Genomic DNA, 144,179 nt, shown 5'->3' with positions numbered 1-144,179 from the left:
TTAGAACTTCCGTATCCCACTTCTTTGCGTATTGATTCTTCCTGGCTAATCTCTTGAACTTCAGCCTACTCTTCATCACTACTATATTGTGATCTGAATCGGCTCCTGGGTACGCCTTACAATCCAGTATCTGATTTCGGAATCGCTGTCTGACCATGATGTAATCTAATTGAAGTCTTCCCGTATCTCCCGGCCTTTTCCAAGTATACCTCCTCCTCTTGTGATTCTTGAACAGGGTATTCGCTATTACTAGCCGAAACTTGTTACAGAACTCAATTAATCTTTCTCCTCTTTCATTCCTTGTCCCAAGCCCATATTCTCCTGTAACCTTTTCTTCTACTCCTTCCCCTACAACTGCATTCCAGTCGCCCATGAGTATTAGATTTTCGTCCCCCTTTACATACTGCATTACCCTTTCAATATCCTCATACACTTTCTCTATCTGTTCATCTTCAGCTTGCGACGTCGGCATGTATACCTGAACTATCGTTGTCGGTGTTCGTCTGCTGTCGATTCTGATTAGAACAACCCGGTCACTGAACTGTTCACAGTAACACACCCTCTGCCCTACCTTCCTATTCATAACGAATCCTACACCTGTTATACCATTTTCTGCTGCCGTTGATATTACCCGATACTCATCTGACCAGAAATCCTTGTCTTCCTTCCATTTCACTTCACTGACCCCTACTATATCTAGATTGAGTCTTTGCATTCAATCTTTTTCTCATGGTAATCTCCCTCTTGGCAGTCCCCTCCCGAAGATCCGAATGGGGGACTACTCCGGAATCTTTTGCCAATGGAGAGATCATCATGACACTTCTTCAACTACAGGCCACATGTCCTGTGGATACACGTTACGTGTCTTTAATGCAGTGGTTTCAGTTGCCTTCTGCATTCTCATGTCGTTGATCATTGCCGATTCTTCCGCCTTTAGGGGCAATTTCTCACCCCTAGGACAAGAGAGTGCCGTGAACCATCACAACCAAGAAATGACCACCGAAGATCTTACTGAGTTTCACTGTGTTCCACAGCAGAAAGTTGTGGAGAGGAGTGCTTCAGAGGAGGTGGAGGAGACGGTAACAGAAAACCAGCAATTTTCTGGCGCAATAAGAGAAATGCCGAAACAATGGAAATCGGTTGCATCGTACATTGATGACCATCACTCCAACAAAGCATGGCTACTCGCGCTACAAATTTGTTTGACAATAATGCTAAGCGCCACATTTTCGTTAAGTGTTGAAGTGTCGACAGAAATAAACGATTATAGATTCGTAGCAAAAAAGCGTTATATATCGTGGATAACAATGTACGTAATATTGTAGGTATTGGTTTCTTTGAATAAATGGCATGAATAAGATAAAAGTGTTTGTACTTTTCCTGCATGGAACGCATTATCGTATTTTACATTAATTTATACAGGATAAATTGTTTCGCTTAACGAGTGTTTCGCACTACGAGTAAGATTCTGGAACGTATTGTGCTCCCTATGCGAGGTTTCATTGATTGGGTTGTTTTTCTTTTTTAGGGTGTGGTCCCCTTATTACGCTTAAGAAAACGCTAAATGCGTAACGATAGGAACACATTTTAAGGCATTGTCTAGAGAAACAGATCGGAGACTACGTGTCAGCATAACAAAGCACTTTGTCATAAAGCAGCAAGTGTCAGCCAATAGTCTGCGGACAACAACATTCATGGAATGGACTGTCCTGCCTAGTGCTGCAACCTCAATGGAGTGGAACACCTTTGGTTTGAGTTAAAACGTCGACTATATTCGAATTCTTCCACAGATATTCAGTCACATCACTGAAAGTGCCTTCATTAGCGGCCAAGCCGTCAAAAAGGCGAAGACTGGATGCATCCCATATTAATTTCCTCTAACATATGATATATTTTTGATGATACAGTTTACGTTCATTCGTTCATCCAAAGTCTCCCCTGCATAATTTCTTCTTCATCCTCAATGATACAAATTTTACGGTAAACACTTAAATAATTCTTCCAAGAAACAGCTTGTTATGCACTTTTCCTGCGGAATGAAGGAAATTAGGTCATTACATTACGACACATTAAATAGCAATGCCACTGCTCACAATTTGTATCTTTCTTAAGTGAATTACAAAGATTTACGCTGCTGCTCAGTATATATTCATTATTTATTAGCATATTGCTCGTTAGACATCTCACTTGTGATTACGTCGTACTTCGTGTTAGGAACTCTGTTAACCTATGACATAAATAATTATGTACATTCTCTACGAATTAGCAGCAGGGCACTCTCTATGGTTTAATGTCTTTATAGATAAGAGGAGAGGAGAAGAGGAGTTTATGGCACAAATTGGTAGGACATGTTCTGAGACATCAAGGGGTCACCAATTTAGTACTGGAGGGCAGCGTGGAGGGTAAAAATCGTAGAGGGAGACCAAGAGATGAATACACTCCTGGAAATTGAAATAAGAACACCGTGAATTCATTGCCCTAGGAAGGGGAAACTTTATTGACACATTCCTGGGGTCAGATACATCACATGATCACACTGACAGAACCACAGGCACATAGACACAGGCAACAGAGCATGCACAATGTCGGCACTAGTACAGTGTATATCCACCTTTCGCAGCAATGCAGGCTGCTATTCTCCCATGGAGATGATCGTAGAGATGCTGGATGTAGTCCTGTGGAACGGCTTGCCATGCCATTTCCACCTGGCGCCTCAGTTGGACCAGCGTTCGTGCTGGACGTGCAGACCGCGTGAGACGACACTTCATCCAGTCCCAAACATGTTCAATGGGGGACGGATCCGGAGATGTTGCTGGCCAGCGTAGTTGACTTACACCTTCTAGAGCACGTTGGGTGGCACGGGATACATGCGGACGTGCATTGTCCTGTTGGAACAGCAAGTTCCCTTGCCGGTCTAGGAATGGTAGAACGATGGGTTCGATGACGGTTTGGATGTACCGTGCACTATTCAGTGTCCCCTCGACGATCACCAGAGGTGTACGGCCAGTGTAGGAGATCGCTCCCCACACCATGATGCCGGGTGTTGGCCCTGTGTACCTCGGTCGTATGCAGTCCTGATTGTGGCGCTCACCTGCACGGCGCCAAACACGCATAGGACCATCATTGGCACCAAGGCAGAAGCGACTCTCATCGCTGAAGACGACACGTCTCCATTCGTCCCTCCATTCACGCCTGTCGCGACACCACTGGAGGCGGGCTGCACGATGTTGGGGCGTGAGCGGAAGACGGCCTAACGGTGTGCGGGACCGTAGCCCAGCTTCATGGAGACGGTTGAGAATGGTCCTCGCCGATACCCGAGGAGCAACAGTGTCCCTAATTTGCTGGGAAGTGGCGGTGCGGTCCCCTACGGCACTGCGTAGGATCCTACGGTCTTGGCGTGCATCCGTGCGTCGCTGCGGTCCGGACCCAGGTCGACGGGCACGTGCACCTTCCGCTGACCACTGGCGACAACATCGATGTACTGTGAAGACCTCACGCCCCACGTGTTGATCAATTCGGCGGTACGTCCACCCGGCTTCCCGCATGCCCACTATACGCCCTCGCTCAAAGTCCGTCAACTGCACATACGGTTCAGGTCCACGCTGTCGCGGCATGCTACCAGTGTTAAAGACTGCGATGGAGCTACGTATGCCACGGCAAACTGGCTGACACTGACGGCGGCAGTGCACAAATGCTGCGCAGCTAGCGCCATTCGACGGCCAACACCGCGGTTCCTGGTGTGTCCACTGTGCCGTGCGTGTGATCATTGCTTGTACAGCCCTCTCGCAGTGTCCGGAGCAAGTATGTTGGGTCTGACACACCGGTGTCAATGTGTTCTTTTTTCCATTTCCAGGAGTGTACACTAAGCAGAGTCAGAAGAATGTAGGCTGCAGTAGGTACTGGGAGATGAAGAGTCTTGCACAGGATAGAGTAACACGGATAGCTGCACCACCCAGTCTCAGGACTGAAGACCACAACACATCAACATACATAAGCTGTCGATCTTTCTCTGTGATTTGGATATATCGACCTATACGGCATTGTGATCGGGCAAAGTTGTGGAGGTTTTTCTTCAGCAAGAGCAGAGAAGTTGTGAAATTTGCGGTTATCGTAAATACAGCCACGACTGTAATATAATGATATTAAAGTTCCTCATTTATGAAAATATTTACTTTTCTGTTTACGTCATAGAGAAAGATTTTCGGTTCCACACCATGGTTGTCCAATATTTAGCTGTATAGTGTCCGTTACGTATGACGAGACCTTGCTCGTGTTTTGCTTGCGTTGTTGGTTTGGTGTGTTCCGAACTATATATGTGGGAGCGCGTTGAGTGGTTTTCGAAACAGAACAGAGAATACTTTCTGTCCATCACCAGCACGACATCAACAAGCAAATTCCAGCTGATGAACTCGTATTGCGTCATCTGGCAAAGCTGACTGAATACTGGGCAACATAGCTTCATAAATCTGAGTTTTGGATCACCATTTTGATGAAATATATTATCATATATCATACTTCGTAAATATGTAACAGATCGATAAACTGTTGGATATTTTTGTAGCTTTTTGTTGTTGTAGGGTACGTTCACTGATTCGAAAATCAGAATGGTAGTGCTGAAACCCTCCCCCCATGAACCATGGACCTTGCCGTTGGTGTGGAGGCTTGCGTGCCTCAGCGATACAGATGGCCGTACCGTAGGTGCAACCACAACGGAGGGGTATCTGTTGAGAGGCCAGACAAACGTGTGGTTCCTGAAGAGGGGCAGCAGCAGTAGTTGCAGGGGCAACAGTCTGGATGATTGACTGATCTGGCCTTGCAACATTAACCAAAACGGCCTTGCTGTGCTGGTACTGCGAACGGCTGAAAGCAAGGGGAAACTACAGCCGTAATTTTTCCCGAGGACATGCAGCTTTACTGTATGATTAAATGATGATGGCATCCTCTTGGGTAAAATATTCCGGAGGTAAAATAGTCCCCCATTCGGATCTCCGGGCGGGGACTACTCAGGACGATGTCGTTATCAGGAGAAAGAAAACTGGCGTTCTACGGATCGGAGCGTGGAATGTCAGATCCCTTAATCGGGCAGGTAGGTTAGAAAATTTAAAAAAGGAAATGGATAGGTTAAAGTTAGATATAGTGGGAATTAGTGAAGTTCGGTGGCAGGAGGAACAAGACTTCTGGTCAGGTGACTACAGGGTTATAAACACAAAATCAAATAGGGGTAATGCAGGAGTAGGTTTAATAATGAATAGGAAAATAGGAATGCGGGTAAGCTACTACAAACAGCATAGTGAACGCATTATTGTGGCCAAGATAGATACGAAGCCCACACCTACTACAGTAGTACAAGTTTATATGCCAACTAGCTCTGCAAATGATGAAGAAATTGAAGAAATGTATGATGAAATAAAAGAAATTATTCAGATAGTGAAGGGAGACGAAAATTTAATAGTAATGGGTGACTGGAATTCGAGTGTAGGAAAAGAGAGAGAAGGAAACATAGTAGGTGAATATGGATTGGGGCTAAGAAATGAAAGAGGAAGCCGCCTAGTAGAATTTTGCACAGAGCACAACTTAATCATAGCTAAACACTTGGTTTAAGAATCATGAAAGAAGGTTGTATACGTAGAAGAACCCTGGAGATACCAAAAGGTATCAGATAGATTATATAATGGTAAGACAGAGATTTAGGAACCAGGTTTTAAGTTGTAAGACATTTCCAGGGGCAGATGTGGACTCCGACCACAATCTATTGGTTATGACCTGTAGATTAAAACTGAAGAAACTGCAAAAATGTGGGAAATTAAGGAGATGGGACCTGGGTAAACTGAAAGAACCAGAGGTTGTACAGAGTTTCAGGGAGAGCATAAGGGAACAATTGACAGGAATAGGGGAAAGAAATACAGTAGAAGAAGAATGGGTAGCTCTGAGGGATGTAGTAGTGAAGGCAGCAGAGGATAAAGTAGGTACAAAGACGAGGGCTGCTAGAAATCCTTGGGTAACAGAAGAAATATTGAATTTAATTGATGAAAGGAGAAAATATAAAAATGCAGTAAATGAAGCAGGCAAAAAGGAATACAAACGTCTCAAAAATGAGATCGACAGGAAGTGCAAAATGGCTAAACAGGGATGGCTAGAGGACAAATGTAAGGATGTAGAAGCTTATCTCACTAGGGGTAAGATAGATACGGCCTACAGGAAAATTAAAGAGACCTTTGGAGAGAAGAGAACCACGTGTATGAATATCAAGAGCTCAGATGGCAGCCCAGTTCTAAGCAAAGAAGGGAAGGCAGAAAGGTGGAAGGAGTATATAGAAGGTTTATACAAGGGCGATGTACTTGAGGACAATATTATGGAAATGGAAGAGGATGTAGATGAAGACGAAATGGGAGATACGATACTGCGTGAAGAGTTTGACAGAGCACTGAAAGACCTGAGTCGAAACAAGGCCCCCGGAGTAGACAACATTCCATTAGAACTACTGACAGCCTTGGGACAACCAGTCCTGACAAAACTCTACCAGCTGGTGAGCAAGATGTATGAGACAGGCGAAATACCCTCAGACTTCAAGAAGAATATAATAATTCCAATCCCAAAGAAAGCAGGTGCTGACAGATGTGAAAATTACCGAACTATCAGTTTAATAAGCCACGGCTGCAAAATACTAACGCGAATTCTTTACAGACGAATGGAAAAACTGGTAGATGCAGACCTCCGGGAGGATCAGTTTGGATTCCGTCGAAATGTTGGGACACGTGAGGCAATACTGACCTTACGACTTATCTTAGAAGAAAGATTAAGAAAAGGCAAACCTACGTTTCTAGCATTTGCAGACTTAGAGAAAGCTTTTGACAATGTTGACTGGAATACTCTTTTTCAAATTCTAAAGGTGGCAGGGGTAAGATACAGGGAGCGAAAGGCTATTTATAATTTGTACAGAAACCAGACGGCAGTCATAAGAGTCGAGGGTCATGAAAGGGAAGCAGTGGTTGGGAAAGGAGTGAGACAGGGTTGTAGCCTCTCCCCGATGTTATTCAATCTGTATATTGAGCAAGCAGTAAAGGAAACAAAAGAAAAATTTGGAGTAGGTATTAAAATTCATGGAGACGAAGTAAAAACTTTGAGGTTCGCCGATGACATTGTAATTCTGTCAGAGACGGCAAAGGACTTGGAAGTGCAGTTGAACGGAATGGACAGTGTCTTGAAAGGAGGATATAAGATGAACATTAACAAAAGCAAAACGAGGATAATGGAATGTAGTCAAATTAAATCGGGTGATGCTGAGGGAATTAGATTAGGAAATGAGACACTTAAAGTAGTAAAGGAGTTTTGCTATTTAGGAAGTAAAATAACTGATGATGGTCGAAGTAGAGAGGATATAAAATGTAGACTGGCAATGGCAAGGAAAGCGTTTCTGAAGAAGAGAAATTTGTTAACATCGAATATAGATTTATGTATCAGGAAGTCGTTTCTGAAAGTATTTGTTTGGAGTTTAGCCATGTATGGAAGTGAAACATGGACGATAACTAGTTTGGACAAGAAGAGAATAGAAGCTTTCGAAATGTGGTGCTACAGAAGAATACTGAAGATAAGGTGGATAGAGCACGTAACTAATGAGGAGGTATTGAATAGGATTGGGGAGAAGAGAAGTTTGTGGCACAACTTGACTAGAAGAAGGGATCGGTTGGTAGGACATGTTTTGAGGCATCAAGGGATCACAAATTTAGCATTGGAGGGCAGCGTGGTGGGTAAAAATCGTAGAGGGAGACCGAGAGATGAGTACACTAAGCAGATTCAGAAGGATGTAGGTTGCAGTAGGTACTGGGAGATGAAGCAGCTTGCACAGGATAGAGTAGCATGGAGAGCTGTATCAAACCAGTCTCAGGACTGAAGACAACAACAACAACAACAGTGCTGAAACCGTTGGACAGTCGTAACTGGCACTTATTCTGACTCTGAAGTAGAGAAGTGGACCGTGTCTAATTTTGACATTGCTCCTTGCAAATCGGTCAGACATCCGTCAGGGAAGAAGATATCATGTCCTGCATTGTGTACTTCCCCGCCATCTACTAACAGGTTTCTGTACTTCTATGAAGCGAGATTTCTTTGTGCAGAGAAGTAGTAGACGGCACAGTGCTTGCTACATTAAAAAAAGATCAAATAGCGTACTGTCAACTAATTCTCTGCATAATGTCTTACCGGCATAATACAGTATATGCTGCAGGTCCTACAGTAAAGAAACGAGATTTCTTCGTTCAGTAATACACACATCAAAGAAAGTTTTACTTCACCCCGGGTTCTCAGAACTCCTGAAGATAGACGTTGATTGTGGATGCTGTATCACAGACACAGTCCCTTCAATGTTCAGAGATGTCACTAAACACGCCCAAAGCGTCTATGCATGAGCAGCGCCTATTAGACGGAGGGGGCCCGACAGCCGATCAGTTCCAGTCATTCCACCAGAAAGCAGGTACACGGCTCGTGTTGTATGTAGTTCAACCATGCCTAGACGGCCAATACCGCAATTCGATGGTATTCGCATTGTTATTTTGTGCCAGGAAGGGCTCTCAACAAGAGAAGGGTCCAGGCGTCTCGGAGAGAATCAAAGCGATGTTGTTACCGAGAGATATAGAGAGAGACAGGGACTGTCGATGACATGCCTCGCTCAGGCCTCCCAAGGGCTACTACTGCAGTGGATGACCGCTACCTACGGATTACGGCTCGGAGGAACCCTGATAGCAAAGCCATCTTGTTGAATAATGCTTTTCGCGCAGCCACAGCAGGTAGTGTTACGAGTCAAACTGTGCGCATTTTCACTACCGACGTCTATGGCGAGGTCTATCTTTGCAACCACGACACCATGCAGCGCGGTACAGATGGGCCCAACAACATACCGAATAGACCGCTCATAACTAGCATCACGTTCTTTTTTCATCAATGAGTGTCGCGTATGCCTTCAACCAGACAATCGTCGGAGATGTGTTTGGAGATAATCCGGTCAGGCTGAACGCACACACTGTCCAGCCAGTGCAGCAAGGTGGAGGTTCCCTGCTGTTTTAGGGTGGCATTATGTGGGGCGAGATACGTTTGAAGTTCTCTAACGCTATAGATACAGCAATAAGGAATAGCGCAGTAGGTAGCACAGTTGAAGAGGAATGGGCATCTCTAAAAAGCGCCATCACAGAAGTTGGGAAGGAAAACATAGGTACAGAGAAGGTAGCTGCGAAGAAACCATGTTCCGGGAAAATCAGGAATACAGAAATACAAGTCACTGAGGAATGAAATAAATAGGAAGTGCAGGGAAGCTAAGAAGAAATGTCTGCAGGAAAAATGTGAAGACATCGAAAAAAATATGATTGTCGGAAGGACAGACTCAAGAAATGTCTGCAGGAAAAATGTGAAGACATCGAAAAGGATATGATTGTCGGAAGGACAGACTCAGCATACAGGAAAGTCAAAACAACCTTTGGTGACATTAAAAGCAACGGTGGTAACATTAAGAGTGCAACAGGAATTCCACTGCTAAATTCAGAGGAGAGAGCAGATAGGTGCAAAGAATACATTGAAAGCCTCTATGAGGGTGAAGATTTGTCTGATGTGGGAAACAGGAGTCGATTTAGAAGAGATAGGGGATCCAGTATTAGAATCGGAATTTAAAAGAGCTTTGGAGGACGTACGGTCAAATAAGGCAGAAGGGATAGATAACATTCCATCAGAATTTACAAAATCATTAGGGGAAGTGGCAACAAAACGACTGTTCACGTTGGTGTGTAGAATATATGAGTCTGGCGACATACCACCTGACTTTCGGAAAAGCGTCATCCACCCAATTCCGAAGACGGCAACAGCTGACAAGTGCGAGAATTATCACACAATCAGCTTAACAGCTCATGCACCGAAGCTGCTTACAAGAATAATATACAGAAGAATGGAAAAGAAAATTGAGAATGCGCTAGGTGACGATCAGTTGGCTTTAGGAAAAGTAAAGGCACGAGAGAGGCTATTCTGACGTTACTACTAATAATGGAAGCAAGGCTAAAGAAAAATCAAGATACGTTCATAGGAATGGTCGACCTGGAAAAAGCGTTCGACAATATAAAATGGAGCAAGCTGTTCAAGATTCTGAAAAAAGTTGGGGTAAGCTATAGGGAGAGACGGGTCATATACAATATGTACAACAACCAAGAGGTAATAATAAGAGTGGACGATCAAGAACGAAGTGCTCGTATTAAGAAGGGAGTCAGACAAGGCTGTAGCCTTTCGCCCCTACTCTTCAATCTGTATATCGAGGAAGCAATGATGGAAATAAAAAAAAGGTACAGGAGTGGAATTAAAATACAAGGTGAAAGGATATCAATGATATGATTTCCTGATGACATTGCTATCCTGAGTGAAAGTGAAGAAGAATTAAATGATCTGCTGAACGGATTGAACAATCTATTGAGTACACAGTATGGTTTGAGAGTAAATCGGAGAAAGACGAAGGTAATGAGAAGTAGTATAAATGAGAACAGCGAGAAACTTAACATCAGGATTGATGATCACGAAGTCAGTAAAGTTAAGGAATTCTGCTACCTAGGCAGTAAAATAACCAATGACGGACGGAGAAAGGAGGACATCAAAAGCAGACTCGTTATGGCAAAAAAGGCATATCTGGCCAAGAGAAGTCTACTAATATCAATTACCGGCCTTAATTTGAGAAAGAAATTTCTGAGGATGTACGTCTGGAGTTCAGCATGGAAACATGGACTGTGGGAAAACTGGAACAGAAGAGAATCGAAGCATGTGAGATGTGGTGCTATAGACGAATGTTGAAAATTAGGTGGACTGATAAGGTAAGGAATGAGGAGATTCTACGCAGAATCGCAGAGGAAAGGAATATGTGGAAAACACTGATAAGGAGAAAGGACAGGATGATAGGACATCTGCTAAGACATGTGGGAATGACTTCCATGGTACTAGCGGGAGCTGTAGAGGGCAAAAACTGTAGAGGAAGACAGAGATTGGAATACGTCAAGCAAATAATTGAGGACGTTGGTTGCAAGTGCTCCTCTGAGATGAAGAGGTTAGCACAGGAAACGTATTCGTGGCGGGCCGCATCAAACCAGTCAGTGAACTGATGGGGAAAAAAAAGTGTGGGGCCGACGTACGCCGCTGGTGGTCATGGAAGGCGCCGTAACGGCTGTACGACACGTGAATGCCATCCTCCGACCGATAGTACAACCTTGTCAGCAGCACATTGGCGAGGCATTTGTCTTCATGGACGACAATTCGGGCCCCCATCGTCCACATCTTGTGAATGACTTTCTTAATTATTGAGTGGCCAGTATGTTCTCCAGATATGAACCTCATCGAACGTGCTTGGGATAGCTTGAAAAGGGCTCTTTATGGACGACGTGACCCACCAACCACTCTGAGGGATCTACGCCGAATCACCGTTAACTGGGACAATCTGGACGAACAGTGACTTGTGTAGTATGCCACGATGAATACAAGCATGCATCAGTACAAGAGGACGTTCTTCTGGGTATTAGAGGTACCGATGTGTACAGCAGTCTAACCACCACCTCTGAAGGTCTCGCTGTATGGTGATACAACATGCAATATATGGTTTTCATGAGTAATAAAAAGGGCAGAAATGATGTTTATGTTGATCTCTGTTCCAATTTTCTACAGATTCCGGAGCCCTCGCAACCGAGGTGTTGCAAAACTTTTTTGATATTTATATGGACCACCTCAAATGTTGAATATAGGTTGTGATTTCGACTTTCACTTTTAAAACAATTATAGAAACGGTAAAAAAAGTAAAATCTGAACAATGAGCTACTTTTGTGTTTATTTCAAGTTTTTAGTTTATGCATAGTGCGATACGAGATACGATTTTAGTTTCAGCATTTCGCTGCACGCTTCCCGTATTTACGGTTTTCTTTTCGGGAATGAACATTTCAGCTTATTAAGGAATAAGCTTACAGGCAATTTTTGCATGAAATTACAATCTGTCTTTCCATATTTCAAAATCGCACTTGCCATGTAGGTAACTACACTCCTGGAAATTGAAATAAGAACACCGTGAATTCATTGTCCCAGGAAGGGGAAACTTTATTAACACATTCCTGGGGTCAGATACATCACATGATCACACTGACAGAACCACAGGCACATAGACACAGGCAACAGAGCATGCGCAATGTCGGCACTAGTACAGTGTATATCCACCTTTCGCAGCAATGCAGGCTGGATGTAGAGATGCTGGATGTAGTCCTGTGGAATGGCTTGCCATGCCATTTCCACCTGGCGCCTCAGTTGGACCAGCTTTCGTGCTGGACGTGCAGACCGCGTGAGACGACACTTCATCCAGTCCCAAACATGCTCAATGGGGGACAGATCCGGAGGTCTTGCTGGCCAGGGTAGTTGACTTACATCTTCTAGAGCACGTTGGGTGGCACGGGATACATGCGGACGTGCATTGTCCTGTTGGAACAGCAAGTTCCCTTGCCGGTCTAGGAATGGTAGAACGATGGGTACGATGACGGTTTGGATGTACCGTGCACTATTCAGTGTCCCCTCGACGATCACCAGAGGTGTACGGCCAGTGTAGGAGATCGCTCCCCACACCATGATGCCGGGTGTTGGCCATGTGTGCCCCGGTCGTATGCAGTCCTGATTGTGGCGCTCACCTGCACGGCGCCAAACACGCATACGACCATCATTGGCACCAAGGCAGAAGCGACTCTCATCGCTGAAGACGAAATGTCTCCATTCGTCCCTCCATTCACGCCTGTCGCGACACCACTGGAGGCGGGCTGCACGATGTTGGGGCGTGAGCGGAAGACGGCCTAACGGTGTGCGGGACCGTAGCCCAGCTTCATGGAGACGGTTGAGAATGGTCCTCGCCGATACCCGAGGAGCAACAGTGTCCCTAATTTGCTGGGAAGTGGCGGTGCGGTCCCCTACGGCACTGCGTAGGATCCTACGGTCTTGGCGTGCATCCGTGCGTCGCTGCGGTCCGGTCCCAGGTCTACGGGCACGTGCACCTTCCGCTGACCACTGGCGACAACATCGATGTACTGTGAAGACCTCACGCCCCACGTGTTAAGCAATTCGGCGGTACGTCCACCCGGCCTCCCGCATGCCCACTATACGCCCTCGCTCAAAGTCCGTCAACTGCACATACGGTTCACGTCCATGCTGTCACGGCATGCTACCAGTGTTAAAGACTGCGATGGAGCTCCGTATGCCACGGCAAACTGGCTGACACTGACGGCGGCGGTGCACAAATGCTGCGCAGCTAGCGCCATTCGACGGCCAACAACGGGATTCCTGATGTGTCCGCTGTGCCGTGCGTGTGATCATTGCTTGTACAGCCCTCTCGCAGTGTCCGGAGCAAGTATGGTGGTTCTGACACACCGGTGTCAATGTGTTCTTTTTTCCATTTCCAGGAGTGTAAATTGAAAATGAAAGAGGTGTGGGAAACAATGCGGAAAGAATTGGCATCAAAATAGAACACCAGAAGATCGAAATAACCCATACTTAGACTCTGTGTATCACACCTTCGGCTTGAATCTAACATCAGAATATGGAATTAATGAAGAAGATTGTTAACAAAGGAAACTCTCCGGCTTTCCAAAATGTTTAAGAATGTCGTCGTAAGGTATTCTCTTCATGTGTTTTTGCAATGAAAATGTATGATGCGGAAATAGTCCAGTTTTCTTCTGATGATGTTGAAGGCATTCTAACAAATGTAATAAAAATGATGTTTTCATGTGTGCTGCTTGTGCAATGGCAAGTTCTTGAAAGTCAGAATGTGGACATGGTCCGGTTTTTTTACTCAATCGTCCTTTTTACTTCGACCATTCCCTTCTACTTTAACATCCTATGTCATTAATAGGTGATATTTCTCTAAAAAAGGCAGTTTTTCTGTTTCTGCTCGTTTTTTCTCAAAATAGAGCTCACAAGGAACCCCTTGCGTGCGAGGTCGCAAAAGGTCAGTGATGTTTACGGCATTCGACGCCCCACGTATTGTCTACGGTGCACCCACAACACTGGCTGCTAATGGCCACAGGGGGCGGCACTGGAGGAATCCTGTGGTCAGCACAGCGTGAGGCTGCGGAGCGCAGTCGGACTGGTGGTGATACAGAGCAGAGCAAGGGCAACGATAAACGAAGCAAACATTGCGTAATGTCTGCAACAGTCGCCAAAGTTGACATTTCGCCAAAAAGGAACCCAGGGACTTTCACAGAATGAGAAAGGAATGGGAGATGAAATATTAGGGTTTCTGCAAGATGAGTCAGCGGAATGTGTGGTGTCTTACACGCTCGGCTGTTAGGACAATGTACATGAGAAGCAACATGATTACGATACGTGCTGAACAAATGAAAGTGATATTGAAAACAGGTGGCGAGCCATGTAGTTCGTTATCCTTGTCGGACAGAGCCACAAATGCGGTCTCCAGTGAAACGTAGCAAACGCCAATCGTTGTGCAAGGAGAGGGGGTGTACGTGTGTGTATGGAACCAGGGACCGAGAAGCGACGTGGAGGCTTCGTGCCGCCGTAGCCCTCAGTGGTTGACAACCCCACAACAGGCCACAGCAGTCCACCCACCCCACCGACGCCCCACACAGAACTCAGTGTTATTGTGCGGATCGGCCCCCAGTGGACCCGTCGGGAATGTCTCATACCAGACGAGTGTAACCCCAAATGTTTGTGTGGTAATTATGGTGTACGCGGACATGGAGACAGTCTTTCCGCACCAATCGCCGACATAGTGTAACTGAGCCGGAATGAGGGGAACCAGCCCGCATTCGCCGAGGCAGATGGAAAACCGCCTTAAAAACCATCCACAGACTGGCCGGCATACCGGACCTCGACACTGATCCGGGGACTGGCACGCCTTCCCGCTTGGGAAGCAGTGGGTAACCGGACCAGCTAAGGCGAGATTACTAAACATAACTGCGTACACGGAAGACCATCCGCAGCATAGAGAAAAATATGGCCGTATAATGTATATAAAAAACTGTGGATATTCAAAGGGAACGAGGCGCACTTGTAACAAAAACTGGTTTTCGTGCGTTCCGATAACGCTCGATACATGTTACAGGATGTGCGTGATAGAAACCTACTACTTTATGCACATCTAATTGCGTGCGGTATATATTACAGTGATTTTAAGGGAAGGAGTGGATAGTTGCATAATTACAAACAGTGGTACAGTACTGGAAGACATTTTGTTTTTGTGGTCTTCAGTCCTGAGACTGCTTTGATGCAGCTCTCCAGTCTATTTTATCCTGTGCAAGGTTCTTCATCTCCTAGTACCTACTGCAACCTACATCCTTCTGAATCTGCTTGGTCTATTCATCTCTTGGTCTCCCTCTACGATTTTTACCCTCCATGCTGCCCTCCAATGCTAAATTGATGATCCCTTGATGCCTCAGAACATGTCCTACCAATCGATCCCTTCTTCTAGTCAAGTTGTGCCACAATCTTCTCTTCTCCCCAATCCTATTCAATACCTCCTCATTAGTTATATGATCTACCCATCTATCCTTCAGCATTCTTCTGTAGCACCATATTTTGAAAGCTTCTATTCTCTTCTTGTCCAAACTATTTATCGTCCATGTTTCACTTCCATACATATCTACACTCCATACAAATACTTTCAGAAATGACTTCCTGACACTTAAATCTATACTCGATGTTAACAAATTTCTCTTCTTCAGAAACGCTTTCCTTGCCATTGCCAGTTTGCATTTTATATCCTCTCTACTTCGACCATCATCAGTTATTTTGCTCCCCAAATAGCAAACCCCCTTTACTACTTTAAGTTTCTCATTTCCTGATCTAATTCCATCTCCCGACTTAATTCGACTACATTCCATTATCCTCGTTTTGCTTTTGATGATGTTCATCTTATATCCTTTCAAGACGCTATCCATTCCGTTCAACTGCTCTTACAAGTTCTTTGCTATCTCTGACAGAATTACAATGTCATCGGCGAACCTCAAGGTTTTTATTTCTTCTCCATGGTTTTTAATACCTACTCCGAATTTTTCTTTTCTTTCCTTCACTGCTTGCCCAATATACAAATTGAATAACATCGGGGAGAGGCTACAACCGTGTCTCACTCCCTTCCCAACCACTGATTCCCTCAACTCTTATAACTGCCATTTTGTTTCTGTACAAATTGTAAATAGCCTTTCATTACCTGTATTTTACCCCTGCCACCTTCACAATCTGAAAGAGAGTATTCCAGTCAACATTGTCAAAAGCTTCCTCTAAGTCTACAAATGCTAGAAACGCAGGTTTGCCTTTCCTTAATCTAGCTTCGAAGATAAGTTGTAGGGTGAGTATTGCCTCACGTGTTCCAATATTTCTACGGAATCCAAACTGATCTTCCCCGAGGTCGGCTTCTACTAGTTTTTCCATTCGTCTGTAAAGAATTCGCGTTAGTATTTTGCAGCCGTGACTTATTAAACTGATAGTTCGGTAATTTTCACATCTGTCCACACCTGCTTTCTTTGAGATTGGAATTATTATATTCTTCTTGAAGTCTGAGGGTATTTCGCCTGTCTCATACATCTTGCTCACCAGCTGGTAGAGTTTTGTCATGAGTGGCTCTCCCAAGGCCGTCAGTAGTTCTAATGGAATGTTGTCTACTCCGGGGGCCTTGTTTCGACTCAGGTCTTTCAGTGCTCTGTCAAACTCTTCACGCAGTATCGTATCTCCCATTTCGTCTTCATCCACATCCTCTTCTATTTCCATAATATTGTCCTCAAATACATCGCCATTGTATAGACCCTTTCTATACTCCTTCCACCTTTCTGATTTCCCTTCTTTGCTTAGAACTGGGTTTCCATCTGAGCTCTTGATACTCATACGGGTGATTCTCTTCTCTCCAAAGGTATCTTTAATTTTCCTGTATGCAGTATCTATCTTACCCCTAGTGAGACAAATCTCTACATCCTTACATTTGTCCTCTAGCCATCCCTGCTTACCCATTTTGCACTTTTGAGACGTTTGTATTCCTTTTTGCCTGCTTCATTTACTGCATTTTTATATTTTCTCCTTTCATCAATTAAATTCAATATTTCTTCTGTTATCCAAGGATTTCTGCTAAATGGTTCAAATGGGACTCAACTGCTGAGGTCATCGGTCCCCTAGAACTTAAAACTACTTAAACCTAACTAACCTAAGGACATCACACACATTCATGCCCGAGGCAGGATTCGAACCTGCGACCGTAGCGGTCGCGCGGTTCCCGACTGTAGCGCCTAGAACCGCTTGGCCTCTCTGGCCAGCGATTTCTACTATCCCTCGTCATTTTACCTACTTGATCCTCTACTGCCTTGACTACTTCATCCCTCAAAGCTACCCATTCTTCTTCGACTGTATTTCTTTCCCCCATTCCTGTCAATTTTTCCCTTATGCTGTCCCTGAAACTCTGTACAACCTCTTGTTTAGTCAGTTTATCCAGGTCCCATCTCTTTAAATTGCTACCGTTTTGCAGTTTCTTCAGTTTTAATCTACAGTTCATGACCAATAGATTGTGGTCAGAATCCACATCTGCCCATGGAAATGTCTCACAATTTAAAACCTGGTTCCTAAATCTCTGTCTTACCATTATATAAAATATCTGAAACCTGTCAGTATCTTCAGGCTTCTTCCATGTATACAACCTTCTTTTATGATTATTGAACCAAGTGTTAGCTATGATTAAGTAATGCTCTGTGCAAAATTCTACCAGGCGGCTTCCTCTTTCATTTCTTACCCCCAATCCATATTCAACTATTCACCTACTATGATTCCTTCTCTCCCTTTTCCTACTACCGAATTCCAGTCACCATGACTGTTAAATTTTCGTCTCCCTTCACTATCTGAATAATTTCTTTTATTTCATTATACATTTCTTCAATTTCTTCGTCATCTGCAGAGTTGGCATATAAACTAGTACTACTGTAGTAGGCGTGGGCTTCGTGTCCATCTTGGCCACAATAATACGTTCACTATGCTGTTTGTTGTAGCTTACCAGCATTCCTATTTTTTTTATTCATTATTAAACCTACTCCTGCATTACCCCTATTTGACTTTGTATTTATAACCCTGTAGTCACCTGACCAGAAGTCTTGTTCCTCCTGCCACCGAACTTCACTAACTCCCACTATATCTAACTTTAACCTATCCATTTCCCTTTTTAAATTTTCTTACCTACCTGCCCGATTAAGGTATCTGACATTCCACGCTCCGATCCGTAGAACGCCAGTTTTCTTGGATAACGACGTCCTCTTGAGTAGTCCCCACCCGGAGACCCGAATGGGCGACTATTTTACCTCCGGAATCTTTTACCGAAGAGGAAGACATCATCATTTAACCGTACAGTAAAGCTGCATGCCCTAGGGAAAAAATTACGGCTGTAGTTTCCCCTTGATTTCAGCCGTTCTCAGTACCAGCAGAGCAAGGCCGTTTTGGTTAGTGTTACAAGGCCAGATCAGTCAATCACTCAGACTGTTGCCCCTGCAACTACTGAAAAGGCTGCTGCCCCTCTTCAGGAACCACACGTTTGTCTGGCCTCTCAACAGATACCCCTCCGTTGTGGTTGCACCTACGGTACGGCTATCTGTATCGCTGAGGCACGCAAGCCTCCCCACCAACGGCAAGGTCCATGGTTCATGGGGTGGGGTTGCTGGAAGACATAAGATAAGGAAAATTCAAATAGTGCTTCAACTTGAGGAAGCACAGCAAACTGCGGAAGTGGGCCAAATATTTATAGATCAGATAAATTTGTTTTCAACTCCGACCATTCGGGGTTTGAAGAGAAAATGGATATGAAAGGAACCCTGGAAATTAGAGGTACGAAGGCAGTTGTATCAGGATCAACTATCGTCAGTGGCTTAACGCATTCGTATACAGTTACACCGCTTGTTACTGTACACGGTAAATTGGTTGGAAAGTTACTTATTGTGTTACGAGAAGTTGGAGATGCTCTGTCCCCCACGATTATTTCTTGTGTGCGTGATCTTGCTTGCAATGGCAATAGGAGTGATGAAATTGGTGTAAGAGAACTACCACTAAGGTATGAGCACTGCGTTAGTCAATAGCTGAGAAAAATAGTTTGGCTTTGCTTGATTCCTGGTCTCTGAATAAAAATTGTATTCCTTTAGAGCAAACTATCGCTTCTGAAAAGTGTGTGAGATTGCAATTCATACCACCTACAACCGCTGGTCAAATACAGCCTCTGAATTTTTGGTTTTCCGTGAGTATGAAAAACACGTATTATCGCAGTATCTGCAGCTACGCCTTTAAGGACAGCCAGTTTTATCATAAGCTCCACAACAGACTGTTTACAATTCGATTGCCTGCATCATTACATTAGTTCTCATCAGCCCGTTACGCCAATATAATTTTACATGCGTTCTGTACGACAAGATACCTAGCTGAACGTCCTGGACGGTTTGTAACTCGCAACGAGTTCGCCTACGATCTTGATGATGCGAACGTTTATGATCACTGTGGGCGCCATTTTTCATTCGCTGTCCATGATGCAAGTCAATGGTTTGTGTTTAACATTTCTTGGTTTTTTTCGACGTCAATTTTGTGAAGTGTAATAGATAGATCTCTGCGCCTCCCGAACATTTATTTTCTGTCTCCGTATTGATGCACGTGGTGAGTCATTAGCAGCTAATATTTTTCCTGCCATAATTGTTAACACAACACTTTCAAATGAGTCTCACTAAAGAATGCACTATCGACCTCGCACTCAAGTGGTTCCTTGACGCATTTCTGTGTTCTCAAAGTCAGGAAATTATTTGTTTTCTAAGTCTTACAAATAATTGAAACTTTTGATAAGAATGTAAAAATATTTAACAATAATTCGTTTTATTTATACGAATCTGAACAAGACATAGTACTAGTGAATGCAGTTTATACTGTGCCTCACTGATTGCTGAAGAATTACAGTGCACAGTGAGATGCATCCTGATCACAAGTAACTGAAGATTACCCAGAAACATTGCCTCATACTGGGAAAATTAGCAAAAAAGTGTCAGTGTGGAACATTTCTAGCCGGACACATCGCTCAAACTTATCCTCATCCTGAAGGGCACGTAAAACATTCGAAACTATGCACATAGTTTGAAACCCACTATCGTTTTCAATCATACGTCTCGACAGATTTTGTAACATTTGTACTGCAGATTCACGAACAGTGTAAAGTTCTCTTTCGACGTCGTGAACAATCTGAACTGCGTCTGACACAAGACTCCCTCCCTTACGAACTTTGCCAATTTTCGTGCTAAGGAATACAAGTTAACAGATGTATATGCTGAGCCATTTTCTAACACTGTGTCATTTAACATTTCTGAAGGATCACAACTGAAAATGCGTCATCTTTGCCCAGTACACTAACTACTGAGGCAAAAGCATCAATTTTTTTCTGGACTGCAGCAAACCAACTCTCCCACCGCGTTATTACAGGAGTGGGTGGCGGTAGTAGTTGGGAGTTTTAGTCATGAATGTGCGAATTTATCTCGGCGAATCAATTAACACTCTGTTCCCATTATAAATAAATTTATCCAAGTTACGATGTACTACTCCAAATTTCTCATATAGTCTATGTAAACCATATGCTGTGCATGTAACATGCATCATTTTAGGATACCATGTCAACTGTTATTGACAGCAAAACACTGTCACACGTGGCACCGACCGGTCACAAAATTTACATTGCATCGTCAAATAATCTTACACTCGTCACTTGGTTCCCAGTAGTCATTTACTGGCTTGTTAGCACAAAATATCTCTTGGAAATCACTTCGTCCTCTTTTAATACCACAACAATGACATTTCCAACTTTCTTGCTGAAGTTTACTGTAACGTAACGCAGATTTTCTCATTTTCACACACGCAACGGAGCTGCCGTAGAGTTTGTTAGTACTACTCTGGAATTTGAATATTTGGAAAGTAAAAATTTCAAGACATTCGATTGTTTATCTTAGACAGATGCATGTCGCCTGACATAAATGCCTTACGTAAGTCTTCACAATGAACAGAAAATGTATCTGGTCCTGGAGAACCTGAAACTGGATCAATAATTAGCGGATGTTTCTTCAGCAGTCGCGAAACTGCATCCTTACTTTTTTAACCCTCCCCATCCACCCCATTTCCCCGCAACTTGAGATTTTCTCCCTTCCCACTTGCTTGGCAGAACAGGATGCGTCCATCTGAACCAAAATTATCCTTAAATTCTGCCGTATAATGCTGCAGGTGATAACTAGTACAGTGTAGCTACGAACAACAAAATTTCAGGCTTCTATGATGAGTGCGACAGATAAGACGATAAACACACAACTGTAAGCAGATATGCGGAAACAAAATGACATACACTCCACAATTAAGGAGGCCGATCTTTATAGTAAGATTAAGTAGCACACAGATTCTTGCTTGTTTAAGTAACACAAAACAGAAATGAAATAAATGGAAAAACCTACCATATTGATAAAAAAATGTAAATATTGTTTGTTAGTAACTGAAAAAAGGGGAATTTGTGCAACTATTGAAAAGTATTTAAAATATGTTTTTGTGTAGGGAAGTATTTGCCCCCTTGAACCATGGATCTTGCTGTGAAGGGGTGACTTGCGTGCCTGAGCGGTACAGACAGCCGTACCGTAGGTGCAACCACAACGTAGCAGTCAGTATATGTTGAAAGGCCAGACAAGAGCGTGGCTCCTGATGACTGGCAGCAGCCTTTTCAGTAAATGCAGAGGCAGCAGTCTGACTAACTGGCTGATCTGCCTTGTAACATGAACCAACATGGCCTTGCTCTGCTGGTACGGTGAACGACTGAAAGCTAGGGTAAACTACAGTCGGAATTTTTCGCGAGGGCCTGTATCTCTGCTATATGGTTAAATGACGATGGCATCCTCTTGGGTAAAATATTCCTGATGAAGTTGGTACTGGAAGAGGACGTCAGCATCAGCAGAAAAAGTTATTCGCAGTTGAAGAGGCTTGCACACTATAGAGTACCATTGAGAGCTGCATCAAGCCAGACAACAACAAAAACAAAAAATGTATTTTTACATAAAAATCCGAACGCTACTCGTAAGCTTATTCTAAATTATCAATCTTTGCTTCTTCATCAAGCGCATAACAGCAGCGATATGACTTTTACCCCTGCACGCCTCTCTTTCCCCCAACCCCACCCCACCCCGCTGAGACTGTGTCTCTTAGTGAGTAAACTATGTCATACATTAAATTATTAAATACGGTCGATAATTAAATGAAAAACTGAGAATGAAGTTTTAATTGTTACTCGAGGATGTTATGCAGCCAGTCTGGGACCAGGTAACTTTATGAGCCTCTTAGTCGCTTTATAATATGCATAGACAGAAAAGAATTAAATGCATCTCAAAAGATGTGGATCTGGTCGACATGAAGCTCGAAGTAAAAATTTCTGGAAAGAAGAGAATGATAGTCACTGAATATATGAGTCCTTCTGTTTCTTTACTGTGTCGATAGCTGATGCTATTCATCGCGTTGCCAAATTTTACCTTCGACGATGAGATAGTGTGACGTCAATTTCACCAAGAACTAACTAAAGGGGCAGTTATCATCATGATGCAGCCCAGCTGAGTAGCAGTCGAACTGGAAACATCACTGACGCCAATTCGCAGTCGATAGTATTTACAAAATAAGTTACCAGACAATATTCAGTAAAAGGAAACTGCGTGTAAAATTCCTGGCGAACGTCATCAAAGATAGCCACCCCGTAGTGGCTTACCTATACTTACCTCTGTGCAGATCCAACTGGAGTTTGTGTCAGTGAACTTTTATTTCTGTTATGCTGGTACGTGTTGATCAGTACGGTTAGTGAAGTATCGTTGTGGTCTGCGGAATAGTTTTGTTTACGTAACTATAGGAGATGTCTTTCTGTGCGTGATTTATTCAAGTGGACAAATTATCATAGTCTTCTGTAGTAAAACCGTTTTTAGCGTTTTATTTCCAACAGATTTCGTGAAAAATCAGTGGCAATCTGTAAGGTGTCCCTCCTTTAGTTTTAATATTTAAGAAAATGTAGCTGCTGAAAGGTCACAAGAAGCAGTGATGCTCGAGACCCACACCTCTTCATCTCCGGAAACATAGTGCAGGGAGCTGCAGAACATGGTAACAGGTCCAATTTGGCAATTACTGAAGGAAGTTGGATGGTTTTCGGTATGTGGCAAGAGCGTTCTCACATCCTTCCATCGCTAGAGCACCAACAAGAAATTCCTGCAGTTCACTACACAAACGCCACGCCTTGAGGAAAGTACGATTCCTTTACGGGTCTGAGATGCGAATGAAAGAGATATACTTTCACACCAACAACCAGCCAGCAATCTTCATAAACTTGTAAGTCGGCTGCTTCTGTGTTGGCAGCGCTGTGTATCGCTTTGCATTGGATCTCTAACCGCGCTTTCTTTGTAAGAGGTTCTGTGGCTGGTTGGACTCGTTGGAAGTTAGTTGCCAGCAGTGATGGAAGTACTGTTCGGCAGTTGGAGGTGAACAGCCAGCAGTGATGGGTGTCAGATGTGAGAAGTTAGCATTGATGGAGGGTAGATGTCTGAAGTGTTAGCGTAGGCTAACGATCTTTACATGTTCGACTTGGAGAGTGAATATTATTCATGATTATACACCTTTGTATTAGATGTCAATGACGATTTATATTCGCACCTGAACTGGATGTCATATTATTAAGCTAAAAAAGATACATTATTTGGTTTGCAACAAAATCTTTCGTTTGCTAACCACATGCCTATCACTAGTTAGTGGCTTTAGTAGTTCGAATCTTTTATTTAGCTGGCAGTAGTGACGCTCGCTGGATTGCAGTAGTTCGCTTAATGAAGATTTTTGTGAGGTAAGTGCTTAATGAAATGTATAGGTTATTGTTAGGATTTTTTCAGTCAGGGCCATTCTTTTGAATTAATCATTTGAAGTCAGGCTGTAATTTTTTGAGCAGTCAGATTGCCTTCGAATATTGTGGGTCAATGTTGACATGATGAGAAAAAGTAAAGAGGAAGTAGGCTCAGTACATTTAGTTTTACTAAGCTGTGTCAGAATCAAATAACGCAGAAGTTCCATCTTCTCAGTCATTCAGCAATTTAAGTGCAGATTCACACATTTTAATAAAGAAGTTTCAAACTGACTCAGCATCTGTTTCACACAGTCGTGATTACGTTATAGGACAGGGATATGCACATATACATATGGCGCTAGTACTGCGTACGCAAAATGTAAGGGCATTGCATTGGCGTAGTTGTTATTTGAACTCAGGTGATTCATTTGGAAAGGTTTCCGACGTGGTTCTGACGCACGATGGAAACTAACAGAATGAATTCAAAATGGTAGTTCGAAATAGCCGCTTGGGACGTTCCAGTTTCGGACATCGTGAGAAAATTAAGTATTTCGCGATCCACGGTGTCAAGAGTGTGCCGAGAACACCAAATTTCAGGCATTACCTCTCACCACGAACAATACAGTGGCCGACGGCCTTCGTTTAACGGCCGAGAGTAGTGGCGTTTGCGTAGCGTTGTCAGTCCTAGCAGACAAGCAACATTGCGTGAAATAACTGCAGAAATCAACATAGGATGTACGGCGACCTTGTCCGTTAGGATATTGCGACGAAATCTGACGTTTACGAGCTATGGCAGCAGACGATTGACGCAAGTGTTTTCGCTACACCGCGACATCGCCTGCAGCGCCTCTCGTTTACTCGTAACCAAATCGGTTGGACTCTAAAAGACTGGAAAATCGTGACCTGGTCAGATTAGTTCTGATTTCAATTCGTAAGAGATGATGGCTGGGTTCGAGTGTGGCGCAAACCCTACGAAGCCATGAATCCAATTTGTCAACAAGGTACTGTGCAAGCTCGTAGTGGCTCCATCATGGTGTGAAATGTGTTGAGATTGAATGGACCGGGTCCTCTGGATGTTCGGTAACGTGGAGACCATTTACAGCCATTCTTGGGCGTCATTTTCATAAAAAACGATGCATTTTTATGGATAACAGTGCATCATGTCCTCAGACCACAGTTGTTCGCGTTTGGTTTGGACAACATTCTGGACAATTCAAGTTAATGATTTGGCCACCCAGATCGCCCAACATGAATCCCATCAAACATTTGTGGGACGTAATCGTGAGGTCATGTCGTGTAAAAAATCCTGCACCGGAAACGATTTTGCAGTTATGGGCGGCTTTAGGGGCAGCATGGCTCAGTATTTCTGTATCGAACTTCCAACAACTTGTCGAGTCCATGCCACGTCGATCTGCTGCACTACGCATGGCGAAAAGAGGTCCGACACCACACCAGGACGTATCGCATGACATTTGTTAGCTCCGTGTTGATATGGCAGGAAAGCCCTCAAAACGAGGTGCATGCTACATACTGAGGTTGATGTTGGACGTTAGTTGCGTATTGATGAAACTTCATCATTCATAAACATTATGTGATGGACATCTCCAAAGAGTTTCCTAGATATCGAAATTGTGATTTATGGGCTAACACATTCTGTGTATTTAAAAGAAAGCGAATGCAAATAACTAAAAAGAGATTTAATTACTAATTGAAAGTGTTACTTCACAGAATAAACTGAATTAATTGATCGATGTGTCGGAATTCTTGCATAATCCATAATCATTTACCCGTCACAATCCAAAATTCATTCTGATAAAAGATTTATTCACTTTGCTAACTTTATTTTGATAGAATGTTTATGTGCAATTTTTTCTAGCTTTCATTTCAATAGCTTTGGTGATATTTTGTCTCAATTTCGTCCAGATGCACAGTCAAACGATCATAAAGAATGGAAGGCTGGAATCTGAGTATGTCAGCACTTCCTAAATTTCATCCAATTTTAAGAGGCAGATTGCGTACAAGGAATGAATGCATGATAACAAAAGTGATAATCAGTTTTTACGATCACTTTAGCGAACACGATACACACAAAGCAACGTTTTAATCTGACTGAGGATGATCTGAATTGACGCCTGTGTAATTACCGAATTTTCAGCTTTTGCAAGAAGTAACACATTTTAGGGTCAATATCACATAATTTAATATTTATTACTGACGACTGGTTGCGACAGTTGATACTGTCATCTTCTAACCTTAAAAAATTGTTTGGTTGAAAATCGTGTTCTATTACGAGTTCACCACTCATGCCATTTCGTTATTATGGTGGAGGATATACTGCACATTATACATAGGTTTGTTAACAGTTAAACCACAAGTATCTAAAACGTGTCTTGTGCTAATTGGTATGTTCACACACGTAATACTCCACTGAGGATTGTTAGTTCTTAATGCACGATATATAGCAGTAATCTGGTATATATACGAAGTCATGGACTGTGCGGCTGATCCCGGCGGAGGTTCGAGTCCTCACTTGGGCATGAGGTGTGTGTGTTTGTCCTGTGGATAATTTAGGTTAAGCAGTGTGTAAGCTTAGGGACTGATGACCTTAGCAGTTAAGTCCCCTAACATTTCACACACATTTTTAAACATATACATCATGGATACATCTCAGTCGAAGTATACAGTGCTAAATTGCAATCCGCACACAGTTCAGGGCTGTGTTACATTTTTAAAAAATAAAGCGGAGTTTTTTGTCAACATTATAACTTTTCCCTATAAAATTAATTCAAAAGTACGGAGTTCCTCTCTGCCAAGCAGTAAAGCAGATGCTCACGTTTTATTCCTCCCCCCTCCCACCTCCCCCCTCCCGCCCCACCGTTTCTCTCACGTCTATTACTGCCAGTGTCCACAATTTATAATTTCCTGCCTCAAATAATTTGTATTTATTATTCTACTTTCCACAAACACGTATAAATTTTAAGTGTAGGCATCGGCCGTTGTCACTGTCAAAAAAAATTCTCCTGGGCTGTTGACCCTATCGTCAATATTTAAAAAAATTCTCTTTCATTCAGCAATCAGCTCAGTACAGACCCGTGGGGAAGGCCGCTTGCAATAGTAATTGAAACGTCGAACAATTTTATATATTGACATTGGGATCAATAGCGCAGAAGAATTTTGTTGACAAATGTGAATAATGTTTTTTTCTTCCTTAGCTACTACTCTTTACATAATGTATGCGATAACTGATTAAATGTGTTGGTTTACGTATTAGATAGACAGTGTGTTATAACGTACATATCATATCAAATTGAATGAAAAATGTGAAGACGCAAGAGGTGGTCTTATAATCCCAATCTTGGCAGGATGGATAAATAAAAAACTTAGCAAAAGAGTGTCTTGAACGTCAATCGTTACTTTTAATGATACAATGTATCTGCCTAGAAGAGGTTGTTATCGCTAGGAGATGTAGAATTTCAGCAATCCCTCGCTTAACGCTAGTAATTTATATCCGGATTCGTCCCTTGGATGAATTTCGTCATTTCAAAAGCACTGTAGCATTCGTTGGTTCATGCCTTTTTATGTGGTCCATTCCTGCAGATTCCCAATCATCTTCTACAAGCTTCATAAAATGAAGCTTCTACGGCGAACAAGAGCTTGTGGAACACATATGTGCCTTTCACGTGTGCGGGTCTTCTGGGTTATGCAGCAGCGATTGGTAATTACATATATACGCTCGCTTGTGAGCAAACACTTTTGACGGTTCTGCAGTATCTCATAATTTGGTTGTACCATAGCTGCACATACAGTCATACGTAGGTGCATTGGTAATTCAGGGGAAAGAAAAATCTTCTAAGGAGGATACTGACAGACGAAACCACATAAATTCCTGTCCCCTTGGTAAATACACACAACATATGAACGTCATTATCAATACACAGAACATTTCCATTAATTACCAGATGTTGAAGTAAGAAAAAAATGTTGCGGCAGCATCGCATCGAATGCTTGTCGAAGCTTTCGCCAAACATGCTTTTGGTAAAACACAGTGTTTCGAGTGGTTCAAAAAATCCAAAAGTGATGATTTTGACGTGAGAAACGAAGAGCGTGGGAAACCACCGAAAAAGTTCGAAGACAACGAATTGCAGGCCTTATTGGATGAAGATGATACTCAAACTCAACAGGAACTCGCGGAACAATTGAATGTGAGGCAGAAAGCCGTTTCTCTTCGGTTGAAAGCTATGGGAAAGGTGCAGAAAGTGGGAAAATGGGTTCCGCCTAAGGTGAATGAAAGACAGCAAGCAAATCGAAAGACCACTTGTGAAATGCTGCTCACCAGATACAAAAGAAAGTCGTTTCTCCGTCGAATAGTGACAGGTGATGAAAAATCAATATATTTTGAGAATCCTAAGCGTCATAAATCATGGGTGAATCCAAGCAAACCATAGACATTCACTGCAAGATCAAATCGCTTTGGGAAGAAGACAATGCTTTGTGTTTGATGCGATCAGAAGGGTGTCATTTATTAAGAGCTGCTGAAAGCTGGTGAAGGCGTTAACACTGGTCGCTGCCAACAGCAAATGATCGATTTAAATCGAGCATTACGTGTGAAACGACTGGAATATGAAGAAAGGCAACAGAAAATCATATTGCTCTATGATAATGCTCCATCACACAGAGCAAAACGGGTCAAGGAAACGGTCGAGGCGCTCAGATGGGAAATACTAGCGCATGTGGCTTATTCTGATTATCATCCATTTGCATCACTGGGACACGCTCTCGCTGAGCAACGCTTCAGTTCGTATGAAAATGTAAGAAAATGGCTCGCTGACTGGTTCGTTTCAAAAGAAGAACTGTTCTTTTTTTTGTGGCATTTATATCCTGCCGGATAGGTGGGAGAAATGTATAAACAGCAATGGAGATTATTTTAAATAAAATATTGTTTATCAGTTCCAAACAACAGACGTATAATTCTTGCAACCAACTTCCGGTTTCGTACTTCTACACCTGGTATTTTTTGGCATTCTGGTTCCAGACACAGTTATTTCTGCTTGGGACCAAAGTGTAACTCAGTATATAAAATTTAAGAAAACATCCTAGATGAACGTCACATATAACCTGTTCGTTGTTTCGCGTGTATTTACTATTTTCTTCAGTCTTAAAGAGGCTACTGCTTTATATTGTTTAGCCCACTTATGTCTTAGGAGATGCCATCATACATTTGCTTGTTAATGAAAACTTTAAGAGCGTAACTTATTTTATCACTACTAGAGTAAGATATGTATAATTTATCCCACAGTATTTAGTATTGTGTAAATGCTCATTACAAAGTATAGTGTTATTTTTGAGTATACTAACTGCTGAAAATTGCAAGGTACTATGAAAATCAGTGTCAAGTGAAGGGAAACACATTAAAAAATTGTGAGTAAATATAAACTATAACAAATTCACGGATGTCCAGGCAAACAGCTGGTGGTGGAATGTTTAACATATAGCCAAAAAAGATTTGCAGTCTGCTCTAGATGGCAGGTGCATACCATACTACGGTATTTTGTTTGATAGAAGATCAAAGAGAATTTCAAACACAGAACATCAGTTTCAGAACTGGTTGCAGTGTATTATTTATGATAAAAGCAATAACACAGATTACGGGCGGACAGTTCACTGGTCAGTGACGTAGGCCACCGACCAGTCACCTCTCCACGCCGTGCTGACAAAATACAAAATCAACAACTATACAAATAAATAAAAATCAAAAACAAACAAATAACAATGAGGAGTGGCTATGGGAAAACTGTAGGGCTAATGAATATTCTTAAGAGTACGAAACGTTTTTTGGAGTACAGTTACTGTGTTTCGTTAACGCTCTTTGAAGTTGTTAGTTTAGGAAAACACGCCAAAAACTGAAAAAAGTGCTGATTCGTCAAATAAAACAAAAATTTGCCAGTAAACAAAAACAAAAGGGTACAATATCACAAACACATTCTCGGGAAAGCAACTGTATATAATGACCTACATGTATTAACAACTGACTTCACTGAAGCTTCGATAGCGACTGCAAGGAAAGTTGCATTAGATGTAAATGTATTTTATGGTTTTGTAAATATGAAGATTTCATACATAACGTATGTAACCAGTCGTGATTACAATCGTCTGATTTTCAGTTCACTGATAACCAAGTTTCATATTGTATCAAGTCACTATAATTACAGCTTCACATACGGCCTTGTTACATTTCGGTATATGGTACATAACTCGCAAGAGAGATAAAAAAGTTGCCGCTAGAATGGGTACTTGTACGAGTACACTTGTGTTACTGTCGTACCGCGTTGTGAGTCAAAATTTGCTCTACTGAATATTAAGCTTAAATCAAGCTCTAGAAATTCTGTACTTTTGGTAGTTCAACGTGACACTGAAACGAACTGAAGCTCGTTTTATCCTCAACATTGTTTAGTTCACTACCTCAAGATGGAATTATTATTGACGTGGGCTGTTGATGATCAGGGTGCATTTCATATCCATACAATTCTGTAAATGCTAAGAGACAGTCGGGGCAAGTGATGAATTTGAGTCAGAAGACGTAAAGTCTAGTTACAGCATCTTTCTGATATTAAAAACCACCTTAATTAGCTAATCACTGAAACAAAAATGTTGATCTGATAGTTACAGACTCTCTTACGCATTGTGATCACGTTGACGCACTCAGAGTGTCTAAATTTGCACGAGTGAAGAAGTAAAAGGTCAGAAACTGAGTTACATGATTTTGGCAGCAGAGTTATTCACATTTTTAAGCTACTGACTGATTTCTTTTGCGTGAATGACAGCTTCCGTGCAATACATTCACAACTGTCCGACAAGCTGCGTCAAAAAACAAATTGAGATATTTGCTTAGTGTTCCAATTTAGCCACTCCTCTATCAGGCGAATTGCTCGTGAGCGTTGTCTGCGTTGTACCTTGGATAGTATCTCGAGGTTATATTCCAAAACACTGTCTTCTTTGTCTGCATAAGTGTACTGTGCAAGTTCTATGCCTGGAGGCGTATTAGAGCAAAGAAAATTTAAGCTGAATGTACGACTAGAGTCCACGAGCAATTTGCCTGCGTAATGGGTCTAACAAGTGAGATTGTCACCAATTCTATAACAGATAACTGGGTTGTAGGAAACCAGGTGTGTCTTTGTGGCCTAACTGTTCTTCAACACTATGTGGAGTCTGCCAAACTAATTTTTTTCAAACATTCTTTTAGAGATGGAAGAGGGAGAGAAGAGAGAGGGAGAGGTGGTCAGAGGGCGAGCAGCCGGGCCAGGGCGCAGGCGAGCAGGGTGGCGGCCGCGCTGGTGGCGGCTGGAGCCCCGCTGCTGACCACCTGGTCCAAGTCGTTGGCGCTCGTCTCGTACTTGGTGCCGGCGCCGAGCCCGTTGCTGTTTCCGTTGCCGCCGCCGCCGAAGGCAAAGTGGAAGCCGCCGGTCGGCTTGACGCCCTTCTCCACCCCGAAGGCGTGGTGGTCGAACGATTCCTGGCGGCGGAGGTTGGTCGACACCTGGTAGGTGCGAAGCACCTCGGCCTCGCCGCCGTTCCCACCACCACCACCAACTGCGTCAGCACCACCAGCACCTCCGTGTTGGTGCGGTGGTGAGCCCGAGCTGCCTCCACTCACATCCTTGAAGTTGATGAAATTGTCGACTCCGCCACCGCTTCCGTACCTGCAATGAAAATAACCATGAGACGTCGCACAAGTGCATTTGCAGTTTCTTGACAGCTGTGCACAAAGTATCGTCCTCTCGTAAGAGCTCAGTGGACGATGAAAGCGTCCTGTTGTCACCTTTCATTAGTCCGGTAGCCCATTTTCGCTACCATTTCTCTTTCTTTTCCTTGTTTCTCTTTCCTCGTAACTCTCATAGTGTTGTGATTGAATGAATGTGGTTGTGTGTCACGTTGCTAGACGGTGGCGTAGTCTGCTAGAGAAAGTCTGTGATAGTCGTACAGATTCAGCAGCAGTTGTACAGAATAGCCAACTCTCGTATCGGTCAAGTAGGCAAGGTTTGTGCCACTTGTGGGAAATTCACCTGCGTTAGGTTGGTGGCGGAAATAGCATCTTTGGGTTTTCCGAGCCACGCATAGCTTGGAAGAGGCTGGAGATGAAAAAGGGAGGCAGTCTGCCGCCGGTACGGGAAGCGTCCACAGCTGTGCTCCAGTCGAAGAAGGGTGAATTAGACTGACCGCGAGGCGCGCTGTTACCCGGCGAGAATAGAGCTGTTAGCTTTTGGTCTCGCTTTACAACTCTGAAGGACTGATTTGCCTTGTCGTATCAAGGAATGGAAAACTTTGGCAGATTTTTCTTTTAGTAAATTTGTGTAGCAGTCTCGAATCAGCCGGGAGAGCGCCACACAAAGGTGTCGATAAGAAGTGAGCACTCGCTTCTGTATGAATGTCTGTTTGCCTTCAGCTGTGCCTGTATAAGCTTTCATTTTTCTAAGTGTTAATAGCTTTGCCTTATCGTAAATTTTCCTGGCTTTAAGTATCTTTCGTCCGTGGGAAGCCAACCACGTGGTTAAACATTACAGTTTGTTGGGCTACCGTTATCCGAGCTCATGTTTGTTTTTAAAGAATGTTAACTGTCCATGATTGCGTGATGTGATATTGTTGCAACTTGGCCACGATACCTACAAATCGCGTCTCCACAAACCACGACGGTAGCCCAACAAACTCTAACGTTTAACCACGTGGTTGGCTTCCCACGGACGAAAGATACTTAAAGAGAGGAACATTTACGAGAAGGCAAAGCTATTAACATTTAGAAAAACGAAAGCTTATACAGGCACAGCTAAAGGCAAACAGACATTCATACAGAAGCGAGTGCTCACTTCTTATCGACACATTTGTGTGGCGCTCTCCCGGCGGATTCGAGACTGCTACACAAATTTACTAAAAGAAAATTCTGCCAAAGTTTTGCATTCCTTGCCGCGACAAGGCAGAGCAGTCCTTCAGAGTTGAAAAGCGAGACGAAAAGCTAACAGCTCTCCTCTCGCCAAGTAACAGCGCGCCACGCGGTCAGTCTAACTCACCCTTCTTCGACTGGAGCACAGCTGTGGACGCTTCCCGTACCGGCGGCAGACTGCCTCCCTTTTTCATCTCCAGCCTCTTCCAAGCTCTGCGTGGCCCGGAAAACCCAAAGATGCCATTTCCGCCACCAATCTAACGCAGGTGGATTTCCCACAAGTGGCACAAACCTTGCCTACTTGACCGATACGAGAGTTGGCTATTCTGTACAACTGCTGCTGAATCTGTACGACTATCGCAAACTTTCTCCAGCAGACTACGCCACCGTCTAGCAACGTGACACACAACCACATTCATTCAATCACAACACTATGAGAGTTACGAGAAAAGAGAAACAAGGAAAAGAAAGAGAAATGCTAGTGAAAATGGGCTACCAGACTAATGAAAGGTGGCTACAGGACTCTTTCAACGCTTCGTAGGAATGAAGATGGCGTAGAACTGGTACCGAGTGGTTATGTGACCCGCCACGCCTGACATAAGTCTCTACATTGAAATGGTGGGTGTCTGCCGCACGGTTGTAAGGAAATAGTGTAGTAATGAAATGAAATTATGGTCAGGGCTTATTGGTCAGAAGACCCATCAGGGTTGTTCTGCCACCTAGTCAAGACATGTTATTTACCACTACTTTGAAAACTTGGCGCTTCGATGGTAATGAAACGATAATGAGGACAACGAAACACCCAGTCGCCGAGTGGATGAAATCTCCGACGTGGCCTGGAATCGAACTGCCCTCCTCCATTCTCAAGGTATGACAGTCGGATACAGAAAATCGATCGACATGTGACACAAGGGCAGAATGGAGCTGTGGTGTCCACGCCCATACAACGATTGTCGACTGATCTGTTGTTGTATCAACGCAGACTGCCCAATGTCTCTCCCACGACCGGCCGGTGCTGCAGACGAGGGTCGCGCCTTTCCAAACCCAGAGGGAGTTGCTGCTGACACCGAATACAGGTCCATCTGTAGCAGTTTCCCAGCGAAGGTTTGAATGAATGTTTAGACCTCAAAGGGCTCTGAGCACTATGGACCTAACAGCTGAGGACCACTTAAACCTAACTAACCTAAGGATATCACACAGATCCATGGACGAGGCAGGATTCGAAACTGCGATGGTAGCAGCAGCGCGGTTCCGGACTGAAGCGCCTAGAACCGCTCGGCCACAACGGCCTGCTTGGGTACCTAAGAAAAGGCCTTTGCTTACAACAGCACTCAAAGCTGTACTACACTGAATCTGGGCAATAGTTCACATGAGTTGTGTAGTGTTGTTCGAAGGCGGCGAACTTGCCGTTATAAGGAAAGAAGTGCAGCGACGGCTGAAATGAAGCGCTTAACCCTCAGTGTGTGGACGGTGTAGTTCATACTGTAAATGGTTCTGTGATGTTTTGGGAGTATTTTTTGTACCATAACTTGGCCACAACTATTCACGTTACCGTGAACATGAAGACGGGTGCTTATATAAGTATTTTCAGCGTCCATATGTTGCCATTTCTCCTCTACGGAATCTGGTCGCAAATGAGTGGCCTCAGCTGAATATTGTGTGCCAAAGAAAATTCGTGGACTCTCTTTCTGACCAAACTGAGGCAGTTACCGTGGTTAGAGGCGATGTTACACGGTATTAGCGAGATGCCTCCTGGAGACACTAAAGATTTTGGTCCAGCGTGCTTATCAGAATCGGAAAAATAAATATTTACCATATCTCCAAGATCAAACACGCAATGCAGAGTAAAAGTCTGGAAGTCACTTAATAGAAATAGTGTCTACGCTCTCTTTCTAGGTCTGATCACGTATACTGTTGTCCTAAGATGTGAACGAGTACATGATTTAGCCTAGAAGCATGACTATTTAGAGCATAGCAAGCGCCAAGAAAAGGCGTTCAGTAATTCAGAAAGTCTGTTTCGTAACCATTAATCACGGACATACAGCTGTGGCAAATGTTATACAAATACTGATTACACGGAGGCGACGTTTTGTCACAGGAAAGGTCAGAGCTCTTGTTTTAATAATTTATGAAGAAAACATTCTAGATCTTGGTCTTGCTTTACTTTCATGAAAGATTACAGGTGAAAATGGTGTCATCACATTAAAGACTAGAGCGGAGAGAAATAAAATCATTAGTTATTTATAATAATTAGTTATTTATCATAATAATAATATGATATAATAATTAGCACTTAAAGTTGTACGGCATGAATGGCTAGGAGACCACAAAGGGCAGGTTCGTTTGCATGCCTGGAAAGGTATTCCTCATCCATCGAGCCAGCAGGCACCTTCTCTTTGCAGACTATGAGACTTGTGTGCGTAAGGGTGTCTGTGAAGTGTAAGCTACTGTAATGGCGTGTGTGTAATGTAGTGTCTTGCTCGTGTTGGACAAATGGTTCTGAGCACTCTGGGACTTAACTTCTGAGGTCATCAGTCCCCTAGAACTTAGAACTGCTTAAACCCAAGTAACCTAAGGACATCACACACATGCATGCCCGAGGCAGGATTCGAACCTGCGACCGTAGCGGTTGAGCGTTTCCCGTCTGAAGCGCCTAGAGCCGCTCGGCCACTGCGGCCGGCCGTGTAGGACGTAATGACAAAGACAGAGGGTGGAACCGGGCGCCAGCAGACAGCCCACTCTTCGCGATTAGCACCAACGGAAGCGCTCAACTTTGCGTCGCCATTCGACTGATGGATCACTGTCAGCTGTGTCACACGCTCTCTTTTCATGGAGTGACCTGGAATTTAATCGAGGACATTGGCACAAAGAATGCGTGACCGGGGACTTTATGATACCACTCTCCACTCTCAGGTCCACTGTGCTGTAGAGGCAAGGCGAAAATTGTCAGTAGCCCGCAGCGCGCCGGCTGGAGTGCCCGAGCGGTTCTAGGCGCTTCAGTCTGGAACCGCGCTGCTGCTACGGTCACAGGTTCGAATCTTCCCTCGGGCAAGGACGTGTTTGATGTCCTTAGGTTAGTTAGGTTTATGTAGTTCTGAGTTCTAGGGGAACTGATGACCTCAGAAGTTAAGTCTCATAGTGCTCAGAGCCATTTGAACCATTTTGAACCCGCGGCGTAAGTGGACGGTCATCCAACGGCGTAGAGGCCACGCCCGACGGCGCTTCTACACCTATGACCGGGTAGGAAGCGATATATCCACTTCAGCACGACCGTTCATATTAACTGCTTATAATAATGTTCGAAACAGATAAAGACGTAGTTGTGCCGTGTTAGCGTACAGGACTGATGCTGCCTGTGGCGTCAGCTGGTGTGCGTCGTTACGATTTTTACATGTAACACTGTCTCTGAAGTTACTGTGGAATTAATTGTTTTTGTTTTTGTTTTCCGGTTTCTTCTTTACGTTTTCGATAGTTTCGACTTCTTCTGACAGGTACTGTAGTGTGTCCTTTTGACCGTAATACACAACTGCGTCTTTACTCCTCAAGCCACCTTGCAGTTTGTGTACCACTCTCAGTACACTTCTCCTCTTTCCTATTCCAGTTCCGAATGCTTCCCGGAAAGAACGATTGCTGGAAAGCCTCTGTGTGAGCTCGAATGGCCTGCACTCTACCATAATGGTATTTTTCTATACGCAGGAGGAAGCAATACATTGCTTTACTCTTCCAGCACCTTAAGCTCTCGGAATTTTGACAGTCATCCAGACAGTGATGCAGAACGCCTCTCTTGCAGCGTCTGCCAGTGGAGTTGGCTCTCTCTGCTGTTTTCGCGCTTACTAAACTAACTCGTAACGAAACACAGTGCTCTTCATTGAACCTTCTCTATCTCCTCTATCAATCCTGTCTGGTACTAATACCAGACCGAGGTGCAATATCAAGTAGTCGTCTAGTCACCGAGCGAGGGGTGGATTATCTTCCTGAGCATTCCTGCAGTGAATCTGAGTCTTTTATCTGCGTTAACTGTCATCAGTTTTACGTGAAAGATCCTGCAGATTAAAACTTTGTGCAGACCGAGACTCGAAGCTGCGACGTTTGCCTTTTGTGGCCAAGTGCTATACCGACTGAGCTACCCCTGCACGTTCTCACAGCTTCACTTCTTCCACTATCTCATCTCCTACCTCCCAAACTTCAAAGAAGTTCTTCGAGTGCCTTGGGGGACTAACACTCCTCTAAGAAGTTTTATGTGGTCGTTCCATCTTAAACCGCACCGACCGCACGCTTCTATATATTTTGTGCGTATGGTTGCTTCCAGTGATTCTCTGTAATCCTGTAAACATATTATAAAAGGTGTTTGCATCTTACTTACGTACCATACTCTACAATTGCTTGTGTTGAGGCTGAGCTGCCAGTCTCTGCACCAAGTGTCGATCCTCTGCGTCTTTTGGCATTTCGATACAATTTTTCACCGTTGAGACTACTTGCTCGGTGCATCATGAGATTTTATCAGAATTCCGACGACTCCACTGTACAGAGGTGCATCTGCTCCAGTATCCCACCGTTTGAGATAGAATAATAAAATGAAAGACACCGTCTACCTGCAAACCTAATACCTTTCGGGTCGAAGAAACAAGAGTTAGACAAGGAAGGCCGATAGAAAAGAAAACAGAGGAATGCTGCCACAAATAAGAGGAAGTAATGTCGAACTTAGCTAAGGGCCCACGTGGTTGCCGCCCACTTACCTCCAAGAAGTGAGTCTCCTAGGATGACTACACACTGTCTGGAATGTCGTGAACTTACCAATCTGGCATGGGTGACCCTACCGTGAGCGTTGCTCCTGGCAGCATAGCTTAGTGGACCACTACGACCAACAAACCTACCTACCAACGTTAAGGTGGCAGTCTTTGCGGAGGATCTCTTTCACACACACTCGTGTTCAGAAAAAACAGAGCACCTTGAACGACTACAGATAGCACGTTCATATCGACAGGACATGTAGTCTGTTGTGCAAAAGAACCATTTCGGCACCCGGGCTCAAGGTCAACCATCTACTTGCAAAATGTGCCTGTGGCTCTCGTTGTCGCTCCAAACCGAAGGTAATGGACCAGTGTGACTTGAGCAGACGTGCAGGTCGCCTCGCAGATGTATGCGCAAACTCTACCGACAGATTTGTGAGTTTGAAAGATGGCGCGTTATTGGCATGAGAGAATGTGATGCATCTATCCGGGAATTTGCTGCTCATGTGGGTCGAGGTGTTTCGTCAGTGTACCTGGTGTACGCAGAATACTTCACGAAAGGTCGTAGAACACGACTAGATGGGTCAGGTCGCACCATACAGACCAATCGCCGAGAAGATCGATACCTCATCCGAATGGCATTGCAGGACAGATCTGCGTTCTCCTCGGCTGTGGCACAGTATTGGAAGAGTGTAAGACATCGTGTACTAAAAGAGGTGACACTCCGTCGCCGTTTATTAAGCCAAGACTTAAATGCGCGTTGTCCACTTCTCCGCCTACCTTTGAGGAATGTGCAGAAAAATGTCAGACGACAGTTGTGTGTGTAACGACATCACTGGGGCCAGGAATGGCATCAGATAGTGTTTTCAGACGAATACAGGTTCTGTTTGTTACAAAATGACGGCCGTATTTTGGTCGTCAACGATAGGGGGAGTGGCATTAAGTGACTGCACTCGCACAAGACATACAGCGCCAACTCAAGGCCTTACGGTATCTGGGGCACTGTGAGCAGTGTGACTTACACGAATGAGATCCTGCGTCCGGTAGCCGTATGCACGACACTCCAGACGTCATTTTTCAGCAAGACAGTGCACTACTACGTGTTGTTGCACGAGCACGTGCCTTCTTGGAGCCGCAGGATGACGGCTTTTCGTATTGGCTCTCCAGATCACCAGACTTGCCGCCAATCGGAAACACGTGAGATGTGGTGAAACGACGGAAATTTGTGGTAAGGATTATGAGACGAAACTGCTGAGTTGATGGGCCCCTAGGCCTATAACTACTTAATCTAACCTAAACTAACTTACGCTAAGAGCAACACACACCCAACCATGCCCGAGAGAGGACTCAAACTCCGACGGTCACAGCCGCACGAACCGTGACGGCTGTTTTTCATGAACATGACTTTATTACTATAAATAGTTCTGATGAGGGAGAATAACTAATGATTTTGCCTCCCTGTTTCCTAAGTAGTTTTAATCTAGGTGTGACAGTATTCCTATGGACAGACGACGTAGCAGGTAGCTACCCGTATCCGCCTCCGGGCCGCGGCAGCAGCACGTCAGAGATCTGCCCTCCGCCGCCACCTGCGCCTCCGCCGCCCCCGTATTCGAAGCCGCCGCCTCCGACGCCGCCGCTGAGGGAGACTCCTTGGACGGGGTAGGGCAGCTGCGGCAGCACCACGTCGCCGACGTGAAGCCCGCCGCCCCCGCCGCCCCCGCCGTACTGCGGGTACTCCGGGAAGTGGGCGAGCGTCATGTCGTGGTGCTGACCGCCGCCGCCGCCGCCGCCGCCCCCGCCGCCCTCACCCTCGTCCTGGCGCACGCTGGTGACCACCACGCAGCCCGGCGGCACCGCCGCGTCAGCAGAGAGCCGCAGGTCGCGCCCCGACCGCTGCACCGACTCCACCACGTCCTCCTGCAGGGGCAGCAGCGCGGCAACCGGTCACACGCTGCCAGCATCTCGCAACACGACTCTACCAGTCTATTGCAGGCGGTACTGCGCGTACATTTTGATCTGAACCTACGAGGTGAGCCGTGCCGCCTCGTATCGATTGATCGATCGGGTCGGCGTGGTGTGACCTTTCGGTTCGGCTGTTTGACGTGGTTTTGGCCGCGACGAGCGTGTGGCGATAGAGAGGGGCAGCCGGAGAACCGCGCGGCGCGGGACAAACGGAGGCGAGCGTGGCTGCGCAGGCCGGGACACGGCGCAGAGGCTGTGGTGTGTCTGACACGTTTGTGAGACCGGACCTGGCTTGTAGTGTGGCAACTGGACTCGGCCACATTACCTGAATCGAGTTGTGCGGCCCTGATTTGGATCTGTAAGGCATTTCATAAACCATTTGGTCTATCTGGATTCTGGTGATGTGATACAGTCCGAGCAGGCGAGGTATATTAATTGGTACTATTGGTGAAACTTCCTGGCAGATTGAAACTGTGTGTTCGCCCGAGACTCGAACTCGAGACCTTTGCCTTTCGCGGGCGTATGCAGTACCAACTGAGCTACCCAAGCACGACTCACGCCCTGTCCTCACAGCTTTACTTCTGCCAGTACCTCGTCTCCTACCTTCCAAACTTCGTAGAAGCTCTCCTGCGAACCTTGCAGAACTAGCTGAGTTCTGCTACGTTCGCAGAAGAGCTTCTGTGAAGTTTGGAAGGTAGGAGACTAGGTACTGGCGGAATTAAAGCTGTAAGGACGGGCCTTGAGTCGTGCTTGGGTAGCTCAGTTCGTACAGCACATGCCCGCGTATGGCAAAGGTCCCGTGTTCGAGTCTCGGTCCGGCACACAGTTTTATTCCGCGAGGAAGTTTCATATCAGCGCTGCAGAGTGAAAATCTCATTCTGGTGCTATTGCTGTTCGGAGTGGCGGACGGCAACAGCCAGTATGGTGAAACTGTAATATTTTTCCTGGTACAGTGAGCTGTGTGGACGTTGGTATAGTTGGTTCAAAGCACAGGCTTATTATTGAATCTGTACGTTCGGTGTTATCTAATTGCATTACTTGTTCACTCGTAAACAGTGAATCGGTAACCTTAGTTTATCAGTATCTTGTTAAGGGGTAATTTAAGTGAGCTCTTCAGTTTCAGTGATCATATGTTAACCTACTAGTGTAGTCTAAATTTGTAATCTGACTTCGTATTATGGTCTTCGCCCTCGTCCTTTGTTACGTCAAGGGCATTGGTTGTTGATTCACCCTTGACTATTTTATTTCAATGTTTGTGAAATAGGCTATCATTTTATACATCGTTGAGGTATTAATGTTTGCGTTTCTCCCCCCGCCCCCCTCCCGCCCCTCCTTTCTCTTAAATTGTATAGTATCACGGGCTCTAACACCTTTTCTTCCAGTGTGTTACAGTGTACTGTGTGCGGCACCCTGTCCAGCTCGCCCGCTTGCTGTGGGTTCTGGGCCCAGCCGCCTCTGGTTCAAAAATGGTTAAAAAATGTCGTGTGACGAGGGCAGCTCTCCTCCTGCAAGTCTTTCGATTTGATGCCACTTCGGCGACTTGCGCGTCGATGGGTATGAAATGATGATGATTAGGAAAACACAACACGCAGTCCATGAGCGCAGAAAATCTCCGACCCAGCCGGGAATCGAACCCGGCTCATTAGAATTAACAGTCCATCGCGCTGACCACTCACGTACCGAACAAAAATGGTTCAAATGGCTCTAAGCACTATGCGACTTAACTTCTGAGGTCATCAGTCGCCTAGAACTTAGAACAAATGAAACCTAACTAAGCTAAGGACCTCACACACATCCATGCCCGAGTCACGATTCGAACCTGCGAACGTAGCGGTCGCGCGGCTCCAGACTGTAGCGCCTAGTACCGCACGGCCATAGCCGCCTCTGGTCTGGGTCCAGTGGGCCCCCCTTCTGCTACTTGAATTAGCCCGTGCCTATGTGACGTTACCTGTTTTGAAAATCTGTCAGGAAGGGGTGTATCTGTTTGTATTTTATTTAAAAAAATTATGATATCCATTAAACTTTACCTCATTATTGTAGTCTCCTTTACTGTGTATAGAATCTAATTATCATGTAAGTCACTTAATGCTTGGTTATAGATTAATGTTGTTATTTGAATAAGGCGGTTGCCCGTGCTTGTAAGGATTTTGAATTTTAAAGATAAAATTTTATTTGGCTAAACTAAAGTTAGTAAAATTGTAGTTGTTAACTGTGAATGTTGTTTATGTGGCCTGGCCCTACCGCTCAACAGCAATCGCCACTTCCAGTTGGAAAATTATAACAAAGCAATTTGGTACCACCCAAAGTTTGGTATCTTCTTGTGTAAATGCCCAGATAACACATGTTTCCCGTTCTTACAACTACTCTCAGTTTCAGATAGAGTCTGAGATATCCTCCAGGTAAAGTCCATCAAGAACAATCATACTGAGATTTCGCAAACACCACAAGAGTACAGTTCTTCCCGAGTGTCTCGTTTTGAGACAAGGCATTTCATAGTTGAACCCTGCAGTGGGTGGCCCACGAAATCACTAGACGTGGCAACAAACTACACTGTCCGCTAGCTGGCTCTGTAGGCCCGGCAAGTATTCGTCAGAAAGGTATCCAAGGTACAGAACATCTCCTGAGAGCATGCTGATTTCATTATTAATAGTGTTCTACACGCGAGGAACTTTTCAGCGAAGTGAGTCCCGAGATGACTGAACAGCTAGCACAAGAAGCCGGAACTTGAGAGATCGAGAATTTATTTAGCCTGTCTCTAAGTTTTATAACATTCTTTTACCTAGATTAGTGGCTCAGAATGAAATATGGCTCCATTGGCGCCATAGTCTGTCCCCGCGGACGAAGAAATTCTGCACCCAGAAACCGGCAAAAGCATTGGTGGCGTCTACTTTCAAGGACAAAAACGTCATTCAGATTGTGGACTACCTACCTAAGGACTGTATCAGAACTCGAGCCTTATCCGTAAGCTGGATGCAATTAACAAGAAATTGGAAAACTGACCAAAGGTATCTTTTCTGGGCCGGCCGCTGTGCCCTAGCGGTTCTAGGCGCTTCAGTCCGGAACCGCATGACCGCTACAGTCGCAGGTTCGAATCCTGCCTCGGGCATGAATGTGTGTGATGCCCTTAGGTTAGTTAGGTTTAAGTAGTTCTATGTTCTCGGGGAATGATGACCTCAAAGTCCCACGGGGCTCAAAGCCATTTGAACCATATATTTTTTGGTGTAGAACAATAAACCTTTACATGTATCTCAAGTTGTGCCTGTCCTGCGTTTCGAGTAAGTCGACCATCACCCATTCGCCTGACCTAGGCCCTTAGATCTTGGGTTTACACCGTCTGTCCAAAAAGTACCAATAACGATATTTTGGTATAATATAGACGTCAGAGCAGTAACTACGGTGGCAGCTTGAAATAACAAGTGTCGACAGCAATTTGTACATTGGACCAGTCAGCTGTGAGCAGGCCGTGTTAAGTAGTGGACGTGCGGCCGTAGGGAGTCAATGTTCCTGTGCCACAGACTTCAGTGTATTAACATCAAGTGTTGGAGATAATCTCCACAGCGTTTTGAAGAAGGGAAAAGTGTGTGCAAAGCTTTCCATACAACTTGCCTCAAAAACTAAAACAGCATACACGCCTGCCGCGACTTGATTGAAACGGAAAACGCGGACAATTATTTTCCGGAAAAAATTAACTCGGGTGACGACACTTCGTGTCACAATACGACCCCACCACAAAACGAAAAATCCAGGAACTGACACGAAGCGTCAACGCTTTGGCGGTGAGATTGACAACATTCAAGCGAATGTGACGCGTGAGTTGAACAACCTCCCACAGAGAATAATTACTGACGGTTTGACGTAGTTGTGCGAACCTTCTATTTCAGGGGGTGGAGTTAGGGTCGAAGAGACTGTGTAGAACGGCTAAAGCATTAAAAATATCGTATTAAATTTTCTCTATCTTTTATTAATCGAATCTCGAAACTTTCTGAACTGACAGGCTGCGTTTAAATAGATTAGAAAAGCTACAACAAGGATGTAGCGATTGCATCATTATGATTCGGAGGGGTGTGAATATTTTGAACAGTTGAGTATTGTAAACAGTCATACTGTATTTCAATCCAGGAACCTATGAGCTCCTTTTCCTTCTGCCGGTACGAGAAACAACGTGGTCTCGCTGAAAAATTTTGATGAACGTACACTTTATAGTGACGGACAGCTGCTCCATTACAATCGAGTGTTATTTTATAGTTTCTATTAACTATGGAACAGGAAACTCAGAAGATTGTGAAGTTCAGACATCTATGTGACACGGCATGCATTTTTTACTGTGGATGGTAAACGCAGAGAAGAAACAGACAGCTGCAGTTGTAACGACATTGTGTGATGAAAGAGTGTCATTGTAATGTGTGAGGAATGTACTATTATCGGACAGCAGAACCCGATCCAAATCTTCCTGCTACAATGACACAAGGACAGTGGAAGGCCTTGTACGTATGTTGCACTATTTTTTCTGCACTGAGATTCGCAAGATGCAATGGTCCAAGGTGATAGCAACCTCTACGCAGTCATCGGGTTTGACTTCAGTCCACAGCTGGTAGTGACTGAGTATGGTATGGTATGGTATGTCACAGTTATAATGTGTCTTCACGAGTTATTCCTCATGAGCAGTATCACGGCGCCATTTTTCAATGCTCGTCCACACATGGTAAGTGTCTCTATGAACTGTCTGCATGATGTTGATCCCTAGATATGTCTCCCATGGATCATGTGTCCACCTGTTCGGACATAAGCTGTATTTCAGAGCCAGTATCGAGGATATCAAAGACCAGTTAGAACGGCCGTTGAGAGGCTTCTTGCCTCACGAGAGAATATAACGGGTTTGTGAAAACCATGCCAACTGAGTAAGTGCATGTATCCAGGGCAGAGAAGGTCCAATGTCGTTCTGATACGTGCGCTCGTATTGACAAGTTTCTTGTAAATTTATCCAGATTTTGTGATGACAGAAATAACATCACGTATCCTGCCAAGCCGTGAAGTTTCGGTTCCCTCCTCCACTTCACGGTATTTCTATTTTTATTTTTTTATTTTTTTGTCAGGGAGTGTATCGTTGTGACATTTAATGTTGTACTGGAATATTTTAAATAAATCATCGAACTATTTCCACAAACGACAATCTTAACATTGAAATTGTCGTAATTTCGAGCTATGTTAGATAGATCAATTCTTGTCTTATTTTTTAAATATAATTGCACTTTAAGGCACTACAAGTGAAGTTCGACTGATAAGCGAATGCAAATGGAAATTTAACTACCTACTAGTTACGAAACTCAAGAATTTGTCGTATTATTTCAGTTCTTCCACTGTAATTGTCACTTGGGGCACTAATGTAGCTCTTGTTTCTTCACACCCGGGACAATTTACAACCTGTCTCCATACCTGAATGGAATCCATCTCTGGGTATCATTCGGGACCCTTACCGGTAGTATTCTACACTCAGTTGTATTTTGGAGTGCTGTGTTTTTGGGTAGTACTACAGTTTCGCGATTCTCGCCAAACCGACAGGAGCTGAGTTCTTTCATGAGATGAGCTCACTTGGACCTCTGTATCAGCCAAAGTGAACTGATAATCTGAATAAACATTTTTGTGTATTTAAACGGATAACCAGTTCGACCTCTCAACTCATTATAAAGAGCTGCGACTCAGGACGACTATACGTCCGCAGATTTGCTGCTCTTTTTTACGACTGTCGATAATTCCAAAGATAAAACGCATTGTTTTTTTAAATATACCGCAATGTGACCAAGACTTAGAATTTTTGAGTTTATTTTGTAAATATGAAAGTGATCCAGATACGCTTATCATGTCATTTAAATGCTAATTAAGGGTGCACATGAAGTCCTAGAACAATTGTTTATTGCACAAAAACTAAACATTGCACAGATGTCGTAAATATTGGATTTTGAGGAGAAACTCTGAAAGATTTTTTTCAAACACTCGATATGCGAACCATGTGTGACCCGGGAGACGTCAATACGGTAATCGAATTCTTGTCAAACCCGTCCCAGCAGGGCATCGTCGACTGTGGCAGTCGCTTCCCGTGTTCTCTCACGGAGCTCTGCTACATCACGTGGTAGAGGCGTCCCCACAGAAAAAAGTCACACGGAGAGAGATCTGGAGCTCGGGACGGCATTTCATGAAACAGCTCACTCTGCACCTGAACTCGCCCCGTTTTCGACTAGCGCTGACTGTCGGCAAATTACCGAACTACGCTGAGGAGGTACACACGGGAAATAAATAAATAAAATAAAGTAAATACCTTAAGGGTTTCTCTCCAAAATGACATATGTATGATATCTGTACAATGTTTGGTTTTTGTACAATAAACCATTTAAAGTGTTCTCCGACTTAATGCACACCCTGTACTGTTAGAAGTGTACTTAGGGAATTAATATTTCACGGTATCAAAAAAGGAATTAAGATTAGGGTTTGACGTGTCAGTGACCATAACGTCATCTGGGACAGCTTACACATTCATTTTTGGCAGCTATGGTGAAGGAATTTTTAAAGAATATCATCACAGCATTCAACGTATTCGACTGAGTAAAACCTAGATTTTGATGGCCAGACGGAGATTTGAACTGCCGTTCGTTTGAATGTAAGTCCAGTGTCTCATAAACTGCGCCACATCACGCAGTACGACTGACCATGTCACACATTTCGTTTAGTTGCCCTGATGGGAAATTAAGCGAGTCTAAAGAAAGTGCTTACCTATATGGATTCTCCCTACCTTATGCACGAACAGATTCAAACCGGGCTACTACTGCAAAAGTTAAGTGCGGAATTCGATGTAGCTTATTCGAAGTGTAGAACATAAAACAAGATATAAATAAACCATGACAATACAACGTGATAGGGTTGTGGTCGAACAGAAAACATATTGAAACGTACAAAATGGCCGTGTCATTTTTTTCACCACCAGAGACCTCTGAGTGTTGGATGGTACCCAATGAAGTATTACAGGACATGCGTTGGCATGCTGTGTTGTTGATGGTGGTATCTTCGAGTTACACGTAAGGTGATCGTCAGCCCACACAAGATGAGTACCATTCGTCTCCGAAAAACGCTCTGAACACGGCAAATTGCCTCGGAAAAATTAATGCGAGCATGAACATTTATTGTAATATATCCTAAATGTGTTTCACTTCTTGGGGGGATGGGGCACATCAAACGATTCACATTATAAGATAAACTGAGGAAATCTATCCCTTAGATGACTTTTGTTGGAATTAAAATCCTTAAGTAGCTGTAGAAAAAAATCCTGTAAGTGAAACAAACGTTATCGTAAAGTAACCATGAGCTTAATTGTCCCGCTCTTGTGGAATTACTAGTATTCAAATGTAATTCCACAACATTGAAAGAACAAAAAATTTAGCTCACTATGTTTCAGGAAAGATTGTGAAACTATAAAGTGATGCACTCCTATGTGTGGCGAAATTACTGAAAATCTGTAACGTCAATCCAAGACATAGCTTGAGAACTATTTTATGGTGCACTGCACACTATTTTAGAATGGATTTGGAACTGTTTTATTGTGCACGACAAGCCATTGTAGATTGTTTCCCTATCCTCTGTGCATACAAACAAAGACGTAATATCTGCAAAGTCATGATCCCGGAATGTGCCCATAACATCCGTTTGCAATGGCTGGAACACTGATTATAGAGGAGAGGTTGAACGTTGCTTCCATCTTGAGCAGACCGGAGGACACCAGCTGTTACTATGTATTTTTTGTAACATGAATGAATCCTTCAACTGCATTAAACGTCTTCCTTATTTACCTTCGATTAGAGCTCAACAATGCACCGTCTCTATGACTGTCTACTGTTAACAGATTAATCGTGTACGTAACCAGGTAAAAGACATAAAACACATAGATAGAGGCTACAACTAAATTTACGTCGCCTATGATGAACTACACTCCTGGAAATTGAAATAAGAACACCGTGAATTCATTGTCCCAGGAAGGGGAAACTTTATTGACACATTCCTGGGGTCAGATACATCACATGATCACACTGACAGAACCACAGGCACATAGACACAGGCAACAGAGCATGCACAATGTCGGCACTAGTACAGTGTATATCCACCTTTCGCAACAATGCAGGCTGCTATTCCCCCATGGAGACGATCGTAGAGATGCTGGATGTAGTCCTGTGGAACGGCTTGCCATGCCATTTCCACCTGGCGCCTCAGTTGGACCAGCGTTCGTGCTGGACGTGCAGACTGCGTGAGACGACGCTTCATCCAGTCCCAAACATGCTCAATGGGGGACAGATCCGGAGATCTTACTGGTCAGGGTAGTTGACTTACACCTTCTAGAGCACGTTGGGTGGCACGGGATACATGCGGACGTGCATTGTCCTGTTGGAACAGCAAGTTCCCTTGCCGGTCTAGGAATGGTAGAACGATGGGTTCGATGAAGGTTTGGATGTACCGTGCACTATTCAGTGTCCCCTCGACGATCACCAGAGGTGTACGGCCAGTGTAGGAGATCGCTCCCCACACCATGATGCCGGGTGTTGGCCCTGTGTGCCTCGGCCGTATGCAGTCCTGATTGTGGCGCTCACCTGCACGGCGCCAAACACGCATACGACCATCATTGGCACCAAGGCAGAAGCGACTCTCATCGCTGAAGACGACACGTCTCCATTCGTCCCTCCATTCACGCCTGTCGCGACACCACTGGAGGCGGGCTGCACGATGTTGGGGCGTGAGCGGAAGACGGCCTAACGGTGTGCGGGACCGTAGCCCAGCTTCATGGAGACGGTTGCGAATGGTCCTCGCCGATACCCCAGGAGCAACAGTGTCCCTAATTTGCTGGGAAGTGGCGGTGCGGTCCCCTACGGCACAGCGTAGGATCCTACGGTCTTGGCGTGCATCCGTGCGTCGCTGCGGTCCGGTCCCAGGTCGACGGGCACGTGCACCTTCCGCCGACCACTGGCGACAACACCGATGTACTGTGGAGACCTCACGCCCCACGTGCTGAGGAATTTGGCGGTACATCCACCCGGCCTCCCGCATGCCCACTATACGCCCTCGCTCAAAGTCCGTCAACTGCACATACGGTTCACGTCCACGCTGTCGCGGCATGCTACCAGTGTTAAAGACTGCGATGGAGTTCCGTATGCCACGGCAAACTGGCTGACACTGACGGCGGCGGTGCACAAATGCTGCGCAGCTAGCGCCATTCGACGGCCAACACCGCGGTTCCTGGTGTGTCCGCTGTGCCGTGCGTGTGATCATTGCTTGTACAGCCCTCTCGCAGTGTCCGGAGCAAGTATGGTGGGTCTGACACACCGGTGTCAATGTGTTCTTTTTTCCATTTCCAGGAGTGTACTTTTCTGTCCGCGACATTGACAACGCCAGCACGTAGGCTACACAGCAAACACCGAAAATTTATTTTTTCAGTGGATTTATACTGGAGTGACAAGATAATTCTGATTTAGAAAATACAGGGTGTTCAAAAAGTTTGTACGCAGTGCTGTATGATCGTTAGCCGCGGGTGCTGTACGCCGCAGTGAATATACCGAAATGTAACTCAGTGAAATGCAAGTTATTAATTTATCGAATATTCATTTTCACTTACAAATTTTCACATTAAATGTTGAAAGTGTCCCACATTTTGTTGAACACACAATTCAATTCGTCTAATCATGTTTCCAAATACAAACTGTAACATTTATTCTGCAACACAAGCAGTGAAAGTGGATATTGCAGTTTTCAATTCACCGATGGATTTTGGACGGTTTTTGTAGAAAGTTGTTTTTGCTGCTCCCCAGAAGAAAAAGTCAGGTGGTGTTAGGTCAGGTGATCATGGAGGCGAAAGTCCCTGTGAAGTCATGCGATCACCAAAACGATCAGCGAGCAGTGACATTGAAACGTGAGCTGTATGCGCGGTTGTGCCATCTTGTTGAAAATAACTGTTCAGTATTTAACTTAACACAAGTTCTCCTATGAACGGGTACAGAATATCACTGCAGTATCGCTGCGCGCTTATTCAAATAGTTCAAATGGCTCTAAGCACTGTGGGACTTAATAACTGAGGTTATCAGTCCTTTAGACTTAGAACTACACTACTGGCCATTAAATTTGCTGCACCACAAAGATCACATGCTACAGACGCGAAAGTTAACCGACAGGAAGAAGATGTTGTGATATGCAAATGATTAGCTTTTCAGAGCACTCACACAAGGTTGGCGACGGTGGCGACACCTACAACGTGCTGACACGAGGAAAGGTTTCTCATACACAAACAGCAGTTGACCGGCGTTGTCTCGTGAAACGATATTGTGACGCCTCGTGTAAGGAGGAGAAATGCTTACCATCACGTTTCCGACTTTAATAAAGGTCGGATTGTAGCCTATCGCGATTGCGGTTTATCGTATCGCGACATTGCTGCTCGCGTTGGTTGAGATCCAATGACTGTTAGCAAAATTTGGAATCGGTGGGTTCAGGAGTGTAATACGGAAGACAGGTATCTTATCCGCATGGCTGCAACAGATCGTGCAGCCACGTCTCGATACCTGAGTCAACAGATGGGGACGTTTGCAAGACAACAACCATCTGCACGAACAGTTCGATGACGATTGCAGCAGCATGGACTATCAGCTCGGAGACCATGGCTGCGGTTAGCCTTGACGCTGCATCACAGACACGTACACCTGCGATGGTGTACTCAACGACGAACCTGAACGCACGAATGGCAAAACGTCATTTTTTCGGATGAATCCAGGTTCTGTTTACAGCATCATGATGGTCGCATCTGTGTTTGGCGACATCGCGGTGAACACACATTGGTAGCGTGTATTCGTCATCGCCGTAGTGGCCTATCACCAAGCGTGATGGTATGGGGTGCCATTGGTTACACGTCTCGGTCATCTCTTGTTCGCATTGACCGCACTTTGAACAGTTGACGTTACATTACAGATGTGTTACGACCCGCGACTTACCCTTCATTTCAGCTGGATAATGGATGACCGCATGTTGCAGGTTCTGTACGGGTCTTTCTGGATACAGAAAATTTTCGACTGCTGCCCTGGCCAGCTCGTTCTCCAGATATCTGACCAATTGAAAACGTCTGGTCAATGGTGGCCGAGCAACTAGCTCTTCACAATACGCCAGTCACTACTCTTGATGAACTGTGGTATCGTGTTGAACCTGCATGGGCAGTTGTACATGTACACGCCATCCAAGCTCTGTTTGACTCAATGACCAGGCGTATCAAGGCCGTCATTACGGCCAGAGATGTTTGTTCTGAGGACTGGTTTCTCAGGATATATGCACCCAAATTGCGTGAAAATGTATTCACATGTCAGTTCTAGTATAATATATTTGTCCAATGAATATCCATTTATCACCTGCATTTCTTCTTGGTGTAGCAATTTTAATGGCCAGTAATGTACTTAAACCTAACTAACCTAAGGACATCACTCGCATCCATGCCTGAGGCAGCATTCCAAGCTGCGACCCTAGCAGCAGCTCGGTTTCGGACTGAAGAGTCTAGAGCCGCTCGACCAAAGCGGCCGGCCTGTGCCCTTATTGTTTCTTTGAAAATACGAGATCCACAATCCGACGTCTATAAATTGCAATCCAAACTCCGGCACTGCAGAGATGCACCGTATTTCATTCACCTGAACATATGCAACCCAACTTACATCACCTGCCACCAGGGCAGATGACGTAGGCTGGGTTGCCGATCTGGAAAGTACACGTCTTATTTCTCCTGTTGGGTTTATTTGACTCACAAAGAGGCCTCACCTAGTGAGTGGGCAGGGAGAAACAGACTGAGGAGGTACTCACGTCCTTGCGTATGTGCTCCACCTCGTAGTTGCGGCCATCGTCGCGCAGCACGTTCTGCTTGAAGCAGCGCACCGTCTTGCTCTTGGTTAGCGGCTCCGCCGTGGGCGCCGCGCCGTGGCTCGCCGCCTGCAGCAGCGAGTCCGTCTCCGCCGCCAGCGGCAGCTCGCCGGTAAACACCAGGCAAAACAACAGGTACAGCACAGAGTCGCCTTTCAGCGGCAGCTCGCCAGTAAACACCAGGCAAAACAACAGATACAGCACAGAGTCGCCTCTCAGCAGCAGCAACTCGCCAGTAAACTCCACACGTAACAACAGCAAGTACAGCAGAAAGTTGTCTCTCAGCGGCAGCTTGCCAGTAAACACCACACAAAACAACAGGTACACCAGAAAGTTGCCTGTTAGCAGCAGCTCGTTATTGAACACCAGCGAAACCAACTGGCTCAGCAAGAAGTTTTCTCTCAGCAGCAGCTCGCCAGTAAGCATCAAGCAAAACAGCAGGTCTTACAGAAAATCTCAACAAAATTGCTGGCAGTAGAATGAAAAACCCTATTTTTCCTCTTCTGAGATTGAGAGAAAGTAAAAGCAAAAGAGGAATAAATAGCGGAGATATACGAATCTGTGGAAGCCTGCATGACTCTGGGAGAGACAGACGATGCATTTAAGTAAATTTAAAAAAATAAGCTTTTGGAGAAAAGAGAGAATGGCTGCAGAAAGTTAACGAACTTGAAGATAATTTTATGGAAAGGGAAGAGGAAGTGGATGAAAGGGATTTGGGAGATACGATAATGCGAGAAGAACTCGACAGAGAACCTAAATTGAAATCACTCACCTGCAGCAGGCGACACTCCCCTGGAATTACTGAGATCCTTGGGAGAACATAGCATGAAAAAACTAGATCTCTCCTGGGATGTAACAAACTCGTGTGTGAGACTGGCGAAATACCCACAGACAGCAAGATGAATGTAGTAATTGGAATTCCAACGAAGGCAATGCTGGCAGGTATCAATATGAGGCTACCATCAGTTCAGTAAGCCATGGTAGCAAATCACTAACAAAAATGAAAAGGCTTGTAGCACTGGTCGTCAGAGGAGGTCATTTTGGATTCTGCAAAAATGTTGCAGTTCTCTAGACATTACAGACCCTATGACTCAGCTTAGTAAGTAGACTAAACAAAGGTAAACTTACTCTGTTCACATTTGTAGAATTAAAGAAAGGTATGGACAATGTTGATGGGAATGTAGTCTTTCGAATTCTGGAGGTAGCAGGAATAAAATGCAGGGAGCGAGTTGATATTCACAACTTATACTGGAACCAGAACGCAGTAATAAGAGTCGAAGTACAGGAGAAGTAAGCGGTGCTTGAGAACGAAGTGAGACAGAGCTGTAGCTTATCCTTGATATTATACAGTCTTCAGTAGTAAGAGAAACGTAGGAGAAATATGGTGAGGGACGTTAAGTTCAGGGAGAAGACATAAAAATATTTTGGAATACTTATCGTAGTTCCAGCTTACTTGAGGAGCTTTTGTCAAAGATGACCATGAACTACTGTAGAAACGTTGACTATATCGAAAAGAAGACGTCATGTCTACGTAGCCTCGATACCAAACTTTGCATTCTTTTTAGTGTTGAAGCTCCTTTTCAAAATTCTTTTCTTAAACTCGTTGAACTGATCAGGAAGATGTACGTATTGATTTCGTGTTTCAGAGAGTTCCAAGCATTTCTTGATTAGATAAACTTCGAGAGAAATCAAGGCAATATTTACAAAGAAGTGAATCGGCTTCGAAGTCGGACTTCCTGGTGAGAAATTATCAAACTAACGATGGGCTCCCACACTTAGGCTACTTGACGAAAAAACGTGTCTTCATGATCAGTGGCATCTCATTACGTATACTTTCTGTCGTGTGCAACATACCATAAATTTATTTATTGTGCTTCTGCTATAACTAATCCTTGTGCTAATTTCACTGCAACAACACAAATACGTCACGACATACATCACAATGAGCTGTGAAAATTAAGCACTTGACTGTATCGTGCTTTTTGGACTGTGTGCAATGACGTCCATAAACTTCTGTGTTGGTACTTGTAGTTTCAGAGTCCAGTTTCTAAGTATTACTGGTATGCAGATATACCGATAATAAGGTGACGATCAGTCAAATGTTTCACAAAGACCACGTGAAGTATAAGATAAAACGAAGATCACAGTAACAGATTTATAAACATCAAAGAGTAGGGCTGCGTGGTATATGTAGTGGTCAAAACCGTCTCATCAGAAAGGATATCTTCATACTTGTATCATCTGCAACGAATGTTCTGTCTTGGACAGGTGAAGTACACTAAGTGAAACTGTAGGAAGAACTTACTTTTCTGCGGTACATGATTTACGGGAATTGTGACACCAAGGTGAGTTGTAGAAAATGTAATTTCACGGCTGTGGCAAGTGTTTGAAGAAAATTAGGGAAAGATCTTCCATGAGCAACTGCAGAGAGATTCTTAACTTTTCGTCATAGCAGGCTCCCAGACTGCGCATTATCACACCATTAATACTGTAATCTCAGCGGGCGTAAGAAAATGCTGTTGTGACTACACGGAGTTGTGTTATGGAAACACGTCGACAGGCACCTCCAGCGGTTGTTCCAGAGCTAGACATGCTCGAGGCACGATACCAAGGTCCTCGGAAACGAATCAGCCACGTCATTTAACTAATGGCAAACAGACGTGATGTAGTTTGAGTGTTGCGGATGATTTCCACTAATACAAAAATTATAATAGTGTTCTGATGTCTCGATCCACCTCTGTATCTGAGCGGTCAATGTGGCTAATTAATTGCGTTGCAGGGGATCCTAGCACAGGTCTCTTGAAATTTTTCTCGTAATTGGAGATTCGAAGGAGTAATCTGTAAATGATTTGAAGCAGCTTTTAATAGCCAAGATCGCATTTATTCCTGATAACCGGTTTCAACAGATAAGAATGTAAGATCTTCGAGAAGCTCGTTATACGTCCTGTCTCATTATAACTGCATCAAATATGCCGTGTTGACGTTGTAGTGGATAGTATGTAGCGTATTCCAAACCGGTTTGTTGAAAATTGTAAAAGATTTCCCACAAAGAAAACAATAGAGTTAAAAAGTACCTTGTGTAACCATGGATGCCCACACACATAACATTCCACTGATGCATGTAAGAATTTGAATTGCGTGACAGTGGACATTTTTACACATGTTTACTTTTACATGACATGTTACATACATTTTCTAGCAAACCTGTTCTTATTTTTAACCAACGTGTGTGGAATATGCTACAATGTCGACGCGCCACGCGTGGTGCAGTCATGATGGCGCAGGACGACGCCGGACAGAGTGGCCGAGCGGTTCAAGGCGCTACAGTCCGGAACCGCGCGACCGCTACGGTCGCAGGTTCGAATCCTGCCTCGGGCATGGATAAGTGTGACGTCCTTAGGTTAGTTAGGTTTAAGTAGTTCTAAGTTCTAGGGGACTGATGACCTCAGATGTTAAGTCCCATAGTGCTCAGAGCCATTCGAACCATTTGGCGCAGGACGTATAACAACAATTTTTTTGAAGATTGGGAGATGACAGTCTTAATTGTTGAAACCTGTCATCAGGAATAAACATACTGAAGCGATCTTTGGTATTAAAAGTTTCTTCACGGTTCAGTGCCCGATTCTACCAGGGATATTTCCTCGGTGGGAAGACTGGAAAGGCGTGCATTCCGCCTCGTGGTGCAAGTTCAGCTACTCGATAGAGTGTCTCGGCAGCAGGTCTGCCATGCCGGCAACGGGCGGGAGCGCCCTGGGCTGACCCCACGGCTCACCAAACCGCATCCAGGTAACGTTGGCAAAAGATGCTACGTTGTCTGTCCTTAGGAATACTGCGACGCCTAGATTAAAACTACTTATGAAACAGGGAGGCAAAATCACTATTTATTCTCCCTCATCAGAACTACACTACTGGCCATTAAAATTGCTACACCACGACCGTGTTACAGAATCGAAATTTCACCGACAGGAAGAAGATGCTGTGATATGCAAATGATTAGCTTTTCAGAGCATTCACACAAGGTTGGCGCCGGTGGCGACATCCACATGAGGAAAGTTTCCAACCGATTTCTCATACGCGAACAGCAGTTGACCGGAGTTGGCTGGTGAAACGTTTTTGTGATGCCTCGTGTAAGGAGGAGAAATGCGTACCATCACGTTTCCGACATTGATCAAGGTAGGATCGCGACATTGCTGCTTGCGTTGGTCGAGATCCAATGACTGTTAGCAGTATATGGAATCGGTGGGCTCAGGAGGGTAATACGGAACGTCGTGCTGGATGCCAACGGCCTCGTATCACTAGCAGTCGAGATGACAGGCATCTTATCCCCATGGCTCTAACAGACCGTGCAGCCACCTCTCGATCAGTGAGTGAACACATGGGGACGTCTGCAAGACAACAACCATGTGCACGAACAGTTTGACGACGTTTGGAGCAGCATAGACTATCAGCTCGGAGACGATGGCTGCGGTTGCTATTGACGCTGCATCAGAGACAGGAACGCCTGCGATGGTGTACTCAACGACGAACGTAGGTGCACAAATGACAAAACGTCATTTTTTCGAATGAATCCAGGTTCTGTTTACAGCATCATGATGGTCGCATCCGTGTTTGGTGACATCGCGGTGAACGCACATTGGCAGAGTGTATTCCTCATCGCCATACTGGCGTATCACCCAGCGTGACGGTATGGGGTGCCATTGGTTACACGTCTCGGTCACCTCTTGTTCGCATTGACGGCACTTTGAACAGTGGACGCTACATTTCAGATGTGTTACGACCCGTGGCTCTACCCTTCATTCGATCCCTGCGAAACCGTACATTTCAGCAGGATAATGCATGAACGCATGTTCCAGGTCCTGTACGGGCCTTTCTGGATACAGAAAATGTTCGACTGCTGCCCTGGCCAGCACATTCTGCAGGTCTCTCACCAATTGAAAACGTCTGGTCAATGGTGGCCGAGCAACTGGCTCACAATACACCAGCCACTACTCTTGATGAGCTGTGGTATCGTGTTGAATCTGCATGGGCAGCTGTACCCGTGCACGCCATCCAAGCTCTGAGTCAATGCCCAGGCGTTATTACGGCCAGAGGAGGTTGCTCTGGGTACTGATTTCTCAGGATCTATGCACCCAAATTGCGTAAAATGTAATCACATGTCAGTTCTAGTATAATATATTTGTCCAATGAATATCCGTTTCTCATCTGCATTTCTTCTTGGTGGAGCAATTTTAATGACCAGTAGTCTGTCTCGTACTCAGTTTGATAATACTCTTCCCTACATTCATAACGCTGTTTAAAATATTAAATTACTGGTTACAAAATTATTTAGCCTCGCTGTCGGGCCGCCTTGCCATGGTTCGCCCGACTCCCCCTGCCCCTCCCACCCGCCCCCGTCGGACGTTCGAGTGATCCTTTGGGCATGGGTGAGTGTGTTGTCCTTATCGTAAGTTAGTTTAACTTAGATTAAGTAGTGTGTAAGCCTAGGGACCGATGACCTCAGCAAGTTGGTCCCATAGGAGCTTATCACACGTTTCCAAATTTTAGCGTAGGCCTATATTACGTGGTGTATGATACATCACGACTAGGAACTGTAGTACCGCTTTACACTATTTGGCTCCACAGCCATGGAGTATCACAGAGTCCTATTGCTTAATGCTCTCATAAGAAACGGCAACGGAACGGGCCTCGGAAGGCTCAACGGTGCTGACCGACCGCCGTGTCATCCTGAGCCGATACGCGTCATTGGATACGGATACGGAGGGCATATTGTAAGCAGCCCACTCTCCTGGCCATTTTCAGTTTTCGAGATAGGAGCTGCCACTTCTTAATCAAGTAACTCCTGAGTTTGCCTCACAACGGCTGAATGCACCCTGCTTGCCGACAGCGCTCGGCAGACCTATACGGTCTACCCACCCAAGCCCGAAACAGCTTAACTTAGCAGGTCTGATAGGAATCGGTGTTACTCCTCCAACGAGACCGTTGGCCAATCACCAACACCACAGACGAATAACTATGGCCTTTCCATCCGTTAAGTTCAAGAGCACACTGTGTGAGTCCACAATGAGAGCTATACCAGCGATGTCACAATCGAGTGAGTCCATCGCTCCGATGAATATTTGGTTCACTACACAGAACTACTGTTGGTTTCGAGCATCGCTCAGATTTATTACACAGAGAAGGAACGTTGAATGATGATCGTTGTCACCACGTATTTAATGGGCGTATAATGTGCTTGATGAACAATGAAATGTCTGGCCACACGTACTAGTAGCCTTGTGAGTATTGCAAGAAGACTACCATGTACTTAGCACCGCAAACCACCATTTACGACTCCTACCGAACATTGATTAAGCACTAAACCCCATATATACAAGGCATCTATCCATTTTGCAGCACATTCCGGAGCGCTACTGCAATTACGCACACATTCCAGATTGAGGCACAAACTTTTCATTGAAGTCTCGTCCAAACGACTTTAGTAAATGTTGTTCTACAGAGCTGCCTTTGTTGGCAGTTATTAGACCCCGAGGTCCGCACTCGTTCAGACCCTCAATATTTCTCTGTCCTGCTCACATGTATTGTCGTTTCCTAGTGTTGGTACTAATTTAATTCCAATGACGCAAAGCAATCGGTTTTCCATGCGAGTTCTGTTGTTACCGAAAAACGAATTGAGCGAATCTCGTGAACGTCGCACTATGTCGACGACCTCACCCGAAAACTTCGTATCAATTTGACGCTCTCAGACAGTTAGTGCAGTCAAATCTCGTAACGTTTTAACAGCAAAAACCCCATGTGCTAGCTTGTAGGTTCAGTCGCCTGATGTATTATGATCTACCTTGAATCAAATTTCCCATGAAGTCCGACGCTGACTTCCGACAGATCGAGCAGCGACACTTGTATTGAGACATTTCTTGCAAGCAGATGTCGAGGCCGTGTCATAATGAAAGACGTGCACCAAAAACAGACACGGTGTTTCGACCGACGGCCCAGGCACCCTCGTCAAGTGTTGTGACGCTTTGTGTGAAGACTTGAGGCATGCGCGCTGTTCGGTTGGAAGCCGCGTACTGGACACTTCCAGAACAAAAGCACTCGCTTCACCTGGTGGAGAAGAATCAGCGAAACATTGAGCTCAATAGTGGAATCGTATATGGGGTGATTCTTATAAATCTTTTAATACACCCAAAGCGACGTAGATGACTCCGAGACAAGTAATCTGATGCAAGAGAGATGGAGTCACTAATGCCGGGAAATACCCCAGGTCAGCAGTTGACGTAGCCAATGGCACTTGCACATTTTGGGCTTGGCGATCGTACCCTTGCCCGTACCATCAGTGTTGTGCATCGCTCCACCAGCCTACTCTGCATTGGTTCTTGCATTAGTCGACGCGATGCGCCAGGGCTCGTCGCAGTGGTAATCCAGTACTACGATAAATCGGTTTGCATTTATACTAAGATGGCGAACGTCATGGGATGCAGACATCTACATGCACAAATGGCGGTAGTATCGCATACACAAGGTATAATAAACTAACAATACATTCTGTGGGCTGTCATTTGCACTGAGGTTATTCATGAAAAAGTTTGAAACGTGATTGTGGTCGGACGGCGGGAATTAGCAGAGTCTGAACACGGAGTGGTAGTTGCAGGTAGACGCATGGGACATTTAATTCAGGAAGTCGTTAAGGAATTTATTATTTCGAGATGTATAGTGTCAGGAGTGCGCCGAGAATGCCAAATTTCGGGCATTACCTCTGACCACGGATAACGTAGCGGGTAGTGGTCTTCTCTTAACGACCGAGTGTTGACAGCGCTAACAGACAACGAACACTGCGTGACATAACCGTAAATATCAATGGGAGACGTACGACGAACGTATCCGTTAGGACAGAGCGGAGAAATTTGGCGCTAATGGCCTACAGCAGCAAACGACTGACGGGAGTGTCTTTGCTAATAGCACGGCAGCACTTGCAGCGCCTCGCGACAATTCAGTTCGAACCCAGACGACTGGAAAGTCGTGGCCAGCTCAGATGAGTCCCGATTTCAGTTGGTAAGAGCTGAGGTTACGGTTCGAGAGTGGCGCAGAGCCCACGAAGCCAAAGACCCTAGTGATGAACAAAGCACTGTGCAAGCTGGAGGTGTCTCCATAATGGTCTTGGCTGTGTTTGCGTGGAATGTACTGGGCCCTCTGGTCAAACTGTGTCGATCATTTACTGGAAATGGTTATTTTCAGGTACTTGGAAAATATTTGCGGCCATTGAACTATGGAGGCGCTATGACACCGGGCTACCGTTGTTCACTATTGGTTTGAAGAACATTGCGCACAATTCGAGCGAATGATTTGGCCACATAGATCAGCCGATATGAGTCCCGACGGACATTTATTGGACACAGTTGAGAGGTCAATTTGTGCGTAACATCTTGCACCAGCAACACTTTAGGAATTGTGGACGTCTATATAGGCAGCATGGCTCAGTACCCAACTTGATGTGTCCCTGTCACGTTGAGTTGCTGAACTATGTCGGGCAAAAGGCGGTCCAACGTGGTATTGAGAGGTACCGCATGGCTTTTGTCAAAAATGGCTCTGAGCACTATGGGACTTAACATCTGAGGTCATCAGTCGCCTAGAACTTAGAACGACTTAAACCTAACTAACCTAAGGACATCACACACATCCATGCCCGAGGCAGGATTCGAACCTGCGACCGGAGCGGTCGCGTGGTTACAGACTGTACCGCGTAGAACCGCTCGGCCACACCGGTTGGCTGGCTTTTGTCGCCTCAGTGTATGATAACAGAGTAGCCCAGTGGAGTGATGTAAAGCACTGCCCCTTATGAGCCGGGGTAGGATAGACAAGCCCGGCCTCTGCACATGTGGCGAGGTACGTCACCTGGTGACGTCTCCTGTTCAACTCACTTTTGGAGCATTTCCCGGCTTTAGCGACCCTACGTGTCTTACATCAAACTACTCGTGTCGACGTTATCTAAGTCACCTCAGGGGTTTTTAAACGTGAATAAGAATCAAAGTGTCGAATACTTCGAGAAGTGGTAGTACTCAGAGAAACAAAAAAAGGAGAACAAACATGGGCCCGGAAAGGCATACTTTTTAAGATAAACACCTGTTTATAGGAAGGGCTGCGGAATGCTTGGTTGGAGATGTTAGCACCTGATACAAAAACGTTGAGGTTCGCAGACGACATTGTAATTCTGTCAGAGACAGCAAAGGACTTGGAAGAGCAGCTAAACGCAATGGATAATGTCTTTAAAGGAGGATATAGGATCAACACCAAAAAAAGTAAAACGAGGGTGATGGAATGCAGTCTAATTCAATCGGGTGGTGCTGAGGGAATTAGATTAGGAAATGAGCAAGTTATAGTAGTAAGTGAGTTTTGCTATTTGGGTAGCAAAATAACTGATGATGGTCGAATTAGAGAGGATGTAAAATGTTGACTAGCAATGGCAAGGAAAGCGTTCCTGACGAAAAGAAATTTGTTAACATAGAGTATAGATTTAAGTGTCAGGAAGTCGTTTCGGAAAGTATTTGTATGGAGTATAGCCATGTATTGAAGTGAAACGTGGACGATAAATGGCTTAGACAAGAAGAGAATAGAAGCTATCGAAATGTGGTGCTACAGAAGAATGATGAAGATTAGATGGGTAGATCACATAACTAGTGAGGAAGTATTGAATAGAATTGGGGAGAAGAGAAATTCGTGGCACAACCTGACTAGAAGAAGGGATCGGTTGGTAGGACATGTTCTGAGGGATCAAGGGATCACCAATTTAGTAGTATTAGAGGGCAGTGTGGCGGGTAAAAATCGTAGAGGGAGACGAAGAGATGAATACACTAAGCAAATTCAGAAGGATGTAGGTTGCAGTAGGTACATGAAGAAGCTAGCACAGGATAGAGTCGTATGGAGAGCTGCATCAAACCAGTCTCTGGACTAAAGATCATAACAACAACACAACCGAGCGAGGTGGCGCAGTGGTTAGCACACTGGACTCGCATTCGGGAGGACGACGGTTCGATCCCGCGTCCGGCCATCCTGATTTAGGTTTTCCGTGATTTCCCTAAATTGTTTCAGGCAAATGCCGGGATGGTTCCTTTGAAAGGGCACGGCCGATTTCCTTCCCAATCCTTCCCTAACCCGAGCTTGCGCTGCGTCTGTAATGACCTCGTTGTCGACGGGACGTTAAACACTAACCACCACCACCACCACCACCACCACAACAACAACAACAACAGACATTTCTGGACTGCTGGATTGGTCGGGTTCCACAACTTGTCCTGCTCGTGTCCTGAATCTGAATCCCCTAGAGGTTTGGTTGTGGAGACACTTGAAGGAATTGGTCTACGCCACACCAATCAGCGATGTGGGGACGCTACAGGGTCGCGTCTTCACTGCGTGCCAGCAGGTACAACAGCAACCGGGTATACTTCAAGTGGTGCGTCATTCCTTACTCCGGCGGGCAGAGGGGTGCATTATCAGCTCCACGCTCAACACCTCCTGTAAACTCGTGATGACCGCAGAAAGCATTAATTTCCGGACCTATCTTTGTTGACCTTGTCTCAGTAAGTATGCATTTCCGGACTCATGTTAACGGACTGATTTTTCTTGTTCCTTTGTGTACTACCACCTCTCAAAGTATTCGACACTTTTTTCGAGCACCCTGTATGCAAGGCATAGCGTTGGTAAGCGCACATAATTTTATATTTGGCAGCTTAACATGTACAAACGTCAGTGTGCTAATTTTTTCTCTGCATCGAGCCGTCTTCCCATAAACACACCGTTGAAACCTGATGATTTCTGCAGGTCTTAAGTACACCTGTCGGAACAGAGTAACCGTTCACGCATCCACACTTCAACACCTGGCCTATTGTCCAGGGGAAATAAAAATTAACAGCTTTTAATAGCTAAAATTATTACTCTGCAAATGTCGTAAGTGCGAGTAGTATTGTTATGTTGTTCAGGGTGAGACAAATAAAAATGGCCCGGAGAACAGAGTTCCAGGGTACACAGCAGAAGACAGGAAATACGGTAATAACCTGAGTAGAGCAGCTGTTGAAAGTGACCGCAATTCATCTCTTGGCGCTGCTGGGGCCTGGTCAGCAAGCTGCTAAAGGCAGATCGAAGCTGGACTGCTGGAACAGCTGCAGTCTCATCCGAAATTTTCTGCTGCTCTCCTTGGAGACTATGAGCGTTGTTGGGAAACACCTGAGACCTGAGTGCTCACCCCACAGAGTAATCGCACACTGGCAGATCAGGTGACACGGGTGGCCAGCTAGGCTTCAAATGGTTCAAATGGCTCTGAGCACTGTGGGACTTAACATCTGTGGTCATCAGTCCCCTAGAACTTAGAACCACTTAAACCTAACTAACCTAAAGACATCACACACGTCCATGCCCGAGGCAGGATTCGAACCTGCGACAGTAGTGGTCACGCGGTTCCAGACTGAAGCGCCTAGAACCGCTCGGCCACAGAAGGCCGGTGGCCAGCCAGGGCTGCGGCCAGTGTGACCTTTCCCAATAACTCTGCCAGGCGTGAAGGTTGTGTAAATGTGCTGCAAAGTTCGGCTGGCTGTATGAGCAGTCGCTCCATCGTGTTGGAAGTAACTGCACGTCTTTTCCTCCTCCGTTAATGCTGCCACAAATCGACGTCCAACAGTATCTACTCAGGCCACTTTTATTTGCCCCAACCCTGTATATGTAGCCCAATTATACTCTACAAGCCATTAAAATTGCTACACCACGGGGATGACGGTCAAAGACGTGAAATTTAACCGACAGGAAGAAGATGCTGTGATATCCAAATGATTAGCTTTTCAGAGCATTCAAACAAGGTTGGCGCCGGTGGCGACAGCTACTAAGTGCTGACATGAGGAAAGTTTCTAACCGATTTCTCATACACAAACAGCAGTTGACCGGCGTTTCCTGGTGAAACGTTGTTGTGATGGCTCGTGTAAGGAGCAAAAATGGGTACCACCACGTTTCCGACTAGGATTAATGTCGGATTGTAGCCTATCGTATCGCGACACTGCTGCTCGCGTTGGTGGAGGTCCAATGACTGTTAGCAGAATACGGAATCAGCGGGTTCAGGAGTGTAATACGGAACGCCGTGCTGGATCCCAACGGCCTCGTATCACTAGCTTTCGAGGTGAAAGGCATCTTGAATGAGATTTTCACTCTGCAGCGGAGTGTGCGCTGATATGAAACTTCCTGGCAGATTAAAACTGTGTGCCGGACCGAGACTCAAACTCAGGACCTTTGCCTTTCGCGGGCAAGTGGTAGAGCACTTGGTCCTGAGTTCGAGTCTCGGTCCGGCACACAGTTTTAATCTGCTAGTAAGTTTCGAAAGGCATCTTATCCACATGGCTGTAACGGTTCGTGAAGTCACGTCTCGACCCCTGAGTCAAGAGATGGGGACGTTTGCAAGCTGAACCATCTGCACGAACAGTTTGACGACGTTTGGAGCAGCATGGACTATCAGCTCGGAGATCATGGCTCCGGTTACCCTTAACGCTGCATCACAGACAGGAGCGCCTGCGATGGTGTACTCAGCGACGATGGTGTACTCAGCACGAATGGCAAAACGTCATTTTTGCGGATGAATTCAGGTTCTGTTTACAGTATCATGATGGTCGCATTCGTGTTTGGCGACATCGCAGTGAACGCACATTGGAAGCGTGTATTCGTCATCGCCATACTGGCGTATCACCCGGCGTGATGGTATGGGGTGCCATTGGCTACACCTCTCGGTCACCTATTGTTCGCATTGACGGCACTTTGAACAGTGGACGTCACATTTCAGATGTGTTACGACCCGTGGCTCTACCCTTCATTCGATCTCTGCGAAACGGTACATTTCAGCAGGATAATGCACGACCGCATGTTGCTGGTCCTGTAAGGGGCGTTCGACTGCTGCCCTGGCCAGCGCCTTCTCCAGATCTCTTACCAATTGAAAACATCTGGTCAATGGTCGCCGAGCAACTGGCTCGTCACAATACGTCAGTCACTACCCTTGATGAACTGTGGTATCGTGTTGAAGCAGATGGGTACCTGTACCTGTACACACCATCCAAGCTCTTTTTGACTGAATGCTCAGGCGTATCAAGGCCGTTATTACGGCCAGAGGCGGTTGTTGTGGGTACTGATTGCTCAGGATCTATGTACCCAAATTGCGTGAAAATGGAATCAAAATGGTTCAAATGGCTCTGAGCACTATGGTCATCAGTCCCCTAGAACTTAATGCTAACTAACCTAAGGAAATCACACACATCCATGCCGAAGGCAGGATTCGAACCTGCGACAGTAGCGGTCACGCTGTTCCAGACTGAAGCGCCTAGAACCGCACGGCCACACCGGCCGGCGAAACTGTAATCACATGTCTGTTCTAGTATAATATATTTGTCCAATGAATACCCGTTTATGACCTGCATTTCTTATTGGTGTAGCAATTTTAATGGCCAGTAGTCTATCAATGTGACCACCGAATATGTTAGACGTCAGGGTACAGTATTCACCCACGGCAGGTGGCAGCACTAGCGGTGGAGAGTATATAAAGCGTGGCGGGACGACACAGGAAACAGTGTAGCTGTTGTAATGTTATAACTGAAGGATACATCTGATGTCCAAAAGCGCATGATCATAGGTTTTTAGGCCGAGATGGAAACATGTCCGAAATGGCTAACTTTGTAAACAATTTGCTTGCCGCTCTGCTTAAAGCATACTGTGCATGGCAAAATGGGGCTATCCAAAACCAGCACTGATGCAGCTGTGGTGTACTATGGGCCACAGATCGCAGGAGTGTACGACAGTTGCGGTGCTGTGTATGGGCGAACAGGCGTGCAACTGTTGAGCAACTGGGCACCCAGACGAACCAAGGGGCTACCAACAGTGTCTCCTGAACGATCGTTCAGCGGACGGTGCTGTGTATGGGCCTCCGCACCTGGCACCTGGTTCATGCTCCCACGCTGACTGCAGTTCATTGGCGACGAAGGCTGGAATTTGCGCGCCAGTACTGCAACTGGACATCCACTGATTGGCGTCAGGTAGTCTTTACAGATTAATCACGTTTTGTCCTCCATCGAACACATGCCTGTTAGCTGGTGAAATGTCTTAAAGCGAACACCCTGCCACTGTTACTGTCTTGTAACGTTTTTGTGGCGTTCCCCAGACGATCGCGTAATTCTGGAACGCACAATGCATCAACATAAGTATACATCTTCCCCTAGTTGGCCAAATCCACCCCTATACACAGTTTGTTTTTTCTCAGCATGATGGCATCAACCAGCAGGACAACGCAACGTGTCATACCGCTTGCGGTGTACGATCATGGATCCAAGAGTACCAGGATGACTCAACTGTACTCTCCTGGCCACCAGACTGCCCGGGTTTAAACCCACTGGTGGATATGTGGCGACCCCGATCGGGTAGCGATTCACACTGCAAAAGGTGGCTATTCAGACTTACAGGTTATCACCTTAATATGACTGGGCAATGTATATTTTTTGTCATTCACGCAGGAATAATAGTATAAAGAAAATATAGTTATTTAGGCATGGCGAAGCGGCAAGTTGTAAGACAAAAGAGCTAAGTAATTAGCAGAGCAGCCGGTAGCGCGCAAAGAATGTCACAGCATCAGGCCCGCACAGTAGCTGGGTGCGACGCAGCTCGCCTACGTCTGCGGCTGCGACTGCGCTTACCGTTGACGCGCGCCGGCGTCGCGGCCACCAGCAGCAGCACGCCGACCACCAGTAGAGAGGCCATGGCGCTCCGGCCCTGCTGCGACCTGGCTGCCGAGGATGTACCCCTGCAACACAAGCCAGACGATTTGGATCCACCCGATGCTGACTGTGTCAACTACGGTATAATTCCATTGCCTCACCAGATTGTTTTCCAGAAATACATGTTCGACGAGGACGTCACCATCGTCTAACTAAGTTTCAAGTACTTTATTCTGTTTTGAACCACAATAATTACATACGCACAATTTGGTAAACAGTTTACGCCAAACAAATCTTATCGTTGGGATACACATGATGAATTACTTCATACCTAGCACCTCTATTATTTCGTACCAATTCCGGATATAGTAACTATGTCTTAGACGAATGACAATACCCAAAAGGAGTGTAGTTTCCTAAATCCTTGATAGTCCTAATATTTTTGTTAACTGAGGCTTTCGTGAGTAGGGTCTCTTTTTAATGAAATGACACGTTTTGAAACAGCATTCAGTAGATAGCGATAAAAGGATACAGCTCCAAAACCATCTACAACAGCACACCGAAACTAGACGAGCAGTTGGTTAGTATGGATACTAAATGTGAGTTCAAAGTCTATTAGCACTAAGTTCAAATGGTTCAAGTGACTCTGAGGACTATGGGACTTAACATCAGAGGTCATTAGTCCACTAGAACTTAGAACTACTTAAACCTAACTAACCTAAGAACATCACACACATCCATGCCCGAGGCAGGATTCGTACCTGCGACCGTAGTGGTCGCGCGGTTCCAGACTGAAGCGCCTAGAACCTCTCGGCCATTCCGGCCGGCCTCGGGTAACGATCGCAACTCCAAATCAGAGAAATTCGAGACATGGCAAGTATTCTACCACCTATCCACTTTCACGCGTAACCCTTGGTAAACGCAATTCAAAGGGGGAAATTATTGTGACACATCATGTACGGAGGCTTCTGGGGAACTTGTATATTGAAACCTTATAACTTGAAGCAACTGGCAGAAACGCCGGTGATTCACGTGCCGCTGCGAACAGCAAATAATTCGCTGTTAATGGGTTATTCTCAAATAGATATGCATTTGATGAAGCCGGTATAACGTGTAAACGTCAGGGCTGCACTATTGTGGAGTTGGATTCCACACGTGTCTCGTGCTGAACATTTGATCAATACCGAAGTGAAGAGTTCACGCATATTTCCGACTATTTTCACTCGTGACCCTTCTTAATTACAGTATAGTTTCACAGTACAGTGTCACCGTCTCATGTCACAGTCTACCGTGGTTTCAGGGTAATTACACTGCCTGACACAAAGACTGAAGCACCGAGAAGTCGGGGAGGAAATTAAATAAAAACTGTTTGAGATGGTATGTCATGTTATTTCAGCGATTACGAAGTAAAATACACTCCTGGAAATTGAAATAAGAACACCGTGAATTCATTGTCCCAGGAAGGGGAAACTTTATTGACACATTCCTGGGGTCAGATACATCACATGATCACACTGACAGAACCACAGGCACATAGACACAGGCAACAGAGCATGCACAATATCGGCACTAGTACAGTGTATATCCACCTTTCGCAGCAATGCAGGCTGCTATTCTCCCATGGAGACGATCGTAGAGATGCTGGATGTAGTCCTGCGGAACGGCTTGCCATGCCATTTCCACCTGGCGCCTTAGTTGGACCAACGTTCGTGCTGCACGTGCAGACCGCGTGAGACGACGCTTCATCCAGTCCCAAACATGCTCAATGGGGGACAGATCCGGAGATCTTGCTGGCCAGGGTAGTTGACTTACACCTTCTAGACCACGTTGGGTGGCACGGGATACATGCGGACGTGCATTGTCCTGTTGGAACATCAAGTTCCCTTGCCGGTCCAGGAATGGTAGAACGATGGGTTCGATGACGGTTTGGATGTACCGTGCACTATTCAGTGTCACCTCGACGATCACCAGAGGTGTACGGCCAGTGTAGGAGATCGCTCCCCATACCATGATGCCGGGTGTTGGCCCTGTGTGCCTCGGTCGTATGCAGTCCTGATTGTGGCGCTCACCTGCACGGCGCCAAACACGCATACGACCATCATTGGCACCAAGGCAGAAGCGACTCTCATCGCTGAAGACGACACGTCTCCATTCGCCCCTCCATTCACGCCTGTCGCGACACCACTGGAGGCGGGCTGCACGATGTTGGGGCGTGAGCGGAAGACGGCCTAACGGTGTGCGGGACCGTAGCCCAGCTTCATGGAGACGGTTGCGAATGGTCCTCGTCGATACCACGGGAGCAACAGTGTCCCTAATTTGCTGGGAAGTGGCGGTGCGGTCCCCTACGGCACTGCGTAGGATCCTACAGTCTTGGTGTGCATCCGTGCGTCGCTGCGGTCCGGTCCCAGGTCGACGGGCACGTGCACCTTCCGCCGACCACTGGCGACAACATCGATGTACTGTGGAGACCTCACGCCCCACGTGTTGAGCAATTCGGTGGTACGTCCACCCGGCCTCCCGCATGCCCACTATACGCCCTCGCTCAAAGTCCGTCAACTGCACATACGGTTCACGTCCACGCTGTCGCGGCATGCTACCAGTGTTAAAGACTGCGATGGAGCTCCGTATGCCACGGCAAACTGGCTGACACTGACGGCAGCGGTGCACAAATGCTGCGCAGCTAGCGCCATTCGACGGCCAACACCGCGTTTCCTGGTGTGTCCGCTGTGCCGTGCGTGTGATCATTGCTTGTACAGCCCTCTCGCAGTGTCCGGAGCAAGTATGGTGGGTCTGACACACCGGTGTCAATGTGTTCTTTTTTCCATTTCCAGGAGTGTATAATTGACAAAGAACTTCGCAGTATGACTTTGCACCTGGTCTGGCCTGGAGGCATGCAACGACGCGGTTGTAAAACGGTATCATAAAGCCATCGTATCCTCTCTTGAGGTACGCCTGTCCACAGTTGGTGTAACTGGTGCTTGAGAACAGGGATACTGGCACTGCGACGTAGTTGACGTCCAAGTTGGTTCCACATATGTTCCATTGTCCATTGGGTTCATGCCTGGGTATTTTTGCAGGGCACGGGAGCACCTCAAAATACAGACACGCCACTTCTCTGGACAGGCATTGTCCTGTTGAAAAATGGTATCACGATACTGTCGCATGAGAGGTAATAGAGGATGACGCGGTATATCCATGACGTGCCCCTGTAGCATCACAGTCCCCTCAGTCCCTACTAGGCGTGACCTGAAGTCATTCACGGTGGGTCGACCCCATCCCCCCTAACCCACACATACACACCATTACACCATTACGCCAGCAGTAACACCTGTACCTCTCCAAAACACTGGAAGAACGGGACATCTTTACACATCTCTGCCGTACAATGGGCTTCCGGGGTAGTGCGTAACCACGTTTGTTTGGTGCACAAAGGGCGACCTCATTCATCAGCAGTCCATGCTCCCTGGTCACGGCATCACTCCAGACGCAGCCGTTTGTGTTACAGTGTTAATGGCAGCCTGTACTTCGTGAGATCCAAATACATCTCAGATCTGTATATCACAAGATTCGACCAGCCAGCCAAATGGAGACCCACCATGAGGTCCCTTTCAAACTGTGTCAGGTGCTGATAACGCTGTCTCACATGTGTACGCGGCATCTTCACGTTCTTCATAGGAATCACTGAACATCTGTTACTGTTGAAGTCCATAATGTACCCTTCACAGCACAAAACACAAACAACGCTGTCGCAGTCTGGTGGCCATTCTACTTGTCACACAGAAATGAAGCTCTAATCACTCACATACCTGCGGACAATGTGTATGTGAAAGAAATTACGTCAACATCCGACCATATTTTATGTGCTACATTTTTTTGTCAGGCAATGTATTATTCATAAGCAGATTTTTGAAGGTGGTCTCTCTTTGCAATTACGCAGTCAACAAAAGTTGGAATATCATAGACTTTACTATAATGACTTCTAATAATACACCTATTGTAGTACCTTATTAATAAACTAAACATAATTGTTCCTGAAAATAAGAACTATTTTTTTTAGTTACAAGAAATCGTTGCAAAACCAAGCAGGCTCTCGCCTAGGTGTGTATATTGAAAACAAAAACAGCGAAAATGTTTATCTCCTGACGACGGTTATCAATCTGGAGAAGTGAATATGTCTTCCTCACACACGGTTGAGTTCTTGTCCTCCGCGGCCGTTCTCTCTATGAGTCTTTGATAGCCTTGAGGTGTGAGGTCCCACTCTTCAAAAACAAAAACAAAACAAAAAATTGTTCAAATGGCTCTGAGCACTGTGGGACTTAACATCTTAGGCCATCAGTCCCCTAGAACTTAGAACTACTTAAACCTAACTAACCTAAGGACATCACACACATCCATGTCCGAGGCAGGATTCGAAACTGCGACCGTAGCAGTCGCGCGGCTCTGGACTGAGCGCCTAGAACCGCGAGACCACCGCGGCCGGCCCCACTCTTCAATTGCAGCTTCCGTGTGGTCCTGAAGATTGACAAGTGGATTCGGACACTGTGCAATGGCTACCTTCAACAGGTCCCATGCATGCTCAACTACATTCATGTCTGCCGATTGTCCTGGCCAATGTATTCGCTTGCTGTGGCATCTTTGAAGATACCGAGACACGGCTAGAGTACGGTGCAATCTATCATTGTCATAGACTAGCATGAAGTTGTATCCGCTTCACGTCTGTTGGGCCTTTAGGAGGTATCGGGATCCAGTCGCAATGCTGTAGATGGTAATCAAAGGGGTCCATCGTCCCATCATTATTGCCCTCAGAACATTACAGTTCCACCTGCAAACGGATGTACTTCCTGAACGTATCGGCATTCCTGGTGTCGTCTAGCGATTCTCCAAACTCTCACACGTCTAGTGTGTCACAAACCAATCCTGGTCTCTTCAGCGAACATGATATCACTCCATTCTGCAATGGTCGAATGTGTACGTCCAAGAACCCAGTTCTTTCGGTTGCGTCGGTTCCGTCAGTTCAGCGCAAAACTTCTCATTGGTCTTCTAGAACGAAGGCCTGCCTGGTTCAATACTGAATGCACTGTCTGGTCTGAGATACGAATCCCTGTCGCATGGGAGAAGACATTTCCAATATTTCTGGCAGTTGATGTTGGGCGCCTGCGAGCCGACAATGGGAGGAAACCATCCCGCATTGGTGTTGTCATGTGTCGACGACCACTTCGGGCCTATCGTTCACATTTCCTGTCTCTTTGTAGTTTCTCCACATCTTACACCCAGCACTATGACTGACGTGTAATCGATCGGCAACATGTTGCTGTGTATATCCTGCTGAAAATAAAGCCATGATCCTGTCTCTATGAAAGCGTTGCATGCTTTTATGTTGCATGTTACTGCAGTGCTCAACACAAACTGAATGAAGCTGTTGTTGATACTGTACTGCGCGCGGTATGTTTACATGACTGGAAAACGATCACAGAGCATGCCAGTAGTAAACATCGTCCAGTGTATCGACTCTAACTGGATAATGCATGAAGTTCCCACGTTAATGGCATCTCTGGTATCGCAGACTACATTTTACGATAGTATTTCAAGCTTTTGTTGGGGAGTGTATTTCTTAGGCGCCGTACGAGTGCAAACTTGAAGGTGAGGAATATTTCCGTACCGACTCTGGACGGCTCTCACAGTGTGCCCCTGTATTTTTCTCTTCCCAGTGCTCCGAACACTTAACTTGTAGAGCTGTGAACGGCAGCCCCGCAACCGTGTTCCGTGACCGTAGCAGGGCAGGATCGCACACACCAGTCCCACGGCTTCCCTCGGGTTTATGAGCCCCCGGAGCCTCCGCCTTTCCTCAAGGAGGTTCGTCTCTTCCCCCAGGTTCCCAGGTGATGTTCTTGCATTATTTATTCCAGAAGCTAAACTGCTGGCAAATAAAGAGACTTTCGAGAATACATTATCATCTGTACCAGAAGATAAAGAGTAGGAAATCCATTGAAGTGTACCTTCAGAAGGATTCTGACGTTAGACTAATGCTTCGTTTCGCCGAGAACAACTTTCCTCCTACAACAAATGATCATTAATAATCCCGTCATTACTACTGTTATCACCTGTCAGCATGACCTACACCCAAACTTCCAGATGTCAGGTGCTCAGATCGCTACCAAATATTGTGTGTCGATAGAGTATCAACCAAAACACCGAATTAGTTCATTCTGTGTGCTGTCGCCCGGGACAAGATGCGTAAACGGTAATTAAAAGTAACAGCAAAATGGCTCTGAGCACTATGGGACTTAACTCCTGACTTCATCAGACCCCTAGAAGTTAGAACTACTTAAACCTAACTAACCTAAGGTCATCACACGTCCATGCCCGAGGCAGGATTCGAATTTGCGACCGTAGAGGTCGCGCGGTTCCAGACTGTAGCGCCTAGAACCGCTCGGCCACTGCGGCCGGCTAAAGGTAACAGCAGAGATACCAGGTATAGGTAAACCATATCTGAGATTACACACTGTGAAACTCTAAACACACCTAAGTGAATGGATCAACTTTGAACTTCAACAGGTGTCATGCGACGTCGCCCCGAACACATATAACGAACAATAGCGAACAAACTGAGATAAGAAACGGTCATGTCCGTATTGAAGGTGTCTATTTTTGTAATTTCTCTCCGTACATAGCTCTACTACAATGTAGTACATGAAAGTTACTAACTGTCGGTATGAAATACTGAAAGGTTCCCGTCTAACATCCTTGCCTAGGGACGGCAGATGAAAGTTGATGTCGTCAAGCGCTGAATGAAAATTGCGCAACGGATAAATGGGGAGGGGAGCTTTAGAGCGCTACCTTGAGAGCGTGCCCTTTCTGTACGATACTAGACAAGGGGCTGAAGGGCTCACACGGTGATGTGTGGGTCCCTGCATTCTATATATTTTATTTTAAATGAATTCCTTTAACTTTACTTCTTTGTGATTTTTAGGGTATGTTAAAGATTGATCACAATTCGTTACCTATTTATTTTAAACATTATCACTCGACTTTACAGCGACTGCAGCAATTGTTCCAGTTTACAGATATTACAATTTTACAACTTGTAACTCGGGCATATTATATAGTAATCTGCACGCACATTTCTACGGGCAAGACGGAATTGCGTTGGCCACCTGTATACCACCAAAGTTTCCCAATGTTTATTAATAGGAGAAAATGTTCACATAAAAAAGCCATCATCAGAAGGAAAGATTATTGAATCATCATAGAGCTTACTATATTGACGCTATTTCGACTACTGTAACAGAGCCGTCTCAACCGAGAGCGCAAAAATAGTTGCTAAGTTAAAAGCAAAGATAATGGGTGGCTCCAAAGATTACACTGAATGCATCCTGCTGGAATCGTCCCAAGTATGTCGGAATGCACAATGGACATGAATGGATGCATGTGATCAGACAGGATGCTCACGTACGTTTCACCTGTGTAGACTTACCAGGGGTCACATATCTCTCCAGTCATCAACAATACAATTTCGGTGTTTGACGGGCCCTGGCGAGGCGTAAAGTTTCGTGTCGTGCAGTCGTCAAAGGTACATGAATGGGCCTTTGTCTCCGAAAGCCTATTTTGATGATGTTTCGTTGAATGGTTCGTACGCTGACGGTTGTTGATGGCCCAGCACTGAAACCGGCAGCAAATTGCGGAAGGTTTGCACTTTTATCACGCTGAACGATTTTCTTCAGTTGTCGTTGGTCTCGTTCTTGCAGAAACTTTTTCCGACCGTAGTGATGTCGGAGTTTTGATGTTTTACCGCATTACTGATATTCACAGTTTACTTCATAGATCCTCGGAGGTGCTGTGTCCCATCGCTCGTGCGCCGACTGTAACACCTCGTTCAAACTGATTGAAATCTTGATAACGTGCCACTGTAGCAGAAGTAACCGGTCTAAAAACTACGCCAACAACTTTTTGTCTTAGATACGCTTTGCTGATCTCAGCGCCCTATTCTGCCTTTTATAACTGCCCACGTCGTGTTGTGCCGACTCCACTCTTGAATGGAATTTTAAGTTTGTTTTATATGCCCGACTTCTAATTTCACCACACAAGTCTCCAGAGTTGAGCAGTTATTGCCCGATGACGACACGGAACACAGTTTGTTAAATCGGAGTTCGCCGTTATTAATTATGTTTTTAGATTTAATTTTATTACTCGCACAGAGACTTAACGTCCTTTTGTTTAACAGCGCGTCATTAAAATAGGCATGAAATGCTAATGTCTTTGCAACACATAATGTCGACTGTTGAGTTAAAGTTTGTACCTATTTTGCCATTTTAGAGAAGAGAAACTTCAAGCGCTTCTGCTTCTATAGTCTCAGTATCAAATGTTCACTAATTTCAATTTACTTCCTATCTCAGTTCAGTATTATGTATCAATGTCATTTCAGAGATATTACGTGGGATCCACACTAACGGAATAACACGTAATTGTCATTTAACATCGCTTTATTAATAATCGTTTTTGTAGTGACGTAAATGTTAATGAATGATCACCATCTAGGAGGAACGAGGGATTGATCCTAATCATGAGCTAATAGCTTTTAATCAGCCCGCAGTCGTTAATTAAATAAAAACTCACGTTCAAGGATGATATGCGAACAACTTTCTTGACGTCCGTTTTCACGTATCTGTCAAAACTAATCGTGTCGCCCACAATTCAAATTAACACTGACGTTAACCCCTTTTGTCGAAACATCGGAAAGTTTATTCCAGTCGCCGAATTAATTCCTTTCAGATACGCCCACGACCGAACAGCAGAACGGAACACAAACGACTTGTTTTAACAACCGAACTGCGCAATGACGTTACATTACGACAATATCCACCCAATGAACATCTCTTTGACTTCATCTTTTCTACTCTGCTTAGTTAAATTATTCCTAATTACAATTTATTTAGCTATTTAACGAAAACATCTAACAAAAAGTAAAATAAATTTATCCCAACGTAAAAGATCCGTTATACTGTTTACGTATCTCTGTATTTGAATGCCTGTTTCTCTGGCGCTTGAGGGTAGGAACAGCTTGGTATTATCATTTTCAGAAGCTGAGTCGAGTTTGAATTTCCGATTGATCTCTGCCGGCCGTGTCCATTCTTTAAGGCGCATGGCTGACCACCTTACGGACCGTCCACACGCACACAGTTGGCATTTTCGTCGCGAACCAAGTGCGGATAGCACCGCCGGAAGCCGCCGGTGCAGCCATGCGCAGCCTAGGCAGTGTTCGTGCGACGTTTTTCGTGCGCAGCCGAGAAAGCGGCTGGGCAGTGGATCCTTCTAAGTGGCCGTAGCTGGCGGGTCCGCAGCGCCGCTTCACGAGAGCGGGCTTGCGTTCCCAGGACTGGTCGGCGCGGCGAAGCAGCGGCAGGCGTGCAGTGTTAGGGCTGGCGAAGAGCGGCTCATCCAGCAACTGTAACTGTCTCCTCCGTGTAGCCGCAAGCCTTGTCTGCGAGATTCACACTGAGCGAGCAGTTCCTCTTGGCGGGCTCTACCGCTCGTCGATGTCCTTTGAAGTTCGGAACACTTGTTAATTTTTGCTGCTGAAGCTCATATAGTCTCTCTGTCTCTCTTTTTTCTCTCTCTCCCCCTCTCCCTCTCTCTCTCCCACCCTCAATCCTTCCTCACACAGACTGGGTATGCTACAGATATCAAAAGATTCTGCTTAAATAACTTCTGCCTGGAATAGACGACATTCCCTCAGAATTACTGAGATCCTTTGGAGACCTATCCATGACGGAAATGTCCCACCGGATGAGTAAGTTATGTGAGACAGGGGAAATACGGTCAGACTTCAAGAAAAAATTTACTCATTTCTGTTCCAAAGATGGCCGGTGCTGACAGGTATGAACACTACCGAGCCATAAGTTTAATAAGTTACGATTTCAAATCACAGTTCAAATCACTTAACATCTGAGATCATCAGTCCCCTAGAACTTATAACTACTTAAACGTAGCTAACCTAAGGACATCACACACAGCCATACCCGAGGCAGGATTCGAACCTGCGACCGTAGCGGTCGCGCGGTTCCACACTGAAGCGCCTAGAACCGCTCAGCCACACCGGCCGGTTTCAAATTACTGTCACGAATTATTTGCATAAGAATGGAGAAACTGGTAGCGCACGTCGGGTGACATTAGTTTGGATTCCAGAGAAATGTAGGGAGACACTCGTTTGTCCGAAAAGGTAGGCTGCACAAAGACAGACATATACTTATAGCATTCGCAGATTTAGATAAAACTTTTGACAGTGTTGAGTGGAGTACTCTTTTTGAAACTCTGAAGGTAGCGGGGATAAAATAGAGAAAAAGACATGTTATTTTCAACTTACACAGAAACCAGAATGTATTTATAAGATCCTGAGGAAATGAGAGGAAAACAACAGTTGAGAAGTGACAGAGACAGGGTTGTAACCTACCCACGATTTTATTCAGTCCGTACATTGAGCGAGCTGTGAAAGAAACTAAGGAAAAATGTGGAAAGGAAAATTCGGGAGGAAGAAATAAAAATTTTTGAAGTTTGCCAGTGACGTTGTAATTCTGTCAAAAACAGCAAGGAACTAGAAAAGAGTAGTTGAACTGAATGAACAGTGTCGTGAATAAAACAAGGGTAATGGAATGTACTCGAATTAAGTCCATGCTGAGGGAATCAGATTAGGAAAAGAGACACTAAAAGTACTAAAAGAAATTTGCTATTTATGAAGCAAAATAACTGAAGATGGCATCACTAGAGAGAACATAAAATGCAGACTGACAATTGTAGTAATGCTTCACAGAGCAGTATTTTATTCTTCAGAGAACTTTTCCAAGTTGATTTCACAAAAAGTGCATATATTACACATTCTTTTTATCTCTGAGGTGGCTTAGGCACCTGACATTTGTTCTTAAAAACATATGAATTGTTGCTACTATTCCATTGTACCTTGTCGTGAATGAATTAAGAAAAGCTGATACTGTAAAATTTTGTATTTCTTCTCAAGTAATAATTAACATTTTAATTTCAGCAGTGTCATTAATTTCTAGCCTGTAACCTGTACTTATCTGTCTCAGTTTGACTAAATATTTTCGTTGCATTTAAAGTGAATCTTAGCGGCGCTGTAATTTGGTTGACAGCTTATTAGGTGTTTGCGTGTGAATCATCATTGCTAATTCAGAGGCACTGATTTAAAACCAACAGAACCCACTACTCGTTCCGTAAGTTTATTCTGAAATATAAAGCTTGGTCAATATGCCGTTAGCCAGGTTTCTCACCTGCGACTGCCGCGAGGGATTAGCCGAGCGGTCTCAGGTGCTGAAGTCATGGACTGTGCGGCTGGTCCCGGCGGAGGTTCGAGTCCTCCCTCATGTATGCGTGTGTGTGTTTGTCCTTAGGATAACCTAGGTTAAGTACTGTGTAAGCTTAGGAACTGATGACCTTAGCAGTTAAGTCCTATAAGATTTCACACACATACATTTCACCTGCGACTGGTTTATATTCCCTACAGAACGTTACATCACACTGGCTCAGCTACTGGCTATTGATGATCATTTGAAGCTAAACTTATTTTGTTCACAGAGCAGATAAAATTATGCGATAACCTGCTCGCTAATGTATACTGCTTGTTCTGGTACAAACTGAATTTTCCTCGCCTCTACTCTCTTTGCGCCCAGGGAATGCAGTATCACATATGGTGCCCAATGTGGTGCCAAAATGAATTAAATATTGTATGTGTGCGTCTGAAATGAGCACATGATCCAAATGTAATGAACGTTAAACTTATTTAATGCATACACACTTAAAGACGTCCTGAACGCAATTGTATTTCCATAAATTAAAAATGGCAGGAAGTGGTGATGTTACACGACCACTTTTCGCCAAAATGTCCAGTAATTGATACAAAAACAGAGATCATTCTAATCGGAATAATTAATCCCCACTGGCAAATGAGGCGTGTATCACTTCTAGTGATTGGTAGTACTTGTTTAACGTAGATGTTATTTTCGTACTGGATTCCATGTTCGCCCAAATAAGTGGCCTCTAGATAATCATACTGAGCTGAGCTGTAAATGAGCTAGTGAATAGGAGGTCACATAGGCAGACAGGGGAGGCTACCCCCAGGAGATTTCCTTAAGGACTCGCTGGCAGCACCAGTGGTCAGTAGTATTTGATCAGCAGGCCCTTGCTTTCAGGAGCTGCCCCCTAGGCGCCGTTCGCCACGAAGTTTCAATGCAAATACAGTCTCCCGTAGCGCACGGAATGAGAACCCAGGAATTTGGCCACGCTCGGGCACCGTTGAGACAACAAAAGCGAAATGCTTAACGCAGTGTACAGTGTGACATTTATTGGACTATATGAAACAAACGGTATGTGTTAGGGCATTCAAACTGCACGGTTGGCCGCGAGGCATGATGCGAAGTAGTACGATTTGGCTTAGCGGCGAACTCCAATTTCATTTGAATGGGTTCTTCAATAAGCTACATTTGCGCCTTTGTGGGACTGAGGATCCGCATTTCGCTATCGAGGAGTCTCTTCACCATCAACAGGCTGTGTGGTGTGCAATATCAAGTCACGGAATAATCGTTGCGTTATTCCTTAATGGCACGGTGACTACCGAACGGCACGTTACGATTGGAAGATGATTTCATGTCCGTTATTCAAAGTGAACCTGATTTCTACAAGAAGTGGTTCATGTAAGGCGGAGCTGGACCCCATCGAAGCAGGAGAGTGTTTGATGTTCTGGAGGAGGAATTTGGGGACCACATTGTAGCTCTGGGGTAACCAGAGGCCACTGTGTAGGGCCTCAATTTGTCGCCATATTCTGCGGATCCGAACACATGCGACTCCTTTTTGTGCGGCTATGTTAAAGACAAGGTGTTCAGCAATAACCCCACAACCATTGCTTAAAACAGCCATTCAGGAGGTCATCGACAGCATCGATGTTCCTACACTCCAGCGGGTCACGCAGAATTTCGCTATTCGTCTGCACCACATCATGATGCAAGAATTTGGAACATGTCATAACCTAAATCCGAATATCTGTAATGACGCTTACACGTTAAATAAAGTGTGTACACACCCTACTTAGTAACTGATTTACATTTTTTTCATATAGTTCAATAATTGTCGCGCTCTAAGAACAGCCAGGTCTGATTAGCATAAATAATGCTGCCGAAGTCCCTCCTTTATGGCCCTAGCTAGAGGCAGAAAGGGAGGAGAACACAGTTTTCCACTGCCAAGTGTTATGGAGCAAACTACTGGTTACCGTGGTTTCAGTGATTTCAAGGTTCATACCTTTATGACAAAATATGCTTTCTTCGTATATCCATAATTGAAACGGACGACTTGGGACGTCAGATAGTGTAATATATGTTAAAAATGACGAAATTCCTCCAGCTGTATTAAGGTGTTGGTTTTATTGGCAACACTCCTATCTCACCACTGACTACTAGTGTTAGACACATACGGTTGCTGTCAACAAGTATGGGCCTGAAAATCATGTAACAACACCGAAACTAGTTACCAATAAAACCAACACCTTAATACAGCGGGAGGAATTTCGTCATTTTTTAACAAATATGCTTTCAACCCACGCCACAGTTACATATGTACAGTGACGGAAAAGGTCGCAATACCAAATGTAGAGCAACGAAATTTCGCGAATAGATTTTTATAGGTGAGATATTTAAATGGTTAACAATGCAAGAGAACAGATTAAAGTAAGCGCGAGAGAAGTCACTGCAAAAATCACATGGTGATACATTGATAACCGATGCAATCGCCGTTATGTTGGATGCAAGAATGAAAATTTGTAAGTATTATGTTATACAATTGCCGGATGTTAGTTGGTGGGATGGAGTTCCATGCTTGTTGCTCTTGCTCGATCAATACAGGAACGGTTAATGCCGTTTGTGAGTGATGCTGGAGTTGTCGTCCGATGATGTCTCATATTTGATAGAATGGAAACAGATCCGGTGATCGTGAGACTTCAGGTAACATGTAGGCACTCCGCAGAGCCAGTTAGGTTAAAATAGCGGTATGTAAGCGAGCGTTACGCAGCTGGAAATTACCCCTGGAATGGTAGCTCAAATGTTCAAATGTTCAAAGGAGTGTGAAATCTTATGGGTCTTGACTGCTAAGGTCATCAGTCCCTAAGCTTAGACACTACTTAACCTAAATTATCCTAAGGACGAACACACACCCATGCCCGAGGGAGGACTCGAACCTCCGCCGGGACCAGCCGCACAGTCCATGACTGCAGCGCCTTAGACCGCTCGGCCCTGTAATGGTAGCAAAACAGGTCGAATCATCATATTGACGCACACATCTGCAGTCTGCCTGTGTGTGATAATCACGAGAGCGTTCGTGCTGTCATAGGAAATCGCCCACCGCCGTAACTCCAGGTAAGCCGTAATCCATTGTGTCTAGCACGCAGACAGGTTGGTTGGAGGCCCGCAACTGGCTTCCCTCTAACCAACGCACGACCATCTCTGGCACCGAGGCTGAACAAGCTGTCATCAGAAAACACGACGGACCTCCACCCTGGCCTCTACTGTGCTGCCGCTTGACACCAATGAAGTCGCGAATGGCGGTGGTTTGAGGTCGCAGCACAACAGGGGTCTGGCTCGGAGATGTCCTTGAAGTAACCGATTTGTGACAGCAATTCGTTGTGTCACTGTGGTGCCAGCTGCTGCTCAGACTGCTGTTTCGATAGTCTTCCCTCTCGGTAGCATCACGTGGCTATCCGGAGCCCCGTCTTCTTGGGACCGTACATTATCGTAACCAAGGCTAACAGCGATCGTGCACAGTGGCTACATTCCTGTAAACTCTTTCTGTAGTATCGCAGAACGAACATCCAGCTTCTCGCAGCCCTACGACGCGACATCGTTCAAACTTTGTGGGATGTTCATAATAGCATGCCTGTCGCCTTACAGGCATTCTTACTAACATCAATTCACGATGTCCAGTCTCAAAGGTAGCTGACGCTCATTATACTCAGAACGTGTACTTCCGAGCTCATAGTGGCGGTACTAGCGCCAGTGCATGCAACTGGTGCGAAATTTAATAGATATCACCTTTGAGATGTACAAGTGCGGCTACCAACATTTGTTTGTCTAAAATTCCGTTATCAGTGCTGCGATTTTTTTCCATCAGTTTGTATGCGATTTAGAGCTTTGAATACTGCCATTTTGGCAATCATGATACGACTTCACAGTCACAACCGTCTTGTACTGATATGCAGTTATTAGCATCAGACCCCAGATCTTTTACAAGAAGTGCGAGGGTGTTAGTCTAGTTTTGTTAATGTATTATCAGACGATTTATCACGCATTTATACAGTAATACACTGAGTAAATTGTGATTCTTGTTTAATTTCGTACATAACGACTTCCTTGTTCATTACCTTGTTGCGCAACGGCAAAGGTTATCTCTACTTGACAGATCTACTTAGGATTCGTCAAATCAACATACTTTTCCGTACCGTTACTACTGGAAGCGGATTCCTGGGGTTGGACGTGGAACTATGTTTAGTTATATTCTGGTTTTCTAGGTGACTGTTTCCTTTTTGTTTTACAATAGGTAAAGTCATATTATATGAGAGCATGAAGTAATTTGTTAGTTCGAAGTAGTATCAAACACTGGTATTAATTTGAGAAGCAAAAACAATTAAAATCGCTCAAAAGAGAAAAGGCCGCTGGACCTGATGGGATACCAGTTCGATTTTACACACAGTACGCGAAGGAACTTGCCCCCCTTCTTCCAGCGGTGTACCGTAGATGTCTAGAAGAGCGTAGCGTTCCAAAAGATTGGAAAAGGGCACAGGTCATCCTCGTTTTCAAGAAGGGACGTTGAACAGATGTGCAGAACTATAGACCTATATCTCAAACGTCGATCAGTTGTAGAATTTTGCAACACATATACGTTCGAGTATAATGACTTTTCTGGAGACTAGAAATCTACTCTGCATGAATCAGCATGAGTTTCGAAAAAGATGTTCGTGTGAAACCCAGCTCGCGCTATTCGTCCACGAGATTCAGACGGCGATAGACACGGGATCCCAGGTAGATGCCGTGTTTCTTGACTTTTGCAAAATATTTGGTACAATTCCCCACAGTCGTTTAACGAGCAAAGTAAGAGCATATTGACTATCAGACCTATTGCTGTGGTTGGATTGAAGAGTTCCTAGATAACATAACGCATCATGTCATTCCCAATGGAGAGAAGTCTTCCGAAGTGATTTCAGGTGTGCCGCAGGGGAGTGTCGTAGGACCGTTGCTATTCACAATATATATAAATTACCTAGTGGATGACATCGGAAGTTCACTGGGTCTTTTGGCAGATGATGCTGTGGTGTATAGAGAGGTTGTAAAACAAAAAATTGTACTGAAATGCATGAGGATCTGCAATGAATTGACGCATGGTGCAGGGAATGGCAATTGAATCTCAATGTAGACAAGTGTAATGTGCTGCGAATACATAGAAAGAAAGAGTCTATCATTTAGCTACAATATAGCAGGTCAGCAACTGGAAGCAGTTAATTCCATAAATTATGTAGGGGTAGGCATTAGGAGTGATTTAAAATCGAATGACCATATAAAATTAATCGTCGGTAATGCAGATGCCAGACTGAGATTCATTGGAAGAATCCTAATGAAATGCAGTCCGAAAACAAAGGAAGTAGTATACAGTACACTTGTTCGCGCACTGCTTGAATACTTCTCATCGGTGTGAGATAGGGTTGATAGAAGAGATAGAGAAGGTCCAACAGATAGCAGCGCGCTTCGTTACAGGATCATACAGTAATCGAGAAAACGTCACGGAGATGATAGATAAACTCCAGTGGAAGATTCTGCAAGAGAGACGCTCAGTAGCTCGGTATGGGCTTTTGTTGACGTTTCGAGAACATACCTTCACCGAGGAATCAAGCAGTATATTCCTGCCTCCTACGTATGTCTCGTGAAGAGACCACGAGGATAAAATCAGAGAGATTAGAGGCCACACAGAGGCATACCAACAATCTTTATTTCCACGAACAATACGAGACTGGAATAGAAGGGAGAACCGATAGAGGTACTCAAGGTACTCTCCGCCACACACCGTCAGGTGGCTTGCGGAGTATGGATGTAGATGCAGATGCAGATGAATTCGTAAGAACGTATGCATAGTATAAAAGTGGATGGTGGAGTTTGGGGGAAGCTGAGACGAAGAGAGTCGTAGCGTTTGAGATTTGGCGTGATATGTGATACGAAATGTGGAAAACATTGACAAGGAGTGCCAGAATGACAGGGCACATTTAATGACAGCTTCCGTGGCATAGTAGGGAGATGTAGTGGGTGGAACCTGTAGGTGAATAGCGAGATTGGGATATAAGCAACAAATAGCCGAGGACGTTCAGTGAAAATGCTACTATGAGATGAAGTAGCTGGTAGAGGAGGGCACGTCAGACGACTGATGAGCAAAAAAAGAGAGCTGTGGTATTGACCTGTTGACTGTGTTGTTGTGAATAGCTCAAAATGGTTCAAATGGCTCTGAGCACTATGGGACTTAACAGTTGAGGTCATCAGTCTCCTAGAACTTAGAACTACTTAAACATAACTAACCTAAGGACATCACTCACATCCATGCCCGAGGCAGAATTCGAACCTGCGACATTAGCGGTCGCGCAGTTCCAGACTGAAGCGCCTAGCCAGGTTTTAGGTAAGAGGTCCGCCAGTCAAGATTACCTACTTGTTTCAGTTCGATTTCTGTTCTCTTTTCCTTGTGTTTCCTTTTTTAGTGCGTTTCGCATTCGTTGCTGTTTCTATGCGTTTGGGCGCTGATGGCCATTCTGTTTGGCGCCCGAAAACCTCAAAGCGCGCACACACACACTGAAGCGCCTAGAACCGCTCGGCGTTGTGAATAGTGTTAGTGGAATTTGGTAGGAGCCAGTTGGAGGTACTGTATGAACTGTCAGCAGTGCACGTACTCGACTCTAATGCTGGGATCTCCAAATCTAGCTGAGTGATGTTGCATAGATACGGGGATTTACTTACTGAGTTTGCAGTAGACAGAAATTTAACCACGTCTCACGAGTCAAACCGGACCCCCCAATCTGTAGCGACTTTGCAAGAGAAGCAACGCAGAGCACTGCTCCTGCCAGTGAGTTCATCGGAGTAGATGCGCGGAGCAGTTTATCCTGCGCGCCGTGCATCGCTAGGAGTCCGTCGCCGAGGCCAACCCACTGGGCTCGAAGCTACGAAAACTCTGGGAACGGACGATGAGGTAGTTGCAGTCAGAGCTTTCTTTTTCTTACGGTTACCTGCCGTTTCGAGTTGTGTAGAGTGAGGCTGACGGGGCCTCGTCGTACTCTGGGTCTGATGGCGCAGACCGTTAAGGGGGCAGCGGGCGGCGGGCAGTGGGACCCGGTGTGTCACAAGCGGGGGCGGAGGTGGAGGCGGCGGCGGCGTCCGCCCATTGTGGACCGTCCGCCGGGTCAAGGAGGGCCGGCTGCACATCTCGGCTGCGCATCTCGAGGGCGCTTCAGGGACCGCACGCGACCGGGGGCCGCCCCGCCGCCTACTGTCGCCCGTGTCCGATGTGCGCACTCAGCTCGAGCACCAGTTGCGTAGCGCCCTCTACCAGAAACTCCCAAACGCACCTGACAGTCTCAACTTGTTTCGGTAACGAAATTTACAGTTCTTGAGGGTCGTTGCGACTGCAAAAATGTGTTTTTTTTTCACCACGCGTTTCGCTTTATTGAGGTACAGCATCATCAGTGGTCTGTAATTAGGTTATTTACATTTTGATTTGCTTTTAGATCGAAAAACAGTTCGTTAAGAATATGTTGATTTGCACTTACGATGATTATCGCTTGATTTCTCGCTTACATCCGGAAATGCCGTTTGCTAGCACATCTTTGTTTTTATGCATTACACTTTGATAATTTTCGTCTAATTTTTAGTTGTTCTGTAGCGCTATGCATTTCTTACGTTTTTCACAGAACACTTTTATGCACTCCACTGTACACTGTTTGTTTTTGAACTTCTTAGAGCTGCCAACTTATTGGATTTTCCACTAAAACTGGTGGTTTCTACCCTACTGTTAGTGGCGAAATATTGCTTCTACTGGCTGGTGGACTTTATAGTGGTTTAGAACAATTCAGTTTCAGTTACTGAAAATGCTATCTCCACTAACCTATTTATATGTTTCGAAATATGTTAAATGGTTCAAAGGCTCTGAGTACTACGGGACTTAACTGTTGATGTCATCAGTCCCCTAGAACGTAGAACTACTTAAACCTAACTAACCTAAGAACATCACACACATCCATGCCTGAGGCACGATTCGAACCTGCGACCCTAGCGGTCGCGCGGTTCAACTGAAGCGCCTAGAACCGCTCGGCCATAGAGGCCGGCCGAAATATATTTCTACTTTATTTGCTTTCAGGAGTATTTAACATTTACTGCGAAGACAACACTGATGCATTACAAAGCGACATAAAACAACCATCACACTCGATGTAGTCCATGAGGGGATTCCATGTGGAATGAACAGTATTTAGTAGCACAGTATTTATACACTCATGCTCATAAATTAAGGATAATTGCAGAATGTGGTGCCACACAACATGGCACTACACAAAACTCGCGCTAATAGCATAGACACATAGGGAACACATACGACACAGATTTGTAAGTCCACGGTATTGGTGTTAAGTTGAGAAAACCGTCCCGAAACACATGTGCCGCTGTTTCTTGCGCATGTACCCCGATATCAATATGGGATATGATCACGATGCACACGTACAGAGGCAGCACAACTGATTGGCATACTCTGGATCAGGTGGTCGAGCAGCTGTTGGGGTATAGCCTCCCATTCTTACACCGGTGCCTCTCGGAGCTCCTGAAGTGTCCTAGGGGTTTGAAGACGTGCAGCGATACGTCGACCGAGCTAGAGGGGGAATAGGTCTGGAGAACAGGCAGGCCACTCCATTCGCCTGATACCTTCTGTTTCAAGGTACTCCTCCACGATGGCAGCTCGGCTGGGCCGTGCGTTATCATCCATCAGGAGGAAGGAGGGATCCACTGCACCCCTGAAAAGGCGGACATACTGGTGCAACATGACGTCCCGATACACCTGACCTGTTACAGTTCTTCTGTCAAAGACATGCAGAGGTGTACGTGCACCAATCACAATCCCATCCCATTCCATCAAACCACGACCTCCATACAGGTCCCTTTCAAGGACATTAAGGGGTTGTTATTTCTTTCCTGGTTCACGCCAGATGAAAACCCGGCAAGAATCACTGTTCAGACTATACCTGGAGTTGTCCATGAACATAACCTGGGACCACTGTTCCAATGACCATGTCCTGTGTTCTTGACACCAGGCTTTACAGGCTCTCCTGTGACCAGGGGTCAGTGGAATGCACCTTGCACGTCTCCAGGCGAACAAACCGTGTGTGTTCAGTCGTCGGTAGGCTGTGTGTCTGGAGACAACTGTTCCAGTGGCTACGGTAAGGTCCCGAACAAGGCTATCTGCAGTACTCAGTGGCCGTCTGCGGGCACTGATGGTGAGCTATCGGTCTTCTTGTGTTGTGCGCTGTGGACATCCCTTACTGTAGCGCCTGGCCACGTTTCCTGTCTGCTGGAACCGTTGCCATAATCCTGAGATCGCACTTCGTGGCACAAGGAGGACCCGTGCTACGACCTGCTGTGTTTGACCAGCCTCAAGTCGCCCTAGAATTCTGCCCCTCACTAAGTCACCAGTGTGTGTTCTTTGAGCCATTTTCAGCACACAGTCACCATTAGCACGCCTAAAAAGTCTGCACACTTACTCCCTGCATCGTACTCTGACATGCACCAACACACCTCTGCGTACGTGGACTAGTGCCAGCGCCACCGTGCGACGACCGCAGGCAAATGCATCGCATGGTCACACCCCGGGTGATTTAAGCCCGAAAACCGCCCACCATGTATCAGCATTATCCTTAATTTATGAAGAGGACTGTAGTTCATTTCACGATCAAAGGCGGCTTGCGCAGGTGCAAGGGGGAGCGCAGCAACCGGTTTCAAACAATGGCTGCTCGTTTACTTCACTGTCGCTTCGAATAACCACTGATCGCTTGTCGGCTCACTCAGGGTGCGTCACGTCAGATCTGCAGAAAAAGTAACTCAGCTTTCGTCGTTCGAGGTGTGCACTAAACAACTGTGAATCTCAGTGTATGGTATTATTTCTCTACACCCTACGTGTGTAACAAAGCCGAAACCACAATATACGCAAAAGTTTCGGGATCCTTGTCTTCAAGACCCACATTTAAATGGATTCACGTTATTGGAGGTACTAGGCGTCAGGTAGTGAAGTGCAAATTTTGTCGTACAGTTTTAAGGAGTTACTACGGAAATTTGAGGTTTCATGGGAGATCAAAGAAGCATCTATAAAATAAAAAGTTATTTTTTATTTGAATAGTCATTCATTCATCGGTTTTACATCTTTAACCACTCTAAACTAAGTAAATTGTTGCAGATTGTAACTATGCAGCCTAAAATTGCTTTTAAGTAAGAGCTCACTGGGAATTTAAAAAAGGAAGAAGCAAGACTTGCATTATTCACTGCCATGCATACCAGTATAAGTGCAATCGATCATTCTGGAGAGGTAATTATTCACAGACATGAAAAAGATATCGAAAAAGTTTAGTTGCACCGAACTAAGTGCACCTCAGTTATAAAAGACGAGTTAGTACCGCATTTCACTGACGTTCTAAAACAAGGTTGAAAGATCAACCATTTAGCGTATTAATTGATGAATCTACTGATATTGCTGCACGTTTATACTTGCCATTACTTATTACAGTAAATGACACCGAAAAGTAGTATCTACATACGTGACCTTGCTGAACTGCACGAGTGTAATGCTGAAGCTATTGTCTCTGCTATAAAGAAGACACTTCAACAGTTCGATTTGTGACTTGAGAATTTAATGGGCATTAGTACAGTTAATGCCTCTGTCATTGTTGGAATAAATAACGTAGTATTTACGAAATTGAAGGAAGGTGTGCCACATCTGATTTTAGTACGGTGCTTGTGCCATTCCTTGCATCTGGCTGTTTCAGCTGCTGCAAAAGAATTTTTACCGAGAAATTTGAAGTTTTTAATGAAATACAATCTTTTTATAAGGAGCTATACAAAACCATCAACGATGGAAGAAGCCGTTCAAAATACTTTAAGCGTGCCACACGGGTGGTTATCAATAGAATCCGCTGTATCAAGAATATACACGCACTGGTCAGAGCTAAAACACATCTTTCCGTAGCTGAAGTGAGCGAAAGGTGTCACATGGCACAGTTATTGCACGCTATGTAAGCGAACTAGACTAATTGCGCACATATATTTCATTTTTATATCCAATATTAATTAAAATAAACAGAGTCAGTAAAATGTTCGAGTCGAAAGACGCAGATCACACCAAATTCTTTGATGAATTGACCAGCCTGATAGATACGCTTGTAAGCAAAGTTACGATACCGGTAAATATTTTTATTCAAACTATTCAAGTTATCTAGGATTTGAAAAACAGTTGCTTCAAATGAGAGAAAAAGGGTTACCACGAGAAGACGAAAAAATGTTGCGTAATTGGTGCATAACATTCATAGTAAGTCTGATTCAAGAAATAGAAAACAGGTTACTGGAAAACTTGACGTTGACGAAAAAAAAAAAAAATCCGGAATAAGCGCTGAACAAGCACTTAGTCACAACAAAGAAAATGTAATTAATATAATGTTCAGTTCAATAAAAGTGTTGATTTTATAGCAAGAGTGGGTGATCAGTGGCGACAAACTGGAACGAGAAAAAAAAAATAAGTATTGCGTTTCAAAGACGCTCAAGGGGAATCCAGATTTGAGGAATTGGCAACTTTTGCTATTACTCACCTATTACCCTGCCTCATTGCAGTGTCGATGTTGAGAGACTAGCGGTATGAATGTAATAAGAAACAAGCAGAGGAATAGAATGAAGTTAAATCTTTCAACTGCTATATTACCGTGATTTGACGTTGGAAGGAAAGTGCTGCAACGAATATGAAATTCCAGTAAACGTTGTAAAATAAATCGGTACCAAAGAATCGTATCAATCTGAAACCGATGATGAAGATGATGCTGTGGACAAAAATGATTCACCTGAAGCAGACAAATTCATTTAAATAATTAGCTGTTCTTATAAAATTTTTTGTATGTTCCTGACGTTGACTTGCTGATTTATCTATTGTATCGTCATTTAATGATTGTGAATATTTTATTACTTAATAATAAAGGGAACTAATTGCTAATATACTTATTGTATTCTTTCATAATAATTAAAAAATTAACGATTATGAGAGTAGGGCATAGTTGTTAGTCGTTTTTTGGTGGTTTTTGCACGTGAAACTGATGCGGAGCTCACGTTAACTGTTGGCAGACCGCATTTTCCGATGTAAGCTGGAAATCAAGCGAAAATCACGGTAAATACAAATCGACATAGCCTAAACGAACTGTTTTTCGATCTAAAAGCAAAGCTAAATGTAAATAACTTAATTACAGATGACTGATTACGCTTTACCTCAATGAAGCGAAACGCGTCTGTTGAAAAAAATGAAGCATTTTTGTAGTTGCAACGACAGAATAAAAATACCCTGAATAGCTCTCAATTTGTAGAATCAAGTAATCTCTAAGCCCCTCTCATCGAATACAATGATGAATAACACTGGTTGCACACCGCTCCAAGAGACTGGACCAGCGCCCGCTTGTGCTAAAGGTGATGCGTGCTACGCATTAACAAGTGAATCGCCACAGTGGTAACACCTGTCCCAGTCAGATCACCGACGTTAAGCGCTGTCGGGGTGGGCTAGCACTTGGATGGGTGACCATGCAGTCTGCCGAGCGCTGTTGAGAAGCGGGGCGCACTCAGCCCTTGTGAGGCAAACTGAGGAGCTACTTGCTTGAGGAGTAGCAGCTCCGGTCTCGTGAACTGGCATACGGCCGGGAGAGCGGTGTGCTGACCACATGGCCCTCCACATTCGAATCGAGTGGCGCCTGTCGACTGAGGATGGCACGGCGGCCGGTCGGTACCATTGGGCCTTCATGGCCTGTTTGGGCTGAGGTGTTTTATTAACTAGCGAGTAGAAACATAAATTCACACTACGTCACTCATCGGTAAACACCGTTCACAGAATTCGCAGTTTACAAGATCTACAATAACAAAAGGTCGGCTATTTTGTTTCAGAGTTGCGAACGTAATTCTGGCAGTCAGTCACAAAACATATACCTCACACTGACCTCTTGTTGTCATCTCACGAAATTGTGTGACGTAGTCGTAATAATAATAGGTTTATTGCAGCCAAATGCAGTACTGGCCATTAAAATTGCTACACCACGAAGATGACGTGCCACAGACGCCTAATTTAACCGACAGAAAGAAGATGCTGTGATATGCAAATGATTAGCTTTTCTGAGAATTCACACAAGATTGGCGCTGGTGGCGACACCTACAACTTGCTGAGATGAGGAAAGTTTCCAAACGATACACAAACAGTAGTTGACCTGCGTTCCCCGGTGAAACGTTGTTGTGATGACTCGTGTAAGGAGGAGAAATGCGTACCATCACGTTTCCGACTTTGATAAAGGTCTGATTGTAGCCTGTCACGGTTGCGGCTTATCGTATCGCGACACTGCTGCTTACGCTGGTCGAGATCCAATGACTGTTAACAGAATATGGAATCGGTGGGTTCAGGAGGGTAATACAGAACGCCTTGCTGGATCCCAGCGGCCTCGTATCACTAGCAGTCCAGATGACAGGCATCTTATTCGCATGGCTGTAACGGATCGTGCAGCCACGTCTCGATCCCTCAGTCAACAGATGGGGACGTTTGCAAGACAACCATCATCTGCACGAACAGTTCGACAACGTTTGCAGCAGCATGGACTATCAGCTCGGAGACCATGGCTGCGGTTACCTTTGACGCTGCGTCACAGACAGGAGCGCCTGCGGTGGTGTACTCAACGACGAACCGGAAAGTCATAGAGGCACCCTTTGACATTTTGTTGACGCACATGTCAGTCTAGCATTCCTCCATGATCATGCCAGAGGAGGTCACGAAACAGGAAGACTGAAAAAACATCAATGCCGCTTGCTGTCTCAGATCATACTCAAATTTCGTCATATGTTTTTGAATCGTCTCTAGTTCCATCCTGTGTAGCACAGCAAAAACTGCGGTCACACAACATTTAAAATGTGTCAGATCACCTTCAAAGAGATTGCAACTTCATGCTGTACTTAGATTAGGGTTGAATCGCCCAGGTGGTGTTAGCTATGTCGAACGCTGCCTGGACGGCTTCGTGTTGTTCTTCGCACTGTGAATCGTCGTTTTCGGCCACGAAATGTGTGGGAATCAGTGACCCAAGGAAACGAGTTGTTTCTTGGTGCCTCCTGAAGGCTTTCCTTTTCGATTTTAAGCTGCGATGTGTCTGAAATGTTTCCCTCAGCCACTCACAACTGTGATCTGAACGCTGGGCGCCGCGGTTCCGACCTCCATCGCAGAGGTATCAAAAGAATGCGTCAAATGTAGGTACAGTGGGCTGTCACGACTTTCCTGTCGTGTGACGTGTCCTCTATGTCGTTGGCGATTGTGGTGAAGTTTGGTGCCAATGTGACATCATCACCCGTCGTTACATCACACATGAATTTCCGAGATCTGGCCTTATTTTCCGAAGTGACATCACCTTGCCGTTTGAACCGGCGTCAGCCCGAGCGTGACGTCACAGGGCGACACGGTTCTGCGCTGTTACATAAGAAAATAGTAGGCACCCTTCAGCCTGCATCGCAACGGGAGACAGTTACGGATTTTACAAAATGTGATACTTTTTTGTACAGAGTATAATTTTTTTAATCTCCTGGCATAGTAAAATTACTGAAATAGTGTCACATCTGTTTTGTACTTGAAATTATTACATATTTTCATAAATTACTTCATACTGATGCAAAAAGTCAATTCTCTTTCACGATTACAGATCTCCTTGTGTTTATCAAATAATAGTATTTTGGTGCAAAGACCGTGTTTTCAAACTTTTCGCTATGTGCCGAAATTTTCTCCTTTATTTCTTGGCTATGTTATATGTAAAACTTTGTATTTTACGCATTACGAAGTTATGTTTGCATATTACTATTATGTAGTTTCAGCGATAAACGAATTAAATATCTTGTCAAAATGCGTACTTTTTAGTATTTTTTGCTGTGGTATAGTGACAGAAAGACTTACGTTGGTCTATACACCACTAGTGGAACATCTAAATCTACATCTACAGCTACATCCATACTCCGCAAGGCACCTGACGGTGTGTGGCGGAGGGTACCTTGAGTACCTCTATCGGTTCTCCCTTCTATTTGAGTCTCGTATTATTCGTGGAAAGAAGGATTGTCGGTATGCCTCTGTGTGGGCTCTAATATCTCTGATTTTATCCTCATGCTCTCTTCGCGAGATATACGTAGGAGGGAGCAATATAGTGCCTGACTCCTCGGTGAAGGTATGTTCTCGAAACTTCAACAAAAGCCCGTACCGAGCTACTGAGCGTCTCTCCTGTAGAGTCTTCCACTGGAGTTTATCTATCATCTCTGTAACGCTTTCGCGATTACTAAATGATCCTGTAACGAAGCGCGCTGCTCTCCGTTGGATCTTCTCTATCTCTTCTATCAACCCTATCTGGTACGGATCCCACACTGCTGAGCAGTGTCCAAGCAGTGGGCGAACAAGCGTTCTGTAACCTACTTCCTTTCTTTTCGGATTGCATTTCCTTAGGATTCTTCCAATGAATCTCAGTCTGGCATCTGCTTTACCGACGATCAACTTTATATGATCATTCCATTTTGAATCACTCCTAATGCGTACTCCAAGTGCGTAGTGATGCGTACATCACTACAGGTATGAAAACGTAATTAAAACCCATATTAGCGAGTCACTGACAATGATTATGTTTTTCTAGCTTACAGCATGCTGCATTATAATATTCCCCTCTAAAATGGTGCTTTGCAATTTGAAGCATTACTGAAAAAACCTCTAAAAATTTTATATGATGATATTTTAATTTATATACCATTAGGAAGATAGCCTCAAGTAGTCATAAGACCGCAAAGCCAATGTTTTTTATTTAGTTTGATAAAACACAGACAATGTAGTTGTAGAATTATCACTTTGGGGCCTAATTTTAGAGTTCACAGTCGTGGTTTAAGAGTCAGGTGAGAGTAATAACATTTTCACGTTTCACATAAACACTGTCAGTCTTCTGAAGTAATATATATATGGTGTGTCAAAAATGTATACACACTTTGAACTGTCATAGACAATTTATTTCCCGTTCTACAAAGTTAAATATCTGTGAGAAAGTAATGTTATGTTTCTTCAGCGGGTGTCAGCAGTGGCAAGGAAGTAACTGCAACATGGCGGACGTGCGTTTCAGCTTTGAAGCGCGGAAGCAGATAATTAAGTGGTACTGCAAGTGTGAGAATGTAGCTGCGGTTCGAAGACAGTGGAGAAGTGAGTATGGTACAGAACCACCTTCAAGGTTAACAATTACACGTCTACGAGACAAATTCGAAATTCGTGGAACAGTGTGTGATGTGCATAAAGGTCGATCAGGGCGACCTCGTACAGCTACAAGTGATGATTCCACAACTGCGGTCTCGGAACTGTTTCAGCGTTCGCCTCAAAAATCTTCAAGGCAAGCGGCGCGTGAGAGCAATGTAGGTGATAGCAGTGTGCTACGCGTTCTGAAGAAAGGCAAGTCTCGTGTGTACATTCCAAGGCTGGTGCAACAACTAAGTGACGACGATCCAGATCGTTGGTTAAAATTTTGTGAATGGGTTCACGAGATGATGAGACGTGAACCAGGATTTATGGGTAGCATAATTTGGTCGGATGAAGTCCAATTCAAACTCAGTGGAGCAGTCAATAGGCACAATTGTGTGTACTGGGCTGAAGATAATCCTCACATTACAGTTGAAAAGGCTGTGAATTTGCCTGGTGTGAATGTGTGGTGTGGTTCGTCTACAAGGGGAATCATTGGTCCTTTCCCCTTTGAAGGCACTGTTACTGGAGAAACGTACCTAACAATGCTTGCTGACTCCATATTCCCTGCCATTCGTGCATTATAAGGTAACGATGACTTTTATTTCCAACAAGATGGCGCCCCGCCGCACTATCATAGGGACGTACGAGCGTACCTGGATCACAATGTGCCAGGCCAGCGGATAGGACCCTGGAGTCAATCGAGTTTCCTGCACGCTCTCCAGACCTCACGACGCTGGATTTCTTCTTATGGGGCAAAGTAAAAGATAAGGTGTACAAACGGAAACCACGTAACCTGGACACACTTTGGAATGAGATTCAGGCGGTGTGCGCAAAAATCTCATTGGACACTTTGGTACGGTGTACGGAATCAGTGGTGACCCGTACTCAGAAATGTATTGATGCTGAAGGCCACCAGTTTGAACATTAATCACATTTGCGAAGTACATTTATTTTTTGAATTGGACTTTAAGCTTTCCATTTCCAGAAATTTAACATTGTAGAAGGGGAAATAAATTTTCTATGACGCTTTAAAGTATGTATACATTTTTGACGCACCATATATATATATATATATATATATATATATATATATATATATATATATATAAAACTTTGGCACCTAGAGGAAAGTTCAAAAATACCATCTTTGTACCAAACCAAAATTATTTGACAAATGCAGGGAGATCTCTAACCGTGGAAGAAACTTGCATTTTTGCACCAATATGAAATAATTTATCAAAATATGTAGTAATTTCAAGTACAATACACACACACACACACACACACACACACACATATATATATATATATATATATATATATATATATATATATATATATATATATATATATATATATATACTGTAAGTTGAACCCTTCATGTAGTTTTACAGACGTTTTAGACTTGCAAACTACATTGTGACAGTTGACATATAATCATTGTTTTGCCGATGAGTCTTACACCTTTTTGGCGTATATTACTGTAAGCTATAGCTTTTAGATATTTTAGACTAAAGCATTGTAAGCAACTTTTCTGTCCCAAAATGATGCTTGTTCAGTTTTAGGCTAAGAGTGGTGTCTACTTAGCACCTCATTTTAGCAGAGCTCGTGTTTGTTGTACAGTTATAAAACAGTTTAGGAGTGGAAACATTGCAAGTTACAGCTTTTACACTTTTAGACGTAAATATAATATTTTGATACTTCACATAAACCTTTTTCTCTTATGCTTTTTTTGACTTTCATTTTGACATGTAGATGCCGTAAAGTTACCCATTTATGTATTTTGAGGGGGAATAACGTTGACATAACCACTGTGTGTTTGTGTGTCAGCTCAAATAGATTATTAAGTAACACATGTTTTGTTTGTTTCGTTCTAATGGCTTTTAAAATAACGGGTTATAAATGCGAGAAATAAGTGTGTGATTTTGTGTGTGTCTGTTTTTATTGTGTGTGTTTTGCAGACAAGCCAGAATTTTTGTTGACGATACATACTTTATGTGAAAGGTTCTGCACTGGTCGTCGAGGCAGAAATTTTTATTTCGGTTGCAAATCATTTCAGTCACCGCATGAGCATTTTGAGCCCGTATCGTCACTAGAACGACTCACCACTCGACTGCGCTCCACTTACATACATTTCCTGCAGCGTCACAGAGATTAATTACGCTCAATGTTATAGCATTATTACCCAATATGCACTGATTTGCAGAACTTAAGGATGAAAGTAGCTTTCTCTTGATGTGTCACTGTGATGTAACATAGCTCGGTGGAACTTAAACCGTACATAGATGTATCTGGTGCAGTATAGTACAGAAGGTAACTCAAAGTAATACGCAATGAGATGAACAGAAATGACACATTCATTCAAAGACAATAAATACACTAAAATCACCGCGATTTACGATGGTGCGCTGGACATTGCACGGAAATCGGGACACGCCTCTTGACAGGATGTGAGGTCACCACGGTCGGCAATACAGCGTGCTGTCATGCTCAAGGCTGGTAAGGCGTCTTCCAGTGGTGAGTTCCATTCCCCCGCTGCTGAACGGTCGTTGGTCTATGAGGACGTGTGGCAATACCTATCGACTACGCACCACATGTGTCCTCGATAGTACAAAGTCCATTCACGGAATTTCCTCTCGTAACAAGAGGCCGTTCGGTGCGGTCGCAGATTGTCATTCACAAAAGTGAAGTCAGAGCCGAAAGGACCCAGGAAAACACGCGCGTGGGGAAGCAGTACAGAATTACAATAATACTTACTGGTGACTGTACCGTGTTCAGAGTTTTGGTGATCCGACCGCTCATGCAACGTTATGCCTCACCACACCACAACACCTGGACCACCGAAAGCATCATGTTCGTCAGTACTGGACTACCCTCACATGGCAAGATGTGGGAACAAATAATGCATCCATCGATATGGTCGAAAATGATCGATTACGTGATCCAATTGTTATAGTTTGGGTAGGTATAACGTTACTTGCACGTGCTTACCTCCACATTTTTGATCACGGACAGCGCTGTTGAAACACGGTATTGCTTGCTGATGTGCGTCTTTTCAAAGGTGAATTCGGCCCTGACTTCATATTTATGCACATCGAATTACACAGGTGGAGAACCTCTTGAAACAAGAGCAAATTCGCTGAATGAACTTGCCTGTCCGTTTCCCCTTTTCCCTCTCTGCAACCTAACTTCCTTGGAGCGCATATGTGATGCGCCGAGGAAACATATGGTAGACCAATCGTCAACAGCGCTGATGCAGTAACTGAACGGTCTACCACTGGAACTACTTACCGACCTCGTGGATATCATGGGCGGATACTGCTGTCTGTGCTGGTGACACGCTCTATCAACAACCATGGTTCAAAATTGTTCAAATGGCTCTCAGCACCATGAGACTTAACTTCTGAGGTCAACAGTCTCCTAGAACTTAGAACTACTTAAACCTAACTAACCTAAAGACATCACACACATCCATGCCCGAGGCAGGATTCGAACCTACGACCGTAGCGGTCACGCGATTCCAGACTGTAGCGCCTAGAACCGCTTGTCAACCATGGCTCTCTTTCGTAATTTCTAGAGAAGCATAGTAAATCGCGGTAACTTCAGAGTAATTATTGTCTTCGAATAAAAGTTTAGTTCTGTTTGTCTCAATTGAATTTTTTATTTCAGTAGTAGATCGCTCAGCTACGATCTACTCTACCGCTCGCTCACCGATAGTTCTGTACCTACAGATTGGAAAACTGTGCAGGTCGGACCAGTGTTTAAGAAGGGTAGTAGGAGTAATCCATCTAACTACAGACCTATATCATTGACGTCGGTTTGCAGTAGGGTTTTGGAGCATATACTGTATTCAAACATTATGAATCACCTCGAAGGGAACGACCTATTGATACGTAATCAGCATGGCTTCAGAAAACATCGCTCTTGTGCAACGCCCTTTATTCGCACGAAGTAATGGCCGCTATCGACAGGGGATCTCAAGTTGATTCCATATTTCTAGATTTCCAGAAAGCTTTTGACACCGCTCCTCACAAGCGACTTCTAGTCAAGCTGCGGGCCTATGGGGTATCGTCTCAGTTGTGCGACTGGATTCGTGATTTCCTGTCAGGAAGGTCACAGTTCGTAGTAATAGACGGCAAATCATCCAGTAAAACTGAAGTGATATCAGGTGTTCCCCAGAGAAGCGTCCTGAGACCTCTTCTGTTCCTGATCTATATAAATGACCTGGGTGACAATCTGAGCAGTTCTCTTAGGTTGTTCGCAGATGATGCTGTAATTTACCGTCTAGTAAGGTCATCCGAAGACCAGTATCAGTTGCAAAGTGATTTAGAAAAGATTGCTGTATGGTGTGGCAGGTGGCAGTTGATGCTAAATAACGAAAAGTGTGAGGTGATCCACATGAGTTCCAAAAGAAATCCGTTGGAATTCGATTACTCGATAAATAGTACAATTCTCAAGGCTCTCAATTCAACTAAGTACCAGGGTGTTAAAATTACGAGCAACTTCAGTTGGAAAGACCACATAGATAATACTGTGGTGAAGGCGAGCCAAAGGTTGCGTTTCATTGGCAGGACACTTAGATGCAACAAGTCCACTAAAGAGACAGCTTACACTACACTCGTTCGCCTTCTGTTGGAATACTGCTGCGCGGTGTGGGGTCCTTACCAGGTGCGATTGACGGAGGACATCGAATAGGTGCAAAAAAGGGCAGCTCGTTTTGTATTATCACGTAATTGGGGAGAGAGTGTGGCAGATATGATACGCGAATTGGGATGGAAGTCATTACAGCAAAGACGTTTTTCGTCGCGGCGACATCTTTTTACGAAATTTCAGTGACCAACTTTCTCTTCCGAATGGGAAAATATTTTGTTGAGCCCAACCTACATAGGCAGGAATGATCATCAAAATAAAATAAGAGAAATCATAGCTCGAACAGAGAGGTTTAGGTGTTCGTTTTTCCCGCTCTGTTAGGGAGTGAAATAGTAGAGAGATAATATGATTGTGGTTGGATGAACCCTCTGCCAAGCACTTAAATGTGAATTGCAGAGTAGTCATGTAGATGTAGATGTAGATGTACTCTCTTCTGCAAGAAGGAAATCAGTACCAAGACTAAGTTATCTGTGAGCCGTACAATCTTTCGACCAACTTTGTTGTATGGGAGCGAAAGCTGGGTGGATTCAGGTTACCTTATCAACAAGGTTGAGGTTACGGAAAGTAGCTAGGATGGTTGCAGGTACTAGTTGATGGGAACAATGGCAGGAGGGTGTTCACAATGAGGAAATCAAAGAAAAACTGGGAATGTACTCTATAGATGTAGCAGTCATGGCGAACAGGCTTAGATGGTGGGGTCATGTTACACGCATGGGAGAAGCAAGGTTACCCAAGAGATTCATGGGTTCAGCAGTAGAGGGTAGGAGGAGTCGGGGCAGACCAAGGAGAAGGTACCTGGTACCTGGATTCGGTTAAGAATGATTTTGAAGTAATAGGTTTAACATGAGAAGAGGCACCAATGTTAGCACTGAATAGGGGATCATGGAGGAATTTTATAAGGGGGCTATGCTCCAGACTGAACGGTGAAAGACATAATCAGTCTTAAATGATGATGAGTTATCTTGTGTACTATACTGTACAAGATCTTTCTATGCACGGCGCAAGTTTATTCGATCTATGTTGCTTGTCAGTGACACTTCATGCGGAAGTCAGCGTATTCTACGAGAGCCGAAAGAGTGGCTGGTGCGCGCGCGCTTGTTGGTAGCTGCTGTGCGAGGTACGCCTCACTTGAGAGACACCAGAGCCACCAGCACGGCGCGTCGCTGCGCCTCTCGCCTTTCGGCGGGTAGCCGCGTGTTCGATGCCCCGCGACGCTGCCCGGGGAAAGCCGCGGCTCGCTCCCCGGTTTCCCAGATTTCTTCTTCACAGCCGTTACGGCCCCTGCTGCAACCAGCTGCCCCCCCCCCCCCCTCCTCTGTCGCGCTGCACGCCTTAGATCTCTGTGCTGAAACGCTGTTGCAAACGTCTGACGAGTCAGCAAGAATCAGGTACAAACGTTTATCATGCTCCACTGTCAACTGTTTCATACTCTTCCATCCCTGAACTGTTCACAGCTGCGAGTGTCTGTGTACAAAATGGGCATTGCGTCATAACAGTAGGTTCGCGACCGGAAATGGATGATATACTTGCTATCTTATCGAAGACCCAAGCGCATATGATTTTAGCTGCAAACGAAGCAATTTTAACAGTACAGTCGATACGGAGCAATAATGTCAAAAGAATCCATGGTCTTGTCGAGGTAAACAAGTGTTGTACCTATAGTCCCGTTTCGACTACGCTATTTAAGAACCATGGGAATCAAGATGCAGTTTACTTGGAGTGGAATTTCATATTCGAACCTTAGTTATCAACGTTTGTGTTTCCTCTCGTTCCGAGAGGTTGTCCCTCCTGTTTTACATTACAGACCTGTTTCTGCTGCTCTTCTCTCTGTACCCACAGAATACTTCTCAAAAATTAGCATTGCTCTTTTTTTGTAATCCTTCTAAATCTTTCTCAGTTCCCGTTTGAACGGCAATCTACTCACTGATGGGTGACAAGTCCGTTGGTAAGCACTGTAGGATTAATTCTAAACAAATTCCCATGAATGGAGGTTTGTTTACTGAGGAAAACTGTAACTTTTTCCCTTGTCTGTGTACAGCACCTGATTGTGTTGTTGCCTGCTGTTCATCTCTTCCAGTCTGAGACCCTCCAAACCACCCTCAGTATGTTTCTATTATTTACTTCCAGTCTGAAACGCATTAATGAGTTCCGAACGGGTGACTGAACAATAATGCTTTACCTTTTCGACTGCATAAAAAAACAGTTTTTATTCTTCTGAGAAAAAACCTAAAACTGAAGCCAATTTCTTTTAATTTTTCTATATTTTATACGACAACTGAAAAGATATTACTTGTATAAATGAAGCAGTATAATTCTTGTCTATGTACTATCATGTCATTTACCCCATTAGCTCCATAAAGTAAAATATAAGGTTCTTCATTTAGTACATGATGCCTTAAAGAGAATACAAATTCCTCTTGATTCGTAAAAAGAGTGAGAAATCAGGGCCACGTACATAATAATGTTGAGGATTATTCTGTGCGCTCTGCTTCGTCTTGCTACAGTAGTAGTAGTAGTAGTAGTACAGGGGTTCTGGGCGTACGACAGCAACGTCTTCAGCGGCCGTTCAGTAACTTAGTGAGACGGGTGTCAAGAAAAATCCCAGAACAGGAATATAAAACGGAACAGAAAACATGGCTAACTATCGTTGAAAAACATGTGCTGACCCACACCAAAGCGTGGGATGAAGCAGAGCGTCAGCAGTAAAACATGGACAACACAGGAAGAAAATTGTAGAGGGAGCTAAAACAATGTAGCAGATGGAAGTGGCTGGCTGACCGCAAGGAAAAAAAGGGGAGGAGTCAGACACTCTGTAATACACTAAAACCTCCAGCCTAAAAGTTTAGGCCAGAGTCCAGACACATCACAAAACTTAAAAACCCTAGACACACACGTCTCATCATTAGCTAAAACAGAAGGCAGATCCCCATCAACTTGTGCTTCTGCCCGTGCATCACGGTATAAAATGCAGCCTGTTAAAATGTGCCGGACAGAGATGTGCACACCACAAGCATCACAAAACGGAGGCTCCTCCCGCCGTAATAAAAAGCTATGTGTGAGAGGACAGTGCCCGATCCGAAGACGTGTGAGGGCCACCTCCTCCCGCCTGAGCAACCGGCAGAAGGAACGCCTCGGCCGAGTGGTTGACTTTATCAACCGCAGTTTATTGGCCGTCACCGCCAGCCATTCGTCCTCCCACAAGTCCACGCACCTCCTGTGGAGTGCAGCGATGACTGACTGCAAGGGAATAGGACACTGGACCACATCCTGCTCTCTGCAGGCCTCCTTGGCAGCCCGATCGGCCTGTTCATTGCCCCATATGCCGACATGACCAGGCACCCAGCAGAAGGATACTTCTGTACCCCGCCGTTGGAGCAAGTACAGTTGGTCATGTATCAGCTGGGCCATCTCCTCAGTCGGGTACAGGTTCTGCAGTGATTGTAAGGCACTAAGAGAATCGGAGCAGAGAAGAAATCGATCGCCCCGAACACGATTGATTTGCTCCAGTGCCTTCAGGAACGCGTGGAGCTCCGCTGCGAAAATGGTATATTCAGCAGGGAGGTGAATCCGGGTAACTTGATCAGGGAACACTACAGAACAGCCAATGAAATTCTCCTGTTTGGAGCCATCAGTGTAAACGACAGTGAAACCGTGATGCACATCTAAAATGTTAAAAAACAGAGATTGGAATGTAAAATCTGGTGTGCGACCTTTCTTAAAATTAGTCAAATCTAAAATAAGTTTGGGTCTCCGGAGGAGCCAAGGTGGAGATCTGCTCCAACTTAGACGCGAAGACGAGCCATGGACATCGCACCGAGGGAATCCTGTGCGCGAATCCCATAGGGCTGCGTCGCACGTTGCCGGTTATGAAATAACTGTGCCAGAGGAGTCTGAGCAACGGTATGGTATGCAGGGGTGTATGGTGTGGACAAAGTTTTATACGCCTGGCGCTAATTCTGATTACCAGAATGCATTGTTACCTAAGACTGGACTTGTCAAAGAAGTTCGCCACTGTACCTTTGTCTGCTGTTCGAGAAGGGGCTGCCGGCTCTGAAACACTGGCTGCGTTGCAACTGCACTGACAGCTGCAGGTGTTAGTGCCAACACTCACCACCTCGGCCTGCGTTCAGGCATCGACTTTTGGAGTAGGCTTCTGAACCAGGGATGCAAAAGATGTAGCAAATGTGGGAGGTTGCATCGACTTATAGATCTTCTTGGCCTCACCATAGGGGATACGCTTGGTTGTTTTTATTTGCTGGACTTTGCGTTCCTCTAAAAATATTCGGCAGTCCCTACTCCAAACAGGGTGGTTCCCAGAGCAATTAATACATCTATCCGAAGACGAGCAACCAACTCCCTGGCAGATTAAAACTGTGTGCCCGACCGAGACTCGAACTCGGGATCTTTGCCTTTCGCAGGCAAGTTCTCTACCATCTTTTTTTGCGTTTTGTTCGTTACTGATCGTTGTGTTTGGTCGTTGGGGACGTCGCAAGACATCCTGTTCAAGTTCAGTGCTTGATCCTTCCACTCAGTTTTTTATTACAGAGGCCAACAGGCTCTCTGACCGAACACGCTGAGCTACCGTGCCGGCTACCATCTGAGCTACGGAAGCACGACTCACGCCCGGTCCTCACGGCTTTACTTACGCCAGTATCTCGTCTCCTACCTTCCAAACTTTACAGAAGCTCTCCTGCGAACCTTGCAGAACTAGCACACCTGAAAGAAAGGATATTGCGGAGACATGGCTTAGCCACAGCCTGGGGGATGTTTCCAGAATGAGATTGTCACTCTGCAGCGGAGTGTGCGCTGATATGAAACTTCCTGGCAGATTAAAACTGTGTCCCGGACCGAGACTCGAACTCTGGACCTTTGCCTTTCGGGGGAAGTGCTCTACCATCTGAGCTACCGAAGCACGACTCAAGCCCGATCCTCACAGGTAGGAGACGAGATACTGGCAGAAGTAAAGCTGTGAGGGCCGGGCGTGAGTCGTTCTTCGGTAGCTCATTTTTAATCTGCCAGGAAGTTTCATATCAGCGCACACTTCGCTGCAGAGTGAAAATCTCATTCCAGCTGTAGTATTAATGAAGTGCACTTGCCACTCTCAAACATTTGTGTGCTACAGTAAGCAACCGGCTGTAGCACTCCAGACTGCGCTAGATCCAGCATCCCCATGTCCCATTTGAGCTGAATGGTATAATCAAGTCAATGATCCTTGAGAAGACAAGTAATTATTATTAAAAATAATATAATTATCTGGAAACTATTTCAGGGACAGTATTTAGCAATAATTCGACTGATGAAAGAGACTCATGTCCGCATCAGTAGCGCTCCACCATAACCATACCTTTCAAATGGTAACCACTTTACTGCTTTATTATACAGATGGTAAGTTCATTGAGAGCCAGTTGTTGCAAACACGGCCAATATTCCTGCCGAGTTGTTCATGTCAAATTACTGTTACATTACTTGCTGAAGTGTACTACTGCTTCCTGTCCTAATTGAAAAACAGAATTTCAGTTTCAAGTAAAGTCACTCGCAAAAGTTAAACTTCTTTATGAACAGTGCGAATACCTGGCATAATTTTGCCTAATTAGGCTGGTGGCCGTTCTCTTTTAGGTAACTGCAGTTTTCATATAACCAATACAATCTTGTTTCGAATCCCGTTTTTTTTCTGTTATTGCTTCAATAGCGATCTTTCGATAAACGAGAACAGTCCGATATCTTTCGATCACGCACGATCACGGTCAAATAAAAATACTTTCACAGGACATTGCTAATTTAGTAGAAGCCGGTAGTGTTGCACTCGGCTTTTCCCCTGACTGGAGCAGTAGTACTGTTGGAGAAAAGTGTTCTACGCTGATGTTCCACTCCCCCCTACCTTTGTGGAAGGACTGATTATTCCGGACCCCAAGCCATCTGGGGGACTCGGAGGTTGAATATTACCTGCTTACCTGTGATTTCAAGATTTCCACCCGGCTCCTTGCAGCCAGCCCGAAGTGCGTTCTTCCTCAAGTAACGTTTTTGGATCAAACATGCCTTGGTGGCGACTCCAACACAGAGACAGCGCTCAGACACTATAGTGATTATCGCCCCGGCCGGTCCCACTGTAGGTTCGAGTCCTCCCTCGGGCATGGGTGTGTGTGTTTCTCCTTAGGATAATTTAGGTTAAGTAGTGTGTAAGCTTAGGGACTGATGACCTTAGCAGTTAAGTCCCATAAGATTTCACACACATTTTCAACATTTTTTTTTATTAACGGCCCAGCCACGACCTCCCACATTCGAGGCGCCTTTCTGTCTGTGGACTTCGACCACGCCTTCGATAGGGTGAGCCATAGTTATCTTCTGGAAGTGACGCGACGGATGGCTTTCTCCTGTGACGTTATATGGCTTGTCTAGGTGCCTCGTCTCGGGTGATGATGAACAGATGTGCAGCGGGCCCCAATAGTGTGTCTAGCCAGGAGGGATGTCCATTGTCGAAGATCCTTCTTGCCATTGCTCCTGAGCCCCTATTATACGGATAGCAGAGCCGGTTAAGTTGGCTCGCGGTGAGGAAACATACATTTCTTTCTTGTGCGTAAGTGGTTGATCTGGCCTATTCCGCTCCGTCAATTAATGAGGTGCGTACGGCGTTAGAATGGATCACTTGATGTGAAACTTTTGTGGGTAGTTAAGTTGACAAAGTCTGCTGTTTTGAACATTATCAGGGATCTTTTGGAAGAGAGTGGCTCCGTTGTGGTCGATGGACATACTCAAATGTTTGGGGATTACATTCACGCACAACTTACGGGGATCGGCTGCACCTAACTGCAGAAGCCTCCTTCATGAGATTAGAACGAGTTTCCGTAGTAATCTGATCCGATCTTTGTACACATTCAGTTGATTGGTTCTGTCAATTCTCATCTGGCCTCCAGGATACCAATTTTATTTTGATAATGTTCCCATATCTTGAATGAACCTGCTGTATGTTGATTCCCTGATTTTCTATAAGTGGTTAAGGTGACGGCTGGTTATAAACTGGAAACTCGGATGTTCGAGTCCAGGTTGGGCACAAATTTTCATGATTACCACAGCTGTAATCGTCAGCGACAATGGCTGTTACTTCAGACCTGCATGCGTGTCTGAAGGACATTGTATTGTGAAAATACAGACACTGTATCAACACAGACAGTATAATCACCAGTGATGTACGCGCGGCTAAACGATATAATATTTCACGAGTTGTAACACAAGGTTCCACAGAAATCAGGGAAATATTTGTTTTCTTATAAATTCAGTAATGTATCACAGACGTAACTACTTTCGCTCTTAGGACCTAAGAAATAACATACAACATTTTATATATATATATATATATATATATATATATATATATATATAATGTCACCATATTACATAAATACAGATTCAGAAAACATTTCAGCATTTTCGTACCTCAGTGAATCCTTTACAGTACATAAATCGTGTCACTCGCTTGTCGTAGACGCGATGTGAGGATCTGGAGGAAGGTTTTCATGGCCTGTTTTATTAGCAAACTGCACATTTTGTTTCAGAGAACGACTGCATTCTATAATGATGCTGTGTAATTTTATAATGCTTCTAATATTTTTAATAAAGCGACTTTCCTTATTAAACTATACTACATAGCGCGTAAGCACAGTAATTTGATTTTCGAGTTTTATTTGCGCTAAATTCAGCGCGATGTATTTGGCAATTAATTAAAACACTAATTTTTGTAAGTTACTTGAACTAACGTACAGCAGCGACATCTAGCGTGTCAAAGTTGAAGCGCGTCATCCGTCGCAGCATTGCGGTGTACCTCGTGTGACATGACTGGTGGAATAGAGCCGAGCCCCTGTCATTACGTTCCGTGCGAAGAGCAAGTGAGAGTCTTTCTCACGAATTTAGTTCAGCATTTTACCGACATACTCTATTAGTAGTAAATGTGTAGCACCAAAACTAGCACTATTTCTTTGAAATTCCCAACATTAATGTGATTGTTATCGTTCTACAGTTCACTTAGACAAAGGCAAAACAAAGTCTGGATCATTGTATCTATATTTCTTTCTGCAAGTGCTTCTAAAAGTGCCAAAATCACCTCTTCTTAAGTAAATTCTAATTTTCCTGTTATGCTGTGCGTCGTCTGGACCACATTACTGGAAGGCAATACATCACTTTACTAAATAAGCACTTTGGTTTTCGACAATTACTGAAAAACCTATGCCGCTATGAGAAATGATATCCGCTGTAATTATCATTTCCGGTTTTATCACACTGCTGGAAAAACTGCAACCAGCCACAAGCTTTTTAGAAAATTTTACTGTTATTAGATTTGGGCCTCAGAACACTGTCAGATGGTAGCGTTGATTTCTTAACAAGTTTGATGTTCGTGTGTTCATGAAAAGCTCTCTTTCGCATATTGTAAGACAGGGGTTTGATTCTCTTCTTGTATCCATACTCATCCCTGAGCTTTTCATGAAGACGTAACTGTAAAACCTGCGATGGAATCATCGCTACCGAATCTAGTAATGGTACAATAAAATAATTTCTAAGAAACTCGTCGCGTTGCAGTATTTCGTACAGCGTAATTTACGAAAATAGCTTCGGTGTTTCTCTAATCGTGATGGATAAAATAATTAGCGGTTTTTACAAAATATGCATGGACATTCGATGACTTTTACCAGATTCAGAGCAGTTAGTGAAACAATAGTAAGACAAGAAGCAGAATATATTGGGAAACTTCGATTATTAAGAAAACTCCTGTAGTAAGTCATTAACATTAATATTTTGTTGGGGCAGAATCTTAAGTGATTAATCGAATTTGGTATTTTAGAATAAACGTCCATTTCTGTCTTCAGCTAGTGGAACACTTCGAAATTTCTGTATTGGGAAATACAAACAGGGACCCTTTCATAATAAAGTTTTTTTTTGTAATTAATCTGAGCTGTATGGTAAAGGAGTGTTTCAACTCTCTAACTCTTGGGTTACTGCTGATGTAACATGAAAACATCACACGAATGTAATGAAAATATTCATGAAGGAATATCCTGTCTGTAGCATCGTGTTGACGAAAGAGCATGTCAGTACTCTCCTTCCTTCTGTTTCTTTCTTTGAACTGTATAAAAGAGAATAACTAGAGAACTGATAAGTTTCATGAAACAAAGTTCCAATGTCTTCACAAAAATTTTAAGCATAGTGAATAATGCTTTAGGGCTTTCAGTCTACTTATTAGCTCGTTCATATTCGACGTTTTGTCATTTTCACCAATTTGGAAGCACAAAATATGTCACAGATATGCGAAGTTTAAAGGAGGAGGCTTCGCAATTTCAAAAGCATTTAAGGAAATAGCATTTACACGCACCGAAAACCGTGGCAAACAGGAGCAGGACCAGAAGCAAACAAACCACCCGGATCCCAATTCGTTAAGTTACACACAGACGACGGGAGGAGGGGACATTGTGACGCTAATATGATTTTAGTTCTTACACCGCGATTTGTAGTCTTAAGTTAGACTGTTTTACTTTTCAGAGTCAAATTAAAAGACGCCTTTGATATGTATGGATTTTCACTGTGTCCATAGGTGTGAATGTATGCGTATGCACTGTTTTTATAAACTATTCGTTCACATTAACACAGGAGTTACAGAACATCAAAACGGGTATATTTAATTTTCGTACATATCATCCCTGCCGGAAATTTGTGATGCTAGGGACGATTTACACAGATGGTAGTATAACATGCTAATGACAGCAGTGGCCTGTTTGCACGCAGACCTCGAAAAATTGACAGTCGTGTCCGAAGATTCCTCTCATGCCCGCAATGATATCACCAGCGGCAGGAATTCTAGTACCGAGATCGTCTTCTGTTTGTACACCAGCTGCTTTATATGCCCCACAGGTAGAAATCCAGACAGCTGAGGTCAGGTGACCTGGGTGGCCGATCCATCGATTCCCGAAGGGAATCCCGAAGGTGCCTCTCAGATAATTGCCCACAGCAATCGTGCTGGAAGTACATTCTGTAAATCGGTGTGTTTTCGAGCAGGCCTCATAGCCAACCATCCGTACACAGAGCAGTTTCGAATGTCAGTACACATTCCCAATCAGCAACACCGGCACAACCGTTTACTTCAGCACCTCTAAGAAAACGTACGCCAGCGTTTCAAACTGACTTTATAGATCATATGTTCCCTATAGAAATATATTTATTTTTTTGTCTATACCCTCTTTAGGGGATAGATAATATTCCATCAGAATTTCTAACATCATTGGGGGGAAGTGGCAATAAAACGGCTATTCACATTGGTGTGTAAAATGTATGAGTCTGGAGACATACCGTCTGACTTTCGGAAAAATATCTTCCACACAATCCCGAATGCTGAAGGACCGACAAGTGAGAGAATTAGCGCACAACCAGCGTAAAAGTTCATGCATTTAGGTTGCTGTCGATAATAATATACAGAAGAATGGAAAAGGAAATTGAGGATGTGTTAGATGACGAACAGTTTGGCTTTAGGAAAGGTAAAGGCACCAAAGAGACAATTTTGATGTTGCGTTTGATAATGAAAGCAAGATTGGAAAAAGCGTTCGACAATGTAAGGGTAAGACATTTGGGTCGACGGGTAATATACAATATGTATAAGAGCTAAGAGGGAATAACAAGAGTAGACGACCCAGAACGAAGTGCTAGGATTAAAAGGGGTGTAACACAGGGATGTAGGGTTTCGCCCCTACTGTCCAATCTAAACATCGAAGAAGCAATGATGGAAATAAAAGACAGGAGTGAGATTAAAATTCAAGGTGAAAGGATATCAATGATACGATTCGCTGATGATATTTCTATCGTAAGTCAAAGTGAAGAATTACATGATCTGCTGAATTGAATGAACAGTCTAAGGAGGACAGAATATGAACTGAAAGTAATTCGAACAAAGGCCATAGGAAGGAAAAGTAGCAGAACTGAGAACAGCGAAAAACTTAACATTGGGGTTGATGGTCACGAAGTAGATGAAGTTAAAGAATTCTGCTACCTAGGCAGTAAAATAACCAATGACGGACGGAACAAGGAGGACATCAAAAGCAGTCTAGGACTGGCAAAAGAGCATTTCTCGGCAAGGGAACTCTACTAGTCTCAAATATAGCCCTTCAATTTGAGGAAGAAATTTCTGAGAATGTACGTTTGGAGTACAGCACTGCATGGTAGTGAAACATGAACTGAGGGAAAGCGGAAACAGAAGAGAAGTGAAACTTTTTAGATGGGGTGCTACAGAAGAATGTTGAAAATTAGGTGCACTGATAGCTAAGGAACGAGGAAGTTCTGCGCAGAATCGGAGAGGAAAGGAATATGTGGAAAACATGGAAAAGGAGAAGAGTCAGGACGATAGGATATCTGTTCAGACATCAGGGAATGAGTTGGATGGTACTAGAGGGAGCTGTAGAGGGCAAAAACTGTAAAGGTAGACAGAGATTGGAATACAATCAGTAAATAAGTGAGGACGTAGGCTACCCTGGGATGAAGAAATTGGCACAGGAGAAGAATTCGTAGCGGGCTGCATCAAACGAGTCAGAAGGCTACTGACACAAAAAAGACCTCCTTTACTGATGTGAGGGATTAGTTTCGGAACACTCTGTATACTGTACAATTACACGGGATCGTGCGTGCATGTGTGTGTGTGTGTGTGTGTGTGTGTGTGTGTGCGCGCGCACCTGCGTATGTACTACGAATGCACTCTTCTAATGAAGTAAGGAAGTCTTTGTCATTTGTGCCTTTGTGTGGTTTTAAGTTACATCTGCTACAACTACATTAATTTTCCTATAGAATTAGGTATTTGAATCTGTACTTCCTTTACACAATGACGGCGGCATGTAGCAAACATTAATTTGGTATGAAGGACACAATATGTTTGGATATGAAAATAATTAGCATTTCAACTCAGCGACATAAATCACGTAGCATTATCGCCATCTGTATTCAGTACATAAGGAAGGATTATATAGCGGGTTTCTAATCCACAAACAGAGTTTGAAGGTTGTTAGTTTGTTGTGCCGCGCACCTAGCAGGAAGTGTCGGAATGCAGCAGCAGAATTTGTGGACCACCAAGGCTGCGCGTTATCGTTGCGCGACTTTTCGTTAGTCGGGATGCCACGAGTGTCATGTCACGCGAATATGGAACCGAGAGGTTCAGGGAAACCACACTCAGTGGCACACAGGACCGCAACGGCTCCTTGCGACTAACACCATGGAGCACAGACCACTGATACGGCTTTCTTTGACGCAGCAGCAAAGTAAGGCGGGCCCACTCAAGTGTGTGCTTTTCACTAGAGAAAGAGGGAAGCTATTCGTAAGTTGATGATAGTATGATCAGGAGTTGAGTAACAACATTTCTACACTACAAAATACCTAGGAGTGACGTGGAACAGATCTCTTATTTTCAAGAAACACTGCATGAATTGCAAGTTGAAAGTTTCCATCAGGAGCGATCTGTTAAGAAAATTGGCCCGATCACAGTGGGGCAGTCAATCCGAAACCATCCGAGCCACTGCGCTTGCGTTAGCCTATTCTGCAGCTGAGTACGCTTGTCCTGTTTGGTATAATTCATCACATGCCAAACAGGTAGACACAGCTCTCGACGACACCTGCAGAATCATAATTGGTTGTTTGGAATCTACTCCTGTTGAATGGGCTTACCACCTTACAGAAATAGCACCACTTCACATTCTAAAGGAAATTGTGGTTTATAAGGAACGAAAGCAAGCGCAACAAGAACAAACCCATGCCCTGTATGTGCATAAAGTTCATTCGCAGTCAAGGAAGAATTTCCTTAGAACATCAGAGTCCTTACTACCACTGCTGAAGATGCCAGGGCGCAGCTTTGGAAGGATAAGACTTCCTTTCTCTCTGGTTGGAAAATAGTTTGTGCCTCCAGGACATGACAAGGAATGGGTGACCTGGAAATCTTTGAATAGGCTGAGGTCAGGAACCGGTAGATCAAGGTTTAATCTAGCAAGATAGGGCTACAGTACATTAAACAATATTAAGTGTGACTGTGGTGGAGTCAAGACTGTCCAGCACATGCTCCAGCGTCGACTCTCTCCAGCCTCCCGTATTGCAGACGAATTCCATCAAGCGTCAGAAAATGGACTGGAAGAGGCCAACTTTCGATCGAAGACTATATGACATATTAACTCTGTCTCTATGTATGTGTTCTGACCCGAGAATAAACACATAAGTGGAACGCCCAAACTACAACACTGGAGACAGGATGGCGCAAGACGTTTTGAAGGCGAGCCCAGTGTCCGTGTATAATGAAGGTCTCTGTGGAGGCACTGAGGAGAACGTTTTATATGCGCTCAACGGCGAGATTGTCAGCGGATTTTATGGAGTGTCATTGGATACGCAACACTGTCATCTCTGATTCGAATGACTGACAATTTGACCAGCATCATCTACATTTCTGAGTGTTAAGGCTCGTAGTTATGTCCAAAGGAGGTTTCCGTGACGTAATACGAGACGTGATCAAAAATGCGCTGAATGAATTTTCTAGCAGCAACTTTTGATGCTGAAATCGTTTGATGTAATTTGTCCGATACCCAAATCCTTTGAGACAGGCAGCGCCTAGTCGGAACGCGCCTTGCCTTGTCAGCCAGCGTCAAAAGACGCTACAGTCAACTTGTGTTTACTATGTCTGTCGATAAAGAGACGCTACAGTCAGTTTGTCTTTACTATGTCTGTTGATTTCATACAACGTGTGAACATTAAGTTCTGTTTCAAGCCTCCAAAAAGTCCCACAGAAGCACATGAAATGTGATCATTCTGTAACTCTGAAGACTGTTTACAAATGGTATGAGCGATTTAAAGCAGAAATGGGTCGGTAGAAGACGAACAACGTTGGGAATTCCATTAATCTCAAAAACGCAAGACAACGAGCAAAAAGCGGCAAAAATTGTTGGTTCGAACAGGCGAGTTACTATTCGAGATCTTATCGAAGAACTTCAGCATCTCGTACGGGTCCACGCAAATGAAACGAGTAAATGCAAAATTTGTTCCCAGACTTTTGAGTGAAGAACAGAAGGAATATCTGCGTCAGCATGCACGGAGCTGAAGGATCGTCTTCATTCACATCAGTACTTCATGTCTCAAATTTTAACTGATCAGACTTTGGTCTCTGGCAATGACCCTGACGAGAAGTGCCGTACGGGAAACCAGTGGATCTGCTCACCATAAAATGGCACGCCAGTCAAAATCGAATAATAATGTCGTGTCCATTGGTTTCTTTTCGATCTAGAGGGAATAGTGCGATCAGAGTAAACGCCTAGGTTTTCACAGGCGTACTACAACGTTTACGAAACAAGTGGACAAACGGCTTTCTTCTTCATCACAAGGAGTGTGTCGTGCCCCAACTCGCTTCTTATTAGCGAGGTTTGGACGGAGAAACTGTTCCTGTCTTCCACAACCACCCTACCCACCAGATTTATCAACATACGACTAGTGGCCCTTCCCAAAAATTAAAAGCATGCGTAAAGGAAAACGTTTTGACACCATTCCCAGCACAGAGAGGGTCACGACATTTGATCGCCCTTCCAAAAGAAACCTTCCACAAATGCTCCCAATCATGGATTAGACGTTGAGATAAGTGCATTGTCAGCCAAGTATAGTACCTTGAATCATATTAAATCAGATTCCGTGTAAGCTTATTTTTTGTTTCTAAGAAAATTATTCACCATATTTTTTATCACACCTCGTATTTCGACAAGGTAATGAAAGATGGCCTGTTGCACGCGCTGTCCTGGCCTTGTTGTTGAGTATGATGCCCTGGCCAGCACGTTCTCTACAGGCCTCATCGATTGGGAACATCAGCTCATTGTCTGACGCGGGACTGGACGATATCTTTTGCCAGCCGCTGCGACAGCTGAAATATGGCATAGAGCTGAAGCAGCATGGAATGACGTACACATATCTGTCATTCGAGGTCAGGAACACTAGATGCTGAGGCAGTATAGTATTAACCTTTTTACCTGTGATAATATTTCTCCCGTAGCTGCGCCTCCGTCGAATCTGGCTGAAAAGTAATTAGCAAAAGTAGGCTGTTTCAAATCGTGCTGTCCACACCAAGTTTATAGTTCAAAATAATTTGATGACACTTTGATATTAAATAATCAATCGGATGAAACATATGGCGCATAATACACCCTGTTGATGTCCTATATTATGATTGTCCAAGTGCAATAATCTAAACAGAAGTGATCCAAACGTATGGCAAGTAAATCAATAACATGTTCCCTAATTACACTGTCCTTTCAGTTAGCCATATCAAAACGGAAATTATGTTCACAGTAAATATATTCTGGAGATAACACAGTTCACAGTCTGACCCTATCGTCTCAGTAAGCATTACTTAAGATTAACGCAGTTCTTGAGATTAACTGTCAGTTGAAAGCCCTGAAAACAACCACAGAATAACAGAATGTTCTTCCGGATGCGAAATTTAGATGAAACTCAGCGCATCGTACGAGTTGTAATTTCTGCTGGTTCGCCTGTGGCACATTTTTAGACACAGATTTTGTTCGTTTCCTAAGCTGCTGCAGGCTGACTCAAATGGCTTCCAGCAGCGAAATTGAAACTACTTTCAGTTATTGTTGTCCGATGTCTTTTTACAAATTACAATTCATGATTTCGGTCTGGCCTCAGCAACCAGACACTGTGGTCATGTGTGTGAGTTTGCGTGAGTGAATGTGTATGTATGTTGTCTATTTCTGATGAAGACCTTTTTGTTGTGACTGTTTGGGATTCAGTATCTCCTCTATATGGTGAATAGCAACTATCCTTTTCAAAATACACTCCTGGAAATTGAAATAAGAACACCGTGAATTCATTGTCCCAGGAAGGGGAAACTTTATTGACACTTTCCTGGGGTCAGATACATCACATGCTCACACTGACAGAACCACAGGCACACAGACACAGGCAACAGAGCATGCACAATGTCGGCACTAGTACAGTGTATATCCACCTTTCGCAGCAATGCAGGCTGCTATTCTCCCATGGAGACGATCGTAGAGATGCTGGATGTAGTCCTGTGGAACGGCTTGCCATGCCATTTCCACCTGGCGTCTCAGTTGGAACAGCGTTCGTGCTGGACGTGCAGACCGCGTGAGACGACGCTTCATCCAGTCCCAAACATGCTCAGTGGGGGACAGATCCGGAGATCTTGCTGGCCAGGGTAGTTCACTTACACCTTCTAGAGCACGTTGGGTGGCACGGGATACATGCGGACGTGCATTGTCCTGTTGGAACAGCAAGTTCCCTTGCCGGTCTAGGAATGGTAGAACGATGGGTTCGATGACGGTTTGGATGTGCCGTGCACTATTCAGTGTCCCCTCTACGATCACCGGACGTGTACGGCCAGTGTAGGAGATCGCTCCCCACACCATGATGCCGGGTGTTGGCTCTGTGTGCCTCGGTCGTATGCAGTCCTGATCGTGGCGCTCAACTGCACGGCGCGAAACACGCATACGACCATCATTGGCACCAAGGCAGAAGCGACTCTCATCGCTGAAGACGACACGTCTCCATTCGTCCCTCCATTCACGCCTGTCGCGGCACCACTGGAGGCGGGCTGCACGATGTTGGCGCGTGAGCGGAAGACGGCCTAACGGTGTGCGGCACCGTAGCCCAGCTTCATGGAGACGGTTGCGAATGGTCCTCGCCGAGACCCCAGGAGCAACAGTGTCCCTAATTTGCTGGGAAGTGGCGGTGCGGTCCCCTACGGCACTGCGTAGGATCCTACGGTCTTGGCGTGCATCCATGCGTCGCTGCGGTCCGGTCCCAGGTCGACGGGCACGTGCACCTTCCGCCGACCACTGGCGTCAACATCGATGTAATGTGGAGACCTCACGCCCCACGTGTTGAGCAATTCGGCGGTACGTCCACGCGGCCTCCCGCATGCCCACTATACGCCCTCGCTCAAAGTCCGTCAACTGCACATACGGTTCACGTCCACGCTGTCGCGGCATGCTACCAGTGTTAAAGACTGCGATGGAGCTCCGTATGCCGCGGCAAACTGGCTGACACTGACGGCGGCGGTGCACAAATGCTGCGCAGCTAGTGCCATTCGACGGCCAACACCGCGGTTCCTGGTGTGTCCGCTGTGCCGTGCGTGTGATCATTGCTTGTACAGCCCTCTCGCAGTGTCCGGAGCAAGTATGGTTGGTCTGACACACCGGTGTCAATGTGTTCTTTTTTCCATTTCCAGGAGTGTATTATCATTCCTTCCTTGATTTTCGATTGTTTAATTAAAGATTTCTATTTCTGAATAACTTCATAGTGAAATAAGACGTGACCGAGGACTTTTAGGTTAAATAGTAATTACTATTGGATTACGGCCTTGTCTGCCAAAATACGGGGCTCTACTTCAGTAACAATTTTTCAGATAAGAATGGTAATTACTCCGAAACTAAATGAGTGCAAAAGTTGTTAACGTATTTTGGGAATTAGATGTACAGATACTTCCTTTATTTATATATTCTTTTGATCTACTTTATCTGAAAGTAAGCAACAGGGGTATATGTTTACACAGTAACAGTGATCAGTGATAACGAAGTTTTATTTCTGAAATTTTGTAACTAGCACATTTTCTACATATTCTGATAACAGAAACAGATTCTAAGCCACCAAATGGATGTAATGGATTGTGAAGTTAAGTTGGAAAAACTGTGAGTTAATATTCAAAGTTTTGGTACTGTGCACATGTCGTTAAAATAACACTATTGAAAAAAGTGTGGGGAGAAGGAAAAAATAACACGAGGAACCCGTGCACCTGCTTTGTTTCAACGGGTTGGATCCCTTATTGCTGCCAGCTGTGTAAGTAGTCCATCCCAAATTTACGACTTTGGACATCATCAAACCATCTACACAATAACTGAAACCGTTATTTTCTGTCTTCACATCTGTTGTCGTTTTAATGGCCATCACAGTAAATTACTATTTCACATTAACATTTAAATGCTGCACACTGAATTATACGACCCCGTGGTATTAATCGTAATGAGTAACTTATGTGACGGCAATGAGTGTCACGCTCTACCGTTCCTTCCAACGCCAACGTCTTGAGCGCCAGCACTCTGCGCCCGCCCATACCGTTATCCATACTGAACACCTGTCGTTGTCAAAAGGAACGTGCAAGGTACTTTCTTTGCCTAAAACTGCCATCGGAGTCTCCTAGTTAGCAGTGCCGTGTGAATTTCATACGTTCACGTATCTCAGAATTTCGAACCAATATGTTGGTCGGAGGCGTTATTTGTATAACTAAGATTCGTCATAGACTTCCAACTTCTAGATCTTCGGACATGAGAATAACATTAATGTCTCTTTCGCGACCTCTATTTACTACACCATAGTGGACGATATGTATTCTAAAGTGTGAATTATACGAAAGGTAAAATACAAATCTGTTACAGTATAGCCAGCCGCTGTGGCCGATCGGTTCTAGGCGCTTCAGTCCAGAACCGCGCTACTGCTACGGTCGCAGGTTCGAATCCTGCCTCGGGCATATATGTGGGTAATGTTCTTGGGTTAGTTAGGTTTAAGTAGTTGTAAGCCTGGGGGACTGTGACCTCAGATGTTAAGTCCCATAGTGCTCAGAGCCATTTGAACAATTTTGTTACAGCATCAACACCGTGTGCCTGATAATCCGCCAGATGTGCAGGATATCTCAGAAAAAAAGTAACAGCGTTAATGAAGTTCCGAATCGGTGCCTGAATAGTGAGAATGGACCACAAAGTTTCTAGGCGGAGACGTATACAGCACCTTGCTCCGAGCCTTCAGCTCCACTGACCATCCATGCAAGTGGTGGCATCATTTGTTGCAAGACATTAGAATACAAATAGCCAGTAAGTTTCTCACTTTATGTAAAAGTCATGTAAGATAAAAACCCAAGACATTTACATTCGGAGGAAATATGGGAGCCAATACTTTCAATTTTAATATACCTTTGAGTCCACATTGGCTCAGGGAATCATTCCCATTCATGCGAACTGCAGCAAACTGCTAAACACTTACGTTTTGGCACAACATTATTCTTTGAAAAGGAAGTAACGAAATCTCTCATGTTTACGGTATCAGAATATTTGTACAAGATCGCGTTGTAAGCTAATCAAATTAAGAGATTGTGAACTGTTTGTTACCTGGAAATAACAGGTTGGTACACTGCATTAGTCGAGCAGTGACTGAAATGATGAAAAATTTTCCAATTCTCCAGTCCGATCGACGTTTCCGGGAGGTTTACCTTGGTTATAAAGCAAACGCTGAAAGTGGAAAACGTTATTAGAAAGCACTGTGCCTCAGTCCCAATATGCTGAAATTTGGCTGCGAAGATATGTGTATGGTGCGAAAATTCGCAGCCGAGCCTGAATAATGAAAAGTGTGAGGTCATCGACGTGAGTGCTAAAAGGAATCCGTTAAACTTCGGTTACACGAAAAATGAGTCAAATCTAAAAGTCGTAACTTCAACTAAATAACTAGGAATGACAATTACTAACAACATCAATTGCAAAGAACAGACAGAAAATGTTGTGCGGAAGGCGAAACAAAGACTGCGTTTTGTTGGCATTAACACTTAGAAAATGTGACAGCTCTACTAAGGAGACTGCATACGCTATGCTTGTCCGTCCACTGTAGGAGTACTGCTGCGCGGTGTGGGTTGCTTACTAGATAGGATTAACGGAGTACATCGAGATAGTTCAAACTAAAGCAGTACGTTTTATACCATCGAGAAATAGGGGAGAGAGTGTTGCTAAAATGATACAGAATTTCGGATTGACATCATTAAAAGAAAGGCGTTTTTCGTTGCAGCAGAATCTTCGAAGGAAATTTCAGTCATCAACTCTCCCCACCGAATGCGAAAACACTTTGTTGACGCCGACATACATAAGGAGAAACGATCATCATAATCAAATAAAGGAAATCAGAGCTCGCAAAGAAAGAGATAGGTGCTTCTTTTTTCCGAGCGCTTTTCGAGATGGGAATAATAGAGAATGATTTCGAATGTCGTTCGATGACTGATCTCCCAGACTCTTAGTTGTGATTTGCAAAGTATCCACGTGGATGTGGATGTAGATGGAAAGAGCCGAGTTACCGGTTTTGGTCAGGAAATCAGAAGTAAACAAAGCAAGACCAACGACGTGTTTAGTAACCTGTAAAACGGCATATTTTCTTACGCACATGGCTTCTATGAACGTTTCGTGGACTTAAATAGGTATAAAAACGACAGGTAAAGACAGATCTCCTAATTCGTTGCACTACAATGATAAATAAAGTGAATGTTATTGTTGGGTCTTGATCTACCTAGAGAGGCGGTGTGGCCGAGCGGTTCTAGGCGCTTCAGTCTGGAACTGCGCCACCACTACGGTCGCAGGTTCGAATCCTGCCTCGGGCATGGATGTGTGCGGTGTCCTTTGGTTAGTTAGGTTTAAGTCGTTCTAAGTTCTAGGGGACTGACGACCTCAGAAGTTGTCACATAGGGCTCAGAGCCATTTGAACCATTTTTTGACCTATCTATCTCAGTGTCATGTCGCATGTTAAACTTTCTATCATGGGGAAGCGTCGAAACGATGGGGCGTAGCGAGTAACGTCAGGCGATGCACGTACCGCGCGCTCTGTGCGATAAATCGGGTTTCGCCGGCCAGTGCACGGCTGATCGCTCAACTGGTGAAAGCCGGCCGCGAAATGCCGCGTTAGCGCCGCTAGCCGGCAGAAGTAGCGGTAGCGGGTAACGAAACCGTCTCGCCCGCAGTCCGTACTGCATCGAGTCTAGAAACGGCGTATTTTCCTGCCACATTCCCAGAAACAACAGTAGCCTAGCAGCCGGCGGCATTCCTTCTTTCCGCAAGTATGCTGTAGCTATACAATACAAGGTGAATCCGAAACTCAAAAGGCAACAAAATTTCTGTTGTTGTCAAGGGCTACCTTCTGAGTAGTTCGGTTTAAGGGACCTGTGTTCTTCGGCGCATTTGTTGCTGAGTGATCGTATGTACTTTGCTTTCTTGCTGTTGTTTACAACTGTGTCTCTGTTGCACTGAAGATGTGTTGGCGGTATCCGCTCCAGTCTTGTTTGAGAACAAACTTGTTCCATTCACTGACCGGACTTCTTGTTGGCAACAGTAATGTCCACTGTACTCTTGGCCCTCAAGCTTGCATATGTACCGCTTTGTTCTGTCTCCTGTTTGCTTTGCCGGCAGTTCTATGTTAACAGTGGTACTTAGCGCTATGGATATCCTTACTGTCGAGGAGTTGGCCGATATGCGCCTCTTGCATGGGTTCTATAAACGGAATGGAAGACCGGGACAGATTCTACGTTGTGCTGTTCCCTCAGTGGCAGAAAACACATCACAGTAATTTAGCTCATGTACATTTGTGTTTTATGTTGTACCTTTTGCCAACTGCGTATTACAGGCTTTTTCGTTGTTTTGAAATTGTTTTCACAGAGATAAAGATGACTGGGTAATACACCAAACAGATCACAATTACATTATTTCTCAGTTACGAGACCCCTGAAACAGGTATCACTTACACCACAATACTCACGAAACATACCTTAACTACAGCCGGCCGCGGTGGTCTAGCGGTTCAGGCGCTCATTCCGGAAACGCGGGACTGCTACGGTCGCAGGTTCGAATCCTGCTCGGGCATGGATGTGTGTGATGTCCATAGGTTAGTTAGGTTTAAGTCGTTCTAAGTTCTAGGGGACTGATGACCTCAGATGTTAAGTCCCATAGTGCTCAGAGCCATTTGAAACTTAACTACATCCACAGGGCTTACAGTACAAGAGAACTACTTATACTACTAACCAGTCAATTTAAATGACTAGGGAGCGAAAGGATATTTACAATTTGTACAGAAACCAGATGGCAGTTATAAGATTCGAGGGACATGAAAGGGAAGCAGTGGTTGGGAAGGGAGTGAGACGGGGTTGTAGTCTCTCCCCGATGTCATTCAATCTGTATATTGAGCAAGCAGTAAAGGATACAAAAGAAAAATTTGGAGTAGGTATTAAAATCCATGGAGAAGAAATAAAAACTTTGAGGTTCGCCGATGACATCGTAATTCTGTCAGAGACAGCAAAGGACTTGCAAGAGCAGTTGAATGGAAATGGACAGTGTCTTGAAAGGAGGATATAAGATGAACATCAACAAAAGCAAAACGAGGATAATGGAGTGTAGTCGAATTACGTCAGGTGGTACTGAGGGAATTAGATTAGGAAATGAGACACTTAAAGTAGTAAAGGAGTTTTGCTATTTGGGGAGCAAAATAACTGATGATGGTCGAAGTAGAGAGGATATAAAATGTGGTCTGGCAATGGCAAGGAAAGCGTTTCTGAAGAAGAGAAATTTGTTAACATCGAGTATAGATTTAAGTGTCAGGAAGTCATTTCTGAAAGTATTATATGGAGTGTAGCCATGTATGGAAGTGAAACATGGACGATAAATAGTTTAGACAAGAAGAGAATAGAAGCTTTCGAAATTTGGTGCTACAGCAGAATGCTGAAGATTACATGGGTAGATCACATAACTAATGACGAAGTACTGAATAGGATTGAGGAAAAGAGAAGTTTGTGGCACAACTTGACCAGAAGAAGGGATCGGTTGGTAGGACATGTTCTGAGGCATCGAAGGATCACCAATTTAGTAATGGAGGGCAGCGTAGAGGGTAAAAATCTTAGAGGGAGACCAAGAGATGACTACACTAAGCAGATTCAGAAGGATATGGGTTGCAGTGGGTTCTGGGAGATGAAGAAGCTTTCACAGGATAGAGTAGCATGGAGAGCTGCATCAAACCAGTCTCAGGACTGAAGACCACAACAATAACAACAACTTCTACATGAATTAATACTATTTTCAGTAGTCTGTACTCTATAAAGAACTCAAAGTCTGTGTTAAATGCTGGCCTAGCAAATACAATGGAATACAGGTGTACGTGTATAAATATGTCAACCTGAGGTGTGATAATCTGGTCCAGACAACTGAGAATTTTCAAATTTTCCGTCGATTTCCTCACGTTCATAACAATACAATTTCACAGTCTTTTGTAATAATTCTATTTACCAGCACAACGTGCATATGGTGCTACATTCGCAAGCGTTATTTAGTATGACACCATCGAGCTTCTATAAAAGTAGAGGCATGTGGCACCAGGCTCTCTTGTTTCCGTTAGAACAAACCCGATATTCGATACATCTAAACGTCACTCCAAAGCTGCAAATTTTGCTTCTTTTTATTCCCTCGATGACTAGTTCCGGCCGAGACCGTTTTTCAAATCATTATATCATAGCAAAAATGGTATTTCCGAGCCGGACGGGGTGGCCGAACGGCTCTAGGAGCTACAGTCTGGAACAGCGCGACCGCTACGGTCGCAGGTTCCAATCCTGCCTCGGGCATGGATGTGTGTGATGTCCTTAGGTTAGTTAGGTTTAAGTAGTTCTAAGTTCTAGGGGACTGATGACCTCAGAAGTTGTCTCGTAGTCCTCAGAAACATTTGAACCATGTGGTATTTCCGAAGATGTGAAAACCATGTTCAACATGTGCAACGAATTGTTACCGTGCATACAGATAACAGTTATCTGTAACAAATAACAATTACCTGTATGCACTGCAACTATTCGTTGCACATTGTTACCATGGTTTTGAGGCACGCTGCAGCTCGCGTAGGTGTTGTTTGTTGCTTTCCGCCCTCTGTTGCAGGCCAGACGGTATCGTTTAGTTGGCATGGTTGTGGTTGTTTGCCTTCTTCTCGTGTTGACTGGCGCCACTCGGTTTCGCAAGCGTTGCCTGTCTGCTAGTGGCAGCAGCGGCGCTTATCGATATGTAGTAACTGTTGCCCAATCTTTGGGGCGGCATCGTCGTTTTTCCGTGTCGCGTGAGTGTGGCAGTTCGGTTGGGGACTCAGGAAGAGCCAGGTCCGCGCAGGGCGAGAACACGCCGGGACTGCGTGCGGCACACATGGACTGCCGGATGGAAGGGCTGTAGTCACGAGGGTGCACGATCTCGTCGTAAACCGATCCACCAAGCTGTAAGATTGCATTTCAATCCTAGTAGAGCAGAGTTGCCACCCATGCAGGCCCGCAGTGCTTATGTGATGTTGTGACAGATTGCCATCACGCCATCTTTTGCAGTTTGGTGCATTTGCGTATTGTTTAGTCCTTAAGACCCTACTGTTCCCAAAGAGGAAGCTCAGACCTTGAGTGCTACCGATTATGTATACAGCACCACAGAGGACGTAGCCATATGTACAATCCCCGAGGAGAATGAAAGTTGTCAGACTCGTCATCGTAGGGCTCAGCACCTGCCCTGATGCTACGCCATTAGCACGACAGTACGATCACCTCTGATTCGCATAACCGGTAATTTGGAGAGCTATTGTTACATTCATGACGCGCTAAGACCGGGGGCTGTGAGCTGTCTTCGAGATCTCCGTGAAGTCCTTTCAACAAGATAACGCACGACCGCCTGTTTCCGGAGCTGTCCTGTGCTGGACTCGATACAGAGGGAGTGCGACTTTACCCTGGCTAACACTTCCTCCAGCAGTCGCACCAAGTGAGACCATGTCGCCATGGGTTGCCGACAGGTCGCCACGCAACCATCTGCTACCCGCTAAGACTGGTGACAGCACTGCGTAATAAATTTCTTATTCTGTATACGCCCAAATCACCTACAGATTTAATCGTGTATACGTCCTACTACTCACAATAAGTAAAATTTTGCTACTTTTCCTGGTGCCCAAACATTCAAAGCAATTACTGTTTCCTTATATAGATATTTTTTACTTGCGAGTGGCAGTATACATGAGCCGTGGCTGGCTTGTGTTATGATTTGCTCTTTGATTAGTCTCGCGATTATGCCGTTGTCCTCTCCCTCCACGAGCCGCAGCAGGAGCGTGTATCGATATTCGCAACCTTGCACTATCTTTGGCCTCGCGCTAATAGTTTCCGGCTGTGCCGTGTGCGGGCAGTTGGAGTGTGAGAGGCTGTTCCCATTGCCATGAGGTGCGTGGCTCACCGATCCCGGACACGAAAGTTGAGTCTTTACTTAATTTAGCAGCCAGCCCAAACTGTTCACATTGTGTCGTTCGGTTTTCATTGTGGGCTGTTGAGATATTCCCAGGAGTAACAACATGTGTCTTCAAGTTGGCGAAATTCAGCTGCTCTCCTGTAGAGTTTAACTTAAGTTGATTATTTTTGAATTGAAGTGCATCAGCAGAATCTTCTGTCTTGTGGCCGTTAACGTTCCGGTTACCTGCCCTGGCCGTTGACGTAAATTAAGGCAGTGTATTTTCCTCGTCGTGTTGTGGCTGTCCATCACGGTGTGTAGTTTGACAGCTCAATGTGTAATTGCATGTGGGCGGCGATACCTTCTGCTTTGTTCCATTGAACTCCCAGTTCTGTGCTGGTCGAGGGGATCGGAAGTTATCCTGTCGCTCGGTCCGCTGACTGTCTGTCGGGTGGGTTGACGTCGGATTGAGAATTGTTTGGCCGACTGGAATTCAAACAGTAACGCTCGCTTAGGTGAGACGCCTGTATCACCTTGATGTGCTGCCTTTTTTTATTTGTCCTTGTTGATTATTTATGTATGGCTTCTAGTCGTTTTGGAATTAATAAATTAGGATAAGACCTTCTGCCTTTTAAAATTCAAGTTCCTGTTTTGAGCCTTAAGTTATTGGCCTTCAGCCGATTTTAAATTGTTTTGCCCTTAAGGTGTGAGATTTTTTGGGCCTTCAGCCTAATTTAGAGAAATCTTTTAAGATTAGGCCTTCTGCCTTTCAAAATTCAAATTCTTTCAAATTCTTGTTTTAAAGTCCTAAGTGATTGGCCTTGAGCCGGTTTTAAATTAAAATTATTTTGCCCTTGAGGCGTGAGATTGAATGTCTCACTTAGCCGGGAATTAAGTTCTAAAATTAATGTTTGGCTTGTTCTGTTTTTAATGTTTTCTTTACTCTGTAATGTTTGTCAAATGAATAAAGTAGTATGTTCGAGTGCAACTGACAGCCACTCATTTTGGGACCCTTCCACAAACTGTCTGTCCTGTTCTGCGGGTATAGCGGGGCATTTCAATAAATTTCTAGTCAGCCAATATTTTAAGAGAGTCGTCCGCAGACTTCATGTGTAATCAATGACAGTAATTGACTACTGAAGAACGTGGGAAACTGAGACATGACTAGTAACATTCAAAAAACTGACTGATTATCAGTGCTGCACACGTGATCCACTTTATTCAGCACTTAAGGGGCAAAAGGAATGTCTATAGAAATTCGTTCTGGGTGGCTTGTCGCCTTGTTTTCTTCATGGACGATTTCAGTTATGAAAAAATATTTACGCCAATTCTAGATAGGATGCAGAATAAGAGAAACACGTATTCCCTATTTAAGACCAAGCCTACGGCCGTGCAGCAGTGGTAACACCTGTTCCCGTCGGATCACCGAAGTTAAGCGCTGTCGGACTGGGCTAGCACTTGGATGGGTGACCACCCGGTCTGCCGTGAGCTATTGGCCAGCGGGGCAAACGAGCTCCGCTCTCGTAAACTGCCATACGGCCGGGACTGTACTGACCACATGCCCTCCATATCCGCATTCAGTACCGTTGGTCTCCCGTGGCCTGTTCAGACGGAGTTTAGTTTTATGTAAGACCCACTCATCTGTACAAGAATACCAAATAGGATTCCGTAAATGGGTTAAAACCGTAGCTGTCGCTTGGGACCTGCCGTTAATTTTTCGCCATGAGCACAACACTGAAGCGACTGTACTCTTTCTTGCATAGCCGATTCTAAAATATGTCACAAGTAATTTCTTCGGCCACTAAGAGAGTTTCTGCTACTTGATTTGTATGCTGCGGTAATAACGGGCGAAGCCCTTTCAGGTTTCCAAGCCAATTTCTTCCCATTTGATCAGATTCTACTCCCACACATTTTCACTATGACAAAAAAAATTAAATTTTCGTTGAAAGGATTGCTCAATAATATTCAGCATGATAATTTCGAAATTCAAAGTATCTCTGAATATTTCTGCAACAAATGTAAAAACTGATTGAAATTGAAGGAATAAAGCTCATTTAACATCTGTGTAAGTAACGATTTGAATATTTATAAAATAAGCCCTGTTTCACTACGAACGCAGGGTACTGTGTCGTTAAGCACGACGTACCACGAAAACATCTTTCCGCTAACAGGCGTATTTTTACCAACTGGAAGAACACAATGCAATGACCTTTGTCTTTAGGCACGTACAGAATATTTTCTTCCGCGTACCAACCGCACAAAACGAGGACGGGTGGTCTTACGTAATACTTCATTCTGACATTATTGTCGGCTGTCGCTGTGCATAGGCTGTGGCGATACGCGGCATGCATCTGCGGCAACGTAAACGTTTCCGCTCTTTCATATTCATCCTTCCTGCGCAACGAGGTCCTTGTCTTACAGTCACATTACAGCAGCAGCAGCAGCAGCAGCAGAGGACCTCCATAACCGTAACTGCTGCGAAATATCTGCAGCCTCTGGAAAATACTTTACTACCAGCTGTCCTTCGTAAACTGTGCATGTTGAATATTGCGTTAATAAACGGATGTACAAAATCAAAGCAACAAAGCGCTACTTCCCCGTCCTGTTTCTAATCCACGATATAATCAAACAAGGTGTCACCCAGATGTCCGCAAGGTCGTGTTCTGCACAGAAGATGGCATTCCGGTCAGTGGATAACCATCCCAACTACGACGTCAGGGCACCTATAAAACGAGGTAGTGTTTGCCGGGTAGCCCCACATCCACAGTCGCTGTGTACCAGTGTGCGATTTGATAGCCGTACCGTAGGTGCAACCACAACGGAGGGGTATCTGTTGAGAGGCTAGAGAAACGTGTGGTTCCTGAGAGGGGCAGCAGCCTTTTCAATATTTGCAGGGGCAACAGTCTGGATGATTGACTGATCTGACCTTGTAACAATAACCAAAACGGCCTTGCTGAGCTGGTACTGCGAACGGCTGAAAGCAAGGGGAAACTACGGCCGTAATTTTTCCCGAGGGCATGCAGCTTTACTGTGTCATTAAATGATGATGGCGTCCTCTTGGGTAAAATATTCCGGAGGTAAAATAGTCCCCCATTCGGATCTCCGGGCGGGGCCTACTCAAGAGGACGTCGTTATCAGGAGAAAGAAAACTGGCGTTCTACGGATCGGAGCGTGGAATGTCAGATCCCTTAATCGGGCAGGTAGGTTAGAAAATTTAAAAAGGGAAATGGATAGATTGCAGTTAGATATAGTGGGAATTAGTGGAGCTCGGTGGCAGGAGGAACTAGACTTTTGGTAGGGTGAGACAGTGTTATAAATACAAAATCAAATGGGGGTAATGCAGGAGTAGGTTTAATAATGAATAAAAAAAGGAGTACTGGTAAGCTACTACAAACAGCATAGTGAACGCATTATTGTGGCCAAGATAGATACAAAGCCCACACCTATTCAGTAGTACAAGTTTATGTGCCAACTAGCTCTGCAGATGACGAAGAAATTGAAGAAATGTATGATGAAATAAAAGAAATTATTCAGGTAGTGAAGGGAGACGAAAATTTAATAGTCATGGGTGACTGGAATTCATCAGTAGGAAAAGCGAGAGAAGGAAGCATAGTAAGTGAATATGGATTGGGGCTAAGAAATGAAAGAGGAAGCCGCCTGGTAGAATTTTGCGCAGAGCATAACTTAATCATAGCTAATACTTGGTTTAAGAAACATAAAAGAAGGCTGTATACATGGAAGAACCCTGGAGATACTAAAAGGTATCAGATAGATTATATAATGGTAAGACAGAGATTTAGGAACCAGGTTTTAAATTGTGAGACATTTCCAGGGTCAGATGTGGACTCTGACTACAATCTATTGGTTATGACCTGTAGATTAAAACTGTAGAAACTGAAAAAAGGTGGGAATTTAAGGAGATGGGACCTGGATAAACTGAAAGAACCAGAGGTTGCACAGAGTTTCAGGGAGAGCATAAGGGAACAATTGACAGGAATGGGGGAAAGAAATACAGTAGAATAAGAATGGGTAGCTTTGAGGGATGAAATAGTGAAGGCAGCAGAGGATCAAATAGGTAAAAAGACGAGGGCTGGTAGAAACCCTTGGGTAACAGAAGAAATATTGAATTTAATTGATGAAAGGAGAAAATATAAAAATGTAGTAGATGAAGCAGGCAAAAAGGAATACAAACGACTCAAAAATGAGATCAACAGGAAGTGCAAAATGGCTAAGCAGGGATGGCTAGAGGACAAATGTAAGGATGTAGAGGCTTATCTCACTAGGGGTAAGATACATACTGCCTACAGGAAAATTAAACGGACCTTTGGAGAAAGGAGAACCACTTGCATGAATATCAAGAGCTTTGATGGAAACCCAGTTCTAAGCAAAGAAGGGAAAGCAGAAAGGTGGAAGGAGTATATAGAGGGCCTATACAAGGGCGATGTACTTGAGGACAATATTATGGAAATTGAAGAGGATGTAGATGAAGATGAAATGGGAGATATGATATTTGCGTGAAGAGTTTGACAGAGCACTGAAAGACCTGAATCGAAACAACGCCCTCGGAGTAGACAACATTCCATTAGAACTACTGACAACCTTGGGAGAGCCAGTCCTGACAAAACTCTACCATCTGGTGAGCAAGATGTATGAGACAGGCGAAATACCCTCAGACTTCAAGAAGAATGTAATAATCCCAATCCCAAAGAAAGCAGGTGTTGACAGATGTGAAAACTACCGAACTATCAGTTTAATAAGTCACAGCTCCAAAATACTAACGCGAATTATTTACAGACGAATGGAAAAACTGATAGAAGCCGACCTCGGGGAAGATCAGTTTGGATTCTGTAGAAATGTTGGAACACGTGAGGCAATACTGACCTTACGATTTATCTTAGAAGTAAGATTAAGGAAAGGCAAACCTACGTTTCTAGCATTTGTAGACTTAGAGAAAGCTTTCGACAATGTTGATTGGAATACTCTCTTTCAAATTCTTAAGATGGCAGGAATAAAATACAGAGAGCGAAAGGCTATTTACAATTTGTACAGAAAGCAGATGGCGGTTATAAGAGTCGAGGGGTATGAAAGAGAAGCAGTGGTTGGGAAGGGAGTGAGACAGGTAGCCGCTCGGACATGAAATCAAAGTTGTCCCGCCTAGCTGTCACAGTACTTGCAGTGGATCCTCATGCAATTTGGAATTCCTGTGTAACGGTCTGGATAGATGTCTACCTATTACACATTACGACCCTCTTCAACTGTCGGCGGTCTCTGTCAGTCAACAGACGAGGTCTGTCTGTACGCCTTTGTGCTGTACGTGTCCCTTCACGTTTCCGCTTCACTATCACATCGGAAACAGTGCACCTAGGGATGTTAAAGACTGTGGAAATCTCACGTACAGACGTATGACACAATCGCCTGACCACGTTCGAAGCCCGTGAGTTCCACGGAGCGCCCCATTCTGCTCTCTCAAGATGTTTGATGACTACTGAGGTCGCTGATATGGAGTACCTGGCAGTAGGTGGCAGCACGATGCACCTAAAATGAAAAACGTATGTTTTGGGGAGTGTCTGGATACTTCTGATCACATAGTGTATATTCTCGAAACAGATAGTATCTCCATATTTCAAAATCAGTGTGCAAACTAGATTTTCAACTTTGTGTTATGACTTATGAGTTTCCTCACTATATTCCTACGTACAAATATCTGTAAAAGTAGAAGTTGTAAACGGCACTAAACGTTATCATACTATTTTAAATACAGTTTGAAACTGTACATCGATTTTGGTCGATATTAGCAGCTTGATGTTTCATATTGACTGCCATCACTTAGAAACTTTAGAGAAGGTAATGTGATAGCTTCAAATGCTGACGTCCACGAATCTGATTATTATTTTAAATTCATCCGGTAGAATTCATGCTTCCGCAATACATGAAACTCGAAAAATGAAGTTCTGTGTGTGATCCGATTCATCATAAATCTCATTAGCTTCATTTAACCGTTATTCAATCCCTCTGAAGATGTTGGTGTCTTCTGTTTTTGCCGATAACAATTCTAAAGTTTCTTGGAAGATCTGATGCTTTATTTCCATTGACATGTTACTTGCTGCATTTAGCGTTTAGCAATCTTTCATGCCTTTTGCAGATATTTTCTTGACTTTCTCATAGCAGAAATGTGTTTCGTTGCTTCATAATCCATATTTAGTTGAGGTACGGTACATTTTTGCTTCTAAACATCATTTTTCCCCTTGTTCTGAATTAGTACAGGAATTCTATAAAGGAGCTGCAGAATTCCGCAGTGGGTCTTCAAGCAACTAAATCTACGTGGAAAGAGAGTATTTATTCAGTGAAATACAGACAACTGCAGTTATCTTCTCGATCAGAGTATTGTTAAATTAACGATAGTTTCCCATATGTCTCATGCTCTGGTCTATGGAAATTCTTCTTAGGTACCTTTCACAAATATTTCAGCGGTGGTTATTTTTCTCGCAAAACAGTGATCCAAATTGTAACTTCAACGGTATTACGCAGGTGGAAGATTTGCTTCAATTGCAGAAGACCTTAACTATCTCTCGATGAATTTGCTAGATGAAGCATGAGAGCTAACGATGTCCGTTGTAGCGTCGAAAAGTAACAGAAGTATGCTGATAAGTAATAAAGGAAAGCGAACGCCAATAGACACTAAAAGCGACCACAGTATGGTACTTTTACTGGTTTGAGAACAATCAGCATTTATTAAACTCAGGCTGACAGAAATTTGAGAATTTATTTTGGTAAAAGTCGAATATGTAGGAAAAAAGAAAATTGACGATTAATTGTCCATTTATTAGACAATGATTAGAGACACATATAACACATAGCAAAGACGACAACTTTCCGATAGTAGAAAATTAAACATAATGTGTCCGTTATGAAGCGGCGATCGCTGTTTTGCATCGTACAAAATACAAAATGCTGTGAGTGGTCAATATTCTTCGTATACTTAAGTGTTTATTCAACGGCTGTACCCACCTGTCTTCATTAATATCTCCGTATTATAAGATTTCTCTCAGTAACGACTGAGGAATGTAAGGCTCTGCAAAATGCCTTGTGCGAGTAATACAGTTGTAGCACCGAAATTTCCAGAACTGGCAAAGCAGTTTGATCTTCAAACACGACTTTTGGAAAAGATCCTTTTTCCTTTTTCTTCCAGTATGCCATTTAATTAACTCGGATGATAAACCTAACATAGTTCATCTTAGTTTGAAGAGATTATGTGGAACATGCTAAATAGAGTTCATTGATAATAATGGTTGGAATAATAAATCCAGAAAGAGTATCTTTTTATTTTTAGACAATGATACATAATTTCAGAGAAACGTACATTACCAAGAAGTATCCAGAATTGTCTTTCATGTAGTGTGTTAAAATACACAGTAAATTTTTCTCGTCATTCATTTTTGAAATTTTTTACCTGTTACTTGAATATTGTGGTTTGGTTTCGTACATGACATCTTTTATTCCAAAGTTAGAAACTTTCCACTGCGTTTAAGAAATTGAAAATGAAATAAAAAAATATCAAAGGAAGGGGACAAAAAGAATAAGCTGACTTCTGTATTCGACTGTTAAAGGTAATCAAAGTTATTAAAACACGTAAAATTTTTTACGTGTGGCTTCATATACAGTACAGGAGAGTGCTGTGGCTAGATGTTAGTGTACCTGGGAACACACGACATTTTATGGCCGGTATTTCAGTCTAGTGACTTTATGATCACGAAGTAATAAGTGCTATCGACAGGGGATGTCAAATTGATTCCATATTTTTAGATTTCCTGAAGGCTTTCGACACCGTTCCTCACAAACGTCTTCTAACCATACTGCGTGCCTACGGAGTATCGCATCAGTTGTGCGACTGGATTCGTGATTTACTGTCAGAAAGGTCACAGTTCTTAGTAACAGACGGAAATACATCGAGCCAATCAGAAGTAATATCCGGCGTTCCCCAAGGAAGTGTTGTAGGCCCTCTATTGTTACTGATCTATATTAACGACATAGGAGACAATCTCAGTAGGCGTCTTAGATTGTTTGCAGGCGATGCTGTCATTTACCGTCTTGTAAAGTCATCCGATGCCCAAAGTGAATTGCAAAATGATTTAGATAAGACATCTGTATGGTGCGAAAAGTGGCAGTTGACCATGAATCAAGAAAAGTGTGAGGTTATTCACATGAGTACTAAAAGAAATCCACTGAATTTCCATTACGCGGTAAGTCACACAAACCTGAAGGCTGTACATTCAACTAAATATTTAGGGATTACAATTACAAATAACTTAAATTGGAACGATCACCTAGATAATGTTGTGGGTAGAGCAAACCAAAGACTGCGATTCACTGGCAGAACACTTAGAAGGTGCAACAGGTCTTCTAAAGAGATTGCTTACACCACGCTTGTCCGCCCTATTCTGGAGTACTGCTGTGCGGTGTGGGATCATCATCAGGTGGGACTGACGGATGACATTGAAAAAGTACAAAGAAGGGCAGCTCGTTTTGTATTATCGGGAAATAGGGGAGACAGTGTCACAGACATGATACGTGAATTGGAGTGGCAATGATTAAAACAAAGGCATTTTTAGTTGCGCCGGGTCTTTTCATGAAATTTCAATCACTAGTTTTCTCCTCCGATTGCGAAAACATTCTGTTGGCACCCACCTACATAGGGAGAAATGATCATCACGATAAAATAAGAGGAATCAGAACTCGCACAGAAAAATTTAAGTGCTCGTTTTCCCCGTGAGCCGTTCGAGAGTGGAACGCTAGAGAGACAGCTTGAAGGTGCTTCATTGAACCCCCTGCCAGACACTTTATTGTGAATAACAGAGTAATCATGTAGATGTAGTTTTAGTTGTAGATGGAATGCGTACTAGAGGTCGCCATAAAAAAGCTGTTTTCGCCATTTGCTATAGGTTATCGCTAGACATGAGGTTGTGTTTTGTGCAGTATTTTTAAATAATTCTTGTTGCAGAATTTTATGGCAAGTAAAAGTCTATATATTTTCAAAATTAGTTGTATAATATGTCGAGGGCAAAGCGCTACTTCGATAGTCGTGCACCATCTTGTACCTTGAAACAGAAGAAGGTTCTTCCATGGAACGCGGGATATTTGCAAATTTAGAGCCTTCCGTTAAGATCTTAACAATTTTGCTTTTCTTGAGAATGGAAACTCATTTTAGTTTCTAACAGCTTTGTTTTCAAATTGTATTTAACATGTCACTGGTTTCTGATAATACTTCTGCTTCATTTGATTTCACTTACAGACTGCTGATATCTAGTCACGTAATAATGTAACAAATAGGCGATTAAATTACAGATAAGATTTTCTCGATGGCAACGCTTTGAAAATTCAGTAGAATATTTATTGCTAGGCATATAATCATGTTGTAAGTTGGAGCATGTTTTTACATTTGAAAACAGCCATAATTTACGTGAGTAATTTTTAAAATTTTCATAAAAGGACTACAGACATCCAGATAGAATGAATGCTATCATTTAAAAGTACAATAAATTCTATTACACTGCTAGTCTGAAAAGTGTCCCAAGGCACAGCTCTGTCCCCTACTCAAACTGGAAACAAGAACAAGAGATCGGCTTCATTTAATATACACAGGATATGTTTCACAATACGAATTGCTTAGATTAAATGGTGAGCTGTTTATTTTTGCAGTTTTTTGCTTTAATGTTAGGCTCTCAAACGTTGAAAAAATATCACGAAAGTTCTTCAAAATACCTGAATGTCGGCACTGACTGTGGACTTAACAATCACTACGGAAGCAGTTGTAGGGGAAGGAGTAGAAGAAAAGGTTACAGGAGAGTATGGGCTTGGGACAAGGAATGAAAGAGGAGAAATACTAATTGAGTTCTGTAACAAGTTTCAGCTAGTAATAGCGAATACCCTGTTCAAGGATCACAAGAGGAGGAGGTATACTTGGAAAAGGCCGGGAGATACGGGAAGATTTCAATTAGATTACATCATGGTCAGACAGAGATTCCGAAATCAGATACTGGATTGTACGGCGTACCCAGGAGCAGATATAGACTCAGATCACAATACAGTAGTGATGAAGAGTAGGTTGAAGTTCAAGACATTAGACAGGAAGAATCAATACGCAAAGAAGTGGGATACGGAAGTTCTAAGGAATGACGAGATACGTTAGAAGTTCTCTAACGCTATAGGTACAGCAATAAGGAATAGCGCAGTAGGCAGCACAGTTGAAGAGGAATGGACGTCTCTAAAAAGGGCCATCACAGAAGTTGGGAAGGAAAACATAGGTACAAAGAAGGTAGCTGCGAAGAAACCATGGGTAACAGAAGAAATACTTCAGTTGGTTGATGAAAGGAGGAAGTACAAACATGTTCCGGGAAAATCAGGAATACAGAAATACAAGTCGCTGAGGAATGAAATAAATAGGAAGTGCAGGGAAGCTAAGACGAAATGGCTGCAGGAAAAATGTGTAGACATCGAAAAAGATATGATTGTCGGAAGGACAGACTCAGCGTACAGGAAAGTCAAAACAACCTTTGGTGACATTAAAAGCAAGGGTGTTAACATTAAGAGTGCAACGGTAATTCCAATATTAAATGCTGAGAAGAGAGCAGATAGGTGGAAAGAATACATTGAAAGCCTCTGTGAGGGTGAAGATTAGTCTAATGTGATAGAAGAAGAAACAGGGGTCGATATAGAAGAGATAGGGGATCCAGTATTAGAATCGGAATTTAAAAGAGCTTTGGAGGACTTACGGTCAAATAAGGCAGAAGGGATAGATAACATTCCATCAGAATTTCTAAAATCATTAGGGGAAGTGGCAACAAAACGACTATTCACGTTGGTGTATAGAATATATGAGTCTGGCGACGTACCATCTGACTTTCGGAAAAGCATCATCCACACAATTCCGAAGACGGCAAGAGCTGACAAGTGCGAGAATTATCGCACAATCATCTTAACAGCTCATGCATCGAAGCTGCTTACAAGAATAATATACAGAAGAATGGAAAAGAAAATTGAGAATGCCCTAGGTGACGATCAGTTTGGCTTTAGGGAAAGTAAAGGCACGAGAGAGGCAATTCTGACGTTACGGCTAATAATGGAAGCAAGGCTGAAGAAAAATCAAGACACGTTCATAGGATTTGTCGACCTGGAAGAAGCTTTCGACAATATAAAATGGTGCAAGCTGTTCAAGATTCTGAAAAAAGTAGGGGTAAGCTATAGGGAGAGACGGGTCATATAAATATGTACAACAACCAAGAGGGTATAATAAGAGCGGACGATCAAGAACGAACTGCTCGTATTAAGAAGGGTGTAAGACAAGGATGTAGCCTTTCACCCCTACTCTTCAATCTGTTCATCGAGGAAGCAATGTTGGAAATAAAAGAAAGGTTCTATCCTGAGTGAAAGTGAAGAAGAATTAAATGATCTGCTGAACGGAATGAACAGTCTAATGAGTACACAGTATGGTTTGAGAGTAAATCGGAGAAAGACGAAGGTAATGAGAAGTAGTAGAAATGAGAACAGCGCGAAACTTAACATCAGGATTGATGGTCCGAAGTCAATGAAGTTAAGGAATTCTGCTAGCTAGGCAGTAAAATAACCAATGACGGACGGAGCAAGAAGGACATCAAAAGCAGACTCGCTATGGCAAAAAAGGCATTTCTCGCCAAGAGAAGTCTAGTAATATCAAATACCGGCCTTAATTTGAGGAATAAATTTCTGAGGATGTACGTCTGGAGTACAGCATTCTATGGCAGTGAAACATGGACTGTGGGAAAATCGAAACAGAAGAGATTCGAAGCATTTGAGATGTGGTGCTATAGATGAATGTTGAAAATTAGGTGGACTGATAAGGTAAGGAATGAGGAGGTTCTACGCAGAATCGGAGAGGAAAGGAATATGTGGAAAACACTGATAAGGAGAAGGGACAGGATGATAGGACATCTGCTAAGACATGAGGGAATGACTTCCATAGTACTAGAGGGAGCTGTAGAGGGTAAAAAATGTAGAGGAAGACAGAGATTGGAATGCGTCAAGTAAATAATTGAGGACGTAGGTTGCAAGTGCTATTCTGAGATGAAGAGGTTAGCACAGGGGAGGAATTCGTGGCGAGCCGCATCAAACCAGTCAGCAGACTGATGAAAAAAAAAAACAAAAAAAAAAAAAAAAAAAAAAAAAACGAAGCAATCAAAAAGTTCTCAGGCTAATACAGAAACGGCGTTAACAATGAAATTTTGTTTTCGTTACGTTGGCAAAAGCATAGCATTCACATAAGTAGGATGTAAATTTGAACATCATCATTGTCTCTTTTAGACGCATTTTTAAAGTTGTTACGTTGAAAACTGAAATACTATGTCGTTCTAAAATTTTTGGCTTGAACTTCGGCGTTAGTAGAAATTTAGCGGAAGCTGATGAAAGAGTCTGCTCCATCATTTGAGACGATTTATAAATTGGCAACTCATTTCATTTCAAAACTTTTCTCGAAATTTTCGTCGTGGAGGACATCCCTTGAAGTGTAAGCACAGAGGAAACCACCGGGAATGTCGCTAATTCAGATGACAAGTTATTGGAACGACCAAATACCTGACATCATACGTATATCAGAAGAAATGGCGCTGTAAATTTTATATCACTGTATGGTGCGTGGCAGCGGATGCTTTTTGTACCATTACCATTTCCCCCTTTCCTGTTGCATTCACGAACGTTGTGTTGCAAGTCTGTGTGCCACCTCGAACCTTTCCAATTTTACCTTCACGGTCTTGAGGCAAGATATAAGTAGAAGAAAGTGATATATTGGCTCATTGTTCTACAAATGTAGGCTCTCGGAACTTTAACAGTTAAAGTGCACGCTCTTGCTGCGTCGGCCACTACGAGTTGGCTGGAGAGTTTCGTGACTCCCCCGCGCTCACTAAATGAGTAGCCCAAATGCAAAAGCCGCTAACTGCATGATAAGCGAAACTGAGATAATCGCGAAAACCTCGTCTAATGCAAACTATTAAAGTTAAAAGACTTCATCTCTTTTCCAAAGATATACTTATCTTATCAATACACAGTATTGATGTCTGATATCTGCGATTACGTTTTATACTTTAAAATCTTAAGAAAGATATTGACGAAGCGGTTTTTGCACCTGATTTATGCAATTAGCGGGTTTTTAAAATATATCGATCCAATTACAAAACAAACATTCGGTTGCAATATCCGCCTTTTGGTGAAATGTTAGGAATGACAGAAATGTGGAGTTTAACATTGCGAACATAAACACAATACGTTTTACTTCTAAGAAAACTCTGAAAATTCTACAAAATTGGTTCATAAAAAATCAAGGTGTCATTATTTCACCAGGAAAATCTGACTTAGTTAACGTCTAAAAGAGAACAGATATGAATCTCAACATGAGGTTCCTCTTTTTTTTTTAATATGCCATTGCGTTTCTGACATCACACGGTATTGGAGAAAATAAAATAAGCTCCAAATTTCATCTTAGTAAAACATCGACAAAGTTTTAGAAAATATTAAAATTGCGGAAAGTTGCATCTTAGTTAATACAAAAAATGCTAGAAAATTAAGTAAGCTGAAAATTACTTTTAAGTGACACCGAGCCCAACAGTGCACATCAACTCAAAATCTCTGCCGGCATCTTCAGATGGTTGGCAGCGGCTGAAGCGCCCCTTGGAGTGCCTTCCTGCTCGTCTAACGCCTCAGTGTAGAATTTGAGTTTGCTGTTGCTCGCCCAGTCCTCACCAAAGTGGAGCTCCAAAAGCTTTTCGATGTCTCCGAGTTTGTCTTCTGAAAGTTTTACACCTGCTGTGACTGGTGTTGGGCCGTTTCCTTTGCTGAAATTTCTTCCCGTCTTCAGGATGCTCTTCCCATCTCCAGCTTCAAAGCTATAGAAGGGTTCTCCTCGAACTAGACAAATCAAATTGTTATTACTTTCGTGAACACGATGTTTGTGGCTTTCTGAATCTGGAAATGCCAGTTAGCAGTAACTTTCACTAATCCTTGCATGTATGTCGTAACAATAAGTGTCAACACAGTATTGACTCCATTACATTGCTTTAATGATACATCTCATGTTCTCACCTTTCCGTTTTGGAAACAATTCTTTTCCACTGATTTTCCTTTACCGAGAGACAGCCGCCCCTCTGTCTGGCTCTGGTCATTTGCAAAAACTGCTATGGATTCGACTTCTTTCAGAGTTCCTACTGTTTCAATTAGTCCCACTTCCTTTGTACCATCTTCTGTATATAAACCGTCCACAGAATCACTTATTTTCTTCAAAACACTGACGCAAGCACGTCAACACACATCCTACTGATCAGAACCCTGCTTACCGCCGAATATTTCGACAACGCATCGGAAGCGAGAGCTTTATTGATGTGTACACATTCGTTACAGCGCAGCCAGTTCTGAATAAGAAAAGAATCATTTTGAATTGTAACAAACTGAAAAGGGGTTTTGAATGTCTACTGATGTCAGTTGGTGTTCCTTGCATCCGGACATTGCACGGCTACCGCTATGCCTACTGGACTTGTCGCGTTGGACATTTAGCGGGCTTTGCACCCAAGGATTGTGTGTAGTCAACGGCTTTTGCAACCGAACATGATTTTCTACAGCCAATTTCAACGCTTTATAGCGAGTTTTGCACCCTGATGCATCTGGGCTGCTCAAATAAACCTGAAACGAAACACACCATTAGTCTTTGGTCCTTCTCCATTTTCTCTGTCAATCCTATCTGCTACGGATCTCAGACTGACGGCAATATTCGAGTATTTTGTGAGGTACCTGCATTGTTGACGAGCATTCTTCCAACGTGTCTCAGTCTGGTATCTGCCTTTCCTGCGATCAGTTTCATGTGGTCGTTCCACTTTAAATCGTTCTATATGCACACTTCTAGACATTTTATGGAAATAACTGTTTCCAGTAATTTTTCTGCTATTGCATAATCATACGATGACGGACCTTTCTGTCTATGTATGGGCAATACGTTACACTCGTTTATGTTGATAGCTATGTGCTGCTCCCTGCAGCAAGCGTCCAGGCTCTGCGAATCTTCCTGCACATCGCTACAGTTTTCTACCTTTCCGAATTCTCTGTGTACAACAGCATCGTTCGCAGAAACTCTCATGGAACTTCTGACGTTGTCCACTAGTTCACTTATAATAAAGATTTCTACAACCTAGGTACAGTATTTATGCAGTAATGACCATGGGAAAAATCCAGCTAATTTCTCAAACTCGTAATCATTTTAGCAAGATAACCACTTTTCTGCACTGCTTCTTGCTGCTTATTAGAATGAAGTTTACCATTTCTAACCAGCAACGGAACAGCAACCGAGGGAGTTGCTGGAGACCGCTCCCCTCTCACCAAAACATGCTTAGTCTGTTTCATCCGCGTTTGTGGGATGCAAAAGCTATTCTTCTGATTATCTTTCTAACGATAAAACAATAACGTGCAAACAGTATGCAGACCTAATGGACGCAAAAAATTACGTGGAGAATGGCCTTGACTACAGAGGTGAAACACCATTTTTAACGGCCTAAGACAGCTATTTGTAAAATAATTTCTGTAACGGGAATACTGATGGATTTTATGCAGGAATTAATAGGCCAAAACTATTTCTCCGGTTTTGCACCCTATGAGTTCCTCAAATTTCCACGTCTGCAGGAATTTGTGGCCGGAAAACTTTCTGAAACGAAAGAAGAAGTAACGGCGTCATAAGATTAGAATTTGCATTCTTTCCGGAATCACTTTTCAGGAGAAGATTTTACTCGGTGTGAAAAGCTGGACAATGTGTGGTTCCCTAAAGGAAGACTACATCGAAAAGAAATTGCACTTCTTCTCTGAAAACACAGGAACTCCTATGCAACCAAAGAACTTTCCACAAAATCCACGTACGACATAAAATCTTCACTCGTTAATTTAATGGAGCTATTTCGAGAGTTTGGAAACTACTTCATTAGGTAGACGTGCACTGATAACTGATAAAAATAGGCATCTTCGTCATTTATTAACGAATTACTGATGTTTAGAGCAATTAAAGACGTTCAGGGTTAGGAATGAATACGTTGTTGTCTTTATCTGCCTCTAAAGAAATATAGGCTACGTTGGCGACCGAAATATTATGTAATACTTAGAATGAACGTTTTCATTCAGAATACACTATTACGCAAGTGACTCAACTGGAACTTCTGGAGGACGATGCGGGCTCCAGTCCACCGACATTCGTCCCGGATCATTGTAACATGTTCGCAACACACTACCTGTGTATTCTTTAGTCCCACCCTTTTCCTAGGAAGTAAACGGCGGTAATTTCCAACTGGTTTAAACCAGACAGCAAATATTTATTGCGGGACGTAGTTTTGTAAGAACTCGATCAGTTTCCAGCCGGTAATACGTCAGCAATACAGGGTGTTTTCGGATGTGACATGTAGCATGTCTCGCAAACACACTAATGAGAATTTTCAGGTAAAAATATGTATCTTTCGGATAATCCGTACTCTCGATTCTCTTGCTGTTCATGGCCGAGCGGTTGTAGGTGCTTCAGTCCGGAACCGGGCTGCTGCTACGGTCGCAGGTTCGAATCCTGCCTTGGGCATGGATGTGTGTGATGTCCTTAGGTTAGTTAGGTTTAAGTAGTTCTAAGTCTGGGGGACTTATGATCTCAGATGTTAAGTTAAATAGTGCTTAGAGCCATTTGAACCATTTGAATCTTGCTGTTTCGAGTCCACGTTAATCCGGATAATTGGTTGCTGGCTATGTTTCCAATTCAGATTTCTACGTTTATATCCACATACACATTCCACAGCTATTGGAGGGAACTTCATGTCTATATTAGCGAGATTCTGTCTAGTTTTGTCCGAGCACTTTTTTTTAAAAAGAAAAAAATCTTATGGGACTTAACTGTTAAGGTCATCAGTCCCTAGGCCTACACACTACTTAACCTAGGTTATCCTAAGGACAAACACACACACACAGTCCCGAGGGAGGACTCGAACCTCCGCCGGGACCAGCCGCACAGTCCATGACTGCAGCGCCCTAGACCGCCCGGCTAATCCCGTGTGGCGTCCGAGTACTGAGAGAGCGAAAATGGCTATTCATTTCATCTCTATGCACCATAAATTCTCTTGTTCTCAGTGTCACCACAGGAAAAATAAGGTAGTGGAAGGTAGTGGGCACCGAAATTCTCTTCCAAGTCTTCAACATAAGGAGACAACCATAAGCTTCGATTAGAAAGCAGTCCCCCTCCTGATAATTTTTGTGGAGCTACTAACATTTCTCACAGAACATTCTGAAGGAGACAATGCCCTATGCTGACTGTGCGCTGCAGATGTTGTTATCTCTCCAGTACTCATGATCCGAAGCGCAGCTTCAGTTTGTCACCGGCTCTCCAGCTGGCTTCTAAACGACGTCTCCCTGAGTTCAGATTTACGTTCTCACATGTTGGGTACGAACCCCACTCACTCACCTGCTTGTAGTCACACTCACCTTATGGTAGGGACTGCCGCGTCGGAGCTGCTCGGTCCCGTGTCCCGGACCGTCCTCTGGGTAGCTGTGGCTGGCCGGAAGCGCGCCGTAGGCTGGTGGCCCGTTCCGGGCGGACCGCTGTTTTCTCGCCGCGTTCCGCATCAGTGGAGGCGGCGGCGCGCCTGCGCACTGCAGCCACCCACTGGCCGAGCCACGGCCGGGCTCTGCGCGACACTGCCCTCACGCAAACCCACGCTGCACGTGCAGTGCGTGCACAACAGCCGACGACAGCGGTCGCAGGTCTGAATTGTAGTATAGTCGTGGGCAGTGTCTTGAAGGGAGGACAGAAGATGAACACCAACAAAAGCAAAACGAGGGAATGCAGTGGAAGTAAATCAGGTGATCCTGAGGGAATTAGGCTAGGAAATGAGACGCCCAAAGTAGTAGATGAGTTCCGCTATTTGGGGAGCAAAATAACTGGTGATCGTCGAAGTAGGGAGGACACAAAATGTAGACTGGCAATGGCAAGGAAAGCGTTTCTGAAGAAGAGAAATTTGTTAACATCGTGCATAGATTTACGTGTCAGGAAGTTTTTTCTGAAAGTAGTTGCATGTAGTATAGACATGTATGGAAGAGAAACAGTTTAGACAAAGAAGAGAATGGAAGCTTCTGAAATGCGGTGCTACAGAATAATGCTGAAGGTTAGATGGGTAGATCACATAAATAATGAAAAGGAACTGAACAGAATCGAGGAGTAAAAGAAACTTGTGGTTCAACTTAATTAGAAGAAGGGATCGGTTGGTAGGACAGATTCCGATGGTTTAAAGCCAATTCACTGACACTAAACTTCGAAAAGACTCACTATATGCAATTCAGAACCTGTAAGAGGTTTCCACACAACATATGCATAAAGTATGAAGAAGAGCAGATAGAAGAGGTCGACAGTCTTAACTTCCTGGGACTACAACTTGATAATAAATTCAGTTGGGAGGAGCACACCACAGAACTGCAAAAACGACTTAACAAATCTGTATTTGCAATTGGAGTATTAGCAGAGATAGGCGACCTAAAAATGAAAAAGCTTGGGTGCTTTGCCTACTTTCATTTCATAATGTCAAATGGTATAATATTTTGGTGTAATTCTTCAAGTCAAGCAAAAGTTTTCAGAGTCCAAAAGCGTGTAACACGTATTATTTGTGGAGTAAATTCACGGACGTCCTGTAGAAATCTCTTCAAAGAACTGGGTACCCTAACTACTGCCTCTCAGTATATTTACTCCTTAATGAAATCTGTCCTAAATAATATATCTCTTTTTTTCCAACAAACAGCTCAGTTCATACATACAATACCAGGAACAAAAATGATCTGCACAAGGACTTAAAAGCACTTACTTTAGTTCAAAGAGGGATCCACTACTCAGCAACACCCATCTTGAATAATTTGCCAGCAAACATAAGAAATTTAGTTACAAATAAAGATCAGTTTAAAAAGTGCCTGAAAGACTTACTAGTGGCCAACTGCTTCTACTACATTGACGAACTTTTTAATAGAAACAAATGATGTATATATATTCATACTATTAGTATTGTTATTTCAGATTTTTATAAAAAAAATTATAAAATGACACGTTCCACATCCACGAGGATCTCCTCAGCACAAATCTATAGAACGAAAAACTAATCTAATCTAATCTGAGGCATCAAGGGATCAACAATTTAGAACTGGAGAGAAGCGTTTGGGGTAACAATCATAGAGGGAGGCCTGGAGAGAATATAGTAAGCAGATTCAGAATGATGTAGACTGCAGGAGATGAAATGGAGATGAAGATGCTTGCACAGGATAGAAGAGCATGGAGAGCTACATCAAACCCGTCTTTGCACTGAACACCACAACAACAATAACAACACTATACTCGTTGACCCATATCATACTGTGACGTCCAGTAACAGCGCTCTTATCCTTCATAACTATCACCAGAGGGTAAAAATGGGGGAGATCAATTTTAAAGAAAGTAAAACGCAATAATTCAAACACCAATAGTCTATTTCTGAACTTTTGTCCTTTTTAATATGAGCATACTTATGGGAGTAATAGTAAATCTTTTTATTTATTATTAAATATTTTATAATAAATGTAAAACAATTTACCAGCGAGTGTAACGTGATAGTACTCAAATGACAAAGGAGTAATACCAAACGACATTCACAAAAAGTTTGCTTATAATTACAGAGTTTCACAGCCCCTAGAACTTAGAACTACTTAAACCTAACTAACCTAAGGACATCATACACATCCATGCCCGAGGCAGGATTCGAACCTGCGACCGTAGTTGTCACGCTGTTCCAGACTCTACCACCTAGAACCGCTCTGCCACCCCGGCCGGCCTGTGGTAGTGAAGTGAATACCTCATGCCGTAGTGAAAAACAGTGGCATTTGACTTCGGGAGAGCAAAATAAGTTACAGTTACTCTTTAAGATTCTTTCGAAACACGAGTAGGAAATCTGAAAACGTACCACTCTTTGTAGGGCTTAAAATTGGCAGCGACGGTTGTAAAACATTAGAGCCGTACGTTTTGCTGCACTTCGATTATGCATAAATTCTTACTCCTAGTGTGTCCTACATCTACACCTACATGGATGCTCTTCAAATGACACTTAAGTGCCTGGCAGAGGGTTCATCGAACCACCTTCACAATTATTCTCAATTATTCCAGTCTAGGAGAGGATGCGGAAAAGAACGAAAATCTCTATCTTCCCGCGCGAGCTCTGCTTTTCCATAGTAAGATGTTGGTTCCTCCCTATGTGGGTCGGAGTCAACAAAATATTTCCGCACTCTTACTGCCGTGTCTTCCCGATACAATATTTTATTGTTGTCTTTAGGGAAGCAGTGCATATTACATTATATTAATGACATTAAATGGCGAAATGGTACACACAATGAAGAACAACATTTAGTTAGAGATTATAACAGGAACGGAGATCAAAACAGCTCTCTGTTTTGCCAGGTACAAGTTAGCCACTGCGAAATCAACATTTCCACTGTTGGCGTGACACATTCGACCATAAATATAATAGACTGACCCTGACGTCATTTTCGTGGCTCCAACATCTCTGGGCTAAAGTTACGTGAATGTTGGCAAAACATGGTTGTTTCGTGTTGCACTTATGGCTGTACTCAGCGTTTTGTCGGGGAAAATGGCATTACATTTCACGTGTAAGTTTTTCTATGGTAGTGCAGATGCGTTTATTCGAATCTGCTGAAGCGACTTTTATATGTTTGTTACACTTGAAATAGAGT

At 44.1% G+C, this 144,179-nt stretch overlaps 1 protein-coding gene across 1 annotated transcript; it reads right to left on the bottom strand.

Moving 5' to 3' along the window:
* Nucleotides 1–29,467: 29,467 nt before the first annotated feature.
* LOC126267518 (WAG22 antigen-like) lies at nucleotides 29,468–140,985 on the bottom strand. Its single transcript, XM_049972820.1, has 5 exons — nucleotides 140,904–140,985; nucleotides 66,120–66,224; nucleotides 51,362–51,530; nucleotides 39,069–39,457; nucleotides 29,468–31,575 (listed from the first exon to the last, which is right to left on the bottom strand). The coding sequence occupies exons 2-5, from the start codon at nucleotides 66,179–66,181 to the stop codon at nucleotides 31,155–31,157; spliced, it is 1,041 nt and encodes a 346-aa protein (XP_049828777.1). The 5' UTR covers nucleotides 66,182–66,224; nucleotides 140,904–140,985; the 3' UTR covers nucleotides 29,468–31,154.
* Nucleotides 140,986–144,179: the final 3,194 nt, after the last annotated feature.

Source organism: Schistocerca gregaria, chromosome 4, assembly GCF_023897955.1.
Source record: "Schistocerca gregaria isolate iqSchGreg1 chromosome 4, iqSchGreg1.2, whole genome shotgun sequence".
Classification (NCBI taxonomy): Eukaryota; Metazoa; Arthropoda; class Insecta; order Orthoptera; family Acrididae; genus Schistocerca; species Schistocerca gregaria.
The sequence above is the reverse complement of the archived record's forward strand: the minus strand, read 5'-3'. Positions and strand labels throughout refer to the sequence as shown.

Coding starts and splice junctions, on each gene's coding strand:
- LOC126267518 (XM_049972820.1), bottom strand. CDS start 66,181: ATGGCCTCTCTACTGGTGGTCGGCGTGCTGCTGCTGGTGGCCGCGACG. Junction 39,458..51,361: donor TGGAGCACATACGCAAGGAC/GTGAGTACCTCC, acceptor CTGCCCCTGCAG/GAGGACGTGGTGGAGTCGGT. Junction 31,576..39,068: donor CGGCCCGGAGGCGGATACGG/GTAGCTACCTGC, acceptor TTTTCATTGCAG/GTACGGAAGCGGTGGCGGAG.